The sequence below is a fragment of the Colletotrichum aenigma genome, assembly GCF_013390185.1.
Source record: "Colletotrichum aenigma strain Cg56 chromosome Unknown KSG_Cg56_contig04, whole genome shotgun sequence".
In the NCBI taxonomy this organism is placed as follows: domain Eukaryota; kingdom Fungi; phylum Ascomycota; class Sordariomycetes; order Glomerellales; family Glomerellaceae; genus Colletotrichum; species Colletotrichum aenigma.
In genome coordinates, this window is record NW_023500910.1 from 35545 (window position 1) to 137362 (window position 101818).

The following is a 101818-nucleotide window of genomic DNA, read 5'->3' on the forward strand; positions in this document are numbered from 1 at the left end:
ATTCGAAGTAGAACCTGACGCATCCGACTATGCGATAGGAGCATAATTATCTCAATAAGATTCAGAAGGACGACTATACCTGTGTGCCTTCTTTTCCCGCAAGCTCCACGGACCTGAACTCAACTATCAGGTTCACGATAAGGAACTTATGGCAATCATCAAAGCCTTTAAGGAATGGAGACCCAAGCTCTCAGGAACCATATACGAAGTACTTGTGTATTCAGACCACAAGAACCTTTCACACTTCACGACTTCAAAAGTGTTGAATAAACGACAGATTAGATGGTCAGAATTCCTATCAGAATTTAACTTCTGAATCATCCACCGCAAAGGATCAGATAATAGCAGAGCTGACGCTCTCAGCTGACGACCGGACTATAACGTCCTAGTACCTGAAGAAACCCAGGTGATTCTCAAAGGAAACAACGACGGAGACCTAGTGCCAGCAACCAAACTCTTGATGATGGCCGGACGATCTAGTACTAGCCCGCCTAACGAACTAGACGACGAAGCAATTATGGAGTTTCACGCTCGCCCTGCACATGGTCACCAAGGAATCACAAAGACCTGGAAACGACTACGACAACAATATAGAGAAAAGGTCACCAGAGAACGAGTGGCAAAAGCAATTAAGGACTGTGAGGTCTGCCTGAAAAGCAAACCCGCTCGACATCAGCTGTACGGCATGCTATAACCCTTGCCTGTGCTGCAAACCGCCTGGCAATCTATATCCCTCGACTTCATCGTCAAGCTACCGAAGTCTTGAGAACCTCTTATGGGAACACACTATGACAGCGTTCTCGTCATTATGGATCGACTCACGAAGTATGCCTACTTCATCCCGTACAAGGAAGCAAGCAACGCTGAAGAATGCGCCTACATATTTCTCAAGTATATCATCGCCAACCATAGAACACCTAAGGAAATTATATCAGACAGAGACAAGATCTTCACCTCCAACTTTTGGAAATCAATCATGTCACACCTTGGCATCAAACAATTAATGTCCACTGCATTCCACCTGCAGACCGACGGATAAACGGAACGAATTAACTAAATCCTCGAAACTTACCTCTGCGCCTACGTTAACTACAACTAAGACAATTAGGTTGTATTGCTACTAATAGCCTAGTTCGCCTACAACAGCGCAATAGGAGAAAGTACCAAGGAATCCCCCTTCTACCTCAACTATGGATTCGAACTAACCGCCTATGGAGAACCCCAAACAGGCCCAGCTGCAGTGAAAGCTGTCGCCTCAATACGCCAAATCAAGGATATCCAGGAAAACGCACGCAAAGAACTTGAATTCGTATGACAAAGAATGACAAAATTCAGCAACAAACGAAGGATTGAGGGACCAACCTTGAAAGAGGGAGATAGCGCCTATCTCATACGGCGAAACATCAAAACAAAGCGACCAAACGACAAACTTAACTATAAAAAACTCGGACCTTTCAAAATTTCACGAGTAATTTCACCAGTCAACTACGAACTCAGACTCCCAGAAACCATGAAGTGTCACCCAGTATTCCACATCTCACTTCTTAAACCAGCACCACGCGGATCACAGACAAACGATATCATCATCGTGGAAGATAACGAACCAGAATACAAAGTCGAACGAATTATCGATTATCTTAAGGAACCAGAAGGATATCGATACCTCGTCAAATAGAAAGGATATAGACACGAAGACAACATATAGGAACCAGCTAAGAACATCACTAACGCAGCAGAAGAACTCACGATCTACTGGCAATAACACTAAGAACGAGAAGTCACACTAACACCTGCTGTACTAGTCCAGAAGAACGCCAGATATAAGCGAATCAAGCACCCACATCGCTTCACCAAACCACCTATCGAAGCAGATCGACCGCGACAAGGAAAACCATTTATTCGCCTAGGAACACCAGAAACAAGCTAAGACGACACTGAAGCACCACTAGCATCAGACACCAAAGGGCCTAGATCGACAAAGTCCAGACTAAAGCCAAACTCTTGCCACTCTGGATCGTTAGGCACCCCAGCGGCCTGAAGATCGTTCACAACCTACTTCTCATGAGCATCTAACGCTGGAAGCACACCATCCTCCTCGTCGATTTCCTGCATCCCCCGCTCAAAAGCCTCAGTCTGACGCTCTCTCACTAACTTCCTCGTCTTATAAATACGACTTAAGCGGCTAGCAGCCTCCGCTATTTGAGTCTGCAAACGAGCAAACTCCTGATGAAGTGCAAGCAGCTCCTCACCAGCCTTCTCTTCTTTTTCATCCCACTCCTTTTGTTGCTTATTCAACTTTTGCACTACAACACGGTTAGTTATCGCTTGGATAAATTGGGATCAGAAGTCACTATACGAGTTGAAGCCACCAGAACGCCATCATAAGGCTTCTTCGCCTCGATGCACGTACGACACCTAGACGATTTCTCACTAAAACGGCAAGGAACCTTTGCTCGAAAACAATGGGTACAAGGCATGTCGCTAGCCAAAGAACGAGACTCGACGTATTCAATCAAAGCTTCGCGCTCACGATCCTTGAGCGCAGTGACGACCGATTTCTTTTTCGATTTTTGGACGTGGCCTGACATGGTGTCAGCATTATGAGTAAATCAGGAAGCACGATTGACGGATCCCCAACCTGGGACCAACGACCTACTTATGTTAGGTCTTGAGGATAAGACCTTTAGAGAGGGGACCTGATGTTACGACCCGTTATGTATGGATAACAGTTGACCGACCCACTTAGGCATCGGGCGGCTAGGATAAGACATTTGTACTGCAGGATCACAGGAACAACAGGGACTCACTCGGAAACGGAAGAACTATGGTACAGGTCACGTGACGATAAGAAGGACCGACGAGAGATAAGCGGTCCTGATCTAGGACCGACATGAAGAAAGCGGTCCACACCCGGGGACCGCTCGGAAGACATCGGTCCTCAGTTGAAAGAAACTACTTAGACTTGTATATAGCATGACCCTGAGCCTGGCTCATGGTCAAACTTCTATAGCTCTTCAGCAATCAACTTAGTATTCATCCTCACGGATACTCTCAGCTTACCTTCACTGCGAATCACTTGTTCAGTCTAAGACTGATCACCTTAGCCTCTGAAGACCCGATCTACTACAAGCCTACGAACTACGACCAACGACCACGACCTAGTGTACTGTTAGAACGTATCAATCCCCAGCTTCTGTTAGCAGACCCTACTGTCGGATAGCTGACCGTAACAATATGCAGCAAACAGCAAACCACCCTTAGCTGATCTAGGTAGAAGCCAGAGTAGAATAGCCGCCAATGTGGTCCCTAGTTATGCCCCAAAGATAACCCATGTCCGACAATTCTTGAATTTGTATGCAACGTATGGCATGACCAGTTGCACTATACCTCCATATGCACCTGCAGGCATCGTAAGCAGGAGCGAATTAAGAGTACTAAATCCAAAGCCGTTGATGATGATAGGGACAAAAGTCGATATAGGACCATTTGCAATCATGCAAAGAAATGCCACCGCAAATACAAGCCAGAACCTCATATCTAGCGCGAGTTCCCTAACTTGGTCCATCTTGTAGTGGGTGTTTCGCACACCAGAGTTGTTACTCCCTGAGGCGGGCAATAAGTATGCAACGCTCTCTTTCGTTAAAGCCTTTAGCTCTAATGGGGTCGACAGGCAGGAGGAAGTAGAGAAGAAGACCCCAGGCAATAGTCAGGGAGCTAGCAAAGTAAAACATATATCCCCAAGAAGAGACGCCTCCATTAAGCTTGCCGAATCCATAGTTAATAAGAGGAGAGAAGATAGAAACGTATCCGGTGCAACTGTACCAAATGCTACTCACTAGATTAGTTGCCCAAAGATGAAGATTGGCTGCAGTTCCGTAGTTTGCTTACCCCATGCGCATTGCCTGTTCATTCTTCTTATAAAAGCTCCCAACGATCAACATGAACATAGGGGAGATCCCGGATTCCAGCAAACCAAGGCAAAATCGCTGAACGTACAAGCCACGGTAGTCTGAGCATGATGTAGTCAAGATGAGGCACAAGCCCCAAAGAGTGACTATGACTGACGCGACCTTTTCCACTGGAATCTTCTGTACTAAGATCATAGCAGGATAGGCGCCAGCAATAAAACCGAGGTAGAAAATACAAGCGGACCATGAGTAGCTATCGCTAACAGTGAGGTCCAAATCGGTTCTAAGCCCAAACAGAGCCTGCAAAAAACGGTATTAGCTAATTGGGAAACTGCTTCGAAGTGGATATAAACTTACCGCTTGGGAAAGCATTGCTTTGTCGTAGTATTGTAAACCGTACGTCAGACAAAGGACAGGCATAAGTTTCCAGTCTACTTTATGACGCAGCTTGGATTTCTCTGTTTCCGCCCAACCACGGTCGCCTGTGTATCTGTCGAGAATTTTCATCGCTTCGTCGTGGTGAAGCGTGTCGACTGCAGCAATTGGCTTCGGGTCTGTAGCAACCTCAGGCCGCTCCACTTGCTGGACATTTTCAGCAGATTTGGTAGTGTCGGACATGGTTGATGCAGGTTGAAAACTAGCTAGAGCAAGACAAATTAGAAACCTGGAGCAGGAAAAAGGCAGAGTAAAAGGAAGTCACATCTTTCCAGTATGTTTGTTTTGTATAGGAAAGCCGAGCTACCCAAGTTTTCTCTATGAGCAGGATGGGTCGGGAGATTGAACCGGTCAATTGGGAAGGTCGAACGCATGCAGGCACAGGGAGGCATTCCCTGGTGGGATGGGTCCGGGCAACTTAGGCTCAAAGAGTCGAAAGTCGTCTGGTACTTCGTGAAAACGTAGTGTTGCGGCAATCCTAAAGGAGAAGACGATCAGAGTGGAGCTAACATCTGCACCATTTGTGGGTAGCCGGACGGTCCCCGCGTCCACCACCCCGCAACGTTGAGGTTGCTAGCCAGCGACCAGGGCGAGGTTCATTCCTCGCACTCCAAAATTATGCGACCACTTCATATCAAGGACACAATTGATAAAGAAGCTTCTTTCATAATAACATTTGACAGACCACGGCTAGAGAGTCACTTGTTCTAGCTGAAGATTCTCTTTGAATTGGTGCTTTTTGTCTCAGAACCTTGTCGTCCTCAGTCCAGTTGCCTCAGGGGAAAATCGCAATTGCAGTGAAGATGATCAATCCAGTCAACTTTGGACCGGCAATCATCAAACGCTTCATGGCACCCGACGTGCCAGGCCTTGAAACGTTCAAGACATCGCCATCGCTATGTTTCCTTCTAGAGCATCCTTCAGGACGCAAGTTGATGTGGGACTTGGGGATTAGAAAAGACTACTGCAACTACGCACCGTCCATCGCTAATTATTTACCATCAACAAGGTACAAGATTGAGATTACAAAGAATGTCGTGGACATACTTAGAGAGAATGATGTTTCACCACATGATATAGAAGGAATAATATGGAGGTAGGCATTAAATACCCGGGGCACTGACGCTACCTCATGTCCAGAACACCACACTTACTATCAGCAACACAGCCACTGGCACTGGGATCATATAGGCGACCCGTTAACTTTTCCTGTGACTACGGATTTAATTGTCGGGCCTGGATTCAAAGATGCGATGCTTCCCGGGGCCCCTGCAAATCCTGAATCTCCTATTCTTGAAATGGATTATGTGTAAGTTTATCTACTCCAGAGTTGATTCTTATATAGGCTGATGAAATTTCATCAAGCGGTCGAACATTAAGAGAGATCTCTTTCGAAGGGACCCAGACCCTCCGCATTGGGGGTTTTCTGGCCTTTGATTACTTTGGCGATGGCTCTTTCTACGTCCTGGACAGCCCAGGACATGCTATTGGACACTTATGTGGCCTTGCTCGAACCACCCCAGATACTTTCATACTTCTCGGCGGTGACATTTGTCATTATGCGGGAATATTCAGGCCTTCGAAATATCTGCCGATTCCTCACTCAATATCACCACATCCTTGCAGACCCCAAGAAAGGTCTTCGCTATGCCCTGGGAACGCATGGGAAGAACTCCAGACATCCAGAGGAGGACAGCAAACGGATGCGCTTTTTGACGCAACGTTTGGACTGAACCTGCCGCAAGCCAAAAGGACTGTCGAACATCTCCAAGAGCTAGATTGCAACGAGAACGTGCTCGTTATAGTCGCACATGACTCCACTGTTCTGGACTGTATGCCTCAATTCCCGGCGAGTCTCAATGATTGGAAGATTGAAGGCTGGGGGCAGAGAGTAAGGTGGGCCTTTCTCCGCGATCTCGAATCATATTGGAGATTGAAAGGACTTTAAAATCAGCGATATGGCGATGGTATTTAAGAATTAGGCATGCCATAAACTGTCAGATTCTGAAACTCGAAGAAATTGCTGTGTTTTCTACCTTCGCCAACTCATAGAATAATAAGTCCCTGGACCAAAAAGATCATTGAACGGACGTGTCTTTGTCATGAATATGCAGACCCATGACATATAGTTACAGCTAGCTCAATGGACAGAGTTTGTGCGTTCCATTACACCATAGCCCACGTTGAACCTTCCGGCATAGACATTTTCAGGAAAGCCGAGGTCAATCTGGTTTGCCGAACCTTTGCCCTCGACGAGTCAAAATCGGCAACCAGCTGAACCCGCACACCCCCTCTCCGGTCCGCAATTTGGCCTGTACGTCGGCAGTTCAATACTGGACCCCAATGCAGACTCTCCATGCTGGCTGAATCATTGTAATAATAATCCGCCAACTTTCTGCATGATATAACTTTTTCAGACGCATTCATGACAGCTGGTCTTTTCCGATGCTAATGAACAGTCCACTGTCCACCTCCCACCAAAGCAATGTCGCAAGTTAATGAAACCTGTGCCAGTAATTCTGGTCCATCAACATTCGACACCGCTGATGAGAACCTGGATTATGACGTCTTGATTATTGGGTGCGGATTAAGCGGCATATTCTCACTGCATAGGGTCAGAGAGCTTGGTTTGAGAGTCAAGGCCCTTGAAGCTGGCTCAGCTGAAGGTGGGACATGGTTTTGGTATGCTCTATTTTGAAGTTGAATTGTAGCTGTCACGCTAACGGATTCGCAGGAATCGATACCCTGGAGCTCGGTTTGACTCTGAGAGTTACTCATACATATTTTCGTTTTCACAGGAGGTTCTTGACGAATGGGATTGGACAGAGCACTTTGCGCCACAAACGGAGACCCTTCGCTACATTCAGTACCTTACGAACAAATTTGACTTAAAGAAGGACATGCAGTTTAATACGCGCATCCAATCAGCCCACTTTCAGCAATCCTCTAGCTCATGGCTACTAGTCGACTCTACTGGAAAGACTTACACCAGTCGTTATCTGGTAACTGCGATGGGTATTTTGAATGAGCCAACGCTGCCCAATATCCCTGGTGTTGGTGATTACAAAGGAGAAGCCTGGCACACAGCTCATTGGCCTAATGGAAAGGCCAGTCTTCAAGGCAAGCGGGTAGCCATCATCGGTACCGGAGCAACAGCCATCCAGACCATTCAGGAAATCGTCAAGACTGTTGGTTCTTTGACCGTCGCGATATCCGCAGATTTTTCGGCAATGCCTCGACTCGTACTCTTGCTTCATTCATGTTGGAGACACCAAAAGCGTCTTTGACAAGGGGGATGAAGAGCGCACTAAAAGCTGGGAGGAGCTTTATGCACTTCCTGGATTTGCTAAAGTGCTGGGGATCTCAGGTGATATCTATACCAACCGAGAAGCCAACAAACTTTACAGCGACTTCATAGCCAACAAGATTCGTCAACGAGTTGACGATCCAAAGGTAGCTGAAAAGTTGATACCGAGAAATCATGGCTTTGGAACCCGTCGAGTACCCTTGGAGAGTGGCTACTATGAAGCTTTCAATCTATCAAACGTTCGACTTGTGGACTTGACTGAAGATCCGATTGAGAGAATAACAGAAAAAGGCATACGGACGAGAGCAGAGGACCTTGAATTCGACGTCATCATTTATGCAACCGGCTTTGATGCTGTCACTGGATCCTTTCGGGCGGTGGACTTTCGGGGCATTGACGGCACTCAGCTTCATGACGTTTGGAGTGAAGGCATTCAAACTTATCTGGGACTGCCCGTGAAAGGATTTCCCAACATGTTTATGATCGTGGGCCCACATCAGATGTTTGGCAACATCCCTCGAAGCATCGAATACGCCGTCGAATGGGTTTCAGACTTTATTCGGTATGCGCGAGATAACAGCATTACCTCTGTCGAAGCTACTGACGATGGAATGCGCATGTGGACAGAGAGCATGTTTGGAAGTGTGGGGAGGGGCTGCTGGCTAATGAGGTGGACTCATGGATGACAGGAGTCAACAAAAATTTAGCACACAAGCAGCAACGGTCCATGACAAGATACAATGGACCGGCACCCGGGTACCGAAAACGATGCGACGAAGTGAAAGCGAGGAAATATTCTGACTTTCTCATACGATAGTTTTCATGCGATCATCAAGGACATAATTTCTCAGACTGGAAGTTTCGAACTTCTGGCTGTTTGGCAACCTCTCAACTCGGGTGAAATATCATGTTTAATTCAGCCCAAAATACAAAGAGCAGAGGCCCATAAACGGATATCCTAGCTCGCAGTGTCCACAGAACTTCAAGCCTCATGGATAACAAAATGTCCAGATGCGGTCGGCTTAGTCAATGCCCACTCGATACCATAGTCAGTCACATTGTCCCAATGTTTCGACTCGGATAGCTTGTCCCCGAATCGGCGAAATCCATGGGGGACTCCTCTGAAGATATGCGTCTCAGTGGGAACTGTGGCGAGACGGATTAGTGGACCTACATTCAGAGGCATAGAGGTTGAACTTACCCTGACTCGGTGAGTAATTTGGCGTACAGTAAACCCTCGTCTCTCAACGGATCCAAGCCAGCAATTCCAAGTGTTGTAGGCGGCATTCCCTTCAATTGCTCCGTGGATGCATTTCCAGGATTGAGCCTGAGATCGTAGTAGTCCGGCTTCTCGATTCTCAACAACCCAACAAACAAATCAATCATCCTCCTGGGAAGGATCGGAGCATTCCCGTTTTCAGCATAGGATGAAACCGCGGGATGCTTGAGTCGCTTCAAATGGCCGTCATAACAGTCCGGATTAACCAGACAAGGAATGATCAATACTTGGCCGGCAATTAGAGGGAGTTCTTTGCCAAAATGACCAAGATGCTGGGATAGGGTGAGAGATGCGGTCAACTGGCCCCCGGCAGAAATACCGCCCACGACTACCTTCTCGGGACAGCCGCCGATCTCGGCGATGTTTGCATGCAGCCACTGAAACCCGTCCTCAACGTCATTCCAAGCTGTTGGGTAGATGAAGTCAGGTGTATGACGATAATTCACGCTGACCACCAAGACGCTTGTGCTTATAGCAATTCGAGAGCAGGCAGCGTCCTCTGAGTTGATCGTACCAAAGAGAAAGCCCCCTCCGTGTAGGTAAAGGTAAACAGGCAACGGGCCCTCACCTGCTGCCTTCGGGCGGTAACTTCGCCCTTCAATAGTAGATCCATCACGAGTTGGGATTGTCCAGTTCTGTACAATAACGTGGCCTGCCATCGTTTTCATTGCCTCAAGGGACATCTCTTCGCGTACTTTATTGGTGGTGCTCTTGCGTTCTGCCACAGATAGCTCGGCCGGTGCGGGTGGTAAGCCTGCTTCCACCGCAAGCCACTCGTCGCTCGGGCCACCGTATTGAGAAAAGTCGCACAATGTATATCCAAGCGTTCTTTCAGCTCCTTTCCTAGTATACGATGCAGATGCTGGGGGAAGCAGCACCTGCTCCAATGTAAGATTCTCACAAGGCTTTTTAAAAGGCTGAAGTGGATGGAAGCAAGACTTGAGAAGTGAACGCGATGTTAGCTGTGATCATCAAAACAGAATTGATCTTTGGCGTTAATCGAAGCCCCGTCAATGGCCCGTTGTTCGGTCCTCCTCTCCTAGTCACCGGCGGAAAGAGGGGTAAATCGACTGGCTTCGTCATTGGTCGCGGGAAGCAGCTTCCGAGAGAGCTTACATCAGCCATAGAAGCATCTGTGCCTCTACAAACCTCGGCTTTGCTTTGCGGAACCGAGCATGCCGTGGGCTCCAGGCTTTCCAAAATCGGTAATCCGGAATGCCGATTAAGTATCGCAATGTCACAAATCCGATATGTTACATGAAGTCGATGGTATCAAGAACTGACTTCAGCCGACGATTTTGATTGTGATTAGCAACAATCGCAACCCTCTTCCCCTGTTATATTAGCTTCCCTGCAGAGATTGAGACCATGTCGGAAATTTCAGTCAACCCTCCCTCACGTTCGTTCAATGGGAAGGTCGCTATAGTCACAGGTGCAGGTTGCGCGGGAGATGGGATCGGGAACGGTCGCGCAATATCCATCTTACTCGCCGACGACGGTTGCAATGTCATTTGTGTTGATCGGGACCTCTCTTGGGCAACCAAGACCTGCGAGATTGCGAACTTAAAGCCCGGCAGAGGGAAGACAATCCCAATACAGGGAGACGTCACATCGTCAACAGACTGCCAAAATGTTGTTCAGCAAGCAATATTCGAGTTTGGTCGACTTGACATTCTCATCAATAATGTGGGTGTTGCCGGTGCATCAGGTACTGCGGTGGAAGTTGATATGGAATAATGGACCAAAAATCTCGACGTCAATGTCTCTAGCATGGTTTTCATGGCCAAATACGCGATTCCTGCTATGCAGAAAAATGAGGGTGAAACCAAGGGGGCAATCGTCAATATGGGCAGTGTCGCGGGATTGAAGGGAGGGACGCCGCACTTGCTCTACCCGACGAGCAAGGGCGCTATCGTAAATATGACACGAGCAATGGCGGCGCATCATGCTGGAGACGGTATTCGTGTCAACTGCGTTTGCCCTGGCGTATGTTCACACACTCCAAGATTCACAACATCTTTGCTAATACTGGTCAGATGTTATATACCCCCATGATGTATGCCGGCGGAATGAGTGGAGAGGCAAGAGCCGCAAGGAGACAGAGAAGCCTTTTAGGCACAGAAGGTAACGGATGGGATGCTGCATGTGCGGTTGTCTTTCTCGCAAGCAATCATGCACGTTGGATGACTGGTGTTATTCTTCCAGTCGATGCTGGAACTACCGCAGCTGTTGGCATTGGAATGGTAAAAGCTGCCAGCGTTAATGGTTAAGATTTCCTTATGATTTTGCAGAAAGGTCAATTTGGAATGATACGATGTTTTCGAAGCTATTCAACCCAGACTTTGCTAGGTACGTCGTGACTGTTTCCCATTAATTCAGTCGTGCAAAAGTGCAATGCGTGCCTTGACTTCGCCTTTCTCCAAACGGCCCAAAACGCGAGGAAAGTCTTTCAGCCTCGCTGTTTCCACACGTGGCTTAATCTTATTGTTAGCAATCAGCTGCAGTACCTCCTCAAGGTCGCTAATCTGCCCTCCATTTGAGAATATATAAGTGAGGCGCTTCCTTGTGCCAATCTTCATGTGCACGGTGTTCTCAGTATCAAGACTGCCAATGCATAGTAATCGCCCCCCGCGACGAACTTCAGGCTTGCTTTAGCGGAGCTCCCAAGTGTAAAAATTTGAGAAAGAATGTAGGTAAAATTTGACTCACCAATTTGCTGTGCGTCTTCGAAAGTTTGGTGAGTACCCACAAAATCCAGGACGGCGTCAATCTTACCAGTCAAGCCCTTGTCTGTGGCGAACTTTTGCACAGGCTCTCCAACTGGAACTAAATCTGACCTTGGAACGCCAATTGCAGCTGCTTCCTCGAGAATTTCCGGCCTGATATCGGACACAACGACTCGTGTCCCAATATCTAGGAGGAGCTGAAGAGCATTGAAACCAAGTCCTCCCAGTCCAAATAAGAAAACTGTCTCGGTCTGCTTGATCTCACCACGCCTGTAGATGGCATGATATGCTGTTGCCACGGCATCTGTGGCTATCGCTGCCACCTCAGGAGATATACCTTTGGGCACATGGGCTAAACCACGGACGTCGATTGCAGCGTAAGGGGCATAGAAGCCATCTTGTCCAATCCCAGAGTGATGACCGACGTCGCAGAGTTGCTGCATGTTGCGAGAGCACTCTGCACAATGGCTTGAGCCACAGCCAGGAACTGCATTCAAAGCAACAACATCGCCCTGTGAAGTTTTATTCCAATTAGCAGACAAGCTAAAGACAACCAGTAGTGAGACTAACGATTTTGAACCGAGTGTCTGTAACTTGATTACCTATCTTTACGATTTGCCCGCAGCCTTCATGACCCTAGAATGCAGTAAGTCATAGGTGATGAATTGGGAAGGGGGTAATTTTCCAATACTAAAGTGAACTTCGGTTGAAACCAGTGAGGTTGTTTGTCAACTGCAAGAAGCGATTGGTCACTCCGACAGACTGTGATTTAGCGCTCCAGTCAACGGGTGGTACTTAAAATGAGAGCAATAGAAAAGGTCTCGCCGCCTGAAGCCAACATCTTGCACAAAACACCATTTTCAAGTGCTTGGGGCACAGGAACTTCTTCCCAAACCTGATCCACTGTTAGCCCTCAGTTTGACACCGTATAGTAGGCGGGTTTAGTTACTGGCTGTGGCTTTCCTCTATGCTTACGCCAAGCCATCATTGTGGGAGGGATCAAACTTGTCATTGTTGCTAGACGTGTATTGTCAGCTGCAATTGCGAGGTGACTCTCATCTTTAGGGATAGTCGCGACGGGAAGGCTATATCATCCCGAGGACGTTGAGATTTACGCCGGCATACCGATTCAGGCATTGCCGAGGTTTACCGGGCGTCGGCTTAACCGGGAACATTGCGGCATGCCTATTCAAACGGAGGAGAAGAACTGACTTTCCACAGACGTCTCAATTGCGACTATACAACATAAATAGCCAAACCGACATCGCTCGTCGAACATTGAGTTAGAGAAAGGTAAGTTGAAGAAACATGCGAGAGGCATGCACACAAGTCAGTTCCATCTGAAAACGAAAATTATCAGTGGCGTGGGCCTGGAAGCTGCAACGTTGTGTGCTCGTTGCTGAGTGGGCAGCGCGGGTTGATAACCGAGCTGAAGATGCTCAGATTCACTGTTTAGGAACGCCAATGAATACAAAATAGTCCGTCGTTCTTCATCTTAGATGCCATTCTCGGCAACAAAGTGGCATCGATTGTTCGATTCTACCAAAATTGCGAATAAAATCCTGCGTCGAATGCCAATTTGGTGGTAGACAGCGAGTGAAGCAGACTTGGCTGGCAATGGTCTAAATCAAGCGAGGCCCAAATGATCTTCTGGTCTCGGCGCCTGTGAAAGCTGCACGCGTTCAAGAAGATCTTGTTCCACACAAGTCGCAGGAAGTTTACCTCGCCATTTAGTCCTCAACAACACAGGATACTAGTATAGGGGACAGTACGTAATCTGAACTTGGAATCGGTCAATATGCAGCGGGTTTCGTGAGGTCTAAACAATAAAGCATAGTGAATGGCATGAAACAAGATTTTTTGGCTGCTAACCAACAAGACGTCTGCGTGCTAGGGGAACTCAGATAGGAACCTAGCCGACGGCCGCCGCCGGCATCGCAACATAGACATGCGCAGTATCAAACCCAAGTTTCGCCTCGCAGGCTGTGGCAGTGTAGTCCAATACGTGTCTAAGTAGGTGCGATGTGGCTGATATCTCAGTGCAACAAGACATCCCCTCGTCCTCTTGACTCGAGCGGAAGATTGAATCGGCCATGACCGAGTTTATCTGGTGCATTAACAGGGACGTCAGGTCATCAGCGTACTGGAGTCGCATTAGAAGCGGACAGTCCGGAGACGAGATGGAGATCTCACGGGCCGCAGAACACTCCCCTCCTCCATTCCTGAAACAGCTAGCTCGATGGCCAAGCTCTCCGTGGGGGTCTTACCAGCGCTAATCCTAGCACGGCTAGATATTTGGCCAAGACGCTTACCGACTTTGCCAGTGGCTTGGCATCTGGGGAGCCCCTTTCCGTAGATCGGATGGCGACGCAGCAAGCTTCAAGGAACCCCCCAGAAAGAGCCGCCGTTATCACCCCGATACATGCAAATTCTCATCCCAGAGAGCTGTCTGGAGCCGGTGATCTTCTTATCTTGACCCATTACATGAGATAGCGTGACGGCGGCGGAGGTGTTTTATAAACGAGAAAAGAATTGCAGTCGCTAATTTGTTGGGTATACATCTATGACAATGGCGCTCGAAACGAGGGCTAATGGAGGACAAAACTCATTTCCCCTTTAGATTGACATTGCCTCCTTCTTGCGCCACCTCAGCGGGCGCTCCGTAGATGACTTGGCCTGATATTTCGTCCGCCTGCAGATATGTCTGGCGGCCCCGGATGAACCAGAAGCTCAGACTAAAGACAATAATAATTCCAAAGACGACGATTGCGTAGTTCATATCTGCTGGCGCAGGCTTCGGTTGAGATGGGAAGAAGAAAAAAACAGTAGTGACAGCGCAATAGACAAGGGAGACCCCGTTAACGACAGGCCCAAGTCTCCCTAGGCTGAATGGCCCGCGTTGTAACTTGTCACGCCCCACGATAAGAAGGGTCAAGATAGGCATGGCGTAAGAGACTGTTAAGGCAATGGTACTGACGCCAACAATGGCCTCTAGAACGGTGTTGGAAAAGGTGTACAGGACGCCGACCAAGCCGATAACCGCACCCTGCATCCACAGAGCCCGGACGGGAGCTTTCCAGTATTCGTCAACATGGGCGAAGTAAACACCGAACGGCAAACCACCGTCGCGAGCGAAACCCCATGTCAGTCGTGACGCTGTGGTGATGACCGTCACTCCTTGGCCGAGACCGTTGACGATGAAGAGGGCGAGAAGAACTGCCGACCCCTCGAGACCAACAGTGCTCTTGACGAGATCCATGAACGGGAGGCCGGTAGACGGGTCAAGTATCTGGTCCAGGTCTTGAACACAGAAAAGACAGATCATCATGAAGATAAATCCCGTAGCCGCACCGCAAAGAATTGAAAGCCAAATGACCTTTGGGACATTCTTCCTTGGAGCCGGAATCTCTTCGACAAGGTGAATTGCCGCATCGAAGGCAGTCAGGCCGTAAGCTGCCTGAACAAGCCCCATGAACCAGGTGATGCCATCCGTCCAACCAGTCTGGTTGATCCATGCCCCGAAGACGAAGGATGTTGGCTGGAACTCGAGGCCGTTTCCGACGCCAACGGAGATGAGAAGGGCCAACCCAAAGATGAAGAACAAGGCGACGAAGGTGATACCGATGAAATTGTTGAACATGGGCAGAATCTTGTCTTTGCGGCAGGCCACGACATTCAATGCTGTAAGCAGAGCTGTTATGCTTAGGTATACTAAGAATTGCACCCAGCCTTTCGACGCCGGGGGCCAACTCGGATCAAAGAGCAGGTTCATACCCAAGATGAACTCAGTCATGAACGCGATCGTGGATGCCGATAACGTCCACCAGCCAAAGGTGTTGATCCATGCGCAGAGGTAGGAGAAAAAGCGTCCAGCAGCGGTGGGCCAAAGCTGTGAGACCCAGTAAGCCTGGCCTAGAGCTGTCGGCATACTGCTACAGAGCTCTCCAAGGGAAAGACCTATGCAGATGTTGCAAGCAGCAACTAGGCACAACCCCCAAAGGATCGCGATAGGGCCGCCGTTCATCAGGCCGCTTGCCAAACTTTGCGCGAATACCGACCATGTTCCCAAAACCACGAAGGCAAGTGAAAGCATGCTCCAAGTGTCGAACTTGCGGCTCATGGCCTGGGAATGTCCCATATCAGCCAAGTCGTATGCGTCCTTATCTTTAGTTGGTACATGTTTGAGTGTTGAGCCGAATTCGGGATCCATTGTGTGATAGCTGATATAGGTGGACTGGTGCTGCTGACCCAGCGGGAGGAGAAGGGGATTGGTCTCGTTTTGTGGTTTCCGTGTGTGCATTCTCGGTCGATAGCTTGTAGATGGTGAATCTGTTGTTGTTGGCGCCACGGCAGCTGGACTCTTATATTATTCTGTCTACCCCTTACTCCGGACTTCACACCTCATATCTTATCCACCGTGGACAATGTGACCGGAAAATGTGACTATACATGATACATAATAGAAATCACAGCCCTGGAAGAGATACGGAGCTTTCGGATAAATTCATATGTAGCAAAGCGGACTTGATCGTGAATGCGACGGGGACTTGCATTTCAGTCGGAACAGGCCGGTCCTGGTCGATCGACTCAGCAAAGGGATGTTGGACCAACCATCCTTGTCTTCCCCGCGCCAGAGGTGTTGGGTCTTGATCAGACTGCGAAACGACTGAAGAGTCTCGCCGATGAGATCCGAAGGGAGGCTTTCATGAGACAGTCGTTTACGTAAATGAGAGTCATGGATCGAGTGTGTCAAGTATATAAATGGCCACAAAGCTTCGCTGCACTCCTTCTCGTCCATACGTAGACTATGCACCAACAAGCTCAAAGAAAGCTGGTAGTCTGTCATTTTTTCTGCCGTCAAAGCATCAACCATGATTGAAGACAGCTCGTCCCTCCCCGGCTACACGATCTTTCAGGAGGAGGCCACAGATGCGATCCCTGATCTGTCGGCGAAACCTCTCGGGCATCCTCTTGGTAGGTTGTACGACTCTGGGAGGTCCCTTGTCGTCGTATCGATTCGGGTTATTTTGGGGAACTTTAAGCTAATGCACGGCGCTCAGATCCGCTGTCAGTAGATGAAATCCGGGTCGCGGCGAAGCTCATCCGAACTCATGCCAAGTTTAACACGCTGAAGTTCAATTGCCTCACCTTAAGAGAGCCGGAGAAGGGTTGCTATGCTGCATTCCGTGCAGGCAAGGGTCCTCGGCCCCCACGCCGTGCTTTCGCCATTGTGCTAAAGAAAGGTACTAGCCAGTGTGCAGAGGTTATCGCGAACCTCACGGCGTTGGAAGTTGAGTCCTGGAAGGCTGTGGCTGAGGTAGCTCCTACTTTGACGCTAGAGGACCTTGACGTCACGGAGAGAATTGCCCGAAAAGACTCCAGAATCGTTCAATTATGTCGCGAGGTTGGCATAACGGACATGTCCAAGGTGTACTTTGATGCTTGGGCCATTGGCTTTGACCACCGCTGGGGGTTTGAACGTCGTCTTCAACAGGGGCTACCGTACTACCGCAACTCGCAATTGGACAATCAGTATGCGCACCCTCTCGACTTCTCCGTGGTTGTGGACACTGAGACTGAGGAGATCTTGGCCATCGATGTCCGGCACGTCAACGGTGAGCGAACCAAGGTTCCGCTCGAGGAGCACAACTACCTGCCTGATTTCGTCCAGAATACGTATGACGGTTCGAAGTTGAAACCCCTCGACCTTATACAGCCTCAGGGTGTCTCCTTCGACATGCAGGGGAATGAGTTGTCTTGGGCAGGTTACAAGATGCATGTCGGCTTTAACTACCGCGAGGGCATCGTCATCTCGGATGTAAGAATGCACGATCATTATGAGCAACGCGATCGTGCTCTGTTCAACCGCATCAGCGTCGTTGAAATGGTTGTGCCATATGGAAACCCAGATCCTCCTCACCACAAGAAACACGCTTTCGATGTAGGAGAATACGGCAGTGGTCTCATGACAAATTCACTAAAGCTTGGATGCGACTGCAAGGGCACCATCCACTACCTGGATGCCATCATGACTACAGCTCGAGGCGAGCCGGCCATGGTCAAGAATGCTATCTGCATCCACGAGGAGGATAATGGCCTCCTGTATAAGCACACAGATTTCCGCGACGGCAAAGTTATTTCGGCCCGTGATCGAAAACTCATTATCTCGCAGATCATCACGGCGGCTAATTACGAATACGCCTTTTATCATAGCTTCACACTGGATGGGACGTACAAGTTAGAGATGAAGTTGACAGGTATGCTCAACACATACTGCATGCATCCGACGGAGACGGCAGCGCCATTTGGTACCGAAGTTGCCCCTCGACTCAATGCCCATAACCACCAGCACATCTTCTCATTGAGGGTGGACCCTGAACTCGACGGACCAAGCAACTCGGTTCTCCAAAGCGATTCGCTGCCTTCAGAGGCACCAGTAGGATCCCCAGAGAACCTCTATGGCAACGGATTCTACTGCAAGAACACCCCTCTGCGGACGGCCAAGGAGGGGGCAGCGGTATACTGCCACGAGACGAGCCGGGTATGGAGCATCATCAACCCGAACAGGATCAATCCTTCAGCCAAAAAGCCAGTAGGGTACAAGATAATCAACAACAACTGCCCGATGCTCCTTGCCAAGCCAGGTAGTATGGTCTTCAAGCGAGCCGCTTTTGCGCGTAAGAGCTTGTGGGTTGTGCCCTACAGGGATTACGAGATCTTCCCCGCGGGAGACTACGTTTGCCAGTCACGGGGAGAGGAGAACCACCCGCACAACACAACGATTGCGGATTGGGTTGCACGCGATGAGCCGATTGAGAACAGGGACATTGTTTGCTACATCCAATTTGGTCTGACACACTTCCCGCGGACGGAGGACTTCCCGATCATGCCAGCGGAGCCGGTGAGCGTGACGCTTCGCGCATCAAACTTTTTCCAGAAGAACCCTGCGATGTGGGTCCCACCATCGTCAGTCAACGTTGACCGCTCTTCCAAAGACGCCTTTTGCCTAGCCGAGGGAAAGCCCTGCGCAAAGTTGTAGAGGGGCTAGATGCAGAGTGGTTGGAGGCAGCAGGAGCAGGAGGGGGAGGGGGAGGGGGGAGGGGGAGGGGCAAAAGTTTTGTTTGAGGGGTTGAGGAGGCAAGGCGGCGGTGGATGGATTTGAAAATGTATTTTTACTCGCGAGTGTTCGCGACACATTTTCCACAGCGAATGGCAAGACCGACCCAATGTGGCCTCGTTACGATAAACTCGTGTTGCTCACAAGGTTAGCACCTTGTGAGGGCGAAATGGCGATGTGGGCGGTGGCATCTCTTTGCTTCAATTGAATGCGACCGGTGGCTAACGAAGATGATAAGTGGCAAGTTACGCCAAACAAATCTATTGGACTCGATTGACCGTCATCGTTAAGCCGTGTGCTCTAATCGTCAAGCAGTGACAGGAACTCATTGGCTCGGTCTGTCGGTGAGGCAATCGGGTCCTTCCCCCCCCCCCCTCCCCCCTTTTTTTTTTTTTTGCCATTCCCACTCTCTTTTTTTTTTCTGTGCAATCTTCTCAACTGTCAGTCAACATAGAAACGGGGCGACCGGGCAGGAGGAGAGAATGACGAAGTAAGGTAACCGTGACAACTCATCGTTCATGCAAGATTGGTCCTTTTTCCGCCTTAAAGCCAAGGCAGCTGGATTGTGAGCCTGAGGTTGAACGTGAGCCAGGTTCCCCTCGATGATTCTTCTTCGCTATTGTCAGGTTCCCCTCGTGTTCTTCGCTCCGCTTATCGCCCGTGGTCACATGCTTGAGATGAGCAAATGCAGCAGCACCCGCGTGCCATACCTCCCTCACTTAGAGTTGATGCTGATTGTTTCTGTTTCCTAGAAGAGGCGACACGATAAGTACATCCAGCGGAATCCAGCGGATGACAGAAATGACGACGAGGGGACCGGGGACAAGAAAAAATCGGCGTGCAGCGGCACACAAAAACAGACCATTGAGAGCCCCCCACGTCTCTCGCACCTGCCAAATTTCCACAATGTGCCTGGGAGCCCGATTACGGATATCACCCTCAGGCCAACAAGCATCAAGTACCCTTTTGCTGTGATTTGGCTGTAGATAGGACTTTGCTGCCAAACGTCCGCTTTCCTTATTGGCGAGCAGGGCCTTGTGCAACGTTGGAGCTAGTGGAGCTATTGGCCGCGATTGGTGGAGCTGATACAGGGGTCCACCGGTCTGTCCACTCAGGCCAAAAAAATCAAAAATTCCAGACCCTCATTTAATCACTGAGCGAGCACCATGCTCACTGGCCCGGCGGTTGCGTTGGAGCACGACGCACCACGCAAGAATTATGTGTGTTCTGCACTTGCCCCACGATGAGAAGTAGAAAGAATCGAATGAAGGAGGAAAGAAAAGACAGACCCTGGTCGCTAGAAAAGTGAGGTGCAGTGGGGTAGCAGTGTAGGTGCACGGCTGACCGCCTTTCCTGAGGTGTTCGTCCTATTGTTTATCGTCCTCCTCCATTCTGCTGGCCCTCCTCTGGTCCATGGGTCTTGCCTGCATACCGCCACCTTCCAACTCTTCAATTTCCCTCTCGCGCCACATTGCACCTTGAAGAAAGTTCGTGTTGTTTGCATTCCGAATCTCAGGTCACCAGAACACCTAGTCGCGACTCCATCATGGGCAACGTTTTCTCCTCCCCGCAGACCGACGGTGACCGAGCCGACCTTGAGCAGAAAATTGCCGACCAGAAACAGACCATCACCGCCCTCGAGGAGGACCTCCAGAAGAAGGAGAAGGAGCACAACCTCGTCTCCAAGGAGGCTAAGGATCTCCAGAAGAAGGTCCAGGAGTTGAGCAACAACCTCACCGACGCCCAGAAGGAGAGCAACGCCAAGATCGCTCACCTCCAGTCTGAGCTTGCTGCAACTAACGACAAGGCTGCCGCTCAGTCTCTGGCTGGCGATGAAGCTACCGCCGCCAGCGCCCAGGAGCTCAACGATGTCAAGAACCAGCTCGCCGCCCTCGAACACCAGCTGCAGAAGGCTCAAGACGACAAGAAGACTCTCGAAGATGAGCTTGCCACTGTGAAGCAGGAGCTGGCCGAGGCCAAGAAGCAGCAGGAGTCTCTCGAGCTCTCCCTTCGCGAGGAGCTCGCCAAGCTCAAGGCCAACGCCGACGCCGCCGCCAAGTCTCTCTCCGAGAAAACAGAAGCCATGTCTGCCGTTGAGGCCAAGCTCAACTCCCTCGACAGCGACCACACCAAGCTCAAGACCGATACTGCTGCCGAGATCTCCGCCGCCGCCGACAAGTACGCTGCGCTGCAGGAAACCCTCGACAAGCTCAAGGCCAGCACCGACTCCGACCTGGCCGCTGCCAAGAAGGATCTCAGCGATGCACAAGACAAGTTTGCTGCCCTCCAGGCCGCCCACGACACCCTGAAGACAGCCTCTGATGGCGACGCCGCCGCCGCCCAGAAGGACCTTGCCGACACCCAAGAGAAGCTCTCCACGCTCCAAGAGACCCTGGACAAGCTCAAGGCAGAGGCCGCTGCCGAGCTGGACGTTGCCAAGAAGGCTCTTTCCGACATCGAAGCGAAGTTTGCAGAGCTCCAGAGTGCCCACGACAAGCTCAAGACCAGCTCGGAGGACGAAGCCGCCGCTGCTGCCAAGGAGCTTGCTGAGACCCAAGAGAAGCTTGCTTCCCTTCAGCAGAATGTTGACGAGCTCAAGGCCGCTGCAGACGCGGCATCCAGCGCCACCAAGCAGGAGCTCGCTGATGCCCAAGGAAAGATCGCTGATCTTCAGCAAAGCCACGACACACTCAAGGCTGAGTCTGAGGCTGAGCTTGCAGCAGCTAAGCAAGACCTTGCTGCGGCCGAGGAGAAGTACGCCAAAATCGAGAAGGACCAGGAGATCGCCAACGCCGATACCGAGGCAGCTAAGAAGTCCGCACTCGAGTGGGAGGAGAAGTACAATGCCATGCAGCAGGCTCAGGCTACGTCAACTACCGAGCTTGAGGAGACGAAGAAGGCTGCAGCAGAGTGGGAGGAAAAGTTCAACGTCGCCCAACAAGCCCAAGACAAGGCTACCGCCGACGCGAACACCGAGCTCGAGGCTGTGAAGAAAACTGCTGCCGACTTGGAGGCGAACAAGAAAGCTATCCAAGACGCTCTTGAGAAGGCGCAGTCTGATGCTGCCGCAACACTCGCCACCGTGCAACAACAGCTGGTGGAAGCTGAGGAGAAGGCCACCACGTTGCAAAACACCAGCGAGAAGGCCCAATCTGACGCGGAGGCCGCCAAGAAGGCTGCTGCCGAGATCGAGGAGAAGTACACTGCCCTTCAGCAGGCCCATGAGAAGGCACAGAAAGACGCGACCGAGGAGTCCGCTCGCCTGAGCAAAGAGCTGTCAGAGCTCCAGAGCAAATACACCACCCTTGAGGAGTCTGCAGACGCTGCCAAGACCGCATCTGCTACCGAGCTGGAAACTGCTAAGAAGGACGCGTCTGAATGGGAGGAGAAGACCAAGGAAGCTATCACCGCTCGTGATGGTATGGCCGAGGACGTCGAGACTGCTAAGGGCGATGCCGCTGCAGCACAAGAACGTGTCAAGGCCCTCGAGGCTGAGCTTGAGAAGCTTCGCGATAGTGCCAAGACCGAGAAGGTCAATGGCAAGAAGAAGAAGGCGAATGGCGTCGACAAGACGCCTAAGGAGGAGGTTGTTGCGGCGTGAGATTAACGGGCGCGTTTCAAGATACCACATTGTATAAAGGGGATAGAGATGCTTGAGAGTTCAGCTGTGGCCCTTAAGAGATATGATGAGACTGGTCTGGCGTTGTAAATAATATGATGATCCCCTGATGATTAACTATGAACTAAATGAGAGAGAAGAGCTTTATGTAAGAGTAAGGTTAAATTGCCTGTGCAGCCTAGCTATCCTGCTTATGTAGGGCACCTAGCCTTAGGCTGGGAGCTAAGTGCCTCTTAGCGTACTAGCTAAGCGCTTGCTAGCTTACTAGTTAAGTAATTTAGTAGCCTACTTACTAAAGTAGGTTATATACTTAATTAAAGCTATTATTACTAGCTTAATCAAGGCTTTATTCTATATATATAATAAAAAAGCTATAAATATTATAATAAAAGTTATTACTAAATAAGTATAATAAAAGTTAAGTTAATAAAATATTTTCATTTTAAAGCTAGAAGGTTTATATGAATAGAATAGCTTAGCTATATATAAAAATTAATTTAATTTTTATATAAATAAGATTAATTGAGTTGTTTATAAATTTATAGAGTAAAGTTAAACTTAGTAGATATTTTAGCTATTTTATTAATAAGATATTTATTAGCTTAAAAATATAAATAAAAATACATATTTACTAAGTAATTTAATACCTTTCATATTTATCAAACTTAATGCTTTATAATCTAACTTAGTTAAGTATTATATTATATATATTTAAGAAAGGCTATAATTATGTATACTTTATTAAAATATTTATTAAAACTATAATTAAACTTATAAATCAAAAGCTTATAAGCTGCTGGCTTAATATTATAAACTTTAATTAATATTAACTATAAGAACTAGACTAGCTTTTTTGCTCTCTATTAATAACTTTTAAGTTATTTAACTACTTAAGTATTATCTTTACTTTTATGCTTTTCTATTAGTCTTTTAGAATTTTCACTATTATAATAAGCTTTAATTCTTTTTTTAGTTATTTCTATTTCCAAAGCTTCTCTAAGCTATACTTACTCTTTAAACTATATTTAATTTATGCTTAGTTTTCCTTATTTCCTCTACTATTTAAATCTTTATATTAATTACTTAGTTAACCTATATAAGTAAGTATTATAGTTTACTATATACTTTTTTTTCTCTATATTGTTTAACTTAATAATAGTATTTTAACTTATACTTAATTTTAATAAAGTAGATAAATAAATCTTAATATAACTAGTTATTAATATTTAGCTTAACTTATCTTTAGCTATATAAAAAAAGGCAGGTAGGTAAATAAGTAAATAAGTAGGTAATAAAGTAGTAAAACATATTAATGAAAGCGTTATAATACTATTAGTAAAATACTTATAGTATTTAACTAAAGCTTAGTAATAACTTCAACCTATATTTAAAAGTATAAACTTAATAGTATAACTCTTTATATAGCTAAAAAGGTTTTTATAGTTATAATATAAGAACTTAATTACTACTTTAAATAAAGACTTAAGTTTATTCTTTATATCTCCTCATATATATAGTATCTATAATATCCTTCCTCTTCTGTAAATATATTTACATAAGCTAAATAAAGCTATATTAAATAACTTAATTTGTAAAACTAAAGTTAATATAATTAAAAGCTTTGTGTATAATAACTTTCTTTATATTAATAAGATAACTCTATGTAAATTTACTTATAAGTACTTATTTAGAATTGCTAGTAAGTATAATAAATCATAGTCATATAGCTTTAAGATTAATTAAATTATTTCTAAAAGCTTTAATATAGTTATAATATCTCCCTTTATACGTCTAAATCTATATAGATATTTTTAATACCTCTAAAACCTTTTATATAGTTATAATATCTCCCTTTATACGCCTAAATCTATATAAATATTCTTAATACTTTTAAAGAATATAAAATATATACTTCTGAAAGAAAACCTAAGTTATAGGGTAAAACGATAGAAGCTTATTTCTAACTTATAGAAATATCTATAATAGTTTTCGAAATATAAAGCTTATGGTTATAATATTTTTAATAATATATTTACTATAGCTATAATAGATATAATGAATAAGATATTATATCTAAACGTTTTAAATACTTCTAAAGAAGTAAAGAATAATTATTTTTAAAAATAAAGCTTAAAGTGTTTTTAAAAAGAATAACTAGTTAGAAGCTAAAAGAAATAAATACCTCTAAAAATTAAAGTTTAAATATATCTAAAAAGTATAAAACTAATACTTCTAAATGAAACAATAAATTATAATATAAAACTATAAAAGCATATAAGTTTTTTATAAAGCTTTTTATAGTAGTTTTAATAATATAAGCTTTATAGCTATAATATATATAATAAGTGAGAAATCTAAATTTAAAGTTTAAAATACTAATAATAAATAGATATAAAATGAGCTTTACAAATATAAATATTGTTTTATAGTTACAAAAGGTATTAATAAACTATAATACTTTACATTTCATAGCTATAATATATATAATAAGTAAATTATAAAATATGAAAATTAAATAATAGTTATGTATAGCTAAATTTATGTTAATATTTCTAAAAAGTTAAACTTAAAGTATTTCTGAAAAATTAAGTCTAGAACACTTCTAAAGAAGTAGAAAATAAATACTTCTAAAAGAATAATTTAATTAAGTAAGAGATTTATAACTTAATATAGTAAAATATAGTTTAAATAAGTTATAGTATCATATAGAATGAATAGATTATTACTTTTTCTTATTTTAAAATAGCTAAAAATAACGTTTCTTTTTAGATATTTAGTTAAAGATTTATATTTAAAAAGAAAAAGAAAAATAGTTTTATTATAACGTGGTTCATCAGTCAGCCGGCTGGACCAGTCAGCCGGACGTTTTTTCCCACGTACATAACAACATCTAGTATTTCTCAACCAGAACGCATTAAATCAACTATTAGTTGTCGCTATCAGAATCTCCTGAGGGTTCGACATCTTTGGAATAGGTTCGCGCGTTATGCCTAGTCTCACCACACATACCACAGCGTCTCCGAGCTGGCTGGGCTCTCTTTGATGGACCCCCCTCGTCGTCCTCTTGAGGTGCTGGACGTTTCCCTTTTTGTTTCCCTTCAAGCAAAACCTGAGATTCCTCTATACTAAGTGCCCCTCTAAGCTGGACCTGCGTTCTTTTAGCCCTCTAGCGCTTAGCAAGTGCTATATTCGCATCCTCAAGGGTATAAAGCTGATCAGTCAAAATAGTGATTAAGTGCGCTATTGCCTGCGCACCCTTTGATAATTGCTCAACTGCAGCAATAATTGGTGTTAGTGAGCTTCCTTGATAAGCAGAGATGCGACTTTTGATAAAGTTAGACTGCGAGATGGTTTATTATAGGTTAGAGGGTGTTTGCGACTGCTAAGGTGGAGGTGTTGAAGGGTTGGCTATAGGAGGTGTAGGCGTCTGTAAATATATATCAAGCTTTTTGATGATATGGTCTGGGTCCTATGGTGAAATTCCAGCGCCTTGGAAAGCAGACCTGATGTTTTCCTTATTAAAAACCTTGTTGTGGGCCTGGTGGAAGGCAATAAAGAACTCAGACTTAGTGATATGATTTATGGAGGCTCTGATGAATTGGTTGATTTTATCACTATATGCGCGTTTTAAAGGCGAATAAAGGGCAATATCTAATAGCTGTAGTAGATGCAATAAATATGCAGGCATACTGATAGTTATAATATTGTTCTGCTTGCAGTAATTATCGAACTCAGCTGATAAATAGCTCTTATAGCTGTTGATAATAAGTATCCGGTAGACGCCCTTCGTTTAGTTCTTAGTGTGTTTATCAAAGTGTTTAATCTAGTTAAGACCTATCTGATTATCTGTCTATCTATTAGCAGTAGGTTTGATCACCTAGTTGCCTGGAAAACCTAATTCCATGGTCCAACTGGCAAGGTGATATACGTCCTTGACGATCACAAACAGAGGGATGCACCACCCGCCCGAATTGACATATTTAATAACTATAGCCTATTCACGATTGCTAGGCTGGACAGACTTTGCTTTGCTGCGTCGATCGGCGCATGTAACCACTATTGACGCGGTGATCATGCCTATCATGAAGCTAGTGTCACGGGCTAGAGCCCAGATTGATATCTCCGGCTTCGCCGGAGCAGTTACCGAGATCCAGCTCCGTTGGACCCACTATTCTGCCGCAGTACGCCGCCTAACCCGGCCTGCTTCACCGCTGTTAGGTGCCTACTCTTGTAAAGTCCTTTCTTCCTTCTTCAGCTTAGAATAGTTAATCGACAGCACCTCTACATTGAACAAGCCTAGGGGGCAGCCCCTTACAGTTATTAGCTAAAAGCATTAAAGAGGCTAGGGGAGCTAAAAGGTTACCTAAAAGGTTTCCTAAAGGGGCTAAAGTACTTAAGTTAGATTATAACTAGAGAAGCTTTTAGTAACTATAAGTATACTTAAGAGTAACGCTAGTAAAGCTATAATAAACTAATAATAGTTATTTAAGAAGTTATATAAGTTATTAAAAATATAGAAAGGTAGGTATTAATATTCCTAATAGAGTAAAGTATTAAGTTAAATAGTAGGTTAAGATTATTATACTATAATTATAAAGAGCTTATTAAGTACTAAAATAGGTAAAGCTTATTTATCTAATAGATAATTTACTACTTTATTATTTTTACTTAACTTAACACAACTTAATAGTAGTTAAAAATAAAAGCATAAAGGTTAAAGAAGATCTCTATAATAGACTAAAGGTTAGTTACTTATAAAGAGAAGAGTACTAAAGGTAAGTATTAATAAGAAAGTAGGTAGGCTTAAAAAGTAATATTATTAATAAAGTAGTAGAATCTTAAAGATAAGAAGATAATATAGTAATATTATAAGAGAAATAAAAGAACTATATATTAGCGTTATAGAAGGAGTATAGATTATTAAGAATAAAAAATAGTAAAAAATTCTCTTATAACTAGTAGTTAGTAGTTAGTATTTAGTAGTTGAATAATAGGAAATCTTATAATAAAGCATATTATATACTATACGTATAAGTAGTTATTGTTAAATAGGCTTAAAGCAGCTATTTATTATTAATATTAACTTAGTAAAAAGGTAGTTAAAAGTAACTTAGTAAAGAAAGTATTTAAAAGCTATTAAAAGCAGAGTAATCTCTTATTTACTTATATAGCGTTAAAACTCTACTCATAAAAAGGTAAGAGGTTAAGCAAAATAGTTAAAAGTGAGGTAAGTAGCTAACTTTACTATTAGTTATAAGTTAATAGGTTAAGATTAATATTAAGGGTTAAGCGTATAGTAGATACTCTTTAAATAGGAAGTAGGAGTAATTACTAAAAGCAATCTAAATAAAATAAACTATCTCTTAGGTTATATTATAACTACTTTTATTAAGTATAAGATTAGAAGCTATAAGGGCTATTATTATAATCCTACTATTACTAATACTATAGGGAGATATTACTTACTGAACAGGCTGAACTGATCCTGAAGCTCATCCCTCTTCTTGGGGGTTGACCAAGGGACTGCTGATGTATCTGCCGCCCATTTTTCGCTTGCTTTGCCATCAGAGAGCCCTTTGCAGACCTGACCAGCTGGTTTGGCAGGGGTTGAAGTGTTCTCAAGCAGCAGAGGGCTCATGAGAGGTCTAGCCATACTGACAGGCCACAAACCAGTCTATTTCCAGCCACTGATGATGTTCTTGCTTGTCAGGGCTGCCTTACGCGCCTTGCCATAGCATATAACGAAATTTCTCTTGCCCACAACTGTACCAGCATCCTATTCAGCCAGCAATCCAAGCTCCTTCTTGTATGCTGCCTTGAGGGGCCCAAAAACCGACTGATCAAGTGGCTGAAGGACGTGTGACGTGTGTGCTGGCAAGAACAGCAGATGTATCTTGTTCCTGAAGCATGTATACATAAAAGCAGTAGTCTTATGGCTTCCATGACCATCTAAGATCAATAATCTAACCTCTGAGGGGTCCCCTGGCTGGGTTGAAGGGATAAAGACCTCTGTTAACCACTTAACAGCTGTAGAGTCTGAAGTCCACCCGTTTTCTGTAGCTGTGAACTTCCAGGATTCATATGGCGTCAGATCTAGAGGGAACCACTGCTGCTGGACATTCTTGCCCTTGTATATAACAAGTGGAGGCAGTGCCTTGCCAGTTGCAGAGATACACTCGATCAGAGATGTCCAAGCATGCGATCCAGGCTGTTTCTTGCGGATAGAACGAGTTTCTGATGATCCAAGAACAAGCCCATTTGATCCTCTGCCTTCTAGAATACCAGTCTCATCTATATTGTATCGATTGGAGGCCTTGATGGCTATGATCTCAGGTATGGCGAGGTGTTTGAACCATTGCCTGATTACATTAGTTGAAGCTCTATTGATGCGCTGGGAATCGATTGCTCTGCTTCTTTGGACCCTTACAGATGGGTTTCTCTTAATAAAAGCCTGCACCCAGTTCTTTCCAAGAGGCTGGGAGTCTCCATGGACCTATAGGATGCGTTCAGCAAAGTCCTTGAGTTGTTGATGGGTTGGAGGCAGGCCTAGGGCAGCCTGAATTCGAACCCATTCAGCTAGGTGGCTTTCCTGGGTTGGAGAAAGCCTTTGCAGATCAGAAAAGGCAATATCTCGTGGCTGAGCCCCTTGAATTCGACGTAGCAGAGTGGTCTTTGGCACACCATACTGTAATGAAGCTTTTCGTAGGCTAGTACCGGTTGCGATAGCCTCAAGTGCCTGAGAAACTTCATCTTCGGTATAATCAACCATCATGTAGTTATTATGCTTCGTAGAAAGTTTGGTAACGATTGAGTAAAGAATGGTGAAGTTATTCAAGTTTGGAAGTGGCGGTGTGCATTTTCGATGAGGCATTTTGGGGTGGTCCGGAAGTGGGTGTGGGACGTTACTAGTTTGATCCCGCTGTGATACAATTAATAGTCGTTGATCGACTCGCGTGGTGTGGGAAGCTCTCGGTAGTAATCAACCTCAGGATCTCTTATCTTACATTTCAACGGAATATTCAGCCATAACAATGCCTCTGCCACGATATACATACACCGGCCCCACCGACCACACTATCATCCCTGACCGTAGCAGTGTCAAGGGTAAATCAGTCATCATCACCGGCGGTGCGAATGGCATGGGAGAGGCGTGCGTGCGTGCGTTTGTTGCAGCTGGTGCATTTGTTACATTTGGTGATGTAAACTTGAGGGGCGAGGTTATTGAAAAAGAGTTGAACGCTAATGCCGAGTGTTCTGCTTTTGTAAAGTGCGACATCAGGGACTGGGACCAGCAAAAGCAATTGTTTGAAACGGCAAAGAGCCGAAGCCCTTAAAGGAGCATAGACATTGTGATCGCTAATGCTGGGATCAGCCGAAGTTCTGGCGACAGTCTTTGGAACCTAGAAGATCCCAACGAACAGCCAACGAAGCCAGATCTCAACATCGTAAATGTCAATCTCATGGGGTCCTTGTACACGTGGAAGCTTGCAGTTCACTACTTCAGAATGCAGCCAGATACCGAGGAGCGGGACAGATGTTTCATCATCACGGGCAGCATGGTGGGCTGGATAGATTCTCCTGGTAATTGGGAGTACACAGCAACAAAGTACGGGCTTCATGGCTTTATGAGAACCGTGAGACGCTCCAGCTGGGAACAATGCATCAGAATCACCTACGTTGCCCCCTGCTGGATCAGAAGCGCGATTAGGACTGCCGACTATGAAAAGTGGTTGATCGATCACGGAGTCGAATTTGGCGAACAGGAAGACGTTGCAAACTCCATGATGAGAGTTGCCTGCGACAAAACCATCAACGGTAAGTGTAATTGGTCATTTGAAGATTTCCATCTCAGCTTCTAATAGCAGTAGGGCGTTCTTTAATGATAACTCCTCGATTAATTGCGAAAGAGGGTTACATGGACATCGACCGGGATGACTACAAGGATGTTCCCGAGGACAGCTATCTGAAAAGACTTCAAGAGTCTCAGCTGATCATCATTGAAGACCAGTGGAGAGATAATTACAACGTGAGAATCTACAAAGATTAAGGATTCACATGCCACAATCGAAAATCCGAATTTGAACTCTCTATTGGAAGCAAGACCGACCGTAACATAACATTCTCAGATGTTATGTTCAAAAATATACACAGCTACGTTTTTTTCCAAGGCTGTTCTTCAGGAGATGTGCTAGCGCTTTACACAACATTTTCACTAGGCAATTACTTCTTACCTTTAATCCACTTTTAAATTATCGATCCTCACATACATGAGTTTCCTCAAAAGTGACTAGCACCTTGTTTTAGAAAAGGACCAAAGAAATATGCATTCATGACATGCTTGTCAAACGTCTTTATCTTTATAATACCAAACCCAGGTCTTTTATTTCCACACGGACCTCTAGTCATCTTCATGACCTATTAACACACCCCAGGCGCTCTTGATCGCTGGATCTTTCAACCCCTTAGTTTCCCCCTTCAGTAGCCAGATATCATGATTCTTATGAGCATCTTCCCAGCCACTCCGATCTTTATCCTTGTGCTCTACTCTAATATCGCTGCCCATAGCTCCCCACATGCCCAACTTGTCACGATAGCGCCACTGGACGACTGGTGGAGGCCAAATGCTATACGCTCGTAACTGATCACTCTTGATCATGTCGTTCATAATCACGTCGACCGGAAGGTTGAGGTCAAACCCACTTCGCAGCAAAAGTTTGGCGGCACCTCGAGCACTCACAGCATACGCGCCGGTACAAGCCATGCCGCCAGCTCTGCGCAACATGCGACGGCCACCTTTGACACCCACTCCATGCCACTCTCCATGCTCTCCACTTGTGTATGGATCGTCGTATTTGACCTTCTCTGATTTCCACGGGTCGCCGTCAGCGCAGTGGCCGAAGGTAATCAAATCCCACATGTTGCTGTGCCACGGATCTACCTGAGCCTGTTCTTCGGAGCTTCGCGTCGGGTTGAGGCCAAGCAGCCCAGTTCCATTCAAAAGACCTGGCAAATGGGATGCTGCGAGGCGCATGACGTCTTTGATATGGATGTCCCAGGTGACGTCGTCTTCCATGATCAAGACAGTCTCCACGTCTGTGTGCAGCAGACCTCTCCATACCTAACAAATCACTTGTCAGCAGGTTTGGCATGGGTTTCATACGGCCAGGGGTTCGAACATTTGCGTGAGATCGCCAACATCCTTTTTCGCCAGCCGATAAAGCCTGGCCAGGTTCAGTATTGGGGATACTGCTGGGTGGTAGTCCAACTTCTCCTAGTCGACTTCCGTTGACCCCTTCAACGATCTGGATGTCAATCTTCGATAGGAAACTTTGGACAGTGGCGGCATCGGCTTTATCTTGTCGAATTGGTAGACTGATCATCTGGATGGAGCCAAAGCCCAGAGTGCGGTTGGCTGCAGCGTTCACGGCGAGGACAATCGGCGGCTGCGATCCTGTTTTAGCGGCGGAGACGAGAATGATAACAAATACTGTCGCAAGAACTGCTAGCAATAAGCGCCGGTTGCTGAATAAACGGGCTGGAACATGTTCTCTCATAATCTTGAAGATGTTGCGGTCGAGGAAGGCCGGTCTTTGCGATTCGTAGATAGGTCTGAGAGATGACTGTGACGCCGAAGACAAACGAGGAAGATCCTCAGACTCCTTTGAACCAGCCCACGGGCTTGCTCGAGACATTCTCACTTCGGTAGATCCGATCTTCACGTCTTCGGCTCGAAATTGTTGATGTTGTCAGTTCATGAGATGTGAGGGACCTTGCCAGGGTGCTTCCTGTTCGTACCAATGTGACCGGATAAAAGAGGAAACACAATCGAAAAATCAGAAAGTAGAGGAATCTGCGTCTCAAGGCTTTCAGGGCACCGAGTCAACGTCTTGTCGCACGTAATCAAACTATGTAACTAGCAAAGCCTGCCTTCCTATTTGCTAATAACGCGAAGAACCATGACAGGCCAAACAGACGGGCCAAACGGGAGGGTGCATAAGAGGTGTTGAGCATGTACTACATCCGTCAGGATAACTGGATCAGCTTCTCGAGATTACAAGCTAGTTACCCCTTGAGGATCGTGTGCCCGAAATGTCCCCCATCCTCAGCTGCAGAGACCTTCAATTTGCCCCAGGCCTGCATCGCCTCGTACCATGCGACGAAGCTGCTGTGGTCAGGTACGAGCAAAAGGCAGCGGCTAGAGCATTGCGTTCTGGACCCTTCGCAGGGGCAGTCTTTCGATATGTCACGCGTGGGTTTCGACAAGTTCGTGAAGCTTATCTTCGAATCTAAGCTGCGTGGAGCCGCCCTATGTGATCGGGCAACGGCTGTGGATACGACGGCAGGGGTTGATGTTATTGCAAAGTCTTCCGATTTGGTAGCTCTCGGAATCGAGCCGAATGCGGCTGCCTGCAGCACTGCCACAGAGACCTTGTCTAGAACGTTATCGGTAAAAGGCTGGGCAAAGAAAACCAAAAGCCTTGTCATTGCCATAGCATCCAGGCGAAGACCTCACATGCGGTGGTGGGGCCGATCACGTTACGGATACATACCGCGTTTACAGTGATTGGCCGCAGCTGCTATGTAAGTAGACACGGATAAATGTACGATTTCTTTCAAGGGACTGGAGCCAAGACTGTGGTGGACAACGGACAAGGTGCCTATGTAATGGATGTCCAAAATGCAGCTACACACATAAGAGATCAATCATTAAGGTCTCCTGCTTTCTCCTATGTTGCAAATGCAAATCCATCGGACTGTTCTTTCAATGCAACGCAAATCGAGCCCCAGGCGGCAAACTGCGAAGAAGAAAACTTAGAAGGGAAGAAAGATGCGCCAGCACACATGCAAATGGACTGTGCTTTACTGTCATGTCAGCCCACACGGAGGACACGAGACCCTACAACTTTTGACAGCAGATGTTCAAGTTGCCCCAGAACCACTAAAAAGACCACGTGGGCCGCAGAGATTACCAAAAGTTCCCCGACACGAGCTCCGCCATCCGAAGGTGGTCGAGAACGAGCGTGCTTATCCGCCGAGCGTCCACCATTTAAAGGGCTTAATTTCCAGACACCCTTCACGGTGAATTGCTGAGACCCGGTAACTCTTTAAGTGTTTTCCAGGGATAGAGTATTTTGCACGATGCGCTAGACACATGGAATATTCTTAGCATGAAGACTACCTAAATGAAAAGCAGCTCCTGACGCTGCAGGCGCGCACCATTACATGCATATCGACAATCGTAAGACCACCGTGCTGAATCGAAGACTTAACTGCGAGCCTCGGCGTGGCCACCCGAAGTGCCGGGTTGCCGGCCCACCTTGGCGCCGCGCCGGGCAACGCGCCGAGCGCCGGTCGGAGCGACCATGTGGAAAGTTCGGCCACGCGTCATACAAAGGGCCAAGTGCCATGATGAAGTCATCGTGGAGCAAAGCCTTTTCAAGCTGACGCGTTTCCGCACCAGTTTTGGCCATCGCCACGACACGTATAAGATGAACTGCAAAGAGACAGTATGATTTGATAGTGCGGCAAGTAGTGTAAGTTTCTCCATAGCCTCAGTTCTCCTTGCAGTGCAATCAAGAAGACATTTCTGCCGAAACTTTTTTTCTGTTCATCCCGACGATCCATTTTTGTGTTGCCTGTCTCACGGTAGGAGATTATCAAGGTTTGACAACCAACGTGCCTCTGAAAATTCAAATCCTTGAACAGCGCAATGGTAAGATTCTGCGCACTTTACAAAGATCACGTCTGACGTCGCGTCGCAGGCAAATGGACGCGGAAGACGACTCGCAACCGGTGCGATCATCGGCATAGCGATTGCGGGCTTCATCTTGGTTGCTTTTTGCGTACTATGCTGCTATTGCTGCTGCTTCAGGAAGAAACGCCAACCGCGCCAGCAAACTATCGGCGGCAGGACCAGCATGTTCTCGCGATTCACATCCGGAAAGGGTCGCGGCGGCGGTCCGCAGATGATGGAGTCTGGATACGGACAAGGCTACGGGCATGGGTATCACCATAATATTGCGCAACCCCAACCCGCATACAATTACCGATGACGAAGATTTTCAAGCCAATTGTGAGATGCCATTCCTAAGAATTAGGAGAGCAGCATTATCTGAACAACATTGACGGGAGGGAAAGTCTCAGCAATGGACACGTAGGCTAGGCTTCACATGTAATCAACGGCGATCGTAATCAAGTCGGCCAGAGAAATTTTAGATGTATACTCAGATGAGTTACTTATTTTACACTAGATACTACTCATATTCAGAAGATATGTGGCGTGAATATGATTAAATATGCTCCGTCTCGTGGGCCTGCTTTTGCTCCACAGCTTCGACTCTGCGTTCGAGATCGTGAGTCTCGACGGTGCTGCGATCCATGATAGGAACAAAGAGAGGAGCTTCCGTGAAAAGGTATCTCATCTCCTCCAAAGGACGTTTCGCGGTCTCAGGGAGGAAGCACCAGAAGAAAACAGCGTTCGTAAAATTGCATACCTGCAGACAGCACAATCAGCTTCCCGTGTTTAAAGTAGAGATTAGTTGCGCGACTTACAATGAACAGAATGTACCACCGCCAGCCGATGCCGCTCTTGTCGTCTAGCGCCACCGAGGTGGTCTGCCCAATAAGAGTGTTGAAAGCAAAGGAGGTCATGGTAGCGATCGAGACACCCTTGGAACGAGTCTTCATGTCGAAGATCTCGGCAGGGATAATCCAAGAAAGGGGCCCACAGGTAGCACTGAAGCTGAAGTTGTACAGCCAGGTCATGGCAATGAATCCCCAGGCGGCACCTCCAGTAGCATGTTCAGAACCAGGGGGAAACTTGGCTAGTAGGATTGTGGCGATGATGAAGGTGATGCAATTGCCAAGATTACCGAAGATCAGAGGCCATCGGCGACCGGTCCTGTCGACAAGCATCATACAGAGGAACTGAGCGACGAGGGCAATGACAGATGATATGGCCTGGTAGCGGAGGGTCTCGTCACCGGCAATTCCAATCTTCTCGTAAATCGCGACCGAATAGTATTGGATCGCACTGGAGATCTGGTCAGCACTACGCTTCCATTGGCTGCTTAACTCGCGGAGAGACCTACCTGACACCAGTCATTTGAATCGATGCTTGAAGAGCGCAAGCTAGGAACAGGCGACGGAAGCAAGACTTGTCAGTAAACAGCTCCTTGTAAGACTTGGCTGATCCCTCATGCTCAGTGGCAATGGACTCTTGAATCTGGTCAAACTCGGCGCGGACCCAGGCATCGTTTACATCACCATGAGCGTGCAGCTTGGCCAAAGTCTGGAGACCTTCGTCCACACGGCCGTGATCGATGAGCCAACGAGGTGATTCGGGGAAGAATAAGATCAGCAGGGCCAGAATACCACCTGGGATACACTGGATGCCGAGACTGACGCGCCATTGGTTGTTATCCGTAGGTGCAAACCCGATGTACGTCCCGTATGAGATCCAAGCGGCAGCCAGAGCACCAACCCCAAGCATGAACTGTTGCAAAGCTGTGACTCGTCCACGGATACTGGGGTGGCAAAGCTCGGCCTGGTAGAGGGGAATGATCATGGTCAAGAAACCGATACTGTGAAGAGAACGGTCAGCAGTTGTATCGCATACGCTATAGCGGAATGTTGAACCCACCCGACGCCAGCCAGAGCTCGGCCAGCATAGAGATAACCGAGATTTTGGGCAGCGGCCTGGAAAGCACCGCCGAGAACGAAGATGGCACCACCGATGAGAATAGTCATCTTACGGCCGAGCTTATCACCGGCCGGACCGGCGCAGCCGGCGCCGATGAAAGCTCCTCCGGTGAAACATGACACAACGGCACCACTTGGACAATGTCAGCTCAAGTCATTTGAGAGAGTGGCTGTCGGAATGTCGCATACATTTCCTTAGGGTCCTCGCCGAATTTGGTCTTGAACGATTGCGAAGCAATTGCAGATGCAATAACACCTAGATCGTAACCGTAGTTGAGAGAACCGAGCGAGGCGAAGACGCTCACGAGGAATTGATACCACTTGGGGGGGAGAGCCATATTGGGCTGGGTGCTGCCGAGCAGAGAAGAGCAGTTTCTGATCGCTTGCCGATGCCCGGAGGGCTTGTCCACGAGATGTCAGATTGAAAGATTTCTGGTCACGGCGGGGTACATTTGATGGTCACAACCGAACCGACTCATCAAACGGCAACGAAACTTGCAGTTGAAGCCAGAGAAGGGATCGTCGCGTCTTTATAGGATGTTCGAGTGACCGGATGGGAACATGGGGTTTGAAGCCGCGGTTTGCTTAGCGCAATCAACGGACGGGCAGGCGATTGAAGACCCCTGGCTTTATTCGCGTTTCCGCGTGCTGCCAACCCGTGGTGAGACCGCATCGGTGACGGTTGCCCCGGCCCTAGACCCCATGCCCCAGGTTGCGCTGGGATTTGGAGTCGCGCCAGTTTGCTGCTGTGACGGCCGGTTCTCCAATCCCCACACTTTTTGGGCACGCGGCACGCGGGGAAAGTTGCCAGGATGAGGTTGTGGTATGGGTGGAACGGGCCTGTTGTTCGGTTCATCAACACCGATGATGAACTCAGGTGCATCTTTTCAACCATCCGACACATTGATGGAAAGCGACGGCCTCAGTTGTTGCGATAAATCTTGTTTTTTTTCCATCTTTTTTTTTTTTTTTTTTTTTTTTTTTTTGGAGTATTATGAGGCCCAATGCTTTTATGCCGTCATGTTTGGGGGTTATGAAATTCTGTTGGTTCCAAGGTGTTCGCGAACGGGAAAGATCATCTCGCGCCATCATTACTCAGATCCACAGAGTTCACAGTTTCGTTCCTCATATTCGGACGTGCAGATACACACTACACATGGGCTCGTAGGGGCTCTGCGAAGCATACGCGCAAAATTCATATGGCTCAATCACTTCGGCAAAAGCTGCTGTTTTGCTTCGCTCTATTGCGACAGGACTGTCTGCCCACAAGAGATTGGAGGAGAATCAAGCTTCATTGATGTTAGCTTCATGCCGTATGCGCCCCAATCACCACCCTGCGCCGGCCTGTCGAAACCCCACACTTGGCCCTCCCTCCCCAGCCTCCTCAATCGGCCCCCTCTCGACCGTTTCCGAGAAAGTCCTCTTTCTGTTGATAGCTTAATTCCATCACCCTTGGCACTTGGCATCCCATGCCCATCCGCCAAGTCAGGACGCGCGCCTGAAACGGTTTGTGACCTGATCGATTTTAGCAAATAACATTCGCAGTCATAATTCCCAGCTAGAGAGCGGAAGAGACAACATGGTTACTCAGGTTGAAGACATGGGTGCTGGCCACACACTTCATCGACAGACCAATCTGTGTCTCATGAAGCCCACCTCCCCACTTCGAGACCATGCACCCGCGTTGTTATCAACTTTCTCCGCATGGTATCGTCTATGATTCGTGCGCCTGTTCCATCATTTACAATGTCTAGAGCCGCGCTCTCCTCCCCTCACTACTGGATCACTTTGCCGAGGATTCAATGTGGGCTGGGCCCACCCCGCTCACTCCAGGCCCATCTTCAAGGAGCTCAGCACGAACGTCGCGGGAATAGATCCGAGAACTGCGTGGTCTGACGGCTGATGCGCAATCCCTTCACTGCCGGCCCAATATCTTGCTCTGCTGCTTTTCTGCCGTTGGCTTCCGTGACCCTGTTGCTTCACCGCTTGCCCCCGCCCTGGCGACTTCATATTCGGCCTCGATCCGGAACCGTCAGGTAAACAGACCACGTTCATTTCCACCACTCATCGGACGGCTACCCTTTTGTGCATAAAGTTCTCAGCTAGAGTGAGAAACATTGGTGCGCTCACAGGAGTACACGGTTCGGATCAAACACACCATTTGGCGCAATCATGGCTACCTTCACCAAGATCGCAGAGGATGCCCGCCCTAGCATCTCTGTGAATCCCAACCACCCAATCGCGCGCATTGATGACAACACTTATGGCGGCTTCACGGAGTAAGCATGGCTGCTGCGCCGCTCCCTCCCGCAAACCCGGACTTCAAGTTTTATTGATACGTGCGCCACAGGCACATGGGACGCTGCATCTACGGTGGCATTTACGACCCCGGCAACCCACTCTCCGATGAGAATGGCTTCCGCAAGGATGTCATTGAAGCTGTGAAGGAGCTGAACTGCCCTGTCATGCGCTATCCTGGCGGCAACTTTTGCGCCACCTACCACTGGATTGATGGCGTTGGACCTAAAGAGAAACGACCCAAGAGGTATGCGAAATCCCTTTCCGTGGAGTTTCCCCAACTCCAGGTTCGCAACACGGAATACATTGGATCCTAGAGAGTTGGTGTGCAACGGTGGCTAATGTTGAATTGACGTTAGGCCTGAGTTGGCTTGGATCGGCGTCGAGTCTAATGAGTTCGGAACGGACGAGTTCATGAAGTGGTGCGAGGTCGTCGGCGCAGAGCCCTACCTGGCTCTCAACTTTGGTACTGGCACGCTCGACGAGGGTACGTCAATCATCCACTTTGCAAATTCCGTTTTCGACAATAGTTTGCTAAAAATTGAGTCAACTGTGCAGCGCTCGCGTGGCTTGAGTATTGCAACTCCGACAGGGACACATACTACGCCAACCTACGGCGTCAAAACGGCCGTGAAAAGCCTTACAATGTGAGTGAATCACATCATCCATGCAAGAGCAGGACGCTCAATCAGATTCCAGGTCAAGTACTGGGCGCTGGGCAATGAGATGTGGGGTCCCTGGCAGGTTGGCCAAATGACCAAGGAGGATTACGCCAAGCAGGCCTACCAATGGGCCAAAGCTATGAAGCTCCTCGATCCCTCGATCGAGCTGATTCTCTGTGGTGAAACTGGCTTCAGCAGCTGGGACACGTATGTCATCAAGGAGTGCATCACGTGGAGCATGCACGGCCTTGGCGGCAGCACTACTGCCTCGTTGATTGACATGCACAGTATTCACCTTTACACTGCTTCAAACGACCATCTCAAGAATGCTACTGCTCCACGAGCTGCGGAGCGCGCAATCGAAATCACAGGAGGCCTCATCGACTTGGCCCGTATTGAAAACAAAGTTCCCCCGACATGCAAGAGACAGAAGATCTGCTTCGATGAGTGGAACGTATGGGATCCTGTCCGAGCTCCGGGTGAAGAGGGCGGTGAGGAGTCGTAAGTCGGAGATCCCGTCGCGAATATGTGCCGTCATTAACACGGAATTCAGTTACACGCTGTCGGATGCCCTAGCTGTTGGTGTCTGGCTGAATGTGTTTGTGCGTCAAGCCAAGTACATTGGTATGGCCAACATCGCCCAGTCCGTCAACGTCATATCGCCGTTGATGACCACCAAAGAGGGTATCACCAAGCAAACCACGTGGTGGCCTCTGTTGCTCTTCAGCAAGTACATGAGAGGTCAAGTCATTGCGACCAATGTTCGGTCTCCAGAATATGAGGGACCCACTGAGCCCAACTGGATCAGAGGTGCTATCGAAACACCTTACCTAGACGTCAGTGCCACGATCGATGATAATGGCTACATCAATCTGGCAGTAGTCAATGTTCACGAGACCAAGAGTTTCATCACGGACTTAGACGGCATTACATCCGGTGCTGAGGTCGATGTCTACACTGTTACTGGTGACAGCGTCACACTCGTCAACACAGGCGACAAAAACCCCGTTGGGATCGTTGAAGGCAAGTGGGACGGCAAGGGGGCGTATGAGTTTGTGAAAGCATCTGTTACTCTACTGAGATGGAAAGCTTAAGATAGGAACATGTTATAGATGTACATATCGGATTCAGCGTAGGGTCATCCGACATCTCGCGTGTCGCGAGATCGTGTGCATTGGCTCCGAAAGGGAGAGGGCCAATTGTCAGGGCCGTTGTCACGTAGACCTTTAGGACAATAGCGACACTCGTGACCTGATTCGGTTCATTATTCACAGCTTTTGATGCTGTCAAATCCTTTCCACCGCCTCCAAACGCTCGGCGTAGGTGGTGTGTGTATGTACTTTCTGTTCCAGATGTTTCTGTCTCCAGCAGCGGTCTCAATCTACTCTCAAATGATATTGGCGTAACAGAACAGAGGACTATTAGGTTTGCATGAAGCACACGTCGCCATGACCAAACGCAGGCGTGATGGTGATTTGGACAAAGGCGTACATTCTGACCGCAAACCGTCTTCTTCCCAGCGGACTGCCCGAAGCTCGCTCTCAGTCCACAGCGGTCTAGTAGCGACGTTTCATCTAAAAAAAGACCCACTCGCTTTCACTGGTTTCTGCCTTTTAAGCGGATGTGCCTCCGTGTTCAGTACAAAGTCATCTAGGCTTATGAGATCGGGCGGTGAAAATATAAGATAGAAATACTTCAGGGTTTCTGACAACCAAAAGCTCTGTCACGTTGAATAGTTAGCATAGTTCGCAACTCAGCTTACTTTTTGAGACATCGAACTCACCTCCATCGAGTCTAATTTCTGCGTTTTGCCTTCCGCTGTTACGTCGGCGATGGCGGAGTTCGCAAACGGTGTCTCGGTAGCCTTTACAATGGACTGGAACATTGTCCAGGCAATCTCCTGATACTCGCGGTCGCCCGTCATTCTGTACAAAAGAAAGATGCTTTCGATTGCCTCCGGACGGAGGATATATCGAGGGTCACGGGCGTGAGAGAACCCCTTCCTCAAGTTCCCGTCTCCCTCGCGCTTCCAGCGTTCATCATCCCACGGACACTTGTTCAACGAGGGACATGTGACCATGCCAAAAATCTCGGGCATTAGTCCCGTGGGAAATGAAGAGTAGGCCCAGGCACACCCGCGCGCCAGTCTCTTGGCCAAGCCCACATGCTCCTTGATGCCGAACAACTTGCCACCCAGGCCAAACATACCGCCGACAAAACAGGACAAATGCTGGCTCTCGGGGTTTCGTCTCACCCCGTTCTCGACAAAGGCCGTCCCGGGAAACAAAATATCTTCACCTCCCGGAAGCATTGGTCGAAATAGTAGGTGTTGTTGAGCAATTTTCATGGCGTCACGGTACATCTTGTCGTAGGCAGGATCAGTCCCGCCAAGCAAGGCATACATCTTGGGTATGTACTCATAGAGAGAGTCAGCGAGCGCGCCTAGGGTGAATTCGTTGTGGTTAACGACAGATTCGTCGCGAAAGTTGATCAAGGCCGGCCACATTCCGGGCAGTTGGCTCTCGTGTTGTGTTCGTTCTAGAAAGAGCTTAACTCTTTCGATCGCATCGAAGTACTTCGGTTCGCCAGTCAGCTGAGAAAGCCTAGTGAACTCGAGAGACAGAGAACAAGGCGAGGCTGATGGATCGTTCGTGCCCGCGATAAGCTCCCCGCTCTTTGCTGCTTTGAAGTCTAACCAGAATGGAGGCATGCGATTAGGGGTGTCGAAGGCAGCATAAAGCATATCCCCTAGTTGGATGGCCTTGGCTAGTAGCACTGGTTCGCCGCTGAGGTCATAGGCACTGAGAAGGCCACCAAGATGGCGAATAGTTGTCTCAAAGACGTTGACGGACGTTTCGACCGTGTTATCCCAATCAATCTTTGCGATGGACGCCAAGGCCAGCCCGAACTCATCGTGTAGATCCATTATCCATAAGGTATCGAGAGCGTCAACGAGAGTAGCTGCGTAGCCTCCGAAGGTGTTCTTGCCCTTGGCAGAGACGGGCGTAAGCTCGTCATACTCCCAGGCGTATTTCTTGTAGCTCTCCCAGCTCCTGACAAATGTTTCTCGAACTGCAGCTCGCCGTGAGTCAGACGTCGCATCGTTTGGTTGGCCGCGCTTCGCGCTGGGCGTGAATTGGACTCGTGGAAGTTCCTTCGGTGGTTCGGTCGGGAGGTGGTGCATCGATTCTGGAGCAATCGCATATTTGTGTTGATGGCTCGCCCAATCGTAGCTACTTTGCGCAATGGGAATGTTGCCATACTTTGGCCTCGGTCGGTGGTCGGAGGGTTGTAAAGTGTTGAAGAGCAGGAAGCCGAAGAGAATGGCGCCGATGATGATGGAGCGCCGCTGTCGTCGAGTAGCCATGTTGTCACATCGAGGATGGTGCCAGTGTTCGCTCAAAGCTTGCTGCAGTATGTAAGCTTAGGCTCCCTAATTAGACCAGTCCATAGCTTTAGAAACCAGCCCCATGGCCCTCGGCGCGGAGCTTGGGGCCAGCTTTCCCCCGTCCCATGGGGCTGTTTGTCTCAGGAGTCAGGAGTCGCAGGAGCTGTGACGTGGCGCCCAATAGCAAACAGACAGCTGGGCCATTTTGTGTAGGAACTGCAGCCAATAATGCTGGAGCTTCGTGTTCGAGGGTCTTCGTCCAAGGTGCAAATCAGGCGAGCGGAGAAAAAAATGTCGGCCGGGGTGGTGCTGGAGTCAATGCTGCCGGCTTCCGCGCTACTTAAATACAGCCGGCCAGTCTCCAGCGTCTCAGAGAGTTAGCTGTAGTAACTTAACAAGGGACACGCCAGATGATTCGGTCATTCTCGTTTTCTTTAAGCCAGCCTCTTGTCGGTTCAATAAGAAATATTTCGAGATTTTGTTTGCCCCAATTTTAAACCCTGGGCCTCTATTTTGGACAGTCTACCACGACTGTACGCCATCCTGTGTCACAATCTTGCCAACATCGCCATCTCTGTCACCTTCTATGACTTTCTTGATCAGCTCGCCGCCCTTCCTTGGTTCTCCAGCTCCCATTTTCTTGAGCAACTCAGGATTGCCCCCCAAGCCAGTAGCCAGGAATCCTGGCGAAATCCCCCAAACCTTGACGCCGTCCTGCTCGAAGAGATAATGCCAACTCAACATCACCATGTTTAATGCAACCTTGCTTGAACGGTAGCCCATCGGCGTTGGGCCCTTCGGCCATCCCGCAGGAGTTGTTATCTTGCCCAAGTGCGGCATGAGACCATGGCTCGCGATGGCGGTGAGATTGGAAAGACCACTGGTGACAAAGAGGAGACGCGGATCTGATGATTTCAGTAGCAAAGGTGCGAAAGCGTGTGTAATGACGTGGGCACCCGAGGTGTTGACGTCGTACGCCTTGTTAAAGGACTCGCGGACAGCGGCGATGTCATTGGCGCGGGCGACGATGGTACTGTCGAATGAGGCCCCTGTAGTTGCAATGTCCATGTCAGCTCTCGCAAGGGTCCCGTAAGGTCGAATAAGTTCTCACCAGCATTGTTGACCAGTATATCAACAACTCCATGTTCATCGCTGATTTTCTGGAAAGCTTTTGAGATGGAGTCGTCGCTGGTGACCTCGATCTGCAGGGGCTGCAAAGAGCTCGGGGTAGCAGGGTATTCATCCTTGAGCCGAGCAATGGCTTCATCTCCCTTGTCCGGCGATCTTGATCCTAATATGATGTGATATGGCCTGCCAGACTCGAGAAGCTGCTTTACAGTCTCATATCCAATGCCGGTGTTGGCACCAGTAATGAACACAATCCGCTTGGTGGACATCGTAGGTAGCTGAAGCAGATTGAGCGTTCCGCGAAGCGTCTTGATGATGTGACTATCATAAGAAATGTGAATAAATGACAATTCGATTGTTGCCGCCTCTTGTTTTCTTCGTTCTTTGGATAGAATGAGTCCGATAAGAACCATTTTAAGCATGCACGAGTAAACGAGCAACCTAACTCTGCCTTATCACACCATCGCATTTTGGAGCTCGCGCCCGGATTTAAGCTTCTAGGCTCGCATCAAGCCGAACCTCTCTGGGCGGTCTCTCGCTTCTCCCATCCGCCAGTATAAAATACAGGCTCCAGCGACGCACATTAAGGGAGAACAGCGTTTGGCGGTCAAAACTCATGTTTTTAATCTCAAGAAGATAGAGCAGCTGTCAACACAGCACCCATCAACGTTATGGTCGAATTGGGGCGGGGACCTGACGATGCAAGTCTCCCACCTGTGCGACCGTCGGGACTGCTTTAAGCCCGACCACCTATTAGACGAGACAGCCCAACGCAATAACTCTCGTTAAGGCTGCCCCGGCCCGATTTACTGCGGTGACCACGGCCACCTCATTGTCAACTCAGCGCCCATGAAGCCCCTTGTCTTAGACTCATTAGAGACGATATCAAGTGCTGCATCGCCCAGGTGGATGAGGTCGTGGTCGTTGGTCGTCCACAACGTCGGGTTGTGTCCCGCGGGCTGCCCACCGTGCATCTCCTGAGAGGTGAGAGAGTCGGAAACTGTCGCCGGGCGCTGTAATACCCCGCAAGCACGCCGCTTCTAATTCACGCTCTTCGCCCCATCACAACACAGCGTGTCCTCGGCAATCTTTCTCGTTTCGCCTTGAAATTTATGATCCACGCCCCAAATCAATCAGCTTCAATTTATTGCCTCTCATGGCGGAATCGGTCCTCATTATCGGGGTCAATGGCACTTTGGGCGCCAAGATCTTAGATGCCTTGGTCGCTTCCCAGTCTTTCAAACTGAGTGCCCTTAGGCGTGCGGGCTCCAAGAGCACCATCCAGTACCCAGTTGATCAAGTTGCTGTCGTCGAAGTCGATAGCGATCTCTCTTTTGAGGGCTTGAAGAAAGCATTCACTGGGCAAGATGCCGTCATCGTCAGCTTCCGTCTGCGAGACCTCGAACAGCATCTGCGCATTGCTGAGGCCGCGGAGGCCGCCGGCGTAAAGCACCTTATCCCCGCCGATTTCGGCAGCATTGACGCTGATAACCCCCGCGCCCGCGAGCTCATTCCCCTCTATCGCCACAAGAGAGCTGTCCGACTCAAGGCTCAAGAATTGGCCGACAAGAACAAAGATTTCGCTTGGACGGGCATTGTCTGCGGTCATTTCTTCGACTGGGGCATCAGAGAAGGGTTTCTCCACGCCTATCTGGACAAAAAGGTGATCGACATCATTGACGGCGGTAATTTAAAAGCATCTGCTGCCACTCTCCCCAGGGTGGGCGAAGCCGTCGTGCGCATTCTCCAGAAGGGTGTGACCGACGTGACGAGAAACAAGACGCTTTTTGTTCAGAGTTTCTGCATCACTCAAAAAGAACTCATCAAGAGTCTAGAGAAGGCAACAGGCGCGGAATGGAAAGTCAACGACCTCAACTCTCAGAAATTCATCGAAGAGCACAAGACGAAGGCAGACGCAGGCGATCACAATGCCATCGAAGACCTTGTATTTGCAGTCGGCACTTTAGATGCCGATTGGACCAAGCATCCTGACTTCGCCATGGAGGCTTTGGGTTTGGAAGACGAGGACTTAGATGCCATAGTCGCAGATACTGTTGCCAACCCGACCGGGAAATAAAGACAATAACGCAGTTTTCCCGCATCGAATATATTCAAGCTATGGTCGTCATCGACTAGTAATGGGTCTTCCACAAATTGCGTTGCGCTGTCCGCTACGATCTATACCTCTTGGCTCCCGCCTGACACCTTCTTGATAGCGTCAGGCAAGTTCTGCATGCCCTCAAGGAATACGTCGAATTCATTCTTAACTTCAACCATGTCTTCATCGATATCGTCCGTCCAACGATGAATGTAGATTGTCTTAATTCCCACCTCCTTGGCCGCCCTCAGATCGTAGGCGTGTGCTGCAACCATGAGGACTTCTTCCGCTTTAGCATCAATAAGATCAAGTGCTTTCCTGTAGGCTCCTAGGTTGGGTTTGTAAAGACCCAACAATTGGCTTGAGAAAAGCATGTCGAATTTCAGCCCTGAAGAACGACAAAGGTCTAGTTGCAGCCGACTCGTGCCGTTTGCATGCACGAAGACTTCAAGCCCGAAATCTTGCCTAACACTTCGTATAGCCTCTTGCACCTCTGGCCATGCAGACTGAGAGTGCCATGCATCGATCATTTTTTGTTTGGCCGAGGTATCAAAGATAGCTGTGTGTTGCGGCAGCCTGTCTAAGAAACTTTCGAGAACGCGGTTCAACGTTATGTCGATGTTTTCTGGGGGAAGGTCTTGGAGGAATCTTGCGTTGTTTTCGATGAAGCATTGTCTGCGCCATTCCAACGTGAATTTCGAAGCCTCGTCTCTGGGAATTGAAGACGGCCAAGATTGGAGCACACTTGAGTGCCAGTCAAGGCACGTTCCCATGAAGTCGAAGAAAACCGCCTTGAACCTTTTCGTCATACTATTCGACGATGTTGAAGATTTGTTGTGTTTGGTATTAAATAGCTTAAGTATGGATTGACTGGCTGTCTCAAACTGAATGGTTGGGTTAAGGGGGTTTTCAGGGCTTTTATCCTTTACCTGTGATGCATCGTAGCTGCAGATCAGCAATTAGTAATTGCAACAGCAGTTGATGTCGTCGAAGGGCGTGTCCATCCTCTCAGATACCCTCTGCCTAACGCAACCGCTGCAGACCAGAAATATACAGGATCAGCGTCAACCATGCCAACCAATCACACAACCCACGCTGCTCTGGTGCGATCGGGATGCATCGGCAATTGTGCCCCTTCATGGCATAGGGCAGCAACACAAAAGTCCCTGGGCTTGCCGTGAATCAGACAGAATTCGCCTGCGGAGCTGATTACGGAGAATATGCCCAACGCCCCGCATACATAATTCTTTTGGGCAGGGCTAATGTTTCTTGAGAGCCTCAAATGTCTTTTTTTTTCTTCCCTTCTAAGTTTTCTTCTTCGCAGTTTGCCGACTGGAGGCCCACCTTGTTGACTACCGTATGACTCTGACGAGGAAACATGTATTACATCACTCACACTCATGCTTGACTCCATCGCATTACTAAAAGGCTCATGGAATGTTACTAATATCTCTTTATGCCTATCCTATCCCTAATAGCACCACGATGTAGTTATAGTGGGTGTTATGTGACTATAGTATGATACCAGACCCGAGTAGACTTTCTCTTACGAGAACTGTAGTTCCTAACATGCATTTTGGCGAAAGTTCAAGCTACGAAGTCGCCCCTGCGCAAATATCAAAGCCTTTGATAGCCTTCTTGTCGGATAATTGAATGGTCACAACGAATATGATCAGGGAACTGAGGAAGCCCATTGCGAAATATTGACCCGAAGGTATTCAGTTGTAGAGTACCTCGTAAGAGACGTCATGGCACCACGCAAAATGATGGGTAAGCCCCGTGTATGACTCAATTGCCATCCTGCAAGACAATTATTTCAGCCATCAGTATGTGATAGTCGCCACTTTGCGAACATACTTGTCGTTGCTGCAATTCAAGATATTATCGAACATCCATCTGCCCACGTCCTCTCGGCAAATTGTATATCCTATGGCTAGGCTCTTCACGCCACTGACAGGATCTTCGACACCGACCTTGATTGCAACACCAGAAGTTTCGTTTCCGTTGGTGAGAAAACTAGCTCGGAGAACTGTCCATTCTTCTCCGGAGTTGAAGAGAAGCTCCTCCAACGCGCGCTTATCCTGGTGTGGTGTGGAGAGAAGGCCCTTGTATATGGGGTAAATGATAAGCGGTGTGTCTCTGCCAAACTTGGATATGCCAGTGCTGCTCTGTCCGATGACACGAGGACGTCCAGAAACTCCTCTTTCGGTGCGTAGGGTCTTGATGGCATTGAGAAGAACAGCCATGCCATGCTCACATACATGTACGTCCTCAAGAGTCATTTTTCGCAACTCAAACCAGGCACCAATGGTGGAGATGACGAAGTCCACAAAAGATGTTGCGTCATGAGGCGAAACGATACAATTCTTGATGGCTTCCATGTCGTGCGCGTTTCCCTTGAATACTTGAAGATTGGGATGGACTTCGGGGGAGAGTACAGACGTAAGTTTGTCTGGGTTCCGACAGAGTGCGATGCACGTGAAGCCGGCGGCCAGCGATCGACGCAAGGCAGCTTGGCCACAGCCGCCGGTTGCCCCGAGGAAGAGGATCGTCTTCGGGGGTTGCATGTTGACGGACTTTACAGTGGAGACGGGGTAAGCCGATTACGGATGCGACGATGCGAATGCGGGTACCGGGGTCGGCAAGCTGGGGTGTAGCCGGACGGGGCGGAAGTCCGGTCGCAAAGCTGCAGTGGGGAGAGATGAGTAGAAGCAGCTGTATGAAAGCAGTGCGACTGTATGCTAGTTGCACTTTGAGTTTCACAGTAACAAACAAATGCGTGAGGGCCGAGAAGGCTAAGAAGTCGAAAACAGTGTTGATGGTGATCACAGTGGCAATACTGACTGACAGCAGCGGTGCTCTGGGGCGAGGAAGGCGACGCCCTTTTATTCTTTCCCAAAGCGCGGCGGTAATGCGATTCTCTACAAGGCAGCATCGCAATGGCAAAACCACATCATGGCGAAGGCTTCATGTTGAGCCGAGTTGCTGTTGGTGGCTTGGGCTACGACCCAGACATATCGGTCGAAGGATTAGATCCCTGACGCCACAAAGGTATTTCAGTGATAGGAAAGGGAGTCGACGGTCGAGAATTCCTCCGCCCTTGCTCCCCGTCCGGATTGTGGCGTCCAATCAGATTCTTGAATCAGTGGTGGCCCTGCACGCATAGTAAGCTTCTCAGGACAGACAACAGGACAAACTGGCCGATTCTTCACCCATGATTCCGTGATCCATGAAGAGGTGGGCTCAAATCGTACGCGGCCCGCCCGGGCACTTGGTCGTTCGGTTCTCTTGCAGTTTATCACTCGACCGAAACCCTGCGCCTCCTCAGTTCTGCTGATGCATTGTCATCACCATCGCCCGTTGAGTTCAAACCTTACTGCCTGCAAAACCCCTCTTCCCTGACTCGTTTGCGATTCTCGATTCTCAAATAGTGACTCCCTCAGGCTTCTGGCGCCGCGTGACTCCCGCGTAGCCGAGCCTGTTCTGCGAAACTGACGCTTCTGAAGCTTTTGAAACTGGCAGGCTTCATTCACATCGTCTTCGCCATGGCTCTTCATCTCTTCATCCAGATGACATATGTCGGCCTAGCGTGACATTCCGGATATCGCCCACACTCGTCACGAAGCAACCCTACGAGTGTCACTTTGCGACCTCGTCGAGAAATTGGCTTCCAACTTGGCATCATTGTCCCGTCTTCGACCGCCAACTTGTACTGGCAGCGCGCAAGATGGGCATCGGCAATACTGCGGACGACATGCGCATCCCTGCAAACCCAACCTTGAAGCACAAACGTGACGTTTCGTTGTGGCGAAGACAGTCTCCCCTACTCTCATGCGGTACTGGGTGCGGCGATTCACTCCAGCGTGGGCGGTACAGGATCGTTTGAGTTTCGTCTGAACTCTCACATCACTTACTTCCTCAAGGAACGTGCTGGATGAATCCCAATGAGCAACTTATCAAATCACAAGTCACAAGCAAGAGCTTTTTCCCTCGGCCGGAGGGTTGTCACGACCCAGGTCTCATCCATGCTGTTTCGTAGATCTCTGACACCAGCTCCCAGCTGTCGGACTACGCTTTTTCCTATGGTCACAATAAAGATAGCAGTGTGCCTCCAGATCGAATCGCTCGAGCACGACCAGATGTGATCTGGTTATCATCCCTAGACCAATCATTTGATCCCATCCTGGATTATTCGACATGCTTGTGGGAAAGTCGGTCCCGGAACTCATCCTGGTGAGGACCATGGTGGTCTTCTTCCAGTACCTAGGCTTCTTATGTTTCATTTACTTCTGGTTTATTTTCGCCATAGTAGGTGTGCCTGGGATTGCTCACCCCGTGTCTATCATAATCGAAGTCATTGGCCTTATCGAAATCGTCTTCTACTTCGCCTTTTATCTTCCATTCCGATCTCGCTTACAGAAGCCGGGCTTCGAAGTCGAACCATTGTCGCAGGCCGAGCGCCGACAATTCTTTCAAAAGGGTCTTGACCACGCTCCAGATGTCGAGCAGTACATACGGAAATGGCATTGCAATGCCCAGCTTGGAGATATTCGCAGAGAGAATGTGAAGGACTGGTTGATGTGGGCGCTGTTCGACAAGCAGGGCAATCCAGGAGAGCATGACGCCGAGCTCGAGGAATATATCGCAGATGCAGAAGAGCGCGCGGGAGTAACCATCAAGAAGGGATATGGTGACTCTACCCCAATGCGCCTCAGTGTCGATCCGATCGACATCAGGCATCGCAGCTTGCTGTTCTATCTTGTAAGTTCATCACCTTTCAGCGACGAAGAACTAGCTCATGAGACAAAATCAGATAGTAGGAGGCCTCGACCTCTTTGTGACCATTGTCCTAGCGATCAGAGGGTTCAAGTTTTACCGACAACCGCGCAAGACTTTCTTCTCCGTCTTCCCTCTGCGACCTATGACCCTCCTGGCACCGAATGAATCGAATAGCTCGCAGCTGAGTTACTTTTGCCGTCCCCATTCATCCAAGGAACATCGCCCGATCCTGTTTATCCACGGAGTTGGTGTCGGCCTGCTCCCATATCTATACTGGCTGTGGACTATTCCTAAGGACGTCGGTGTGCTCTGTATCGAGATACTACCCGTCTCCTCACGCATTTGCCCGCCGTTGCCCCCAACCGATGAGCTTGTCGCCGGCATGGATGCAATTATTCAGCAACAAAATTATAACGACTTTGTGTTTGTGGGAAACTCCTTTGGTACCCTATTTGCGGCCCCCCTCCTCAAGAAACCAGACCTGGCGAGACGAATAAACTCCATCGTCCTCATCGATCCCGTTTCGCTGCTGCTCCATCTTCCTGCAGTGGCCTACAATTTCACTCGACGAACACCGAAATGGGGCAATGAATGGGAGATCTGGTTCGTAGCCACGGACGCGATGACAGCGCACACCTTAGCGAGGCGCTTCCGCTGGCAGGACTTTATTCTCTGGACCCCTGAGCTTCAAGGGAAACGCACGACAGTAGTCTTGGGTGGGGAAGACTGCGTAACAGATCCAGACGCGGTGGCCAGCTACGTCTATTTCGGCGATCTCAGCTATAGCCGCGCTGATAAGCACGAGTGGTCCACTACTCCTGACAGATGGTCAGGGCAAGGGGAGCTAGAGCTGATGTACCTGGCTGGCATGGACCACGGACAGGCATTCCTCAGTATCAAGCATATGCCGCGGATAGGGAACGTGGTATTAGAGTACACGAAACTAGACCAAGAGATGGAATCTCGACAGGCAGAGGCTGTGAAAGAAGAAGAGCAAAACCAGATCTGAATGATTTTATGATTTATGGGGGTCCTATCTGCTCTTTGGACTGCAGTCGAGAGGTTATGGTCGGGAACCTGCCCTCGCATGCAAAAGTCACTCGATATCCACATGTACATTACAATGAGAAGATATAAATGATCGTTCTCCCCTGCGACTGAACCGAATACACATCCTGCGTATTGAGTCTTGTCTTGGGCAATACATGACAGAGAGGATGAAGAAGCGGAAGACGCGGAAGACGCGAGAGACTCAAGGGTCAGCATGCCAACCCCCCACATTTCTCCTGCCCCTTAAGCACCTCGGGTTGCCGCCGCTGAACTTGCCATTTCTTTTCTTTTGCGAGATGTATCAATTGCGTGAAAAGGAAATTTGGGCAGCTTGTCCTTGCCTGATGCAAGGGGTTGCCAGGACTGGTGCGGCCCCAAGGCGCCACAAGTTAATCAATCGAAACGCTCCATCGCCGTTCGAAGTAATCAGATGCTTGCCTTTCCTAGGGTCTAAGATGAGCCACGACACGTCCTTCACATACGCGACGCGTCTTAGCCTTCGGAACAGTTGGGATTGATGGCACCTCCCATTCGAGACGCTTGGGTGATTGAGCGATGGCTATTTCGTCGATAAAAAGGAGATCTTCCTCCTCAGAATATTGGTCAAGGTTTAGCCTCCATCAATTCTTCCGCCGCGTACCACAACCATGGCCGAAGTCGAGGACGCAGTCAAAGATCCCACCAGCCTCGTGCAAAGCATGTTGCATTCCATCTGCACAAACATGGCAGTGAGCTGCGCAAGAGAGGTCATTCCCGAAGTGCACAGTCCGCATGTTTTCACCGTGGAATTCCTCCAGCCTCTTTACCTCATTTGCGCCTTCCTCGACATCAGTCCTGAAGGCAAGCAACTTGGCGACACGGTAATGACCCAGCTAACCTGTTTGGTAGTATGGCACGGCATCCTCATGGAAGCAGCCAATCTGCTGGCCTGTAAGCAACTCAAAATCGACGAATGCGAAAATCAGATCTGTTTTTCGAGGCGGGACCGGCGGAAAAAACACCGCAAGTCACCATGCTGCGCGTGCTGCCTTTGCCTACCAGGCTGCCGTCGTTGTGACGCCGAGCTACAGGTGCAGTCGTACGAAAAGCCACCGCGAAAGCAGGAGCGGTTTGAGCTCCTGTTCAGGAAATCCCATTTGTGGGATATATACTACGCTATGTGTGGTGTGTCGGTACGTTAGGCGTAGAAGGGGAAGCATGGTCGCTTCAAGGTTCGCATTTCACTCGTCTAACAGTTGGCTCGAGTTTAAGAGCCCATTCGACAGGTTGCCCGGGATCCAGCTTTGGAAAAGCCAACAATCGCATGTAAGTGCCGTCGGTACGCTGGTCAGGTCCTCTTAACATTTGGATAGAAAACCTATCGGCTCGAAGCATTCCTCGTCAAGCAGTCAGGAAGAAAGTACGAGCTCCAGAAGACCTGCATGAGGGACGGGCCGGCCAGGCATGTGCTCGAGATCGAGGGACTACGTACAGAGCTGCTGCGCAACACAGAGGCGATGGAGGCTCTGTTGGCGGAGAACGAGCGGTTGCAGGCGGAGAACGAACGGATTCAGGCGGAGAACTCGCAGCTGCGGCGGGAGAAATGCCACTATGTGAGGCTACTTGAGTCGGCAGGCGTGCCGGCGCCGTCTTCACTTGAGCTTTCGCTGTTGGCTGCGGCTGATGACGGAATTCTGGCAGGGGGGGTCGGGGAACCAACTTCTGATTACGAAGAGGAGTAAGTCAACTCCCACCACCCGAGCTGAAATCGTCGTGGTTGATAAAGCTGACACTCCATTCAGTGACCCGGGTACTAGCTCTGCTAGTGATCAAGACAGTTCATTGTCTGATGCCCCTGCGCTGGTACCGGCCACGAAGGCGAAGCGCAAAGGCTGGAAGGATGTGATGCATACTAGGCATTGTCGACAGCGCTGGAGTGAAATTGAAGAGCTACTTACGCAGAAAGATCTTGCCGATGTCGAATCCGAACTTCGGCGTCTGACACGGCACTTGCCGCTAGAGTTCAAGGTCACCCGGCGGCGCGACACTGATCATGTTTTTGTGACCCGTTTACGCCATAGTCTTTGGGTTGGGAAATATGTGGAACTTTACGACACTATCGATGAGCGGATGCTTCCAGTTGCAGGCGCGTTGTTAGCACTTTTCAAGACGGTCCCAAAGAAGACCAGGAATTCTGCTTTCAAAGCCTGTTGGAATCGCCACAACGCGATTCATGGCATGTACGTTGGAAGATGTCATGCTCTTGGTTATAACACCAGTGGGGAAAGTCTGGCCGGCGAAAGCTGATGTTGTACTTGGGCTGCTATTGTACCTCTTTCCTGTCTGCATTAATTTTCTCTTAGAACATTGTTGTTGCCTGTTGTGCATGGTGCGCTACTTCGCCTATGCATCCTTACTCCATCGCCGCGTCCCACCCCCAAAGGAGTGCTCGATGAAATTGAAAGTATGAAGAGTATGGAATGTGTCCATTGTTCATGACAATACAAAATTCGGTATTCTGTTTCTAGTCGCAGTTTAGCGGGCTAGCAGGGGGTGCCATGATCTCAGGTCTTTATGATTTGGGCGCGTCTGTCAAGGGCACATATCGAACACCAAAAAGCTTCTCCTTGACGACGGAGCCGTCCTCCTTCTTGTCAATGGCCCAGACATACTGGTCGTAGCCGTTGTCGTCCTCGACGGGGATAAACATTCTGTACTGCAGTCAGCCCCCGCGACGACCGTCGTCGACATACAGGCAGTCTACTACTCACCTGCCCGGAGCGCGCAGCTGGTCCACCAGCTCCTGATGGAGCTCCACGGCTGCAGCGCCGACGTGGATGGCATCCCACCCGGTGCCGCCTCCCTCTTCCCCTGGCCGCGGGGCTTCTACCCACCCCTTCCTCCCGTCGCCCGTGTGAAATCGCACCTTGCCGCTGTCCAGCAAAGCCCGCCCTTCGTCGCTTTTCCGCATGTTGCGCTCTCCCAGGTCCCTCAGCGCTCCGATGTGTTCCAGTCCGACCACCAGGCCCTTTTCTCCCACCAGCTCCGCGAGCAGGTGCGTCAGGTACCCCGACCCCGAGCCTATGTCCAGCACGCGCGGGGCCGGTTTCGTCGCGGAGGGGATGAGGTGCGGGAGGAGGGATTCGGCAGCGGTGGCATGCATGTGCGGCGCGGAGATGGTTGCTTTGTGACCGATGGACTGGGGAGAGTCTTCGTAGGGGGCGGAGGGAGCGTAGTATGCGCGGTCAACCTAGAATGTCAGCACCTCTCTCTGCTCGCGCCAGCCGTTACCTTGGCGAAGTGGCGAGGCATGCCATTTACCTTGAGAAAGGCGTCCTTGACCCGTTGGTCTTTTATGAGACCATTGCGCCACAAGTTCTCGACGAGGTCTTTATTTGATGCGCCGGAGCTCCGCCAGGCCATCTTGAGGTTGAGAGGGAGGGAGCGGTGCACTTGGCGTGTGGGTTGATCGTTGACCGAGCTTGGGACGAGCTTGAGAGCTCTCCGAACGAGACGGTACCGAGAAATCGTGGCGGCGAACAAACCCGAATAACGATAGAAACAGATGGAAAAACTCGAGGGACCTGGAGAAGGTGGACAACTGTGTCGCGGTGTATTGAGCTAGGTACGCTTCCTTACCTAGGTGCTTATCAACATGAAGAATGGAAGGTGCACCTAGGTATGTGGCGGGAGCAGGTCGATGCTCTCGGGCGATGGTTCGCGTGGAATGATGCAACCCGCTTCCCCAGAGCTTCTAGAGCCGCTGGAGATGAGGGGCAACTGCAGTAAACCGTTGCAGTTCCGAGTCCACAACACCCCGGCGAGCGCTAAACCTTCGCCCCCGCTTACGGATCATCCCGCTGCGACCACTAAATTCCCTTGAAAGATTCCCCACGAGCACCGCAGGAATGTCACCGTTTTGCTCCGTCAAGGCCAACCGTGTCAGGTAATAATCAACGCTGTCGGAGGTTTTGTTTGTCACACTAGTCGGGCAGTCGAGGAGCAGATGTACTAAAAACTCATTTGTGATGTGATACTGAGGGAGGGCCTCGCGCTCCCATGGCCAAATATATATGCAGATTACCCGACGCCGTGAATTCCCATCCCATTAGCAACCCACGATGACACAGCCAAAGAAATAGTAAAGGGTGCCATTGTTGTAGACTTTTGTCCAGTAAACGGAAAGCCTACGACACATTGCTGCGCGTTGTGATGCATGAAGACGCCAAAACTAAACCACTCTCTCCGTCGATTCGCCCTCGGCAATGATGGGCACGGGCAGGCCGCGGTCTGGGCTCTGGAGCACCAGCTGCTCGTGTCGCCTCGCCTTCAGATAATCGCTAACAGATCTGATAAGGACGAACCAGCCAACTACCATTAGAATGTAGGCAATCCACTCCTGTCCAGTGATGTCCGCCACGCCGCCGCCACCCTCGCCCGTGACCGCGTTGGGGTCGAAGTTGTGAGAATTTGGGTCGGGAGGCGCAGCGTAACCGTCTTGGCCGTTCATCTTGGGTGGATGGTCACCCTCCGTCGTTCCCTTCATGTAGAAGCCGTACTGGATCAGCGTGATGCCGAGGCCCGCGCGCGAACCGTTCTTGGCGGCGTGGGTCGAGTGAAGGAGGTAGGTCAGGATGAAGCCGACGATCTGGAAGGACATGGAGATCATGCCGTTCCAGACAAAACTGAAGAGTGAGCCCACGGGCATGCCGTCGATGTAGACTTCGTCGGGGCCGCCGAGGCCAGGAGCGAGGATCGTGGTTTCCCAGTAGGGGGGAGCGGCATCGGCAGCGGCCTGCTCGTACGTCTATTTTCTGTCAGTATTCGCTCGAAATCACGATTATTCTGCCCTTGGGGATTAATGCGACGTACGGGAGGTTGTTCTTCCTTCACCTCGCCTCCACGCTCGGGCTTCGCAGTCAAGTTGGAAAAGACGCCTTCATTCTGGATGCCGCTGCCGTAAATGCGGAAGGGCGTTGTCGGGCCGCCGGCGGTGGTGGAGGCTGTTGGTGGCAGTTGTGTGACATGGCGTTCGGGCTGGGGTCTCGATTCGGAGGAAGGGTTGCGTGATGCGTCGCGGGAAGCCTGGGTGGAGTCGGCGCGGACTAAGCGTTGTCGGTCATCGGCGTCGTCATCGCTACCGTCACCGTCGGTATCGAAGGCGTCTGCCAGTGCGGGATCAACTCCACGACGGTCGCGCGAGGACGCTCTGGAGTGGAAAGAGGGCGGTGGTGAGTTGGGGACGGGGTGCGATTGTCGTCTTGGCGGAGCGGAGTTGGGGGCTTCGAAGCCGTCTTCATCGTGATCATGGGCATTCACCTAATGGAACAAGACGTGAGTATGTTTGTCGTGGCGGTGGAAGGTATCGGGGCCAGGCTATGAAGCTTACCCTCTCATAACCTCCAGCCATCTTGACGATGTTTTTTTGTGTGGGTTTGCGGCGTCGTGTTGAAATCGAGGAACTCGAAAGGCCCCTTTCGCCACTACGGACGATGCGACTAGCGTTGATTGATTGAAACGGCGAGAGGGAGATGGGAAAAGGCCAGTGGAAGAAGATGAAGTCGGGAGGAACGCAGAGGAAAAGAAACAAAGCGGCAAGGAAAAATGTCGATCGTCAGTCGGGATCGTAGGAGACGTCGGAGGGAAGAAAGTCGGCAAAAGGAATGACGGGTGTTTGGAGGTTGCTAAAGAACAATGCAAGGAAAAGACGACGAGGGCGACGGGAAACAGCCGCAGCGGGCGGGCTTCTGCTGCTGTTCCTCCTGCAGTCGCGGCGGTTGGCTCGGTGCGTTTGGGGGGCAGCCGACGGAGGTGCACCTCACTAAGGGGCGAAAGTACGGGTGGAGGCTTATGCGTCGACTTCCGTGCCTTCAGTGTTGGGTAGGTGTCTTACATAAGGCAGGCTTTGCGACAATAAAGGCGCCAAAATGCCTGGAGCAAGCCCCTGTGCCCCCTGTGGCAGTGATGCCCTTTGACATGGCTCGGGACTATGCGCTAAGCCATTCCAGCTTAGCAGGCCGTGGCCTGGGGGTGCTGGAACAGTGGGGGGGACATGGCGTGGGCACGAGACAACTGGGCGAGGTCAGTCATGTGACCTGCCAATCCCACACTGCACTCGCGCGAACCTGTTGATTTCGACTCGGTCTACAGCGTAGCTTTCGTCTCTCGACACTGTCATGGCCTAGGTAGGAATGGGAGCAATCTGGAATGCTTGAGGCGATACGGTTGCCGCTACCTTACCGACCAATGACATTGGCATACCTCGCTTGGGCATGACAATGATGAAGATGGAGACACTAGCGATAACACCCATTTCTCAACATCCGTAGCCGGCCACATGGTACCTTGTGTTACCCGTTCTGCATACATGATTCTAGACTCAGCTCAAACTTGCTGTGCCTTTATGGTGTTTTACTGCTGCCTCTTGTCTCGGTTTTGCAGCTGCTTCGTGAGTGGTTATGGGCCGGGGTTGCGCCTGGCACCTTGAGCTGCCTGCTTGCTACTTAGTGACGTGGTTTTATTCATAAAGTATATAAGTCCTCCTTCTAATGGTTACTGTTATTAACTTTAGAGATTTGGTCTTCTGTTTTCATTTATTGAATTGCTGGATTTAGTCTCATTTGGGGTATCTTCTAGGGTAAACGATTTCTCAAAGGTATTTCACAACGGTTCTTGGCCAAAAGGCGCTGAGAAAGCTACAGGGTTTCTCGATCAATGTCCATCGCCTAGGTAGGTACTCAGCCGTTTAAACATGAGATAAATGCAAAAAACAATGCGAATTCAGGGCACCATGCAAGCCGACAGACATCACAAAGACTTAATCATGCCCCAGGTACGGTACTCAGTCTCGCGTGCACCTACCTACCCTGCGGCAGGCCGTCGTCAAGAGCCAATCAGAAACCTTACAATAATCCACCCCAAAGCTGCTCTGCCGATTGCCGGAACGGGTAAGCTCCGGGGCAGCGTGCGCTCCAGAAATGAATTTGCGTCTGCCGTCCAGCGCAAAAATCCTTGACGTCGATGACGGCGTCTTCCATCTTTTGCGACTTCGCCATCTCGTCGCATTAACCCCCCCTCCGCCGGCTAGGATTCACTTCCACGGCGAGACCATGTTGGGAGAGTAACAACCAAACATTTCACCCTTCCTGTTCTCTTCGCAAAAATGGCCCGGTCAACAAGCGTGAGTAGTTCCCTTCTTCGCTGCAGCTCCCACGATGCGTCCCTCCGTTGCTTACACGGTTTGACTGCAGCAAGCATACAAGCACTTCCAGCGCGCTCTGGCGCTGTGGCCGAAAGACAACCTCCGCCCCGAAGTCCAGTTCCCCGAGTTCGCCGCCCGCGGCCTCGAGAGGAGGTTTGCCAACCCCGCCGTCGACGAGTTGAGCGAGCTGAAGCAGGCCAACGCCCTGTACGCCCTGGCCGACGACAGGTTCAAGAAGCAGGTGTGTGCCGCGGCCCCGTGCGATTGACTTACCTCCCGCTGACCGCCCTCAGTTTCCCTTGAATGGCGAGCTGCTGCAGCCCAAGAGCCAGCCCACATACTTCAATGATTTGCTGAGAGAGCTGGAGGAGGCCCCCACGAGAGGCTGGCTGCAGAACATGTCCAAGAAGCTCAGCGGCATGTTCAGATTCCAGTAATGAAGGACATGATACATCAAATACCCCGCGCATGTCGCACCGTCCCTGGCAAGGCCATGTCCCTCTGCGAGACATTATTGCTGGACCCTCAACTATGTACAGTACCATGTATAATATCTGTACCCCCGTATTGTGTGTCTATGCCAACACAAAGTAGACCCAAACGCCATTCTATTTTCAAGTACCAACGTCTCCTAAATGTATCGTCTCTCGGGGTCCATCTTGTCCATGAAATCCATGCTCTTCTCGTACATGGTAAACACCAGTCCTCCGCTCACAATGAGACGGGCCAGACGAGGCAGCGCACCGCTCCAGAACGTCAGCAGCCCCTCCTGCTTGAAGATCATGCCCGCGCAACGGAACGAGTTGCCGTACTGCGTCCGTGCCTCGATGCTCTGCATTCTGGTCTTGATCGTGTCGAGAGGCTGCGTGACGTAGACCGTGATCAGGCCGGCGATGCCACCCATTGCAAAGGTGCCGACGGCGCCGAGCTTCTCCCCAGGCGCAGTGTAGGACTCGGCCAGCTGCTTGAGCATGTTGTATGCGCCGAACCGGGTGGCACTGTTGGCCGCTTGACGTGCCGTCGTGGGGACGAAGCCCTGGAAGAAGCCGCGGATTCCACGTTCGCGGGCGATGATGGGGACGGCGTGCAGGAAGCCGCGCATACGAGGCTTGGGGGATTTCCTATCGTCGATGCTGCGAGGCAAGTGGTTAGTAGGGCGGTGGCGAGACTCGTCGCGATGGGAATTGACCTACAGCGTCGTCTTGATACTCTCAAACGGCGTCACGGCCAGCGCGGACTCTGTGACGCCAGCGCCAAAGCCGGCAATGACCGTCTTGGGGCCTGAGATCTTGCCGTCGGCATCGGCGAGGAGCTTCTTGTACTGGTCAAACGCGACAAATCCTGCCAATTGCGTCGTTAGTCGTTGTCATCGCACACGGCCACGTAGTCGACGTACGGATTCCCGCCTTGAGGGAGTTGCCGATGATCAGCGTGGTGCAGCCAGCATACCACTGCTTGCCAAAGGGCGGCCAGGGCAGCTTCTTGCCGTCGGCCAGTTGGCGGTTCAGTTGCGACCGGGTCTTGGCGACTATCGCGAGGCGTCAGAGGCAATTCGGGAGGGGTGTTCGGCTATAGGAATTCTTACACTCGGCAGGGTACGTGATGGCTGTGGTTGCGATTAGCTCAAGTCATTGAGTTGTGGACGAGTCCGGTCGTCCTAACTCACCAATCTCCAGGGCGCCGGCCGTAGATCCAGCGATGATGGATCGCAGGACCGTAGGGCCCCCCTTCTTAACGGGCTGCGACTCATCCTTGGTCGCCGCGGGGGCGGTCGTCGCGGTCGACATCGTGGAGTGCGGTGGGCGGGATGTACCGAGAAGTACGGTTAATCGATGGTGGTTCTCAGGTTTTGTCTCCTTTTTTTTTTTCCCCTTCCCCTCCAAAGAGCTCGACTTGCGTGCAGGCGCAAGCGTCGTGCCAGCGCTTGTGCACCTGCGTCCGAAATCGCGGGGTGTGGAGACCACTGACAAACTCGTCTCGGGTACGTACTGCCTGACGTAACTCTTCACCGACACACCGAACCATTGCTTTCAACTAACACCAGGTTAGTCGATGATGATGAATCGTTTGGGTCCGTTTCTTTACCAAGGAATGATGATAAACTCTCATTGATGATTCCTTGGTGCTTTCTAAGTGAACTTGGGTATTGTTAAAGACTACGCAAAGAGTTTGCGAATTATCCCATGGCATTTCTCGGCAAATGAAGACATCCGCGCTTATCGTCAGATTTCATGTGTTCTTATCCTCTGACTCGAGCATGACATACCTTTCCAAGCTCTCACATTATTTCTTACGCTTGCATACACTTGCAAACAACATGCTTACCATGGTTCACAAGAGACGCAGTCATGACCTCGTTCCAGGCCAAAGCCCATGACGCCCATGCCTAACACGCCAGCAACAACGTAGGCGTTGTTCAAATCGAATCATCCAACCATATTACGTTCCATGGGAAGCCTTGGCCTCGACAGAATATGAGTTGCCCAATTACGCAGCATTGATTCACAATGTTCACTTGGGAACGCAGACGTAGCGTGGGGGCGAAAAGCTTAATTACAGCTAAAGAAGACATGGCCCCGTCTCCCTAGTCTGTCAAAGACTATCGTATATATACAATGAAACCAATTTTCGCCTTTGTCAGACAGCGTTATTACTGCATGGCAGGGACCTTGATGGAGGCAATGGTCCAGACCTTGCCGCCCTCGCTGCTGGTAAGACCGGTGTAGACAGCACCCTGGCTGGAGCCGATGGTCTCGCCGAAGGAGGTATCGGCGTTGGAGAGGGTGATGACGGTGTTGGCGTAGGTCTGCTCAGCAATGGTACCGGTGCAGCCGTCGTTGCACTCGGTGCCGGTTCCGTAGCCCCTCATGAAGGGTCCGGACTTGTGGTCGAGCGAGCTGATGACCTTGCCGGAGGACACGTCCGTGACGGTCTGGCGCCAGGTGTTCTGGTCGGACTGGAGGGTGTAGTCGATCTTGATGGCCTGGTCGCCCTTGACGGGGGCGGACGTCTCGCTGTCGATCTGGCCGAACGAACCGAAGACGGAGGCGCGGACGCACCACTGGCCGCTGGTGGCACCACACCAGCTGTTGTCGGGCCAGGACTCGAGGGTCGTCTGGATGAGGTCGCCGGTGCCGTTGGACATGCCGGGCCAGAGGAAGAGGACGCCGGCCTGCGTGGGAGGAGCGGCGCCGGGGGTCAGGGTGGTGACGGCCTTGACGATGGTGGACTTGGAGGGACCGAGGGAGACGGCGCCGCCCCAAGAATCGCGCTTGGCGAATCCAGTCTTGGTCGGGCCCTCGATGGGGAAGATGCCGGGGAAAGCCATGGCCGAGGCCGGGAGGACGGCCATGAGAAGGGTAGACAGCTGCATGATGGCGACGGTTGGTTTGTGTATGAAAAGAACGGTTGGAACGAATGTAAACGTTTGATGGAGAACGGTATGGACAGAGAAGTGAACGTGAAGAGCTACTAGACAAGACACAGACACGAAGTCGAGGCGACGACTGAAGTTCTTTATACTACACTACATCTCGTTCTTGGCCTTCTGGAACCAACAAGGTCCCAGGCCGCTCCCTAGAAGCACGCGAAATGAGAGGAGCTCAATACAACGTAACACTGTTCAAAAGCGGCGGAGAGGTTCTGGCCCATCACCCGTGGCAAGAACGGAGATATCCTCCATTTGGGTGTTTACTAGGCTGTAAGGGAGTGGCCCGATGGAGCGCTTGCCAACTTCGTCCAGGGTCCAAGGACAAAATTCCACGATAGGGGGACGACAGAAGCGCGTGTCGACTAGAATATGGGGAAGATTTGCCGGTGGGATGTGGTAGTTCCGCCGGAAGAATCCTTCTCGTTGGTCACTACTCGTAAAAGAGGGGCGCAACTGGCGTTGTGGTCTCGTTTGTTGGAAACACTAGTCGAATCAAGGCCTGTCCACCCTCGGCCGAGTCTAGAAAACGGAGCATTATGTGAGGCTGATATAGCTCCCGGATCGTTGGGACAGACCTCTACTCAAGTGAACAGTGAAACAAACTCGTGATAGGCGGAACAACGAGAATCAACTCAAAAGGGGGAGAAAAGGTGACTGCTGGGCTCTAAACACAAGACCCGGGCTGCAAAGTCTCAGGGCGTAAGTCGGACTTTGCGTCCGTCATCTTCATGACTCTTGCTCCATGTCCGGACCCCGTGGCAGCAGCGCTTTGGAGTCACCAGAGGCCCATCAATGATTTCCGGAAAAGACCACACCCATCTGCCAAGTCGGCAGGTGGTCCGGACCACGATGTGACGATGCCTCTTAGCCGTGGGTGATATTCTCCCACCAGTGGTAGCGAAGTTGCCGGGATAGCAAGGACCAGCACTCGGGATCCCACCCGATTGACGCCTCTCGCTAAGAAGTGCGCGATATGGTCCAAATAGCCTTTAACCGTAAAAGGAACGATAAACACTCTATTGTTTGCAATGAGATAACGTGTTGAGGATTAAAAGTTCGCTTTCGGTTCACCGTTGTTGCCCCTGAATAAAAACCAGACGAGCGAGGGACACACTGAACAATGACAAGACGGAGTAGTCCGGCCCTGTAAACGGGGCCATATGCCGACGACCGGCCAGATGACGTAAGGAAACACTCTGTGTCAAACAAAGGGGCAGCGAGACGATGAAATTGGAAGTCCGGCCGACATCCGCGTTGGGGGAAAGGAAGCGACTCAGGGCGCTTCGAGCAGGTATTTCCGCCGGATGATGGTGTGGAATTCCGAGCGGCCATGCTTTCGGGCGGAAACATGGCTTGAGTGCAAACCGGACTTGGCGCCGCGCCGTGATGTCGGGAATTTTTGAATGCGGAGGACCCGAGGCGGCCGTTGGGGTGCAGAAGTCTCCGTGTGCGCGACCGATCGCCCGGTGCAAAATGTCCGACTGGTCGTCGGCGAGGGTCACCTGGGTCCGGCAGTATGGGCACACGGCCGTCAAGCCTCCCGGATTACGAACCCCATAAAGCCAGCTGACGTCGATTAACCTTTGTACAGAGTACCATGTACATGTGCTGAAGGTGTTCATCGCGTGAAATGGCAGGATTCGGGAGTCGTAAGGGATGAAGATCCTGGATGATTGACATGATTGAAAATAGAACAGAGGGAAAGACAAAACTAGCTCACAGACGGCTCCATTGATGTGCATCCGGGTTGGGGACGTGACATCACCGTCGCTAATCTCGACATCGTCGACACATCATCGTCAACGTCGTCGACGGCCGTGATGCGCCCAGGTGATGCAAGAGTGTGAAGGACGGCTGGCGTGGGCGACGAGCTAGGGAGGGCGGCAGTCGCAGGCCGAGAATGGGTGAATGGGTGTTGGCCACACTCATGGCACCGCCGGGGAACCCAAGCTTTCAACCCAGAGGCTTGGGTTCAAAGTTTCCACCTGCCAGCTGGCCTTCGACAAGGACATGGCACGCTGAACGGGCTGCTGTCTTACTCCGAGGCAAGCGGGTGTCTTCCAGGGGATTACCATAGTAGTGTACATTCGTACGAGCCAAGCCAGCTTCTCCTGTGCGAGGCGCAAGTGTGGCTAAGCTGCCGCTTGTCTTTTGGTGATGAAGACTGTGCCACCAAGACTTAGGTACTATCGTAAGTACTGCATACTTCGGGGTCCCTGGGATACCCGTCTCAGGGCCTTGCGGCACGCGCGGGTGTGCCCCTGTGCCGCGTTCGACTTGCCGCCACAGCGGGCACTGGACCCTTGAAGTTGACGTGGAAGGGGGCCAAGAGCCAGTCGATGTCGAGGTGGGATGTCTCTATTCGTTTCTGTTGCACTGTTGCAGAGGTCTCTCTCTCCGTGGCTGGCGTCAATGTGTGAGTTGGTGTCGAGAGCGAGGAGACGATCGAGAGAGACGAGGGGCTCCCGGCTAGGTGTTTTGTCGACTGACTCTATGCAAGATGAGACTGCAAGTCTATCCCCAACTCTAAGAGGCTGGTGGATGTTCTCGGGGCGACTCTGATCTTCATGCGAATATGCTTATTCGTCCAAGTCGGCCCCCAGTGAATGCTTCATCCCTGTTCCCCTTCCACAGCTCGAGCCTCGAGCCCCTCAGCGCTCGGCGTCTCCTGGCCTTACCCGCTGCGGCCAAAATCCAATCCAATATTCATCCATCCCCTTTGGCAGTTGACATGTGCGTGCTGTCGACCCATATCAGCATGTCTGGACTCAGCTGCCATGGCCATGCAGTAGCGACAGCGTGTGTCCGTACGCACCAATCCCTTTGGACGTCGTTGTAGCCGGTCTTTCAGGGTCTGTTTCAATGTCCAGGGGTCTCGAGCATTAGTGCATAGAATACCAGGGGACTCGAAGGGCAATCCGAGACCAGTCATCGTCATCCAGCGTCTGGAGCGAGACAACGAGACAGTCGCGAGGGCCAGTCGGCGAGGTCGCAGCCTCGTCAGCCCAGTCAGGCAGAGGGGCAGATGAAGCTGATGGAGTCCGAGAGAAGCTCACGCAAACACGACATGGTACGATGCAGGCAGGGCTGCTTGCCGCATGTGCGTCGCTGTCGCCGTCGCTGTCGCTGCATCATCCAGTCGCCCCGAGCTCATCCCGTCCCATCCATCCATCCATCCATCCATCCATCCCTCAGTCACCTCCCGTGCCCCCATCCCTTCCCTTCCGTGGTTCCGTTCCGTCCCATTTCGCTCAGTCACCAAGATGCAGCAGAGAAAAGGATGCGAAAAATAGCATAGGCCGCCCCCTCCTTCACACGAAAATCCTCCCGGCTCTAGATCTGCCCCTCCTGCAGGCGGCAACCTTTTCTCAACCTCAGCAAGCAGAAAGGTCTGGTGCACAGTCAGACACGAGAAGACGACGGCGACGAAGACGAGGACAAGTTAGACTCTAATCCGTGCCTCTGTTTGATTTGAGTTGAGTTGAGTTGAGTTAGATTGCAACAGGCTGGGAGGGTTAGTTTTCTTCTCAGTGTCCAATTTGACGCCAAGACCAGGCGCCGCCCACACTCATCTCCCGCCTTTAAATTATCATCACCGCCGTCGCCGTCCCCGAAGCCCGTCTGCTTGCTGCTGCATAAACATTTCCCGTCCCAAAATAAAGCGGCAGACAAGAGAAGCCGGCAGAAGAAGTAGACACCTCTCTTGTCAACCCTACAAAGCGCCGTTGAAGGATTCTCGTTGTTTCGCTGCTTCGCATGGCAATCGCCGCTCACTGCTTCCGCGGAACAGCACAGCCCCAGCCGGCTGACGACTCGTTTTTGCCATTGGAACAAACACCCTGCCGTGTCCTGTTCAGCCACCGACTGCGATCAGTTACCTTCGTGCCTAGCTGGTCATCTTCATCATTTTCAGCAGCAGCAGCGGTTGCCGAGTGAATCCAAGCAGGCCAGCTAAGGATTCTCGCTCCAGAAACAGAGGCCGACACCCCGGCTTTCAGTCGCAAAAGCACACTTGGGAGACTAGGGAAGGACGGCAAAGAACGAAACAAACAAACACAAGAAAACAACTACCAGGCACCAAGTTCCAATTTCCTGTTTTTTTTTTTTTTTTTTTTTTTTTTTTTTTTTCTTCTTCTCTTCTGAGCCTCGACTCTGACCTCATCCAATCCCTCCCGTCCGTGGTTCCCGCGCCCTGCGTCGCCTCGGACGCCTCATCACCAGCAAAACGAACCAACCAGCCAACCCGCTCGTCCCAAGACTGTGGTGTCATTTTTTCCAGGCACGGAATACGCAGCACACACACTCTTCTCAGGCACACACCCACCCACATATACACATACATACACACACGCGAATACCAACGAATCGAATACGGACAGTCTCGCGAGTACGTTGTGCATTCGTCGATTTTCTCATCCAGTCCGTCGTCGTCGTCGTCTGTCGTTTCAACTTTTCCCAAACGCACACGCCCCCAACCACCCGAGCCGTCTGCAGCGTCGATCACCTCTTACTCAGATCGCCCAACCACGCCGGCATTTCTTTTTCTCCCTCTAATTCTCCTCAGGTACCGGTATCCGGACCTCCATCATCATCGCAAACTCTAGACGGCTCCGGCCCACACCAGCTCGCGACCTGTGACGGTGACAGCGCGAGCTCCCTGGTCACCCCGGCCACCCGTCTCCGCCCTCAGCAGTCCACGTCCACGTCCACCCCCGCCGCCGCTGGGCCCGTTTCGCGGCACTTGGGAGCTGAGGTGCCGCCTAATTGTTCCCTGTGCCCTGTGCCTTGTGGTTAGGACCTTGGGCAGAGATAATTTGGAGTGGGCTGTGAACGCTCCCGCCTCTCATCACCTCCTCGTCTTGGCTCAGCCACCCTTTTCAACCACTCACTCACTCACACACCAACACCACCAGACAATACAATACAATACAATACAATCCAACACGCACGCCCTGCTTGCATACGTACGCGCGCACTTACACACACCACCACCACCACCACCACATCTCAGCTCATCCTCTCGACCTGCACTCCGTCACACTGTTCACCCAAGAACAAAACCCGCCCACATCCCTCCCGTCTGGCTCTGCGGAGAATTCATCCCTCTTCAGAATGGCCACCCAGATCGAGGCGAGGTCTCTGGCCTCGCTCAACTACCTGGCCGCCAACCCGCCCCAATACCCTCACAACCCAGCCGGCGAGCGCCAGGAACCGTTAACTCTCTACATTTCACGCGTGCCGGGAACCAGAGGTATGTTTTAATCTAGCATGTTCACTCTTCTTTGCATTTGCATCTCAAAACAAAAGTCTCATGAGCGCAACTAACCCCCCGCCCAGACGTGATTCTCACCACGTCAAAACCACACCTCAAAAACGTCACCAGCGAAGACGTCGCAAACTCCTTCTACTACATCCACCTCGAGCTCCCCGGAGAGGGAAACCGACCGTACGAGGTCGGCCACCAGCAGCCTCAACAACACCTCCGCAACCCAGACACGCCCAGGTCCAGCATCGACAGCACCCGCAGCGCCAACCAGATCCGCCGCAAACCCCTGCCCTCCACCGCAAAAGTCCCCTCGCCACCTGCCGAGCCCGCCCGATCCTACCCCCTCCCCGGATCCCACCCCGCCGCCGGCGGCTACGGCACCGCCTACGACCAGTTCCGCCCCGATGACCTCCCCGACGCCCGCCCGGATCTGCCTCCGCGGCCCCTGTCCTACTCACCCCCGGCTCCGGTCCGCAAACCCGTCGGCCCCCGAGCCATCCCGACCCCGGCCCCGGATCACCACGACGTCCTCTACCCCTCAGACACCTTCCGCCCGTCGCCGTCGGGGTCACCCTCGCGCATGCCCCAGGAGCCATCCTACCGCTCGAACTCGCGCGAGTCGACATCCACGCCTCACCAGCACCACGTCCGCCAGCTCTCCCGCTCCCCGTCGCCGAACCGCTTCCACAACACCACCGCCGTGCCCTTCACCCTCTCCCTCATCCGCCGCGACCCGAGCACCGGCAACCAGTGGAACATTGGCCGCGTCTCCTCCCACCAGCTCGAGGACTCGGGCGAGGACTACGAGTACTTCTCCTTCGACTCCGCCGGCCTCTCCGCCCACGACCGCCGCCGCGCCAACGCCCCCCAGCCCCCCATCAGCATCCGCATCGAGTCGTCCGGCTACGCAAAGTTCCGCCACATGCCCCTCCGCCAGAGCCTCGACATGCCCCGCGCCTCCACCTCCTCCGTCGCGCCTCCGCCCTTTGCCAACTCGGAGGACGCCCTCAACTGGCATGCCCAGCAGCAGATGCTGCAGCAGCAGATGCAGATGCAACAGCCCCCCTCCGAAGGCGGCTTCAACAGGCAGGTCGTGATGGCCTACGCGAAATCCTGGACGACCAACATCCGCGAAAAGTTCAACTCGCGCTCGCGGTCGAGCAGCGTCGTCGACGAGCCGTATGGCAGCCCCCCGCCCCCGCGCTCGAACCGCCACTCGCGCCAGCTGAGCGCGCACTCCACGGGCTCCATGTCCTCCAACGGCAGCGACTCGGGCCCCATCATCACCCAGCCGGGCCACGGCCTGCGGCCCCGGGGCTACGTGTTCGTGTCGCCGTGGGACGGCCGCTGCGAGTTCCGCACGGGCAACGCCGGCCGCAGCGTCAAGTGCCGCCACGTCCTCCCCAGCGCCGGCGGCGGCCAAAGCAACCCGCTCGCGCCCTCGGGCACCTCCAACTCGGCGCCCGTCAGCGAGCTGCGCTTCAACCTGCCGACGACGGAGCTGTTCAAGCAGGAGGGCAAGCGGGAGCAGCTCAGCGGCCACTTCAGCAAGCTGCTCAACATTGGCAAGCCCGGCGAGTACAGCGACGACGAGGACGTGCCTAGTCCGTTCGACCTCCGGCTCGGGCGGGAGAAGGCGGGCGGTGGCAACCGCGGAAAGAGGGCCAAGCTGGGCAAGCTGATTGTTTATCCGGAAGGGTTAAAGATGCTGGATCTCGTCATTGCCGCCAATATGGGTATCTGGTGGGGAGCGTGGGAAAAGAGTTTCTAGGGCGTTTTTATGGCTTTGACAGGTTCTGATGGACCATGATGACGAAGAAAAATGTGGTGATTTTGACGAGACTCTGGATTCATGGTAGCGCTGCGTCAAAAATGTATGGGGTGGTTAGGCTTGATTTAAGCAAGGCGTTGGCTGGATATGCCCTCTACATGGCTAACACCCGCGAGTGTGATCATCAGCCGTGGCTATGTGTAAGACACATTAATTATAATCTTCCCACGTTGAATCTTCCACATGCAAGCGTAACTGTGATTCCGCCCGCAATGATCCGGCGCAAAAGGTGTTGCCACTTACTGCCACATATGCTCATATTTGTCCTCTCATCACACCAGACAGCGAGACGGGACACAGCGTTGCAACGGACAAAGAAAAGGTTGCTTTTCGCGAGATATTTACACAAGTCTAAAAGATCCCGACCTGTCTGTAGTACACATACACAGCACGCCAGAGCCTCGCCACCGCTGTTGCTGCCGCCGCAGACGCCGCCCCTTCTGTTGCTCTGCGCCGCTCTCTTTCTGCTCATGTCCCTCTCAAGCATTAACCCGCAAAGAAAAATGATGCTCGTTTCCTCCCCAAGACTCCCATGCCAATTGATTCATTTTATCTGTAGGGGGCGTCGGCACGGATGACGGCGGCCAGCTCAGGCTCCCACTTGTCGCCGTTCGACAGCAGCTTCTCCTTGTTGTACAGCAGCTCCTCGCGGGTCTCGGTGGCGTACTCGGCGTTGGGGGACTCGACGATGGCGTCGACGGGGCACGACTCCTGGCAGAAGCCGCAGTAGATGCACTTGGTCATGTCGATGTCGTAACGGGTGGTGCGGCGGGAGCCGTCGGCACGCTCCTCGGCCTCGATGGTGATGGCCTGGGCGGGGCAGATGGCTTCGCAGAGCTTGCAGGCGATGCAGCGCTCCTCGCCGGACGGGTAGCGGCGGAGGGCGTGCTCGCCACGGAAGCGGGGGGAGATGGGGCCCTGGGGGTTGATGTTAGTTTCGATGCTTCGCGATATTTTGATTCCGCCTCTTCGTTGCTCAAACGCTCTCCCCTTTGTCCTTCACAACTTCCTGACTGTCGAGTGTTGCAACGAGGTCAATTCCGGCCCCGGCTACTGTTCCGTGGCTCCCTTCCGCATTTCCATCTCGTCCCGTCATTTCCCGCGCCCGAATACTTCCAACGCCCTTCCAAACCAAAAGAAACAAGAAGTCGACCCACCTTCTCAAAGGGATAGTAAATGGTGTAGGGCGGGCGGAAGAACTGCTCCATGAGCACGTACATTCCCCTTGCCATCTCGGACAGCAGGAAAAATCTGCCCATCTTGTTGAGGGTGGACTCCTTGTCCTCGTCCCACGTCTCGAATCTCTTCTGGCGGAAGTTCGTCGGCGGGGGGCCAGCGGGGGTGGCATAGTTGCGGACGGCGTTGGCGGCCATGAGGCGGTTGACCAGGACGGCCGACGAGTTTCTCGTGGCCGGCCTCGACGCTGCGAGGAACATTGTGACGGGAAGCTGCGCCGCGGGAGGCATTGTCGGAGACTGTGTGATTCTCGATTCGACGTGGAGGATGTGCGACGGCTCCAATTGACCGGGCAGGCGGCAGGTCGGAGGGGGGTTGATCGAGGATCGCGGGGTGTCGGGAGGCGACGTGCAATTGAGGGAGTTGCGGTTGTTCGGGTGTTGAGCTTGACGTTTACTGGGACATTTGCCCGGCACTGGCCTGGGGGGGACGAGCTTTGGTGCGGGATTACAAAGGGCGGGAATTGATTGGCTGGAGGCGGGTCACGTGGCTTCCGACCATCTGCCATGTCGGAAGGAAGGAAGCATCATGATGATGAAGCCAGTGGCGACCGACGCCTGCTGCTGAATTGGTCTCGAAAATTTGCATCGGAATATTGATGGCATCAAATCATCACTATCGAGTTTCGCACTCTTCAAAGCCTTGCGAGAAACGACCATCGCGTAGATTCACGATTTCAGTCTCATCACATGATCAGTCACGTGGCCTTGATTGGAGCTAGCCAGGGAACGCCTCGGGGTGACGAGAAATTTATCATCATGGCAATGACCTCCTCCACCACCCCCAGAGCTCTCATCAGACAAGCCTAGCTGCCACCCCCGAACGAACCATCTCGCATCCCCCCAACCCGACGTCAGAGCTCCCGCAAAGCTTCGCCTTCCTCGACCCGTCCGTCTCCCTCGACCACAAACCACAGCCATGTTCCGCACAGCAGTCCTCCGTTCCGCGGCCGCCGCCTCGCGCGCCATCCGTCCCGCCGTCCAGCAGTCCGCTCCCCTCGCCCGCAGCTCTCTCGTCGCGCCCCGTGCCGCCTTCGCCCGCGCCGCCCCCAAGGCCGTCTCCGTCCGCTTCTACTCTGCCGCCACCGGCCTGAACAAGGACGAGGTTGAGGGCCGCATCTTTGCTCTGCTCCAGGGCTTCGACAAGGTCAACGACCCTGCCAACGTACGTTGCCCCTCCCGCCATCACCACCTTCATCACCACCACCACCCGTCAAGACCGACCCAATTGGGTCGCACGGGAGCTTCAAGACACAGAGCTGATACGCATTCTTGCCTTTGCACAGATCAAGTCCACTGCCCACTTCGCCAACGACCTCGGTCTCGACAGCTTGGACACCGTCGAGGTCGTCATGGCCATTGAGGAGGAGTTCAGCATCGAGATCCCCGACAAGGACGCCGACACCATCCACTCAAGTTCGTAGCACCACATCCCTTGTTGCTGCCGCAGCTGGCATCCATTAGGAGGAATATACTAACCCCGCCGAAACAGTCGACAAGGCCGTCGAGTACATCCTCAGCCAACCCGATGCTCACTAAATGCAAACCAAAAAAATGATCACTCTTCTCCGCTAAACCCGTCTCCCCGGCGGTCTGTACAATTTTAGCCCTGCCCCCGACATCGACATCGCCACTCGCAACGTAGAACCGGGAGGGGGGTAACTTACATGAGAGAGATGCGGCGTCTGTGGCTCTTTCAGCTTATGAAGGGACGAAGGGAAAAGAGAGCCGGAGGGCTTTATTTTGGCCGCGATGGGGTGGACGGTTCGGTATGGTAGCCCATAACGCGGCGCTTCCCCCGCGCCTCGAATGGCAATGCGACGCTGCTCTGCATGTTTGACCATGTCTGGAGCCCGCCCGCGTGGCCTTGTACTAGTGTATAGATTTTGTTCGTCAACATTGGGAGCCCTAGTGATTTGTCTGTCCTGCACACAAGGCGCAGCTGTCCTTCATGTTCGGTGTTATCTCTCCAAGTCTGATCGGGAATGTTCGGGATTGGTCACTTGGGCAAGCCGAGGGATATCTACGTTTCGTGACGAACATTTCCTGGAGTCCCAAGAATGGGCATGGATCACTACTAATTCGCTAGGTGAAACCAATCTGATAAGATACAACGACAACAGCTTTTGTATATAGTGGACGATAATTAGACGGTGGTATCAGCTTTTCCTGTTCCAAACGTCTCTAATGCGGTGCCGAGTCACGCAGCCTGCCGACCCGTGACAAGTAGACGCTGGCCATGTTCTATTCCACTTTCAGAAAATCCAAGAAAAAAAAAGAGACTCGCAAATGCATGTGCCAACCTAGCCTAACCCTCCGTCATCTTATTTTAACCTCCCCATTCCCCACGTCAAAGCGAGAATTTACAGCCTCCCTACACATTCATTCCCTGAAGACATATCCTAGAACCCCAGTCTCGACCTGGGCTTGGAGGTTATGCTTCCAACCAGACAGAGCCAATATATCCTCCATTTTAGATTTTAGTAACGAGCGAAAGCAGAACGGCCCGACGCAGAGCTACTGCCGCCGGGCACGTCCAACCTATTACAACCTCCAAGATCCAATCCGTGTAAGCCTAGAAGAAGGAAAAGGAGGGGGATAAAGAGACGATAAAACTCCAGCAAACTCCCTGCCCTGTTGTTGTGTAAACAGCCACCCCGTAGATTTCGATCCCTTGCTATGTCCCTTGATTTTTGAAGACCGGTTATTTTCGTTTTCCGATGGCGATTTTTTATGCCAATGCATGCTATGAAAGTCGTGGCTGAAATTTGAGTCGTAGAGTGTCGTCAGGGTGTGGAAGAGTCGAGAGCAGACCCGGGGAGCCACCGAGTAGGATGGTGTTCCATCCGTCGCTATGCCTTTCTCCCGGGTGTTGTTGTCACCGTCCTTTTTGGAGAAAGTATCACATCAACGTCCACCGACCGTCTCGACGCTGACCGAGGGTTCCCGCTGCTCCTTGGCGAGGCCAGAGGTAGGGGTAGCGTTCTTGCCGGAGAGAGCGTTAGCGTAGCTCCATCCACCTCCGATGCCGAACCCCGCAGAGCCCCGCTTGCGAAGCCTGGAGGAGGATTGATCCTCCTCTTCCTCCATGTTGAACACAAATGCGGGGTCCTCCTCGTCGATCGGGGTCGTGTACCGCCCGGTGACGGAAGAGCTGATGGACCCGCTCGAGACATGGCGCTCCATGACCCGCTCCCGCTCCTTTCCGATGGGGCCGGCACCGTTGCTGGGGCCCCGGCCGGTGGCCGCCAAGGGGTGCAGGTGCGGGCTGGCGCTGCCGTCGTCGCCCAGACGGGTTCGCTGCAGCTGCTGGGTCAGCGCAGACATGGACTCGCTACCGGCACGAGATCCAATGGGGCGAGAGGACAGGCTGCCGTTGCCCATCTCGTTGGAAAGAATGGAGTTGCGCAGGGGGCTGCCGACGTGCCCAAAGGCCGAGGGGCCATGCTTGTGGAGCTCCTCCTCCTTCTGGCGCTGGAACAGAGGCCCCCAGCGGCTCGGGCTGGCTCCGGTGATGGGGCTACCGAACTTGGTCGCATTCTCGCTTCCGGGCTCGCCATCGATAGTCCGGAGGGAGCCCCGGCGGGCCTTCTCGGCAGGGGTCAACAGATCCTGCAGGTTCTGGGGCACATAGTCCTCCTCGAGGAAGGCGAACTCGGCCTCCCAATCGTGGTCGACGGTCGTTTTCGGCATGCTCGCGCTGAGCATCTTGGGCTTCGCGTAGCGGCTCGAGTGCATGGCCCGCTTTCCGTAGTACTCCTCGCCGGACATGGGCTGGCTGGGGGGACTGCTGGATGCAGTGACGTTGGCGGCGGCCAGGTATTCGCTTCCACCGAATGCAGAGGTGTGCAGCATCTTAAGCGTCTCGGAGGTTCGGGAATCCTTGGCATTGTTCAGCGAGGGGGAGGGGGACTCGAGGCCGAACTTTGACGGGACGGACGAGGGCCAAGGACCGCCGGGGAAGAGGGCGGCGTTGGAGATGCCCTGGGAATCGAAGGAGGCGGGCAGGGGCGCATCGAGGACGGACAAGCCCTTGGCGTTGATGGGCGAGAGGCCGAGGCCGAATCGGGATGCTTCGTCGTCGCGCGGGGAGCCGTAGTTCGAACCGGGGTGGGAGTAGGTGGTGTCGATGGTGGGCAGGCCATTCTCGACGCTGGGCTGGCGGCCCAGCTGGTGCTGCCGTTCGTCACCGTAGGGAAAGGCGGAGCCGTACGAGGGGGCGCCCTCGCGGTAGAGACCCGAGGTGAGGGCGCTCGTCGGGTGGTATCCGGCAGCGGAGGTGGGGTTGATTCGGCCGCCGAGGTTTATGGGAGAAGTGCCGATGGTGACGCCATTCTTGCCGTAGTTGATGCGGCGGCCGTCGGGAAGAACGTGGATATTGGCGCATTTCGGACCGAACTTGCAATTGCCCTGCGACGACGGTTAGAATGGCGACGGTGGAAGACGGAAGACATGGGTGATTGAATGTGACATGTCGCCGAGATGGCGGGCACGGGCGTAGAGGCAGGAGAATGGTCTGTGTGACCGAGGGGCAGAGCGAGATTGCGGAGGTAGGAGGGGCTGGGGGGGTGAGGGGGCGCATGGGCGACATTTCGCGATGTTTTCCGCTCGTCGGGAGGAGGCAACGCAGCGCAACGCACCTTTGCAAAGTATTTGCAGATGTTCTCGGCGGCAGCCCCTAGATCGTGAGAAAACGGACAGGCATTGCCGGCCTGGCAGGCGCCTTGACGAAAGAATTTGCATGGGACGTGGGAGGTGTCTGTAGGGCAGAGGCGAGACAGGTCAGCCATGGACAGAGAAGAGAGACAGATAGACAGAGATAAAGACTGAGAGAGAGATTGACGCAGGCGGGGGAGGGGAGGAATGTTGCTCAAGGACGGGTGCGGTGCGACGTGTTGCAGAGGAAGCGAGACGGGGGCGGCGGCATTGAATGACGAGACAGCTGGCTGGCATCGCGGAGGGTCGATTTAGAGGGCGAGGGTATCGTGAGCCGTCGTCGACGTTTGCAGACAATGAATGCACCGTGCCATATACCGACACCAACGCCGACATCGTCACCAACAACCTAGACAGAGACGAAAAGAGAGTGAGGACGAAAGAGAGCGGTGACATACTGGGTGGGCTGCGCGGGCCGTCAAACCTGTGAGCGGCGGCGACAGCGGCAGAGCCGGCAGCGGGGGACGCGACTGACGGCATCGGGCTCATCATGGGGCTGGAGTGGCCATTCTGGGATTGTGTTTGCTGCTGCTGCTGCTGCTGCTGTGGCTGTTGCTGCTGGTGTTGGAGGTTGAGGCTGCCATTGCGCGCATGGCGATAGTCGGAGCCGTTGGTCGAGGGCATCTTGGGGGGAGGAGATGGACGACGACGACAACGACGACGACGACGATGATGTGGAGGAGGGAAGAGAGCGGCGGCGGTGGTGGTTATGGTGGAGGAAAGGTTGGACGAGGCACCGGTTGAAAAGTCGCGGGCTGCCCAGGCGGGACGAGAGGGGAAAAGTGGAGTGGACGCCCTGTAGCAGCAGCAGGTGGTGGCGCCCGGGGGAGGGGAGGGGGTCGGTCCAGCGCTGGTGATAGCGGGCGGACAGCGCTGTGGCCGGGCAGATTGGTAGTGGAACGACGCTGGACACGCACTCAACTGACTGGCGCTGAGCTGTTGTCCTGCTTGAAGGGACGAAGGCGAACCGACAAGATGGTCTTTGGTACCTGGCTCTCCAAGGCAAGAGGAAGGGCGGCGAGAGAGAGAGACAGTCTAGACCAGTCCGCGCCGTCGGTACCTGGGCACGCAAATGTGCGTAGGGACAGGGTGTGAGTGTGTGTGTGTGTGTGTGTGTGAGGATGCTGGTGGAGGGGAGGGGGAGGAGCGAGGATGACAGCAGGCAAGCAGGATGGATGATGAGCAGCGACCAGGGTAAGGGAGAAGCAGCCCGAGAGAGGACGACGCTGCACTAGACCGAATCGTCCAAGTAAGTAAGTACCTGGGGGAGAGGTCGCCGGTACGATCGGTGAGGGCGGCAAAGGCGGCGTTGGTTCAAGGATGTATGTGGTAGATGGGAGGAGGTGGCCCCTCGGTCAGACGCGGGTTTGGCTGCTTTGGCTCGGAAGAAGACGACGGCGATGATGAGGAGCACAACGGCTGGTTGTTGATGCTGATGCTGATGTCGATGAGGACGATGATTGTAATGTCAATGTTGCTGTTGTTGTTGTTGCTGTCGCTACTGGTGCAATAAGCCCCAAAGTCTATCACAAGACGAGGGACGAAGGAGCCAGCACCAAGACCAATGGAAACCAAAACCGGGGTCGATGCTGCAGCTGAAGCCGTGCTGCGACCGAAGTGTTGAATGTCTCGAGTCAGCCACTCAGTGCGGTTCCCTCTGCTGCGATGAGACGAGAACCTGTATGGATGGCAACCCGACGACGCAAAGACAGAGTTAGAGAGAGCCGGCTCGACGCCCTTGCAGAGAATACCCGCAAGAAGAGGGAATCAACCAGTGTCGGCAACCACCACAACAAGTGTAATGTGATGCAGTGTAGTGTAAATGCGTAGTGTCTAAGGTAGTGTGTGGTGCCGGTGTATGAGGCGGCACACGAGGGCGGGGCGGGGCGCTTTCTGTATATGGAAGCGCAGCCAAAAGACGATCGATGCCTTTGGCTAACAAAGGTAGCGCCGTGCTGGACTCGATATCCGTTGCTTTGTACTTTGTCAAGGACAGCAGGTGGGCCAAGCAGGGTAAGAAGGTACCGAGTGAGCGATGTGCACCTGATGCGACGCGATGTCTCCCTCTTATGCCTGGTCTGCGGGCGGATAGACGGTGCGGACGGGCGGCCGGGCGGGATGCCCAACGCAGGTAGATACCCAGACAGATAGATAGATATACACACGATAAGGATTCGAGGAACCTCAGGATGTTGGCCGATGGCTGTGAAGACGGGGGCCTTTTGGAGACCTAGCTATCTTGGCGGGTGGCGCGACTGAGAAAGTGTAAGAAGAAGAATGTCCACAGAGATCGGATGGACTGAATGTGAAGAAGAAGAACAACAACAGTGATAGCAACACGAGACTGAGCCCGATGATGGCGGGAGCTGATACCAAGATACCGCGAGATGAGGCAATCGGCGAATCAGCTGCGTGCTCTATGCCGTGCCTGGGCCTGCGAGGTTGGAGATTAGATCAAATGGACAAGACAGGCGACCTACATCCCCCCCGTCTATCCATGTAGCCATGTATGTAGGTACACTTGGTTCAGAGAGAGAGAATCCCCGCCGGTTCAGTGGTCATGTACGTACCCAGACACGGAAATGCTCGTCGACTGCCGGTTACCTGACCTGGCCTTGCCTTTCTTTGCCTTGCCTTTCTTTACTCCAGGCGGCAAAACGGACTGCGTATCTGACGGACGGGCGCCGCTGTGGGGGTTCGACCGTCGCTGTCGCTGCTGGCTCGGCCGACGCTCTGCTCAGGGGTCATCTCCCACCGCTGGTGGCGTCTTGTCTTTCTCGAGGGGGGGGCCGACGAATGGCAGCAGACTGGGGACAGTGAGGAAATGGATGACTGGAGGTCGAGTATGTCTAGCTACCCCAAGTGTTTGTTGGTCTTGGGTCCAGGTGATGTGAGTTGATGGTATGGTATGTTGTGGAATGGGCGAGGCGAGACGAGGCGCAGACGGGAGCTGGCGGCCACTTCAACGGCGCTGGGCTAGGCACCTCCTATTAATTATTCGACTTTGGTCGTCGTAGACAAACTGAAGAGGCAGCAAGATGGAAAGAAGGGCTCATACAAGCTCAACCATGACTTTCGTCACACACGGGAGCGTCCTCATCATATAAGTGAGCCAGCCTCCATCGCAGATGCGTTCGCCTCAGCAACCCCCCCCCCCCCTGCCCGTCAAACACGGGGGGCCGCTCTCTCTCTCACTCGCTCACCTTGACTTACATGCATCAGTTCTGATCAAGGGACCATCGTCATGTCTCTTCTCACACTCGGCCTCGGCTGGAAACCCACACAATACTTCACGTCATTGCAAGTCATGGATCAAGAGCCGTGATACCCAGCCCGTGAGTACACGCCTCTCCGTAGACATCGCGAGTACCCTCTTTTTGCCCATGTCCATGCCCATGCCGCCCATCCACTCGCTCGCCATTGCCTTCCTTGCCTTGTCCGCCAAGCCATACCGCATGCCGTGTTAGTCGAGCCTCACTCCGCGGTGGCTAAGACATTTCCTTCTCGTACGAGCAAACATCAATGTCATGTCCATGACCCGTCGGCGGTATTCCTCGCGGTGCAGCCTACATACGTGCATCAGACCCTCGTCGATGTCTCTTATGCCTGCCCACTCACTCCCCGACCGGCCCCTCAACTCGACCCCTCACCACCACAACAGCATCACCACCACTACCACCACCACCACCACCATTACCACCATCCTCCAGACCAAGAGACCCAAGGTGGCGTGCCTCCATCACGCGGCGGCCCCATGATGCCCCGGCGCCCCAAAGTTGCTCCATGCCCTCGCCCTCTCTCTCCCTTTCTCTGGCCCCCCTCAACCATCGAATCCCGTCCTGCAGTACTGGCACAGCAGCGCCCTCCAGCATCCAAAGCCCGATCTGTGAGTTCCCGGGGAGGGTGATGGGGGCTTGGTTGTGATGGAGGACGCCACCAATGTTGTAGCGGACTGGGTGGAAATCAAGGCCATCGCCATTGGGGGGAAACGGTCAAGGGAGAATAATAATAAAAAACGGTCAGCCGCGCTGTTGGAGTGTGGTTGGAATGCGGTCGCGATCCTCGACCTATCCCGCACCCTCCGTCACTGCCGGAGTTCGGGAAGAGACGAGCCAAATAGAGGTGTCGTCGACAAGGGGTGGATGAGAGAGAGAAAGAGAGAGAGAGAGAGAGAGAGGGCGTGAGATGGACGAACTGGGGTGAGCGGTTGGATCGTCCTTCAACTCCCGGGCATTCACACCATCACCACGCTGGGGTTCAAAAGAGCCGTGGTGATTGACCATCAGAGTTGATGATTCCGGACCATCTATCGGACTTGGCTTGGATGATTCTGGCGAACATCTTGTCCCATCCGGGAAGGACCCTTGACCGAGGTTCCCTCTGCCAGACATTTGAGGCCAACCACCGCCTTCCACCGCATGTCATTCTCAATTCCCATTCCAAATGACCTTGACTGCATACTGCGACGGCATCCAACCTACATACACATAGCAAAGACCCCACGCAAATGCGGCCTGGATGGGGTTGACGCCGTTTGGCTGTCTGTGAGACGGTCCACCAAGGTCGAGTAAACTCTGTGACACGATGAATTGGCGCCCAGTATTTTGGGAACTCTCCGGGCGTCTCAAACCTCTGCTCCTGTACGACACCGGTCATTTCGTGTCTTTCTTTTTCTTCTGTCTCTACTTCGTGAACCAACACGCTCTGTCCCCGCCTCTTCACGGCTCGCCGTGCTGCGTGCGCATGTAGGCCTAATGTCGACTTTCGTACGATGATGATGTGCGTTTACGGACCAAGACACACGACTCTATGTAAAGCAATCTCAAATACCCCGTTCCAGAAGAGACCAAGACAGACTCAGATCTGGGTTCACCTTGGGCGTCTGGCTGGTGGAAATATCCGGGCCTAATGCGCAAGCCATCGTCAGCGACATCGCCAATCAAGGCGCCTACCGGCCATCTTGGAACTGCAGGTCTCTATCTCGTCCGCTTGCTTTTTCGCATCTCTGATCTCGCATCCGCCGCCGCGTCGACATACCCTACCTGCCTACCTGCCTATGCCCATCGCAAATGGCAGATCCGTCCCGGTGTCTCGCCCGTCTCTGCCCGTCCAGCGTCACGGGTTCGTATCCCAAGGCTAATACATACCTGCATGCTGCGCGTAGGTACAACCCCAGCCCAGGGCCCCATCGACAGACATCAACACTAAACAACCTCACATCGAAAGTCGCATCGAGACCGTCACTCGTCGATCGCCAGTCGCCAGTACGCCCGCGATGTCAGGTCAAAACGGGGGACGACCATGCGCACAAAGCACCCGCAGTGATCTCAACTCTGACTTGCCTAACCTGCCATCTCGGGCAAGGCGCAGACCGCGCGAGTACGCAGCAGTCGTCGCCGCCGCTCCAGCGTTGCAGCTGTGCGACGTCAAACGCAACGCGACGCGATGCTCCCACCCATCATCCACCATCCTCCCCTCCCCCACGGAGACACACCCGCAGCTTGCACTCACTCGTACACAGATTGGCCTACCTTAGCATACACACGCGCACATGGGGGACTGACTCTACGTACCTACCTACCCACTGAGAGAGAGGTATGTCACTGTATGTCACTGCCACTGATTGCAGCTCCAGCAGCCTGAAAGTGCCCGACAACGTCAGTAGGCGCCTCCCCAGAGACATGCATACATACATAATACATACGTACAGACAAGGACGGGACAGAAGAGAGACAAGACGGCAAGATAGAGTTAACGCTCGCCGCGGCAGCCTCAGCTGCAAAGCAAGAATGCTCGCTCGCAAACGGACGATGCCCTGCCCTGCCCTGCCCTGCCCCTGCGAGACCGGCGCGCTGGCGGGATGCATGTCTCGACTTCTCTGACTTCTTGGACGGATAACGTCCTGTCAGTTGCTTGATCTTTGCCTTTTTGACGTCTGTCGAGATCCCCACGCACCGGGGCTCGTCTTCAACAACATGGTGCATCCAGCCAACAGGCGCCTCGCCAGCCCTGGGCCTGGAGCCTGGAGGTCCTCGGGTGGGATTGCCCAGCCCGATTCTCGGCCGATGGCGTCTCCAGCACCCGGCGCATGTCTCGAGCAATTCTCCCGTTGGACGATCGTTCATTTTATCGATCAATCAATTAACCATCCAGCCAACCATCCAACCAACCGGGCTGAGAGCACTTTTGTCATCAATGTTTTCATTTCTATTGCCTGTTGGCTGCAATATTTGTCTATTCTTCGGACCGCTTCCCTGTCCATCATGTGCGATCATTCGTATGCACAGACATGTATCCGGCTGAGTCGAGCAAGTTGAGATAGCCAGACAAACAGCTAGGTATCCGTAGACAACATTCAGCAACTCCTTCAACAGGGGCTGTCGTCATCACAGCCCCGGCTGGCAGTGCCTCCTCCCACTCTCTGATCTTGCTCCATCTCGTCCGCCAGGCTGCTGCACTCTGCAGGTCTGCTCATCCCGACCCTCCTTGTGGTCCGCTTCTCTCTCTATCTCTTTCTGTCTGTCTCTTTGCTTCTCCCCCTCCCATGCTGTGGTCAAACCTGCATCATGCTCTTCTTTGAGACGGCGTTGCAGCCTCGGCCAGCAGCCACCCGTCTCACCAACTCTTTTCGGAACGCGGTCAACCCCAGGTGGCTACCCGACGACAGCTGCCTCTTCTCGGTGAGCAGCGACTGGTCTCTTCCGCTCTGCCCCTCTCCCTGGGGTCCCGGATGCCTCCGGTAAGGCAATCAATCATTCAGTCAGTAGGCTAGCCAGCCAGCCAGCCAGCCAGCCGGTGACCACAGCAGTCACAGGCACACATCCGCTGCATGGCTGCCGGCCAAGACGAAATCGTACCTGTCGTGCTCCGTGTGCTCTCGCACAAACTTCCCCCGTGGGTCGCGGGTGCGCCGTCACATCGCACAGAGATGGGATGCCCGGGAAAGGTCCGATACTGCAGGAGGCTGTTGCGCCAACGTCGTTCAAAGCAAATCCTCCTCTTCCTCCTCGTCGCCGTCGTTGTCGCCATTAAACCACGATACATACATACACACATACAGTCACGTCCGCTTCCACCTGCGCGCGGCCCGCATCGCATCACTGATTGCTTGATTGATTACGTTACGTGCTGATCCCTGCAACAAAACCCCATCTGCTTGTCTTTTTCCCATCTTGACCCCAACTGCTGCGCAGCGGCATGCCTATGCCCATGCCCACCCCTCCCCCCCCCCCCCCCCCCCCCCCCTCCCCGTGCGGCTTGACGCCCCCGAGTGAAACATCCTGGGCAAAACGTCGACGCCCTCTTCTTCCGATGGAAACTCATCTGAACCATGACATACCGTTTGGAGACTGACTTGTGGGGCGGCCCGTCGACTGACAACCGCAGAGGCGCATCTCGCGTCTGCGCCAGAAATTCATGTTCCATCTGTTCAAACCGACTGACAGCTTGGCTCACCTCACATCTGTCTGTCTGTCTTCCTACCTTGTCTGTGTTCAGACCAAGCTTCCAGACGCTCTCGACTCGACATGACATCCCCAGCCTGACGGACAGTCTTCCAGTTCCTCGCAACACCATCCACGCCTGGATTCCAAATCAGTCGCAATATTCTGCATCCTGAATCATGGATCACCAACAACACGCCCACAGAGGCACCTACAACCACGCGCCGTCCCCTCCTCCATCCAGCCCATCATTTGCCATGCTCACCGCTCTGCGCTCCGTGTCGTCCATTTTCAACCACGCCAAGTTCTCGCTCGACACCACCAGCAAAGCCGCCTGCTCTGCATCGACATTCCCCGATCAAGCCACCCTCGTCCTGGTCTGGACCAGCAGGTCCCCTTTCGCCCTAGTCCACGCCGCCTCCAGACCTCGCCATGCACTCGAGACGCAAGACTCACGCTCGCTCAGCGCAGCAAGGGTGCAAGGGTTCCCATTCCCTACGCCGATCCTCCCTCAGCCTCCCCGCCGTTTGCTTTCAATAATATCCTCCCAGGACTCATCCACGGCCCACCCCCACCCTCCAAGACGACCCCTCCTTTAGCAAACGAGGACGCTCCTCTCCAGTCTTCCGTCGTCTCCGTCCCCTCCATCTTGGAGATGGGCCACGCCCGTTTGGGTCTACCAGCCCTCGGCGTCCACCCTCGACCACAGCAAACGGTCGTCGTCGTCGTCGTCGTCGTCGTCGTTGCCCTGCCTAAGCTTGTGTGGCGTCGCGTCAAGTGGCTCCGTGCGCTCGACGACTTCGAGGTCGTCCCGTCTCCTAGTGGTCGGCCGCCCATATCTCATGTATAAGGACGGACGGCTATGTATGCGGCCGGTGTCACTCGCAGCAGTTCGCAGCCCGCCCTCCCGATGGTACATCCCGATGCCACAAGCACGACATGTCTTCTATTCTTTCGTCCGTCTTTTGGCTCTCGGATGTGATTCGATTCCTCCCCAGCGGGAACCTGAGGCCCAGGTCTGAAGTTGACGATACACTTTCTCGGATTCACGGCGCCTGCATTCTCGATCTTTGACTATTCGGTATTGAATGGCGGTCACCAGAGCGGCCGCATGGGGAACACGTCAGACAAATCACGACTAGCCTCCGCTCACCCTTCCCGATCCTCCACACCATCACGCTCTTCGTCCTCTCCCAGCACCCCACACTCTCGATCTTCTCTCATCCAAACAGGATATCACAACCAACGCTTCTCGTATTGTCCTCCTTCCCCTTGTCCCTCCACCAATCACTGCCGCATGACTTGCCCCTTAGCTAAGCTCGAGGCCTCGCCACAAGTCTGCTCGCGAAGATCCCGGGCTGCTCTTCGCGCCCGTACCCCATATTCTTGCCATGCTGACGGCACAAGCCACGTCCAGCCACCGGCCTAGTTTGAAGCGTAGCCCTACGACGGCGCCATGTCAGACCTGATCGGTCGGTTCATCTCTGGGTCGAGTCGAACACCAAGCCAGCTCACACATGGCATGGATACTACTGGCTGTATTTCTTCTTGTCCATCTGGAGGTCTCGCACTTCTGCTCCTCTGCGTTTGCTGTAATTCTCCGCATTTGATCACCTGGGGGGGGGCCCCTTGTCATCCACAACTGCCATTCCGACTTCCGACTCCCTCGCTCTGAGCGAATAGAGACACCCTGCTGTTGTCTTATGCTTAACAGAAATCCCGAACCGACGTCCAGCCAAGTCTCTGCGGTGGCACTGACCCTGCCGTGGGCTGCCGTCGACAGGGTGTCCTCCAAACAGGGAACCAGCTGCTAGTCGCAACACCATCTCTATTGGCAAGCTCCATCTCCCCCACCCTCTTCTGCGAGATCGTCTTGCTCTAGATATCGAGAGAGCGCATCACCCTCGAACCCCATGATCCCCACCCACCCATCCTTGCCGGCGCGTCCCACTCCGCCCTCTTGTGGCCTGGCTGGTATACCACGATGTGTTCTCTCTCCTCTTGGAAGCACGCCGGTAGTCTCGGATCTTGCCCTCGCGACGCGTCGTCGCCCGCGTGGCTGCTTCCCGTGGTGATACGAAAGCTGTCCGTCCCAAAACCTTCAGACACATCTCCACTCTGGTTGTAGCGGAACGGTGACATTCCCGCACGGCTGCGCCAGCCTAGGGAACCGGGGAAGTCCCTTTGACGAACCTTGAAGTCAAGGGTGACTGGGCCCTTTTTTTGCCAGCCCTGATGGGGCCTATCTGGTCTGCTGATGAAGGACGGAGGAACTCTTGACCACCGCACGGCGCGAGCCTCCGGCACCACTCGAGGCCATGCCATGCTGAGGCAAGGCCCGGTCACGCTCCCAACTCTAGGAGCATTTGTTCCCGTCATCTTGACCTCATATCGAACCGATATATTGACATGCTGGTATCCATTCGTGGCTGACGATGGGAGTCGGGCACGGGATGTGGCGCTCATCAGCCACTCGGTCCCGAAGGTCGTCGTCGTGAGGGTTGTCTCCTTTGTAAAGCCTGTTTTTTTGTTTCATGCAAGAAATCGTTCGACGTCGCCCAATCACGGCGCTAGCTGCCCAATACCCAGATCAAGCCACAATCCAAAGCCCTGGGATCCAGACGGAACTTCCTCTTGGCAGCGGCTAGGCGGTCACGGACGGTACGCCCGTCTGCGTAGCAAGCTCGAGGGGGAGGAGGGAGGGAGGGGGGTTGTGACTTGCCATGTGACTCAGACCTGCGGCCAAGCGGTGTGGATGGATGTCTCAGAAGCTATGTGCTTTCCTACGTACGGTGTGCGGAGACGCGTCTGCGTCTGCTCGGGGCTGGGGAGCCGCTGCCGCTTCGTATTATCGCAGATAAGCCTGTATGCCTTTTTGCTTTGCCTGCCTGCCGCCTGCTGCTATCTCGAGTATGCCGGACTATCCTCAACCTTGGTTTTCTAACAGCTTGCAGGCGAGGCCAAGGGAACTGCCGGGGCGACTATTCCCGATATAATCCAGTGTGGCCCGCTAGTCTATCGAGAGAGCTAGCCCGTAAGTACAAATATGCCATGAAGGTCCAGTTGGGACTGGGCATTACACCGGCACTGTCGAGATGCAGCTCTCTGATTTGTCACGACGCTTGTTTGTGTTTTGATCAGCTGGACTTGAATATTCTCGGGGAGGTCGCACAGTTTCAGCTAGGTGTCGTTCGATGTGGACTTGCCCACCCCCTGAGGACTTGTTTTACGATATGCGTCTCCTCGGGTGCGAGAAAAAGAGGCTGGCGAGGTTGTGTTTTCGAGGGGTGCGACTCGCGATGGTTTCCCACGACGGCAACCAGCATGACGAGAGGATGCGGATGAATCCTGTAGAGCAGCGCTACTGGAGGAAGAACTTATTGGTCTGCGACAGATTCTCAACAAAACTTTGAGGGGTAGGATGAGAATGTGCTCGGCAGCTGCTCCAAGGGCTTGATGGGGAGGCAGCCGGATCCTCTACGATCTCCTCGTCTTCTTCGTGTTGGTGTTGTTGTGCTTCGCTCATGAGACGAGAAGCCCCTGGTCGTTGGCAGGTCTTGTCAACTGGTGAAGGCTGGCGAGGACAAATGTGTCCAAAGATGACCTGTCGATTAGGAAATGACAAAATCCAATGTTAAGGAGGGGGCAGTGGGTGGAGGCAACGCCGATGGGCTTTGTGATCTCTGGAGACGCTGGTTCTGTTGTTCCGACCGTAATCCCCGCAATTTGAAGTCGATGTTGAAGTTAGAGGGATATTAGACTCAGCAACATCTTATTTACACTTGCAGTTGTACAAAGAGCTCATGTATTCATTTTCACGCAGTGCGTAGCACCTCGTGAATCTTGACAAGACAGCCAAGGAGCTAGGACTTCTATATAAACAGACTCTCTACTGAACATCACAGCTGGAGAGGAATTATGAGCTACTCAAATCTACGGTCGTCCAAGGTAGATACAAGATCCTGGCTTTCGTGACCAGGTGTTTGCCCGTGTCGCCAAAGATGTTCTACAGTATCTGGCGCCCTGTCTACTGCATGGCAGACACTTCCATTCAGATGGGAAAGAGGATCTGTCGATCCAGCTGCGACAATCACGCCATTTCCTTTGAATCCCGCTCTTCATGATGGAATCTATGGTTTTTCTATGACGCACAATCGAAAACGCTGAGCAAACATGGTCTAGTAAACACGGTGGGCATATTTGCCCCTGATGAGCTCCCCCTTTTTCATAATCACCCAGGGTATCGGCGCCATAAGCAAAGCAAAGGCAGCAAGAATCGTATTCCCCCACCCCAAACCCAAAGCGTCGTATAACGGAGGTCCTGCGAGAGGAAGGAATGCCCCAAAAATACTCCTAAAAATTGTCGAAGCGGCGAGAGCTGACGCAGCGTGCATAGTGAATGCATCGACAAGATACGAGGCCAGCGGGCCAAACACAAACAAGATCCCGACCCCAACAATGAAAGTTCCAATCATCGGCACCAGCCAAAACACCCCCTTTTCTGCCGTCCAACCGTACATTAGAAGCCCTCCTGGTATCACCGGCACAGAATACGCCATCAAAGGAAGGCGAAACTCCGGTCTCCGGGCGCCATGCTTCTGAGATAGTGATGTAGCTACTTTATCTCCCCAGAAAGAGACAATAAGGGTGCCGGTCACTGTACCGATACCGACACCTATGAAGGTAAGGCCGGAAGAGCCTGCGGAGAAGCCGTACTTCTCAGTGAAGACCATTGCTACCGTCGTGAAAAATAGGTACTTGCAAAGGATTGTCAGCTAAATTCGACACGAGTAAAGCGGCTGCCGTACCAAATATCCGTAGATGACTGCAAAGTATGCAGATAAAGTAAACACAATGGGATGAAGTATCAAGAGCCTCAGCGGTCGTTTGATGGCCCGAGAGAAGGCCTCTTGGGGCGAGACGCCGTCGTCTAGAACCGAAGTGTATCTGGGATTTCCCGTACGCTTTCTCGTCTTTTGCGCTCGTTTCTCGAGCAGAGCTTTTGCAGAGGTTTCCCTCAGAATCAGGAGCATTGCGAGTCCAAGAGCACCCGCCTGTGACACGAAGCCTTTGTCAGTGACGTTGTCTTTTGCCTGTTGTACAGACAGCTCGTGCCAAACCTACCATGATGCACATCGCCCAAAATATCCATCTCCAGCCAGCATACTCCGCCAAGAAGCCGCCCGCCGCAGGCCCCAGGACTGGTCCGAGGAGCGGCGCGAGAGAGTATACCGACACCGCTCTACCCCTCAGCGCTGGAGGTGCGACGTCCGCGATCGTGCCACCCCCGATGGACAGTGGGGCTGCACCGGCGCATCCGCTCAAGAAGCGGAATACCAGCAGAACCCCGAGATTTGGCGAGACGGCACAAGCGGCATTGCAGGCGAGAAAGAGCACGTTCGAGATGCTGTACGCTGGATATCGTCCGTAGAGCTCCGACATGGGCGCAGCTAGTCTATGCGTCTTTAGCAGATGCCGCGAGACCGGGACAGTTCGTGCACTTGTGGAATACACTTACACGGGACCGAACACGAAGCCCAGATTGAAGATTGATACAACGAGTGAGGATAGCACACCGTCAGGCGCATTGAAGTCCTTCAAAATCTCTCGGACGGCAGGGGCGGGCATCGACGACGCGATCGCTCTGGGATGTGATCAGGATAAGATATTTCCAAAGAAGATAGTCGGTTGCAATACTCACGCTTGTAGCGTCAAGATACTCACAAGCACAATCTGAATCCACCTTGACGCCATAGCCCAGTTCATCGGATTCTCCGGATCGTACGGCTTGTTCCAGTCCACTACGAACTTTTGTGACGCCGAGTTTCTCTTCTCTCCCCCCGTCACGCTAGAGGCATCGCTCGCCCATGTCGAAAAATACGGCGATCGTTGTGATTCGTCATCGTCGGGTATGCTGCTGAATGCAGCGCCCATGTAAAGGCTCAGCTCGTCGACGGGCCCTGGAGGCCCATTTGCACTTAGTCTGAACCACGAGAACCCCGAGGTTCTTGCGGTCTGTGGTACATCGTCCCAAGAGGGGTCTGATTTTCGTTTCTCCACGGACACCGGAGGCGGGTATTGAGGCTGACCCTCGGCTGATATGATCGAACCGTGATCCTCTTCAACAGCCATTTGTCGCTGCTATCGCCTCAGGGCTGTGTGTCACGAGAACATCACACAGCAAGTTGGACAAGTTCCCACGAGAGAATCAATGGTGGCGTTAGAGGAGCAAGTGTCGAGTGCATCGTGTGCAAATGGCGTGGAACTTGCAAATCTCTGCAGCACAGCAAGATTACAGTCTTTGTTTTTCGGGCATAACCGCCCTTGCGTTTCAATACTAGCCCACTTGCCGCAGCCATACGGTCTTTTAATCAGTGTAAGGCAGACGGTTGCTATTCCTGAGAGCACTATGGTGTTGTAAGTGACGCGGCCCCCACTATATGAGGCACATTCATCTGTTCCAAATAGATTCGATGACAGCCTCTGTGGCTGAAGTCGGCATAGCTATCTGTAGTCATCGAATGCAATCCGTACGGGCATGAACGAAACTGGCTTAGACAGCTGTATTAACGACCAGCAGGCAGTCGCGGTTGGTGACACTGAGTGGCCCAAACTCCCTTACGACAATGCCGTTTAAACCGAGTCTGACAGGTTGGGAAACGGGAAGCCAGCGTGACATGAGGTTCTGGCCGCTGTTGGCGCGGTAGTAAACTTCAGGCCCCTGTTTCAAGTTGTCCGAGACTGAATCGCACATGGCCTTACCAATAGCATGGAAACTTCAACGTCAGCTGTCACTGCCAAGACAGAGCCAGGGTCCCTTCTCTCAACTCCGATCATAAAAGACCACATAAGTCTCGGTCTCCAAAATCGTTCACCCTGAGATGCAGATCGCATCATTGGTGGCATGGCAGCTCGGAGAATGGAAGTGCGCCATGATGCCATCCAATGTGAAAAGAAAACTCATACCGATTATAAGCATAAGAAAATCTTATGCTATGGCTTCCGACGTTGAAGTTGGCTTTGAAGCATTGACTTTGGCAAACGCATCTGGCCCTTGGTGAATTAAGTGTGCATATGGAGCGTTGACAGTGCGACTTCACTTCCAGATCCAGTCACATGCAACAGACCGTTCAAGGTGGGTGAGTTTGAATGGTCTTGTCTGATGGATTGCACTTCTCGTCAAATAATTCTCCAAACGCCAGGCGTGGGCTTGTTGTGAGTGCCCACAGTCTTGACCTACGTTATACAAGTCTGGTAGGGAGCCGCAATGCATGTCAATAACTAAAAAAAATGCTATCATCTCTTCCGGTTTGCAGTAATCATTCTACATTCGCTTCTAACAAGTAACTAATGAGAAATGAAGGAAAGGATCATTGAGGAGGCTGAGGTTCACGGCTTCCATCCAAAACACCCAAAGCCTTGATGTCCTAGATTAAAGAAGGGACTGAGGAGAAGAGCTGAACAACGATTTGAGATAACCGGCACCTGCCAAAGGGTGCTACTTCTTCTTCAGAATGGTTTGGAGATCCTGCCTTTCCAAGTAATTGTGGTGCGCACCTGCCGCGCGCGTCGAGGCGATCCCCACGTTCTGGATTTCACCTCACTCATATCGACTATAAAAAGCCTCCTCTTCTTCCTCGACCTCTCGCAATCTTTCTTTCTAGATAAAACGTGGACGTCGCAACTGAGCAGCCTATCCAAAACATTTCACCAGACAGAGCCGTCTTACCGAGATCGCGAAGCCGATCTTCCTGTTAGTCTAGCGATACACAAAGCAGGTAAGAACAAAAACGGACTTCCAAAAAAAAAAAAAAAAAGGGAAAAAAAAGAAACATCAGCTGACCAGAGACAAGATCCCAGCCGAGTTTTTAGCAACAGCATCGCTGCCATAGGAAACGCAGGCAGCCGTGTTGCCGACGATGTCAAGCCTAACAAAGGCAAGAAGCCTCGTCTTGCCAAACCCCCCGCTGCTGCCAAAGCCAACAAGAAGCTCAAGACTCAATTAAGCAATTCGAAAGAATCCTAAAAACCAAATGCGGGAAACGCACCTTCGTTGTCGCTGAGTTTTCCCGGTATGCCTTCCAGCAGACGAATGATGGGGCCAACATAACACGCATAGTTAACCCAACCGAGAAAACGAGGCAGGAGGAGGGAGACGACGACGACGAAGTTACTGGCAAAGGCATCACCTCGTCGCAGATGTGGGAAGCGGCCTCAGCCATGCCAGCAAACCTCATCGGAGTGCGACGATTCACCGAAGAGGAGTAGGGTCGGATCATGGCCGAATACGTGCGCATACTGGACACAGTTCCGCCCAGGCTTCGCGCTTGAGTCCGCAACATGTGGATGCTGAAGCTGCTTCGCGACGCGTTTGGCAAAGAAGCCACTAAGGTCTAACGGCTTTCGCGCAACACATCGTGGCTAAGGATGCTGCCGAGAGGAAGAAGTCTAACACCCCAGCCTTTTCCTGACAGGCTCTACTCTGCTTCTAATACTCGTTCACTTTGCTTCTTTTGCAACTCTTTTCTCTTCGGCATTCCTTCTTTCTTCCCTTCTAAGTTTTCTTCTTCGCAGTTTGCCGCCTGGAGGCGCAACTTGTTGACTGCCGTATGACTCTCACGGGGAACTATTCGAGGGCCAGGATGGCTCACAGAGAAAACTCTTGCGTGGATGTACCACAGTTATAACTCTATCATGACATTCCTACGTTCTATCCCAAGACACTTTCCAACCACCTTTGTGTTGAACATGACTGGCACAATGTGGTACCATCTAATTCAGCTCCAGCTACTAAGTCTAATCTACGACGCAGTATCTAATGCTGGTGATGTACATGTGTGCAATAAGCAATGCCATGGTCCTGATTTCCTTTCTAGAACATCTGCGGATTTGGCATCTCTATTGTCTGTCCTCGAAACGCTCAAAAAAGCCCCCCCACAAGCCGCAGCAACTTAGTGTTCCGAGCCCTCGGAGGAAACGAATCCAATGTCATGGTCGAGGTCGACTTCGGTCGGTGCAGTAGATTGCGACCGGCCCATGTTGTTGTTGTTGTTGTTGTTGTCAGAGACTTGGGAGTTGGCAACGGTCTCCGGCACAATCTGACTGGAAGCGGGCATAGCTGCCGAGACATTGTGGCTGGAGGTCTGCTTGGGCATAGGCGGAAGCGGGACAGCAAACTCTGACTCCTTGCCAGTATTCTCCTTGTCGTCCTCGCAATTGTCTTTCATGGCGTTGCGCTTGGCAATGTCCTCGTAGCCGTCTGGTCCCTCGTTGTCGACCGGTCCCCGGCGTCAAGGCGGTCGTTCATGGCCTGAATCTGGGCGTCGTGCAGGTCGGTCATTGTATTGCCGTTGGCGCTATTGTTCGTTGTTTCGTTAGCCAAGGTCTGGGCAAGCTCGTCGTTGCGCTGCTTGTAGGCCTCCCAGGCATCACTGAATCTCCAATCGAGAATGGCTGTGATGGTCAGCATGGCTGGATCTGTGGTAAGGTACCTCACGCAGGAAATGAAAGCTCCGTACCGCTGAGGTTGTCGAGCTGTCTGAGGGGCTGTGCCATGTTGACTGTCGTTTTGTTTCTCATCTTCTTGCTGAGATGGAATGGTGGAATCGAATAGCAAACCAATGCTGATGTCGTCGTGGAAGAACCATGGGAGCGCTGACTCGGCTGGCTTTGAAAATGGGTGTGATGGTCGCAAGGCGTGGACCAGCTCGTGCTGATTGGACTGCCACGTTGGATGCCGACAACTGGACCGAAGTGACTGTCCCTACTTTGCCTTACTTTCCGGAAATGTAGGCAAAGCTGAAGAGCAATGGCAGCGACGAGGAAGACGGTGCAGGGATCTGAGCAGGTGCAGCTTTGCCACGAAGGTAAGGTAGCTCCACAAGGAGGCGGCACCAGTACACTGGTCCGACTTACACCACCTGCATGGATGCCGCTGTCTGCTCGCTTTGGAAGCTGCCCTGTTGAGCTCGCCTGACTCTTTCCTTCCTAGAGTCACCAAGACTGACTGGAATCAAGGGAACGAAAACTCGGAATTTCACCTCTGGCCAAAGCTTCGCTTAGCCCAGGCTTCTTCCACTGCCACAGTCCTCCCACCCGCTGTGCCGCCGTCTGCGCCCGGGCGTCTCTTGACTGCGAATTTTCCGAATTTCGTACCTGCCTTTTCTGTTTCTGCTTCTTGTGAGCGCAGGATCTTGTATTTCCCGCAATCCCAGACTGTTATCACTGCCGAACACTGTCACGACGATCTCCCGATCTTGAGTCAAACACGCTCTACAAGTTGACTACTCGGTAAGTCAGTCTCAGCTTATCAGATTGTTCCCTGCTAACCTTGTGACAAAGGTGCGCAGACCGCAAAGCCTCCGATGCGCACAGACGGCCCTCCCGGGGATCCTGGCGGTATCGACGCCAGATGCCCAAGAAATCCTCCGCCGACCACGAACCAAATGCAGGCTACCTCCCTCACGGGTGGAAACCATCCCGTCGTCGTTGTCAGTCACGAGGAAAGCGGTAACAGCCCCTCAATCCACGGGCCCCTTCCAAGCTCGTTGCCAACCTGTCCAGAGGCCTCCAACAGCGCGGAAGTTCTGAATCTTCGGGGTGGAATGGCTCCTAGACGGAAGGCTGGATCTAAGGGGAAGAGAAAAAGGGCAGATAGCTCTTCCGAGGAGGACGAGTTACCTACCCAGTCGGTAAGTTGCAGTCTTACTACAACAAGACCGTTTGTGCTAACAGGTCTTCTACAGTCTGCCCCTGCCTAACAATCTGTGCGCAATGCCCGGTACGCGACAAGATACCGGACGCGGCTTTCCACTACAGGTGGAAGCGTTCCCCAGCAAACCCTCCCCAAGCAAGCTCATATATCCATCAAGATCCCGAGTCTCAGAGTACCGAAAGCCCACCGGACATGTCTCTCGAAACACCTCTCACAGGCGTCCCCACAGGCTCGCAATCTGGATCCGATGCAGACTATGCAGATACCGAGTCCGCGCCCGAGTCTGAGTCCGAGTCTGAACAAGAATCCGATCAATTTGAGCGGCACAAGGCGGAGACCGAAGTGAGACGGGCCGCCGGCACGAAAATGGCAGCAGGCATCGCTCCCTTGGAGACAACTCCCAGTTCTTTCGAGAACGACAACAATCAGTCAGAGCCTACAGTCAAGGCGTTTTCTCCTATCTCTGATGATATTCACGGCGCCAACCCTCAGACAAAGCCTACGACCAAGGCGGATTCGCCCACTTCTGACGAAAGTTATGGCGCAAGTCCCTCGCCTCCTCGCAAGCGAGTCAAGCCGATAACGCCCCAGCTGGGCCGGAACTCAGACAATACCCTTGTCTCGTTCGATATGATTGAACAACTTTCCAAAGGGATTCCTCTTGGCCCTCGCGCTTTGAAGTCTAAAAGCACAACTTAGACTGCCTTGGACGGTTGGGACAAAAACAGGGTGAAGAACGCTTTAGATGGAATTCGGGTTGAATCGACAAAAGCTATGATTACAAGTACTACGGGAAACATCCATTCCCTTGACACTTTGTTGGGTCTGGACGTGCGCCGCAACTATCAGGTTCGTGTTGGGCAGTATCAGAACAAGAGTTCGAGTTCGAGTGTCGCCCAATGGTGGCTCGAGGCTGTAGATCCAGCCTCGCCCGCTGTGTCTGTCCTTTATCGGTTACCAAAGAACGAGTACACCTGAGAAGAGGCGGACGCAATTGCTAGCGAGCTTATCGAGATCTTCAAGAGGTGGCCCGGCCCAACAAATATCCTTGCAAGCTCACCATTCCGAATGCTTGGCAACCCGCGGGCTAGCGTGATTATTGTTCGCTCATTGCGCCTCAAGCTTTTCCCTACCAAATCAATTTTGTGCATGCTTCCACATTTCAGCCAAGCTCAAGGGGCTTGGAGCAATTGGTTTATCATGTCGCATCCCTTACTGGATCCTACCGTATTCTCCTTCTATAAGGACGACAAAGAGCCAACCGCGAGAATGGTGAAGCCAATGGGAGACCTCCCCGAGATCCCTGATATCTACGAGTTTGTTGAGCTATTCGGCAGGGGTATAGCAACTGTCGTCAACATCTCAGAAGAAAGGGTGAGTCTGTTATTTATCCACGTGACCGAATGGTCATGCTGACCATCTACACCAGGGATACTTCACAGACTTTCCGTTCCCAGCAGGCGAGGAAATGCAAAACTCTTTCCATGTCGGTGACCTGGACTTATTGGCGTTAGAAGTTTCAAGCCTTTGCTCCGCCGGCGATGTGCGGAGGTACCTCGCCAGCTACGTGGAGCACTTCAACTCGCGTCTCGCGATGCGCCTCAGCACGAGCGTCACCCGCGTGTACCGTGATCAAATCGCCAACAAACGAGCGATTGAGAAAGATGCAACCCCAGAAAGATGTCTGACAGAGTAATCATAGGGATACATGAGAGGTCCCCCTTACTCCGACCACCCCCCACATGTCTAAACGCGCCCATCAACTACTACCACGTTATGGCGACGGTACAAAATCATACGCCAAAGTATCCTGAGATTAAGAGAATTGAACCACTCCGCGGCGAAAAGCGTTACGCAAAGTCGTTCAAAAGGTACATTTGTGACGAAGACCCACTTCCAAGCCTGGAGTGGTCCGTACCGCCTTTGAGGGGAGAGATTCGAAGGTAAGGATGTCTTGCCCATCAACCTGGGCAACACCAGCGCAGACACAGCGGCATTTTTGGCCAGATAGGCCAATAATCTCTATCCATCACGCAGACATGGATGCCTAGTTGTAAGTTGCCTCTCACCGATTCCTTAGACAGCGGCGCCGTCCAGTCCGTCGACGGTGCCAGCAGAGTCGTTAGGCCTGACAAGGTCGAGCCCATCGACGGCAAAGTCATCAAGGTAGACACGACCATTTACTGCACTGGCTACATCCGACCCGAGTGAAATCATGCCAGATTGGGCCGCCGTCAGGGGTTCGAGGGCCAAGCCGCTGCCCAAGCTACCAAGGCATCCTGCTGAGCCACCCATATTCTCTGGCCTCCCAGCATTCTATGGCGCTCACTTTGAGTCACTTCCAGGTAAATGACTTATCTTCTATGACGGTGACGTAGGTGGAAGGGCAAGCCGGCCCTACCCCCCAGAAGGAGATGGAGCAGGCCATGAGCGCCAAACCTGGATGGGCAGCGTCCTACCCCAGACGGTCAAGCTGCACCAGTGGGCGGACTGGGCTGACCAGACGGCCGGCACAGGCGTGAATGAGTACCTAGGCTGGGGCTGGAAGAGGTGGAATTGCTGGTTCCAGGAGCCCGTATTCTGCAGCATTCTCATGGGCGGCGTCTACAGCCGTGCTTTTGATGGCAAGAGGAAGAAGTGGGGTGGAGCAAGGACAGAGGTTGAGAAGGCTGTACAAGGTGGCCACCAAGACATACCGGTAGCTTGTGGCTTTCTAGCCCATTATACTCAGCTGGATGTCATAGCCGTCAGTATTCTAACCATATAATAACTTGTGGATACAAATGCATTTTAAGGAGGAAAGAGACGAGGTGTCTCTCGACAATGAAACTGGATTTTACCGAGATTCTTCTTTGAATTCATGCCAATTCATTTTCTCATTTTCCTTTGGAACATTTTATTACGGAGCCCCCTAATGAGCCAACTCGTAGGCGCAACAGGTTTCCCTTGAGAATAGCAACCAGCATGAGAAAGCTGGGTGTACTTCACTGTCAGAAGTGAGACGTGAGGAATGTGACGTTGTCTTGGATTCAGTGCAAATCTTACCTCCTCCTCGTCCTTGGCCATCTTGTGTGGCGGGCGTTGGACCTGATTCATGGATGAATTGAAACCGTGCCTCGAGAGAATCGAAAGTCTCGAGCTAATCTGCGGGTGTGCTCCTGAATTTCCGAGCACATAATCATTGTACATGTTGATTCACGCTGTATATGAGTTGCGGGGTTCTTTTACAGTAAGACTGCATTGCATACTTCGTGGCCTACCTCTGGCGGAGCGTTTTCTCAGGCTGACTGTGAATGCTAAAAGGTTATCCAGCGAATTCATGGCATGCTTGTAGGCCCCCAAGTAGCTGGGTTTTGCCTTTAAATTGACTCAAACACCATACCTGCGTAACATATTGCTGTTCAATGGATGATGTATTCTATGTGAACCGTAAGACGACCAATCACCTTCAAATGACCCCCAAGATGGGGTGCAGTACATCGTCTTGGCTTTCAGAATCTGGAATTCAACTTGTTATCAACGTTGGGCCGTGCATAGATTACTTCACCATGAGTAAAGGATGCCCTCAAGACCTAAAGGCTACTGGCTTGCTGCGACTGTCGTTACATGTACTCCAAGCTTTGTACAACATGGGACAATTATCGCTCGCCTGTATGTGTATAGTGTTCTGAAAGTATGAGAACTTTGTAAGAAGCAAAGAGAACTTCGATTTTAGCAGGCACGTCGATCACCGCAAAGATGGAACGGCGATCTGCCACGACGAAGTTCAACCGCAGAAGTTCCAACCAACGGTATCACGTTAGCCGCTGGAAATCTGCGCGAGACATACTGCGGAATTTGGGAACCCGGTCCTGTACGTAGGTATGGGAACGAGGGCCACGACTCAGCCCTTGCAGATGATACTGCATCATGCTGGGTGCAGTGGATGCATGTGTTCGGGCGCCACTCGACAATTAAGGCAGTCCACGCGAATACATCCCTGCTTATTTCCGACTATGTCATGATCGACTGGTGCTTAAATGTGCTTAAAATTGCTTGAATGGCGGGGTTGATAGCACCCCGGCAGTTTGTGGTGGCAGTCCGCGACACGGCCCCAGTTTCGGTGGCGGGACGGACAACTCCTGGGAAATATTACTGGGGGAAACCTGCGGGGCCGGGACCCGGACCGGGGCGCCCATTGTTGGAGAATTTCTCCGTCCACATGGTCGTTCTTGGCACTATCAATCAGATAATGTGACCTCTTTCCAACTGCCATGGTTGATTTCCGATTAGATCTTGGCATCTTACTTCCAATGCAGGGACAGAAAACAAAACAAGTTCAGTTGGCGGTGACTAGGCCTCAGAGTAGGATCGTTGCCCAACGCCTGCCTCTTTCATGGCTGTTCCTTTGGCATCTTTATCTTTCCAACCAGCTTACCTGCCAAATCACGGCGGTTCATTGAGTGAAAATTCATCTCATTGGGCCGCCTGTCCATCATCTTGATTGTTGCTCACCAGCGTAGGATCCGGAAAACCGCAAACCATTTCTCACGAGTTTCTCACAGCTGCGTTCCTTCAGGTTTAGTCCACCAATGATCGACTCACGAAATATCAGCTTGTTTTCATGGTCGGAAACTGTTCAGCGATCAAGTCTCTTGCGCTCGTCTATATAACGGCTCCATAAGATTCACTTCTGTTGGATCGTAATTCATCATCACGGACTTTGATTCCAATTCGACCTGACTTCTGCATCAAAGACATACAATCAATCATGTACTTCCCAAAGGCAGGTGTCGTGGCTCTGCTGGCGGCGTTGCCGTCCACTCTGGCTTGTCTCGGCTACGAGGGTGGTCTTCCCACTCCTACTAGCACCAAGACCAACAGCAAAGTCATTGAGGTGGCAGCTGGTGCCACGTTCGATGGTGGCTGGGCTAAGTATGACCGTGGCTCGGGTGCCTGCAACGAACAGGCCGAAGGAGGTAAGAAAGTTTCCGTACAGCCACAAATAGCGTGTCTCACAGATGTCTTCAGGTGACGCCGATGCCGTATTTCTGCTCCGCAAAGGCGCAAAGTTGAAGAACGTCATCATTGGAAAGAACCAGGCTGAAGGTGTGCACTGTGACGGACCCTGCACTCTCGAGTTCGTTTGGTTCGAGGATGTCTGCGAAGACGCCATCACTATCGTAAGTACCGCTCGCATGTTTTTTTGTTTGATAAGAATGAAGCGATGTTTGACACCGAATGCAGAAAAATGACAAGGCAGGTGAAGAAACCTGGATCATCGGTGGTGGCGCCTACAAGGCATCCGACAAGATTGTCCAACACAACGGCTGTGGAACTGTGAACGTAAGTTCCTGGGGACCCTTATGTCCTGTTTTTGGCGCTAAAATATATGGTAGATTATCAACTTCTACGCCAACACATATGGAAAGTTGTACCGCTCTTGCGGAAACGTAAGTCAACACCATGGATCCGATCAACACCACAACACGAACTCACGATATATCTTTGAATGAACAGTGCAGCAGCCAGTGTAAAAGAAACGTTTATATCGAGTGAAATTCCCCGTTATCCCTTGAAAAAGATCATAAAAAGTCTAACAACCAGCAGGGGAACCACCGCGTACAACGGCGGCGAGTTGGCAGGTATCAACTCGAACTACGGCGACACCGCCACCCTCAAGAACGTCTGCACGGACGCAAAGGTCAAGTGTCAGATGTACAACGGCTGTGCCGGTGGCTGCGAGCCCACCAAGTCGGGTGTTTGCTCTGGCTAACAGTTGGTGGTGCTGTTCAACATCATACGCCCCTTTCCACCAGCAAAACCAAACCCGGCCCTTCCTTCCTGGGAAAGAAGTGGGAACACGGCCTTGCCTCCTTCCTTTCACATTGCAGACTGTCCTGTCAGCACTTTGTTACTTGTACATACAGATCTCAAGACAATCGCCCTCACCCGGCGATCAGTGACGTATATAGCCTTTTTCCAAGAATGATGATGATCGTCTTTATCCATCTTGATTTGCAGCGAAAACATTATCTCATGCCCATCAGAAGTATTGATGGGGCTCAGTACAGATAGAGTTTGAAAACCATTGGGTGGATTTTCGCATGCCGCTGGTCGGTTCACACACAGTATGAATCCGAACTTCGACGTCATGTACCAATTAGTAACGTCCGCGTGAGAAGCCACTTTCCATTCATAAAAGCCCAGTTTTAACGTTGGAGAATGCCGTCACTCATTGGCAGTGACAAATATGGACATGTATGGCTCAGATTTTGCTTTCTTACATGTCGGCGCAATGACCAACCGCATTTACCTTGAGGGCGCGAAATCCACGACAGATCTCACGGTCTCCCCGAAATCAGGCGACTGGCATGTTTTTCAAAAGGCAAAGCTTTCTCTTCGTCATCAGAATTTTCCCATGCCCGACTTCACAAATCCCACCGAGTCGCAAAACACGTAAACAAGTTGATACTGCTGCAATGATGCGCAACGAAGAATCGAGACCGTCCCAAAGCCGCGCTTCAACACTTTTCAGCCGCCTCAAGGCAAAATTCTCCTGCAACGCTAAGAGATCGAGCATCAACCCCGATGGAGAAAAGGATATGTTGGCTGCCGGAAGTCAAGTCGAGAAGCAAAGCAAAAGCGATTCGGGCTTGACCAAAACTCTTGAGAGCAACGAGAAAACTTCGCAAATGCAGCAAGTCAACGCCGAGAGAAGGGTTCGTCGCAGAAATATATTCACCAAGTCCAAATTCAAAAGCATAGTGCCGAACGACCACAACAACGACAAGGAGAGCGAAGAGAAGAATAACTCTAAGCGAAGCAAGTCTGAACTCGACAATCGAAGGAAGAAAGAGAAGGCGAAGATAAGGACGAGGACAGTGTCACCCACAAGATACTCCGACAGTGGCTCCAACTACCATTCTGACGCCATCAACGCAGCTATACTTGCCTCTATCACTGGAATCCCACACCACGGCCCTTACAACTTTGGCAACATGTTTAGTGGCGGTGATGACGGTGCATTTGGAGGTGGTTGCGATACTGGGGGCAGCGGCTTTGACGGTGGATTTGGGGGTGGTTGCGATACTGGGGGCGGCGGCTGTGATTCTGGTGGGTGCGATGGTGGTGGTGGTGGTGGATGTGATTAATCGGGACCTGTCTGCGGATGTTTGATTTTCCACGAAATATAATGTAAATCCCGAATTTCGAAGACTGCACTTATCTGCATATTGAAGACTGATCTTTGCTCTAAAAATCGAAAGATAAAAACACCATGCGCATCAAACCCCAGACAGAACAAAGGGTGATATAGCGTGTGGTTTTCTAACCACCAGTCTTAGATTATGAGGTCTCAATTACGTGTCAACCCTTGTCCCCCTGATTCGCACCGCCCGTTATAACATGAGGCCTTCTACGTATTGGAGCAGTCGATTGGGTGATCGGAATACAGCCCACCCCCTCAATGTAGCTTCCCATGTCCGCCAGGACTCAGCTCCATCCTTAGTGATTACTTATAGACAGAATTATCTCAATATTGCATGAATATGTGAGTAGGACTCGAGACGCGAATCGGGCACCTTATACTATGGCAAACACGATTCAAAGAGGGCACTAAACGCTCGCGTTGCAATAACAGGAAATGGCTTAGACGCCAGTCGCATACATAATTTTGGATAGGTTACTTAAACAAAAAAATTGACATTTATGGAATTGCAAGCAGCAGGCACTCTGTTGCTGAGAGGAACGCTGTCATGGAGCACCATGGGCGAAGCCTCTGATACACCATCTGTATTCTGTTTTTCGTTCCAATAGCTACAATCAGGCCCGATTTAAGACCTATGCATGAATGACACTGGCTGTGCGGCAATATCAGCGAAGCACGTCGAGGAGCAAGCTCCATGTTTACATGATGACAATCTTTTCACATGTGAGGAAACAGACACACCCACCACCCAAAGAAATGGCTAGGGTGAAAACAAGGTTCAGCGAGGTTGAAATCGGGTTCGGACGACTTGCGGGGCAGCAGCCTCCTGACGGTGAGGTTTCGCGCGACTTGATTCGAGCGCGTACTGAGTTTGCCTCGGCACATCATTTCTGCGATGTCACGAATGAACCGGCGCAAACTCATCCAATAATAACAACCCACTTTCAACTTCCAGTACCAGACATCCCGCCGGTAAAATACGACGCACTACCGCTTTATTGCCCAACCCATGGCTACACGTGAGCAGAGGTAGGCCACACCGTTGACAGTCTCCGCATTGAACGCGACATTAGCTTGGCCAATTTCAACATTGCGATCATGCCAGATCTGTAGCCAAGCTTCGCATCGGTTCTTGCACGACGTAACGCCGAATATACCGAGCCGCTCGTATCTCCACGCCTCGTTGCGACGATGTATCATGAAGAATCGAACATTATCGCAGACTGTCCATGAATGACAAGAGCCAATGCCCTAAAGCTCGATGATATTGGGTTGCAGATGGCCTCTGTTGTTCGTTGTCTGACTCGGGCGCGTACCTCC

The 101818-nt window shown here is 51.7% G+C and overlaps 32 protein-coding genes across 32 annotated transcripts; 15 read left to right on the top strand and 17 right to left on the bottom strand.

Moving 5' to 3' along the window:
- Positions 1 to 3596: 3596 nt before the first annotated feature.
- CGCA056_v005860 (putative transporter) lies at positions 3597 to 4526 on the bottom strand (the record flags this gene model as incomplete). The annotated part of the gene is made up of 3 exons (XM_037321111.1): positions 3597 to 3828; positions 3889 to 4208; positions 4266 to 4526. The coding sequence occupies 3 exons, from the start codon at positions 4524 to 4526 to the stop codon at positions 3597 to 3599; spliced, it is 813 nt and encodes a 270-aa protein (XP_037179385.1).
- A 4106-nt stretch (positions 4527 to 8632) lies between these two features.
- CGCA056_v005861 (AB hydrolase superfamily protein) lies at positions 8633 to 9036 on the bottom strand (the record flags this gene model as incomplete). Its single annotated transcript, XM_037321112.1, has 2 exons — positions 8633 to 8798; positions 8852 to 9036. 2 exons carry the CDS (start codon positions 9034 to 9036, stop codon positions 8633 to 8635), a joined length of 351 nt encoding a protein of 116 aa, XP_037179386.1.
- A 1738-nt stretch (positions 9037 to 10774) lies between these two features.
- On the top strand, positions 10775 to 11199 carry xecE (2-(S)-hydroxypropyl-CoM dehydrogenase; the record flags this gene model as incomplete). Its single annotated transcript, XM_037321113.1, has 2 exons — positions 10775 to 10915; positions 10966 to 11199. 2 exons carry the CDS (start codon positions 10775 to 10777, stop codon positions 11197 to 11199), a joined length of 375 nt encoding a protein of 124 aa, XP_037179383.1.
- Positions 11200 to 11404: 205 nt separating this feature from the next.
- CGCA056_v005863 (Acryloyl-coenzyme A reductase) lies at positions 11405 to 12098 on the bottom strand (the record flags this gene model as incomplete). Its single annotated transcript, XM_037321114.1, has 2 exons — positions 11405 to 11409; positions 11639 to 12098. 2 exons carry the CDS (start codon positions 12096 to 12098, stop codon positions 11405 to 11407), a joined length of 465 nt encoding a protein of 154 aa, XP_037179384.1.
- Positions 12099 to 14260: 2162 nt separating this feature from the next.
- On the bottom strand, positions 14261 to 15865 carry CGCA056_v005864 (Choline transport protein; the record flags this gene model as incomplete). The annotated part of the gene is made up of 1 exon (XM_037321115.1): positions 14261 to 15865. The coding sequence occupies one exon, from the start codon at positions 15863 to 15865 to the stop codon at positions 14261 to 14263; it is 1605 nt and encodes a 534-aa protein (XP_037179389.1).
- Positions 15866 to 16526: 661 nt separating this feature from the next.
- On the top strand, positions 16527 to 18694 carry AMO-1 (Peroxisomal primary amine oxidase; the record flags this gene model as incomplete). The annotated part of the gene is made up of 2 exons (XM_037321116.1): positions 16527 to 16629; positions 16716 to 18694. 2 exons carry the CDS (start codon positions 16527 to 16529, stop codon positions 18692 to 18694), a joined length of 2082 nt encoding a protein of 693 aa, XP_037179390.1.
- Positions 18695 to 20318: 1624 nt separating this feature from the next.
- On the top strand, positions 20319 to 22373 carry epi-1 (Laminin-like protein epi-1; the record flags this gene model as incomplete). Its single annotated transcript, XM_037321117.1, has 1 exon — positions 20319 to 22373. One exon carries the CDS (start codon positions 20319 to 20321, stop codon positions 22371 to 22373), a length of 2055 nt encoding a protein of 684 aa, XP_037179387.1.
- A 7049-nt stretch (positions 22374 to 29422) lies between these two features.
- adhA-1 (5'-hydroxyaverantin dehydrogenase) lies at positions 29423 to 30438 on the top strand (the record flags this gene model as incomplete). The annotated part of the gene is made up of 3 exons (XM_037321118.1): positions 29423 to 29541; positions 29764 to 30206; positions 30260 to 30438. The coding sequence occupies 3 exons, from the start codon at positions 29423 to 29425 to the stop codon at positions 30436 to 30438; spliced, it is 741 nt and encodes a 246-aa protein (XP_037179388.1).
- Positions 30439 to 30789: 351 nt separating this feature from the next.
- On the bottom strand, positions 30790 to 32083 carry COLGALT1-0 (Procollagen galactosyltransferase 1; the record flags this gene model as incomplete). The annotated part of the gene is made up of 2 exons (XM_037321119.1): positions 30790 to 31509; positions 31568 to 32083. The coding sequence occupies 2 exons, from the start codon at positions 32081 to 32083 to the stop codon at positions 30790 to 30792; spliced, it is 1236 nt and encodes a 411-aa protein (XP_037179382.1).
- Positions 32084 to 34239: 2156 nt separating this feature from the next.
- On the top strand, positions 34240 to 34407 carry CGCA056_v005869 (uncharacterized protein; the record flags this gene model as incomplete). Its single annotated transcript, XM_037321120.1, has 1 exon — positions 34240 to 34407. One exon carries the CDS (start codon positions 34240 to 34242, stop codon positions 34405 to 34407), a length of 168 nt encoding a protein of 55 aa, XP_037179414.1.
- A 274-nt stretch (positions 34408 to 34681) lies between these two features.
- Positions 34682 to 36430, bottom strand: mfs1-6 (MFS glucose transporter mfs1; the record flags this gene model as incomplete). Its single annotated transcript, XM_037321121.1, has 5 exons — positions 34682 to 34885; positions 34944 to 35424; positions 35483 to 35974; positions 36034 to 36225; positions 36282 to 36430. 5 exons carry the CDS (start codon positions 36428 to 36430, stop codon positions 34682 to 34684), a joined length of 1518 nt encoding a protein of 505 aa, XP_037180270.1.
- Positions 36431 to 38264: 1834 nt separating this feature from the next.
- Positions 38265 to 40146, top strand: abfC (putative alpha-L-arabinofuranosidase C; the record flags this gene model as incomplete). The annotated part of the gene is made up of 6 exons (XM_037321122.1): positions 38265 to 38371; positions 38443 to 38637; positions 38750 to 38877; positions 38949 to 39037; positions 39090 to 39553; positions 39606 to 40146. The coding sequence occupies 6 exons, from the start codon at positions 38265 to 38267 to the stop codon at positions 40144 to 40146; spliced, it is 1524 nt and encodes a 507-aa protein (XP_037180269.1).
- A 552-nt stretch (positions 40147 to 40698) lies between these two features.
- mns1B-2 (putative mannosyl-oligosaccharide alpha-1,2-mannosidase 1B) lies at positions 40699 to 42419 on the bottom strand (the record flags this gene model as incomplete). The annotated part of the gene is made up of 3 exons (XM_037321123.1): positions 40699 to 40702; positions 40747 to 40772; positions 40836 to 42419. 3 exons carry the CDS (start codon positions 42417 to 42419, stop codon positions 40699 to 40701), a joined length of 1614 nt encoding a protein of 537 aa, XP_037180272.1.
- A 543-nt stretch (positions 42420 to 42962) lies between these two features.
- Positions 42963 to 43837, bottom strand: tropE-7 (Short-chain dehydrogenase/reductase tropE; the record flags this gene model as incomplete). The annotated part of the gene is made up of 2 exons (XM_037321124.1): positions 42963 to 43489; positions 43552 to 43837. 2 exons carry the CDS (start codon positions 43835 to 43837, stop codon positions 42963 to 42965), a joined length of 813 nt encoding a protein of 270 aa, XP_037180271.1.
- An 887-nt stretch (positions 43838 to 44724) lies between these two features.
- CGCA056_v005874 (uncharacterized protein) lies at positions 44725 to 45645 on the top strand (the record flags this gene model as incomplete). Its single annotated transcript, XM_037321125.1, has 1 exon — positions 44725 to 45645. One exon carries the CDS (start codon positions 44725 to 44727, stop codon positions 45643 to 45645), a length of 921 nt encoding a protein of 306 aa, XP_037180266.1.
- Positions 45646 to 45746: 101 nt separating this feature from the next.
- On the bottom strand, positions 45747 to 46040 carry CGCA056_v005875 (uncharacterized protein; the record flags this gene model as incomplete). The annotated part of the gene is made up of 1 exon (XM_037321126.1): positions 45747 to 46040. The coding sequence occupies one exon, from the start codon at positions 46038 to 46040 to the stop codon at positions 45747 to 45749; it is 294 nt and encodes a 97-aa protein (XP_037180265.1).
- Positions 46041 to 47489: 1449 nt separating this feature from the next.
- On the bottom strand, positions 47490 to 48233 carry CGCA056_v005876 (uncharacterized protein; the record flags this gene model as incomplete). The annotated part of the gene is made up of 1 exon (XM_037321127.1): positions 47490 to 48233. One exon carries the CDS (start codon positions 48231 to 48233, stop codon positions 47490 to 47492), a length of 744 nt encoding a protein of 247 aa, XP_037180268.1.
- Positions 48234 to 49863: 1630 nt separating this feature from the next.
- CGCA056_v005877 (uncharacterized protein) lies at positions 49864 to 51454 on the top strand (the record flags this gene model as incomplete). The annotated part of the gene is made up of 2 exons (XM_037321128.1): positions 49864 to 50427; positions 50480 to 51454. The coding sequence occupies 2 exons, from the start codon at positions 49864 to 49866 to the stop codon at positions 51452 to 51454; spliced, it is 1539 nt and encodes a 512-aa protein (XP_037180267.1).
- A 688-nt stretch (positions 51455 to 52142) lies between these two features.
- Positions 52143 to 53781, top strand: CGCA056_v005878 (uncharacterized protein; the record flags this gene model as incomplete). The annotated part of the gene is made up of 4 exons (XM_037321129.1): positions 52143 to 52355; positions 52384 to 52425; positions 52848 to 53212; positions 53277 to 53781. The coding sequence occupies 4 exons, from the start codon at positions 52143 to 52145 to the stop codon at positions 53779 to 53781; spliced, it is 1125 nt and encodes a 374-aa protein (XP_037180264.1).
- A 265-nt stretch (positions 53782 to 54046) lies between these two features.
- Pcmt1 (Protein-L-isoaspartate(D-aspartate) O-methyltransferase) lies at positions 54047 to 54897 on the bottom strand (the record flags this gene model as incomplete). The annotated part of the gene is made up of 3 exons (XM_037321130.1): positions 54047 to 54185; positions 54246 to 54724; positions 54796 to 54897. 3 exons carry the CDS (start codon positions 54895 to 54897, stop codon positions 54047 to 54049), a joined length of 720 nt encoding a protein of 239 aa, XP_037180263.1.
- An 808-nt stretch (positions 54898 to 55705) lies between these two features.
- Positions 55706 to 56884, bottom strand: BSD2 (Metal homeostatis protein BSD2; the record flags this gene model as incomplete). The annotated part of the gene is made up of 3 exons (XM_037321131.1): positions 55706 to 56281; positions 56347 to 56793; positions 56864 to 56884. The coding sequence occupies 3 exons, from the start codon at positions 56882 to 56884 to the stop codon at positions 55706 to 55708; spliced, it is 1044 nt and encodes a 347-aa protein (XP_037179440.1).
- A 1752-nt stretch (positions 56885 to 58636) lies between these two features.
- On the top strand, positions 58637 to 59112 carry CGCA056_v005881 (uncharacterized protein; the record flags this gene model as incomplete). The annotated part of the gene is made up of 3 exons (XM_037321132.1): positions 58637 to 58654; positions 58725 to 58916; positions 58969 to 59112. 3 exons carry the CDS (start codon positions 58637 to 58639, stop codon positions 59110 to 59112), a joined length of 354 nt encoding a protein of 117 aa, XP_037179441.1.
- Positions 59113 to 59306: 194 nt separating this feature from the next.
- CGCA056_v005882 (putative mitochondrial carrier) lies at positions 59307 to 60462 on the bottom strand (the record flags this gene model as incomplete). The annotated part of the gene is made up of 5 exons (XM_037321133.1): positions 59307 to 59808; positions 59869 to 60016; positions 60072 to 60203; positions 60261 to 60281; positions 60342 to 60462. The coding sequence occupies 5 exons, from the start codon at positions 60460 to 60462 to the stop codon at positions 59307 to 59309; spliced, it is 924 nt and encodes a 307-aa protein (XP_037179442.1).
- CGCA056_v005883 (uncharacterized protein) lies at positions 60377 to 61065 on the top strand (the record flags this gene model as incomplete). The annotated part of the gene is made up of 3 exons (XM_037321134.1): positions 60377 to 60656; positions 60725 to 60746; positions 61014 to 61065. 3 exons carry the CDS (start codon positions 60377 to 60379, stop codon positions 61063 to 61065), a joined length of 354 nt encoding a protein of 117 aa, XP_037179443.1.
- A 260-nt stretch (positions 61066 to 61325) lies between these two features.
- On the bottom strand, positions 61326 to 62048 carry CGCA056_v005884 (uncharacterized protein; the record flags this gene model as incomplete). Its single annotated transcript, XM_037321135.1, has 1 exon — positions 61326 to 62048. One exon carries the CDS (start codon positions 62046 to 62048, stop codon positions 61326 to 61328), a length of 723 nt encoding a protein of 240 aa, XP_037179436.1.
- A 5169-nt stretch (positions 62049 to 67217) lies between these two features.
- CGCA056_v005885 (uncharacterized protein) lies at positions 67218 to 69142 on the top strand (the record flags this gene model as incomplete). Its single annotated transcript, XM_037321136.1, has 2 exons — positions 67218 to 67356; positions 67443 to 69142. 2 exons carry the CDS (start codon positions 67218 to 67220, stop codon positions 69140 to 69142), a joined length of 1839 nt encoding a protein of 612 aa, XP_037179437.1.
- Positions 69143 to 69751: 609 nt separating this feature from the next.
- CGCA056_v005886 (NADH-ubiquinone oxidoreductase 23 kDa subunit) lies at positions 69752 to 70668 on the bottom strand (the record flags this gene model as incomplete). The annotated part of the gene is made up of 2 exons (XM_037321137.1): positions 69752 to 70120; positions 70360 to 70668. The coding sequence occupies 2 exons, from the start codon at positions 70666 to 70668 to the stop codon at positions 69752 to 69754; spliced, it is 678 nt and encodes a 225-aa protein (XP_037179438.1).
- Positions 70669 to 71356: 688 nt separating this feature from the next.
- CGCA056_v005887 (Acyl carrier protein) lies at positions 71357 to 71976 on the top strand (the record flags this gene model as incomplete). Its single annotated transcript, XM_037321138.1, has 3 exons — positions 71357 to 71602; positions 71724 to 71853; positions 71930 to 71976. The coding sequence occupies 3 exons, from the start codon at positions 71357 to 71359 to the stop codon at positions 71974 to 71976; spliced, it is 423 nt and encodes a 140-aa protein (XP_037179439.1).
- A 1368-nt stretch (positions 71977 to 73344) lies between these two features.
- cps3 lies at positions 73345 to 75777 on the bottom strand (the record flags this gene model as incomplete). The annotated part of the gene is made up of 3 exons (XM_037321139.1): positions 73345 to 74847; positions 75078 to 75115; positions 75552 to 75777. 3 exons carry the CDS (start codon positions 75775 to 75777, stop codon positions 73345 to 73347), a joined length of 1767 nt encoding a protein of 588 aa, XP_037179444.1.
- A 6997-nt stretch (positions 75778 to 82774) lies between these two features.
- CGCA056_v005889 (uncharacterized protein) lies at positions 82775 to 83445 on the top strand (the record flags this gene model as incomplete). The annotated part of the gene is made up of 2 exons (XM_037321140.1): positions 82775 to 82972; positions 83062 to 83445. 2 exons carry the CDS (start codon positions 82775 to 82777, stop codon positions 83443 to 83445), a joined length of 582 nt encoding a protein of 193 aa, XP_037179445.1.
- A 3328-nt stretch (positions 83446 to 86773) lies between these two features.
- Positions 86774 to 88727, bottom strand: prlG-1 (MFS transporter prlG; the record flags this gene model as incomplete). The annotated part of the gene is made up of 5 exons (XM_037321141.1): positions 86774 to 87352; positions 87404 to 87649; positions 87720 to 88050; positions 88114 to 88239; positions 88297 to 88727. 5 exons carry the CDS (start codon positions 88725 to 88727, stop codon positions 86774 to 86776), a joined length of 1713 nt encoding a protein of 570 aa, XP_037180357.1.
- Positions 88728 to 98059: 9332 nt separating this feature from the next.
- Positions 98060 to 99064, top strand: plyF-5 (putative pectate lyase F; the record flags this gene model as incomplete). Its single annotated transcript, XM_037321142.1, has 6 exons — positions 98060 to 98267; positions 98320 to 98471; positions 98536 to 98634; positions 98688 to 98741; positions 98814 to 98821; positions 98899 to 99064. The coding sequence occupies 6 exons, from the start codon at positions 98060 to 98062 to the stop codon at positions 99062 to 99064; spliced, it is 687 nt and encodes a 228-aa protein (XP_037180356.1).
- Between the last annotated feature and the right edge of the window lie 2754 nt (positions 99065 to 101818).